Here is a 109,791-nt window from a genome sequence, read left to right as displayed (position 1 = left end):
ATGGAATTTTAGGATATTCTTTTAAAGTGACTAGTATATCTTGCCAAGTAAGTTTTCTCCTATCAATTGAAAAATCTGTAAATCCGGAAGATTTATGGGATATTTTTGGATAATTATTTTCAGATGTTCGTTTAATTAAGTTTTTTAAGAATAATTTTAATGTGACAGATATGAGTTCACAAGCTTCTTTTTCAACGTCAAGATTTATAGAACTGGAACAAGGGGCTGTTGTTATAATATTAGTTATAAATTTAGTATGAATTACTTCTTCCATAGAGTTGGGTTCAAAACTATGATCAGTGAATTCTGGCATTTCTAATGGATCTGTTTGCTGAATAGGTAAACTGGCCAATATATTTTTTAAATACATGTGTATCCGTTCCATAGGCTCGTTATAGTATTTATACTTTGTTGGGTTTCTTACGACTTCTTCATTTTCTTCTAGATTTTTACTCATTGTTGGCAACCAATTAACAATACTCATAATAAAATCGTTATGATATTGTATATGCTCCAACTTGATTATTTTTCGTATTTCTTGATCAAACATAGGCTTTGTCAAACTACCATCAAACCAGTAGCTTAGTATCTGATGATAATATCTCTTACAATTCTCTTCTAGTACCATACAAACTCTACGATATTTTTCTATAACATTACGGTCGTCAACATACGATTCAATGTCGTCGAAGTTCGAAAACCGAAACATTTTACGAAATAAAAATTAGAAATATCTTACGGCATCAGACATGCTAACAGACTTCGTTTAAACTTTAATGACATTTTTTTTAAATTTATTTTTAACATATTACTATTAAAAGGTGAAATATAATACTATAAATCAAACCTCTACAATAAAGTTAACACAGCTGTTCACTAATCACTATACAGTATACACTTAACGTTTATATAATATGCCATAGAGAATTACCGTTGATTATAAATAATAAATTATTTATAATTAATGGTTAATACTCCATGCGTTAACACCACCACTGATTTAGTGATTACACTGGTTACCATATCAATCATAGACCCTGACTTCGGTTATAGATAATTATCTATAGATAGTTTATCCACAGATTATATGAAAATATAATCTGTGGTTTATCCATAACCGTGACACAGAATCACCGACTTTTATATTTTGGCATACAAGGCCCGGGCGCGTATTACCAAACCATCTATAGCCCCGGGCCCCGGACACTGATAAAAATTGACACGCGGAAGATACTTCCTTTCACATAAAAACGCGGCGGTCATGTTCTTAAGGCTACACCACTAGAATGTTACATCTATAAATTATTATTTATTTCGTATAAGATCACGATTATAAAGAATAGTAGTATATTATAAAAATAATAATAGTCTTTATAATCGTGGTTTAAGTATAACATATAACACTAAATAATCCGTCACAAAATGGCCATCACTTTTTTGTTCACATTGAAAGTGACCCTTCTGCTTTCATCTATTCTGTGGTCATGCATAATATATAGTTCCAGTGAGGCAAAGCGCTGAACTGACGGCGGCGGCACTCAATGACGTCATGAGGCGATCTGTTCAAGCGTATTTGAGTTTCCAGTTTAAAAAATATGGTGCACGGTTTAAAAATTATTATATGTGTCTAGGTTCGTGACTGATAATCAAATGTTCAGTGCCATAAAATCAAATTTTTAGTCGACAGCACGATTTAAGATAATTATCTTTAATCGTGGTCGACAGCTATTTTTTTGGGACATTAAAAATGTAACTTGTTATTTTACTTTTGTATACGTTTAATATTTTTAAATGGGTAAAAATAGTGGTTAGTAATGCAGTATGTAATTGTAACATTGGAAAAAAATTCCATTCGTGAATACTTTTTTAATGAAGTCGTATTTTACATTTGTTGTATGTTATACATATCTTTACACATATTTATTGAGTCGTCTTTAGAATTCATATTCCTCAAAGATGAAAATATAAAAGAGACAAACAAAATAATGTTGTACAATTCATTAAACAATAATTTATACTTCTCGCCGCGGTATCACTGCTACGACAATAGTGTTCATACCAACCGCCCGTCATGCTACACTTTGATATATATAGAAGTCTGTAAATGTGGTATATACATTATGTTTAAGGTTTTGACCATTAGTGATAATAAGACCACGATTCGTTTGACAGTGTAGGCACTAGACACCGGCGAGGGAATCGTAAGAAGACCGTAGTCTGTAAGCGAATTTAGTAAGCAGTAAGCAGTTGCCGCAGAGTTTACAGTTTACTCTTAAATTCTTTTATAAATCGGGTTGAAAAAATACATTTTAGCATAAAATATTTTAAAAAGCCGAAATTACATACATTCAATTTGTTTTACCAAATCTATTCAACTCGATCAAAATAAATATTAAAAATTATAGGTTATATTGATGAAATCACCAGTGTTCATATAAGAAACGGTTCGCCTACAAGTTAAAGCCTGATGTATACATATATATATATATATATATGACAGTACATTATGTAAGCAGAAATAACCAATGGGGTTCCTCCATTTTGTAAACATAATCAAATAATCAATAAAAATCGTTATCATTTTTTTTTATTTTGTGTTTGATGTTTATACTTTATAGTTACAACCAAAATTGTCTTTCGAGATGCCTATTTTGGAGATTTATTTATGCCAGGACAATCGCTACAGTACTAATTAAATACTTAGTTTTTTTTTATTTTGGTAACTGTACAGTTTTTATTAATTCCTAAAACAAATAGGAAGTCAAGTAATTTAAGGTAATTATTCTATATCAATTAATCTTTACTGATTATAAATTTACACACTTGCTGTATTAGTAGTTATTATTGATGTGATATATTATTTCAGACATTAATAATCTGACGTAGCTTTAAAATGAATCGGCGGAGAAGAGCGTCATCAATCGCAAGTCGTGCGACTGATGAGGAAGTAGAAAGTTCTCCAGTCGACAGCATTCGCAAAAAAAGACGAGTGGATCCGGTATATGTAATTCCAAACTCACATTTTATTATTATAATAGTTATTTAATTTATTAATACAGATTTAGTGTAAATTAATTACCGCTTTTAACTATTTTTTAGGTGGATATAGTTCAGTCAGTCTATGACACGTTAAGAAATTTTAAAAAGGAAGATGGTACATTATTGTGTGACAGTTTCATAAGAGCTCCAAAAAGAAGACAAGAACCAACCTACTATGATGTATATAATTAATTTATTTATTTTTTGAATTGATTAAGATTGTATATTTTATTAACAGGTTGTTACTAACCCTATTGATTTGATAAAAATTCAACAAAAAATAAAAACTGAAGAATATGATGATATTGATGATCTTCAAGCCGACTTAGAATTACTTATAAATAATGCTAAATCATTCTACAAGGTAAAATATGATTTATTACAAATGTGTTATAAAAACATATATTTTTATTATTATTATTATGTATAATTCGAGGCAGCTTATGTCAATGGAAAAATTAATCAAACATAATATTTTAATATTATGTTGATTATTATTATGTTTTAATAAGCTTTATTTTATTTTATTTTTGAAATAACAATTGCTCTTAAGTTAAGACATTTACGAAGTCGGTACGACACAATGTGATCCTCAATAAATAGGCATATGATTAAATAGAGAAGTGTTGAATATCAAGTAGGAGTGACCCAGCTCTGCCTCAATCTCCGTAAATCCTGTGCTTTCTTGAGAACAACAACGCGTATCAGCCTAGTAGTCGCCTATTTAAAAAAGCTCTCGTGCTGATTGTTTTTTTGCTCAAAAATCGCTACATAAGAAAAAATGCCATGTCTTTTAGAGTAGTCTGATTTTAATAGTTCCTTTTTATTCAGAAAAGTAAAATTTTCAACTTGACACATTGTAATTATAATTTCTAAATTACATTTTTAATTACATTTTTACATTTTTTTCTAGCAGGCTATTTGCGCTAACATGAGTAGTTGCGTTGTAAATTTGTCAACAGTAATAGAGTTATTGATAATCGTACATCTGATTAATTTATTAAAAATGATAATGCAATTATTGTACCTTAAACCTTAATTTAATAATAAGCTGTTATAAAATAAAATGAATAAAACATTATATACATACAAATCATATACAAAAATAACTATTTAAGTAAAAAATAAATTATAAGTACCCAGCTGTTGTCCGCTGAAAGTTAATCACTATAAATGTAATGCTAATATTATTTATATGCTTCGTATGGATATAATTATTAAATTTATTTCCCTTTTAAATAAATTAACAACAAAAATCTATTTATAATAAAAATACAAAAATCAATTTCAATAGAAATAACTTGATCAAAATTGTTTTGAATATGTATAAAATAAAATATTATATTAAAAAGATGTTTACCAATTAATGTTACAATAGTATTTAAATTATTTCAAAGTGTGTTATTTTTGTGATGTGTAGGTATATATTCAATAATATTTTATTTAAATATTCACTATTTATAAATTAAACTATACTTGTACTTGTATCATTATTTTTTAGAAAAACTCTCAAGAATATAAAGATGCTTCAGATTTGTGGGATCTGTTTGAATCTACTAAAAATAATCTGTTAGATAGGGAAGAGACACCAAAAGAAAAACTAGTTTTAAGAGTTGGGAAATTAGTAAGTAAATTATTAGCTTAAACATATAAAATTCATTAAATAGACACATAGTAGGTAATTCAAATTCCTCATATTTTAGCAGGTAATTTTTAATACCTTCTATGTGTCTATATGTTAAAACTTATAGTTTTACTTTTTATAGTTAAAAAATTGTGGATTCTATTTTTGTGTGTGTATATATATATATATATTTGTATATATAAACACCCACACTTACAAATAACTTATTTTAAATAACCTAAAGGTGGGTACATACTAGAGCATTTCAACGTTGTAATGTAACATGTGTTTGTGTTTGTGTTCGTAACACTATTCATATATTACTTTGAACACTATATATTCCTTTGATGTTCGTCAAAAAACAGACAACCCAGTGAAGTGACCACGCGAACCAAGCACGCCCGAATGATACAGTAATGGCGTACACATGTGAGAATTACAGTTACATTATGCTGAAATGCTCTAGTGTGTACCCATCTTAAGAGGTGAAATCAGTAGTTACATTAAACAATTTTTATAATACTCATGGTTGCATATTTTATGTTTTTACATAATTAAATATTATATGATTTTTAATAGAGCTGCCGATTACAGGTGTAAGTAAATACACGTGTAGTTCACATACACGTGTATAAGTTTGTGTAATTATAAGTACACGTGTAGTTGCAAATATTCGGTATTCTTACAACTGTAAGTTTTAATAAGACCTATAATTTTATGTGATACTCTTCTTTAATTAATGCTTATCACTAAGATAAAGTATTATAGCCATTGGGTCAAGTTAGTGGAATTTTGGGTCCTAAATGTGTATTTATAATTACACGAACTTCTACACGTGAATTCGAACCATACAAACTTTTCCTACACGCGTAGAATTGTCGGCTTTCATTTATACTCATATATAATTACAAGATTTATGATTTTTCTATGTTAAACTGTTCGTAAATATTTATTTAATCCACTCAATATTTATTATCTAAGGGTAAAAGAGGAGGGTCATCTGCTTCAATGTCGAAATCAGAACAAACTGATGAAGAGGAAAGTAACTCTTCATATCCTGGAGGAGAAGAAGAATTAACAATGTATGAAGATTTATTTACTGCAGTTATGTCTGCTACTGATAATGATAACCGTCCGCTATCAGCTGCATTTCAACTTTTACCATCAAAAAAAGTGTGGACATAAAATCCTTTTAACATGATCATATTTTATGTTTTATCGTCTACAATAAATTTATTTATCTTTTTTTTTATAGCGTTATCCAAATTACTACGAAGTCATTGAAAACCCTATTGATTTAAGATCAATTGCTCGTAAAATACAAGATGGAAAATATTCTAGTTTGGCTGAAATGGAAAGAGAACTATTGTTAATGACAAAAAACGCTTGTTTATTTAATGAACCTGGGTCACAGATTTACAAAGATGCAAAATCATTAAAAAAAGTAATAACAAGTAAAAAAATTGAAGTAGATCATGGAAAGTATGCACCTAGCAAGAGCAGTGAAAGAATCAGGTAAAATAATAGATTATAATATTTAATTGCAAACATAATATAGTTTATTCATAAGTTCAATATATTTTTAAGATAATTAGTCAATTTAATTATACCTTGTTTCGAATAATTACATTTTGAATTATCAAGTTGTAGATGAAAAAAAGTGCACTTAAGTAGCTTAGTTTCTTGCATAACCAACAGCAATCAAATGGTGTCTTTAGTATTATTTTAATTTTTAAATGTCTGTTTTTTACAATTGGTTTCATAGTAATGTATAATTTAATTTGGCTTCATTATTAAAATTTAATCTACCTGGACACCTCCTTTTTTAGTTGTTTATAATTGTATAGTATTACATTACGTAATGTAATACCTATAACAGAAAACCGTTATTCTCATTTATAGATTGCCAGTATATGGCAAGTTTTACACCTGCGGGTATAGTATCCTCGTTTTGTACGCGGCATACAAAATTACATTACTCAAGTATAAAACTTATCATCTATGCAGATAATATATATATACACACAGTTTTTGAAACTTGCGTTTATTATTATCTAATATGAGCAACTTGTACCATACGCGTAAGGTATGAAATGGGCCTAAAATTTAAATGTATGTCATGGTATAATAGTACTTTTAATTAGATAAGATTAAACCACTCAAGTTTTCATTTGTCCAATTTCATGTTGTAAAATGTTTTTATATCTTATACATGTTCATATTTATATATATTTATAAGTGAACTGTGTCGTGTTTTATGTGAAATTTAAATTTAAGTAAAGAAATTTGTTATGAAAAAAATATTTGTTATATAAATTAATTTAAAATGTTATCACCAAGGGCTAAACGATTAAGAGGTGGTCAAACTTCAATGTCTGCTATTACAGCTGCATTACAATCTGAAGACGAAGAAGACTCAGATTTAGATGAAGATACTGTAACCGATAGTCAAAGTATTATCGATGGACCAGATAATCCTAGATGGCAGTTATACAATGCTGTTCGCTCTGCTACTGGACTTCATGGTAATATATTACTTTATATTTAAAATATGCAATTGCTTACTACTTTTGATAAAAAAATTAATAATGTTGCCTATAATAATAGGAAACTTGTTGAGTGATTCTTTTTGGAAACTGCCATCCAAACGATACTATCCAAATTATTATCATGAAATTCGTAATCCACTTTCGTTGATGCAAATTGGCAAGAAATTAAAAGTAATTAGTTTGAGTTATTTACAGCAAAGTAAAATATGTATGTATGTTACGGTCCAAGTGGATTAATTGGTAATTGTAATATAATGTTGTCAATGTATATACAATAGTAAAACTGAGGCGGGCAATGTAAATTTAAGACTAAATGTTTTAAAATATCGCACAATCAATGGTAAACTTGAAAATTATTACAATAGAAATCATCTTACAATTTTAAAGAGGTGTTTTTTAGTGTTGATGATTTACTCAACATTCAATTATCACTAAAAGAAGTAGCTAGGCTGTTTTACAATTGGGGAGGCCAAGGGTATGACTGCTGCACTGTGTCCAAAAATGTGAATTATTAATTAATTTCTTATCTATAAAAAAATTAACCAATTCTTAATATAAATTGAATAAATAAGTTATACTAAATTAAGGATACTATATTTTGTTCATTTAGCACTTTTAATACTAAGCATTGTACACTTGACCTAGTCAGTATATTGACAATTACATTGACTATCCAATTGAACCTGTAACATATATTGAAAAACAATACTTATAATATTTTTATGTAGAATGGAGACTATGGTACAGTCAGTGAAGTAGCCGGTGACATGAATATAATGTTAGAAAATGCTAAAAAATATTTTGCTTCGGATACAAAACAATACAAAGTAAATTTGATAAACTAAAGTTAATTTATATATTATGTTTTAGTTATAATTATTTCATGTGTATCTTTATTAATTAAGGATGCTGTAAAGTTACAAAAAATTATGCAGACTAAAGCTCAAGAACTTCTAGACTTAGGCCACCAAGTATGTGTTTTGAAATGCCTTATTCAATTAAAAATATATTATTACATTTATTTTTATATTTAAGTATTCTGATAGTGAAGACGATTCTGCAGATGATGAGTTAAATCAAACTGTTCGACATTCGAAAAAATTTAATCGATCTCCACGCTGCCTTACACGAGGAAAATATTTAAATAATATTCCTCTTAAACGGCGACTATATGCTCTGTGCAAATGTCTTATGGATTACACGGTAAATATTAAATAATATTTTTTAAATGTGTTATAAAAAAATTAATAACCTATACTATACTTTACTTATAATTAAAGACTGAACACGGGAGAGTGCCTATGTTAATGTTTATGGAAAGACCATCTAAAAAATTGTACCCAGATTATTATAAAGTCATTGCTGAACCTATTGATATGCTGACAATAGAAGAAAAAATTAAACAAGAAAAGTACAACAGCGAAGAAGAAATATTGAGAGATTTTAAAGTATATATTTTTTTTTAGTACAAGTGTTAATTTACAAACTTAGTTGCTTACATTTAATTATTATACTTAATTTTTGATATTAAAAAAAAAAACAATGTTAACAGACTTTTCATTAAGAATATTTAGTTATTTTAAATTTTAATGACTAGATTTTAGCATAGATTAAATAGTATATGGAACATGCTTTAGCCTTGGCCCCCAGCCCTAAACTAGACACTAAATTACGATACTAAAGTAGTGCACTTACTTTAAACGTATAATAACATATAATATGCCATCGAAATAATAACGAGTCGTCGTTGTCATGCATGAAGTTCATTACATTCGAAGAATTGACCGAAACGTTAAATATTGATAACTGTTGCCAGTAAATTGATATTATAAAGCCAGATATTATAAAACTACTAAAAAACGTTTGGCCAGAACCTATAAGTAAGACTATACTATTATCATAAATCGCAATGAGCTTATAGATTAGAAATAATCACTATTCAGGATCCAGCAAACTAAAGCATGTTCCATGTTTTGTATTTTTAGCCGTTGGCTTTAAGTAGACTGTAACTTTTTATTACTTCCGCAATAATAATGTGATGATGACCTTACCATTGCAGCTAATGTTTAATAACTGTCGCCAGTTCAACGAAGAAGGGTCTTTGATTTATGAGGATGCAAATACTTTAGAAAAAGTGTTGTTGGACCGATCCAAAGAATTAGGACCAGTACCATCAAAACCTACCAAAATGTATTAATATTATTCACATTGTATTTTAATATTTATTAATTTGTTTAATCATATTTCAGTATTTCAAGTTCAGTGATTAAACTAGGAAAGAAACCTCAACTTCCTCAGGCAACACTTCAAAAAATGAGAACGCTATTTAACACAATAAAAGACTTTAAAGATCAAAAAGGGCGTTTGCTGTCTATTATATTTATGAAACTGCCTTCTAAAAACGAGTACCCGGATTATTACGAAGTGATAAAACGGCCTATTCATTTAGAAGTGATCGCCCAAAAGCTTAAAAATAATTTATACGAAAGTCTTGATGATCTGGCCGCAGACTTTGTTTTAATGTTTGATAATGCTTGTAAATACAACGAGCCTGATTCCCAAATTTATAAAGACGCTTTAACGTTACAAAGACTCACATTACAAACAAAGTTACAATTGAGAGCCGATGAGGACAGTACACCAGACGTACAAAGTGCTGTACAAGAGTTGCTCACTTCTTTGTTTACCAGTGTTTATAATCATCAAGATGAAGAAGGCCGATGTTTCTCAGATTCTATGGCAGAACTACCAGAACACGACGATATTGATGGAAATAAGTAAGTATTCTCTAGTATATCATAAGCAGAGTTAAAATGTATATTAATTTTAATCTTTTTTTTGTTTATAATAATTTAGAGTGAGAGGTTTGTCTTTGGATTTAATAAAAAGAAGATTAGATGGCAATCAATACAAGAGATTAGACACATTTCAAGACGATTTATTTGCATGTTTAGAGCGAGCTAGGCAATTATCGCGCACTGACTCTCAAGTGTTTGAAGATTCAATTGAATTACAGTCATACTTTATCAGACAGAGGTATTTTTTTTAAATTATATTTTTGAATAATTAACTAGTTTATGTAATGAAATTTTAAATAACACAGTTGTAATTGCTTAAAACTATTAATAATTTAGAGATGAAGTTTGCCGCAATGGAGATCTATTGAATTCTCCTGCTTTGAACTATTCATTGCTGGATTTATCATTATCGGTTAATGATATGAGAGAGCGTAAAATGGCAGAAGAATCTATAAGTGGAATTTCCGAAGAAGATGAACTTAAAACTGAGGATATTACCCAAGAAGTATGGCTAGAGTTAGGCATTATTTAAATAATTTTTTACCCAGATGAAGTGATTAATAATTATTGTCTTATTTAGTAATTTATTATACAATTATTTATGACATAATTTTTGGTTTGAATACCTAATCATTATTTAGAGCCTAAAATGGTTCATGTACAAATTCGTTAAGTCCGGGTACACTTGTATGTTAAAACATATTAAAAATTGTGATCTCTAGTCAGAATAAAAACCCAAGATTACTTGCCCTTTAAGAAAGTGGTTTTAAGTTTTTTGATAAAATATAATAGATACAAATTTTAAATATATAGGATGAAAAAAGATATTTAATTAAATTTTTTATTCTTATTTATTTTAAATAAATTAAAAAATAACTAAGATAATCATTTTCTTTAAAATATAAGTTATCTAATATGTATTAAGTTAAAAAAAAATTATATTCTCAAATAAAAAATGATTATTTAATCATAAAAAAAGAATATTTAAAAAATGATTTATTATGCGATTTAAATTTTACCTTGCACAGTGTTGCTACCTATTTTTAAACTATGTTATTAACTCATTTTAAAAATGTTTTAAAATTATTTTAGGAACAAGAAAACGGGGAAGACTTACAACCTCAAATTGCTGGAACTACAGATGATTCGGTGTGTGTAAACCAGCTAGTGTATAGAGTTGGTGATTTTGTTTATGCCGAACCTCAAGAACGAGGTCAAGATCCAATGATATTAAACATTCAAAGACTTTGGACAAATCAGGAAGGTCAACAAATGTTGTACGGAAATCAGTTTTACAGGCCTAGCGAAACATATCACTTGTCAACTAGAAAATTCTTAGAAAAAGTTAGTAATCTTTTTTTTTTACAAACTTTATTATTACTTTATAAGTTATTTCAAATTATAATTGATGATTTGTATTTTAGGAGGTATTTAAGACTGATTTAAGTACTGCAATACCGGTTAGTCGAATCAAAGGCCGTTGTGCTGTTGTGAGCGTTAAAGATTATTTCCGTTATCAGCCAAAAGGTTTTGATGAAAAAGATGTATATGTATGCGAGTCCAGATATTCTTCAAGATGTAGAAATTTCAAAAAAATCAAGGTATTATACTTAATTAAATTAGTGACATATGTAACAAAAGTAAGGCGTTAATTTTTTAGATAAACAAAGATGGTTAACAACATTTTTTGTTATTATTAGCTAAGAGGTTGGTAAAATCATTGACGCTAGTGTAAATTACTTTTTTTTGTATTACAATATGTTTAAAATTTTTATTTTAAAATTAGGTAACAAAATAATCTTTGTTTTAGCTTATTATCAAGTACTGAAGCATTCCGCTTTTGACCACTTAGTATCAACTTCTTAGCTAATAATAACAATAAATGTTATAAACTTTCTTAAAAATCAACAAATATTTGGTTATCGATAAAAATTAACTCTTATGTAATTTAATTTCTTTGTAATGAAAATAGTAAAGTACAGTTTGCTTCAATTATAATTAAAATTTTTAAAAAATAATTAAAAAACAATGATAGTAATGTAACAAGTAAAGTAATTACAATACATTACCAAAAGTAACATGCCCAAAACTGCTTAACGATGGTTTAGGTGTTAATAATACCGCTATAATTTATTTTTTTTATGTAGAACTGGGCCTCAAGTTTAACAGCTACCTGGAATTTAGTTGAAAGAGATGAGCCGTTAGATCCGAAAAGAATAATGTCTGTATTTAGAGATCGTGTTGAGAAACACAAGGAGGAGATAGCCGAATTAGAAGAACATGAAAAAATTCTTGAAAAAGAAAAACCGGTATTTTAGCATTTTGTTTTATGTATAAATAAATCCAATATTATTTTTATTACAATTTTTTTTTAAATTTTATTATCATTATTTATAGAATATTGTTATGGCAAATCCTTCGGGTGTCATTGATGATGGAAGTATTTATTATGAACAGTACAATACTCAAATTGGAGTTTTAAAGCCAGGCGACTTTGTTTACGTGAAAAATGATGAACAAAATCAAATAATCCAAATAGACAGAATTTGGGTTAATAAACAGTTAGTTTAAAATATATCAGAAATAATAATAAGTTCATTAGTTAAAACAAAACTACTTGCAATTTTATTTTTAATTTATTTAATTTAAATGACTACACAATATTTCAGAGGAATCGCTAATATTTATGGTCCCATTCTCTTAACACCTTCGGAAATACCTAACATGGCTGGTAGGCAGTATTTCAAACAAGAAGCATTATTAACTAATATTGAGGAAACGGTGGTGGTGTCTAAAATTACAGGAAAGTGTTCAGTTTTAGAACATGCAGAATATATATCATGTAAGTACATAATATTAATTTAAAAATAAATAAATTAAAAAAAAAAAACATATTATGGGGGGTTATTTAAATAAAAAATAAAAAATACCTTTTGTGACTGGTCAAAAAAAAAAAAGGAACATTTTTTATAAATATAGATTAATTATGAATAAAACTCTCATTTTATCTTAAAATAGTCGTAACTTTTTGGAATCCCCTTAATAAAATATTCTAAATTGTAACAGAAAAGTGACAATAGTAACTAATTATCAATTTATTGACTAAAAGTGTTATAAGTGTCTAGTTTCTTCTACCCTTGTGATAAAAAAATAGTAATCAATAAACAGACTCTAAGAAACATAATTTGAAAAATATTTTAGGTCGACCAGCAGAAATAGCCGAGGCAGATGTTTATTTATGCGAGTCAATTTATGATGATTCCACTAAACAAATTAGAGAACTTCCTAAAGACGGCTTGAAAAAATACACACATTCCCCTGCTGTTAATCAAGATGAATTTTATTTCTTTAGAAGACTCATTCATCCAGTAAAAGTAAGAAATGTGTACATTTTTATTTAAATTTTTGTCGCATATTTTATACTTTAATTTTTAAATTGAGATTTCCATCTACTAATAATTCTATACATTTATTTAATTTTAGATCGGTGCTCCAGAATCTCATTTAGATTCAAAAGCTCCTTATAATCACATTTATGATTCGGTGTCTGTAAGTAATTAATTAATATAATTATTAGTAGCTAAAATTTAAATGTTTTATTTTTTATGTAGGGTGTTAGTTCTCCAATAATGCCAAAACTAGAACCGGCCGATACTATGACTGAGGACTCTATGGATGGTGGCCCGCCATCAGTTAGCTCTTCCGATTTAGGGGAACGAACTTTAAACACTTCAACAATTATATCTACGCCCTCATCGTCCAGAAAAAAAAACCCGAACCATAAAAAATTGGTCACTGGGTATATATTGTACACAAGTGATGTTCGAAAAGCCGTAGCACAGAATAATCCAGATCGTAGTTTTGGTGAAGTTAGTCGTATTGTCGGAAACGAGGTAACAAATTCAAGAAAATATATGGTAGTTGATTGTATATAATAAAACAAAAAATAGTCTATATTTATGTGATTGCAGTGGCGTAACCTTTCACCGACAGAAAAAATGGCATACGAAGAGCGTGCAAACAGGTTAAATGAAGAAAATTATCCACAATGGCGCCAACAGAATATCCAAGCTCCCCCGCCTGAAGGTTCGGATTTATTATGGGAATGTGGATGGGACAATTGTGATTGGCAATTTGAAGATCAAGCTGACTGTTTGGATCATGCAGTCGCCGATCAGTATGGTCACGTACAGACATTTTTTGCTGCAATTCCTCCCAGTGGTATGCAAACCTTGCACACTAGCTTAGTGCTTATAGCACAGTTTTTATTATATTCAACTTTTTTTTTTGCATGTAGAAATTGAGTATCAGTGCCAGTGGAGAGGATGCCTTCGAGTCAAAAAAACTGGAATTGCTCCATTTCCAAGTTTGCATCGTTTAGTCAGACACGTAAAAGAAGTGCACATACTAAAAAATCCTGGACGATCTGTGCCACTATCAGAACGCAATAAGTAAGAAAATCAATATTTTGGTCTCTAAATGAAAATTAAGAAACAACAAAATAAAATAAATTAAAATGTTTGTTTAATATTTATTAGACATTATTTTTTTATATCATATAATTATTTTTTGGGGAAAATAATTCACTTTCAGAAATTGTATGTCGACTACTCGCTCAGTCGTTACTACTACTACTTCTGCATTATCAGTGGCACCTCCGTCTCCACCACAGATTGAAAATTCAAATGGTCTGTTTTATTTTGTATTAAAATTCTATAGTTTTGTTTCAGCATGGTTTCCGCATTAATTTTCGCTTTTATCCATCCAATTTGTACAAAACGTAATTTTTTTTTAGATAACTATGAAATCAAAAATTAGATTATATTAAGTTATTTTATGTGAGATTTAAAAATTATAGTATTTATTATTAGTTATTTATGTGAAATTTGGTGTAACCATGTTAGCATTTATTTCATCATACTAGTTACTATAGGTGTGAAACAAACCATAGTCAAAGTAGAATGGTTTACTTGATTTATTTAGATTAATTTCTGGGTACTTTAGATTGGGTTTGGTAGACTTATTTGTTGTTGAAAGTATCATTAGTTATCACTTTTATTTTTATATTGTTGAGCTTGTCGAGTGTCGCTTTTATTATGTTGTATTTTGAACCGCTTTATAGAAATGCTGTCCAGTCTACTCGCCTAAAAAGAGATCAAATGACTCAAAATCAGGTATCTCAGCCACAACAATATTCAAATCAGCCTAGTAAGTTAAAATGCTATCATAGATTAAATCTTAGAGCCTGTGTTTATATAATAATAGTTTAGTTAAGTGCTTTCTTTTTAAACAATATACTTAGTATTTACTATCAATGTCAATTGTATTAAATAAACGTAAAATGGATTTTATATACCGTTGACAGTTGTATTATTAATTTTATAATATTTTATGTGTAGAGCTTTCTAGTTCTAGTTCTAGTCTTTGTAGTTTACCCTTTTGAATGTTTTAAAAAGTAAATTCTGTTCATAATACTTTTACATGTACTTAATATTTTACATCTGGGATAAAATTTATAGGTATATACCTAATAAGTAAAATAATGTATGAATCTTAATTTACAGTTGCAGGAACAATTGGAGTTTTAAACCAAGTCAATAGAAACACTCCGTCTCCTTTATCTCAAAATGGTAGTATTGTATCTTTTTATTTTTGTTGAATTTAAACTAATACTGTTTCTTCAACAGGTACAACCGGTAACAATGGTGTTAATGTGAATAAGCACCTTGAGCCAATATTTGTTACTGTGCCACCAAAACCTACAAGAGTATTTCATTCTGAAGCATATATTAAGTAATTAGCAAATTAATCATTAAAAATATACATCCTTTGGAACCAATGCACTTTACCGGACACCCATTTTTTGCCAAATATAGGTTTTTTTTATGCTGATTACGAATTTGAAGTCAGAATTAGGCGGACACCGTTAGTTCAAAAGTTATAGCTAGTTGAAATTTGCATATTTTCCTTACGTAACAGTATGCGGCGGTAGAGCCGTCAGGAGGTGGCGATAATTGATAAGGACGGCAGGTCTCCGAGTGTTTTGGCACTCGCTTGCTTGGCGCCGTCGCTTCGTTCCGCTAACTAACAATATCCTAGGTTTGCAGGTTATAGTCTAGGAGGAGATCACAGGTTTTAAGTAAAGTCGGTTTAAAAGGGCTCTAAAAGCCATGTCCCTGGTCCGGCATAAAAAAAAGGACCACGATGGGCGCGTACAGTTACATAGGAAAAATATGCAAATTTCAACTAGCTATAACTTTTAAACTAACGGAGTCCGCCTAATTCTGACTTCTGATTCGTAATCAGCGTAAAAAACACTAAAATATGGCAACAAAAAAAACAGGGTGTCCGGTAAAGTGCATTTATTCTCATCCTTTTTATACATTGTTGTAAATTTATTACATGTTATTTATTATAGATATATTGAAAGTTTGAATCTTGATAGTAAGCCCAGTTGGGAACGGCAACTTTACGCTACACAAGAAAATACTAAAGGACCCGACGATCCAAATTCTCTCCCAGCTGCTCAGTGGTTAGGGAAAGGTATCGGTAACCATGGAAATGTTCTTAACGCGCTGTGGGCGTTAAGAAACTTTATGATGAAAGACGCCATGGGATTATCTAAAACAGATGACTAATTTGTTAACTTCAAATGTAATTTATAAAACAGATGTATTTTTTACTGTTGAACTTACTTAGGAATAGACGTTTTTTTTTATTAACATTAAAGTAATTTTTTTTTCTTTGATTTGCAAAATACTTTATTTGGAATTTTTTTTTTACTTTTAATCTACAAAGATACACTTTTGAATTTACAACTATTTACCTATTATAAAATATCAATAATAAACATATTATTTATTAATTTATATTTTTATTTGTTTATTTAAAAATCAGTAACTCTTCCTTTTCGTTCCCAATCTCCATATCTTGTAGGTTCTGGCCCTTTTGGACCATTTTTTTCACCTGTCGTTGGATTACGCCCTTCAGGCCATTCTTTAAGTGGTTGCTTCTCTTGAAATGGATGCTTACCGGATTCTAATTCATCCAGTTTACCTATGTTTTAGAATTTTAATGTGATAAAAACTATTAAACATTGAAAACTACTAAAGCACTACTATGCCATATATGTAATTAAAATTGTATTCCAAGGCTCAAGCCCATCAAGAATAATTACATATCTTTTCATAAGTCAAACTATGTGTTATTAATTATTACCAATAGGCGTTTTCATTTTAATTTTTTCTATCAATTCTTCTTTTTTTACATTTGTCGATTTGTAATTTATTCGACTTAGCTGTACTGGCCAACTTTTAGTTATAGAAATCGCTCTTAATGAATTCATTTTTATTGCTATCAAACATTTGACATAATTAATTAATTAATTTAAGTTATAATTAATACTACTTCCGGCTTCATGATGCATAATAATTTAATTGAGAGTTATTCCAAATCTATGCGAAAAGTGAAAAGCAAAAGCACAAAAGATGATAATATTATCAGTTCCATTGCAACCAATATTAAAAACAGGTGTTTTTATTTTTGTAAGCTTAATATATTGTCATTGATAATAAATAAAAATTAAAATATCTTATCTTTTATCAATAATAGTGACAATTTATCTATTACTGATAAAATTGCGCGGTCAAAAGTAAGCAAACAAAAGTTGGTTGTCCTATAGTCCACGGCCCACAACAAGTAGCCAAGTAAAATATACGAATTGCTATGATTTAACTTTTACTTGGAGAGTAGAAATGGATGAAATTACAGATGAAATTGATAGAGTTGTTAATGTACTAAATGTATTGAAGTCGAGATACTTTTTATTACGTGCTAAATATGATGTTGGTAAGTGAATATTTTTTCATAGATAATCTTTTTTGCCAAATTAAACAAAATAAAACTTATATGTTTAGTTAATATTAGGGTTTATATTATTTATGGTAATCGCAGGGAGAATTTTAAAGTATCAGTTATACAAGACTTGTATTGATCTTATTTTTTCAGAGCTCAATTCTAAAATAATATATCCAACTAAAGATATTCACTCAGAATATCAATATGCGTCAAAAGACTTGCAATCATTTATCATGTTGGAACTACATCTCTTAGATTATGCTTGTACTTATGGACTATATTCAATGAATATGTACGCGACACGTTCAAGAACCAACTTGATAGAAAACGAAAAAGATCCTCATTTTTTAAAGTAATTTATTGCTATTTAATCATCTAGTACTCCTAGTGTTCATGGCTTTTAAGTCATGAATACTAACTTAACAATTCTTGACAAAATTGTGTTTAGTTTCTTAATGTTAATTTATGCTTTTCAGACTTTTAAAAGAAAAGCTTCGAAGTATAATCGAGACTAATCATGAAATTCAAGATATTTCTGTGGACTCTTATTTAGTTTTTTCTACTTACGTGAATTCATTTCTGGTGCGTGCAAACATTTTAAGAGGAATACAATTTTCAGACACACCATCAATTAACATGGCTCAGACAAACTCTGAAAGGTTTGTACTACGTGTGTTAAACATTTAAGTAAAAAGTTATAAACCAAAAACAGTAGAGTAAATGAGATCACAGGACTTAGGAATTATTATGATTGAATGTTCGTGTTGCAGTTTGGGTTTCAGCTAGCTAGTGTGGATAAGGCTTTACATGTAAAAACCGATTAAACAAAGTAAAATTATTCTTTACTTGGTTTTACAATTTTTTTTTCGAGTTCCGGCACTTTAGCGTGTGCTTTTTTTGTGTCCGTATACACTAACTTTTTTTAATACTGGACCAATTCCTTCGAGTAGCAACTCTATTAATCACAAATTTTATCTAGTTGGTACTTTGGGGGGGGGGGGGGGTAAAAGTTGAAAAAGTTTACTTCTTCACAGTTAAAACTTTAAAAAAAAACCATATGAGTTTTTAAGTTGGACCTTTTACTGGCTATAATTTTGAGAAAAAGAGTCGGATCGAGTTGAAATTTATAAGGAATATTTATTTGGTAGGCCCTCACACGTCAGTTGTATCAAATTTAAATTTGAAAGTGATTTTATCCAAGAGGACTAGTACAGTAGAGTTTAGGCATGATAGAATCAAAGTAACGAGGGGACGGAGAATTCACAGGTCTACAGGAATTATTTTAAATAAAAGTGATAAAATTAAATAAAATCACTTTCAAGTAAACGCTTTGATGCTTATTTGTAAATACTGCACCTCAATTTAATACTTTCTAATTTTGCTGGTTTATACTGTGCTTGGTTTCGACTGTACTGGCTTGAAAATACTAACTACACTGATTTGCATCAAAGCGTTTTTTCGAAAGTGGTTTTATCACTTTCAGATTTAAAAATTCCTGTAAACCTGTGACCTCCCCGACTCCACTATGCTCCAACACCACTGTAATGATTTTTTTTTAATAGTCATTCTAAATGCTTTGAAAATATTAACAACCCCCGAGGTCTATTGAAATTATTCACAGAAGCTTATATCAAGAATGTATGTTACAAGCATAGTTTAAAAAAATAATAAAAAAGACAAGTTATTTTATGACTTATGGAATGATACAAAATATTGTTCCTGGAACAAAACGTTCATATTGTTCTAAAAAGGCATAATTTAACATTACATTTTCTGTCATAAGTTCATTATCAGACTATCAGAATATTTATACTATTAATTGTTACAACAATAATATTATTATCTAAACGATAATATTCATTTATCAAATTATCGAAAAGTTGTGTCAATATATACTTGAGATCTAAGTTTCACTTCAATCACGCGAGACACACAGTTTTTTTTATTTAAATAACAAAATATTTTTTGAAAATGATGATTTTTTTGAAGTAGATACATTATTACTTAGCTCCTTTTATATGACAGTTTCAAATATTTTTTATGGTAATTTATTATTTCTATTTTTATTTAAATAATGATCAGATTACTTGTTAAAACCCAAAAGACTTCCAACTTAATTCTTTTTGTTATTATATTTAGGTTCATGAATGTTCTAAAATTGTATTAATTTTTATTACATTATTAGTAAGCCTTAGTATCATCACATAAAAATATGAGAATGGTTTTTATAGCCAAGCCTCAGTCAATATATTAGAGTTTGTGCGCATAATTCACTTACGACATCATAGAATATCACTATCAATTCTCATTAATCAAGGTATCATTTAAAGAAACCATTCAGAATAGAAACTTCTTTTTATTTAAATTGATTAAACTCAGCACAACTGCATGCAATTTTTTTGTCTATTACAAGATCTAAACAAGCAAATATGTATATTCCTGAAATTTAAAACTGAATTCAGAAAACGACATCCTTTTAATGTTAGTGTAACAAGTACCCATTACATTAACAAACTAGAAATGCAATTAGATGTAGACTAGTTATTGTTTACTAGCTAAATTGTGTAATAAAGAATAAATGTTTAGTAACCTAAGTTATTAATATTTAAATTTAATACTTCCTTCATATTTATAAATACCTCTAACATAACACGTATTATAATATAGGATAGAAGTCTTGTCAGTTGTCTCTCCAACAAGCTAACCTTACGCAGACAATCATTATAATATTGTAATATTATTATACTTAAACTTGTAATTGAAAAAAATAAATCTATCTATCTGTATACCCTGAAACATTATGTTTTACTTTTAACAGGAAAAAAAAGAAACTTTTGAAAAAAATTTCAAAAATTAACTTGATGGCCAACATTATTCAGTTTATCGTAGCTGATAATATAATGGATTATAGAACAGAAGAAGGTCAAATCGCATTAAACATATCACTGAAGTACAGGACGCCAAGATCGTTGGAATACTATACAAATAAAGTCAATTCAAAACAAGTATCCTAATTTACGTAGTGTAGAAGTGTAATTATAAATATTTTATTCCTTTTTTACTTTTAATTTTTTTATTGTTTATTTCTATAAATATGTAAAATGTAAAATTTATACACAAAGTTATGTACAATGTATATACATTTGGTTGTTTACGTATTTCGAAATAATGTATTTTTATATGAATCAATTACATTTGAAGTAATTATGAACTATTATAGTGTATGATATAACCCATCATTTTTTATATAACGTGTTCATTATTTCACAAATTTGATAAATTTTATTTTATTGGTAAAATAAACTAAGTACTAAACAAAGTAATATTTTTTTTTCATTTATTAAGTATAAATTTTAATTATAATAATAATGTTATGTTGAACAAAAAAAAAAAATATAACTAATAAACCGTAGAAGGTACAATTTTGTACAATTATACAAAATTTTACAATTAATTAACAGTTTTTATTTGTAAAAGAGGTTCTAGTGGAGGATAAGAAACTGAATGGATCACAAAAATACAATTTAATGGTAGGCAGACCATAACCACATACAAATATAATTTTCTTTTTTAAGCTCAACAGGGAATAACACCTTGTATGGCACAATTTTTTTTTTTCATACAAACATAGCTGGTTAAATTATTACAATATTGCTCCTGGTGTGTTCGGTTTTTTCACAGGGAAGAAGGAGGGGAAGTGCTCAACAACAAAAAGGTACTAATTTTCTATTTAGTTTTAGTTTATAACGGCCATCTAACAAAAATGATAGAAAATGTTCAATGAATACAAGCTAATTAGCAGCCACAAAAGTTTCAATTGAAATTATTATCTATCGGAATTTCAGACAGGGAAACAAACTTAATGGCAGTTTAATTAGTTGCTCGCTGAACATATTATACATAATAAAGAAATCTTAAACTAAATTTCAAGTAATAAATCAATTTATATACAGATACTACAAACTTTCAATTTAACTACATTCTTCTTGTTGCCGAGCATGAACAAGATTTTTTTATATACGGTTTATATATATATATATACATATATGTATATATATATATCAAAAATATATAATAATTATTCAACATTTACATTGTCGATAAAAAATATATGGTTATATGGTCCAAATTTCAGTCTTCAAACAAATTTATTTAGGGCAAAACATTCGTTATCACAGTGTCAAAAAAAAAAAATATATATATATATCTTAACCCTAATAAACAAAAGGGTTGTTTGTATGTTTTAATAATTGAGAAATTCATTTTTTGTAAAATGTTATTGGACGATTTAAAAAATATTTCTATGGTAGATTTAAATGTTTTATTACATCATCAGTGATAAAGAGTTTGATTTGAAGACTAGTTTCCACAAATGTAAACTTCATGGTAATTAGAAAAAAGCAAACAATTTTTTTATAGTCACAAGTTCAGCGTTCGGATTAAAAATTATTTTTCCTCAAATATAGTTTTAAACCTTACATTTTATTTTATTTTTCAAGATCAGCAACAATATTGTTTTATGAAACTAAGCATACAGCTATCATGAACAGGTATCCGACTAGAATTTTTTTTTTTTGCGCTATTCTCAGTAATATTTTGATGATATCAAAAGTAGGTAATAGACGAAAAACACTCGGCAGTTTGTTCTTCTTTAAATAACAGAGAAAAGCACAACAAATTACCACTACCTGCTCATGAACCAAAGTTGAATCTGATTGACAGTAAAAAATTTGCTATATAAAAAGTAGTGATGACATTATTGTTTCGATTTTATGTAACAAGTTTAAAATATTTAACCGGTAATAAAACATTTAAATTCGTTGCATATAAACTAGCTTTACTTTTATAATTTTTAGGTTCTGTTAAGTGAAATTTCCATTATAACTGAAAGGAAGAAATAAATTATTGTTGTTTTGTTTGGTAAACACAAAGTGTGATGCTGAATATACTAGAGCTAAAAAAAGGTTATTGCAATTTGCAGATGACAAAATAAAATCATTCAAATTGCATTTACTTAAACTGAACAATGACGAACATATGAATTCAAATTGAAAGGTAATGGAGCAGGGGCGGTATTTCCAATCGCAATGCTCCATCGTTGACTGAAGCATACTTGTGTAATAATAAATGGCAAGTACTTGCTTTATGAAAAATAATATTGAAAGAAAGTATAAAACAAATATTCATAAAACATTTCTTATTAAAAAAAAGTTTCCCTAAAAAATATGTCTAGATTATATTAGTGAAAGATAATTCGTTCAAATATGAAATCCTGACATATCAATTATTTTTGTTGTGTGGTGGCTTATAATAGAAATTTAAAGCGAGTATCCAACGTAAAAATACAAAATAAATTAAATGCACAGACTATAAAAACATATTGAGCATATTTTACCTATAAATTTGTCACCGTTTTCTATCATTTTTTTCTTCTGTTTGTGCTATGTATGGTACTAGATTAGGTTGTTTTTTTTATACAAAATATTATCGACTATCATAGAGAATAATAATTATACATTGTATTTTTTAAAAGAAATAAAAAAAAAATCGATTGCTCACAGGCAAGAAGAATCTGGCGTTGCAGTTCTAATTAACACTGGGTTGTGCTTATCATAATCATGCACCAGTTCTTTGATATGTGACAATTTATTATGCAGATAATCGAAACGTGCTTTAGCTGCTTGGTATTTATCGTCATGTTTTCGTTCATTATATTCTTGCAATATTTGGTTTTCTAGAATCTAAACATTAAGACAGACAAAAAAAAAAAATAATAATAATAATTTGATGCTACGAAAAAAACATTTAATTTGAATAGTTATAATAATATTATACCTTGTATTCATTTGAACCCTTGGGATAAAGCAGCATTTTGTCTTTTAATTTAGCAAACTTATTACGAACGGGATCCATAATCTCAGCTAGATGTTTGTATTCCTTATGACATTTCATGAATTCTGACTTGTATTGCTTTTTTTGATCCTTATTTGTAATTCGAACAAAATCTCTGGAAAATTTAATTATTAAATAATTTAATACAGATTTAATTGAAATTAATACAGAATTCATCAAATTACATTATGTTTATCAAAATTGATAAACCAATGCCTTTTTGATCTTTTGGAATAAATAAAATCTATTCATTTTTAAACAAATTTTCCCCAAGTCAAAAGATTGTACGACAGTTGAAGAAATGAGTAAATCAAATATTTTAATCACTTTGTAAACATTATTGGGGATAGGATTACCTCCAGATCTCTGGTAATTTTATATTTAAAACTAAAAATGTAGTCTTACTGTTTATATTTTGGTATAGTCTTGACAGGTACTTGGGTTGGAGACCGCATATACGACTGCGTACTGGAAACAATTGGGGGTGGACTATTTGACGATAGTTTTTTCTCGGGTAAAGGAGGTTTAAAGTGTGAGATGCGCATTCTTTTAGTTTGGAAACCATCAGCACAATTGTAATAACCAGGTCGTTTGTTACCATGCACATTACTAGGAGGACTACTGGGAACGGTGCTGCTTGGTGATTGTTCACTGCTACCTGAGCTGCCGGTGTCGCTCAAACCAGGAGGAGTTAAGTTTTGAGGCTTTCGTCTAAAAAAAATAGTAATAATACACAACATGAAAAAGTGGTTCACATTTATCCTTATTATTTTTTGTGAAGTTACCGTTTTAATACAATGTGATCTTGACCAGAATAAAAGGGCCAGTCTTCTTGAACATCATTCCAAACATGCCTAAGAAGATAATAGACATTATCTTTAAGTTGAGCTACTTGACTAAGAACTGTCATTATTTGAGTCCTATCTTTATCTTTTAAACCATCTAAAAAAAATGCACAAAAACAATTAGAACAAATTACAAACAAAGAAAAACTTATATTTTTAACAAACCTTTATTTAAAGTACTAATTAATTCTGGTTTTTTGTAAGGCCTTAATGCTAAAAGATGTATAATTCTGTCTCGTAATGGTTTTTTGCTAATGTCCGACGCATGATTGACAGGTGATGGGATGTGTGGGGGGATAGGTTTAGAAATAATAGGTTTTGGAACGTGATTTGAATTATTGTTAATATTACTAATATTATTAACATTATTAACATTATTAACATTATTGACATTATTGACATTATTGACATTATTAACATTATTAGTATTAAAGTTATTATTATGACGATTGGCTCTAATTTGGGCAGGATTTCTTCTGATTTTACGGCCCAAGGCCGATTTGCTATCAAGTTCAATCTCCCGTGTACTATAAACAAGAAAGAAAAAAATTGTAATTTATAGAAAATACATCAAAGTAGTCTTATTTGTAATCCACAAACAAACAAATATATGGTTATTTACAAATTACAATAAATAAAATATGATTGCCATAAAAAAGTAAAAATATAAGTACCATGATTTTTTATGCAATTCCTCAACTGCAACCATTCTATGCCTAGTGGCTTCATATACATCTTCATTTGCAAGTACTCGCATCCGCCTATTTAAGGTACCTACATACTCTAATGATCTGTAAAAAAATATAGTTTATAAATATTAATTAATTATTTAAAATAATATTATATACCTAGAAATAATTTAAATTAATAGTAAAATACTTACCTAGAGGTATTTTGTCGAATACATTCAAAACTGCTGCGAGGACCAGCAACGTCTGAGGTATTGGATAAACTAAAGTCGAAAGTATAATTTTTTGATATGCTCGGTACGCATAATTGCTATAAACATGAAATACAAATTTATCAACATGTGTTATTTTATCATATATGTTCTATTACTGTTTTATTTACTTACACCTTCATTCCCTTTGAATTGTATTCTAGGTTTAGGAAGGTTTTCCGAATTACCCTGAAACATAAATAAATAGATATACATTAAAACTCAAAATTATATTAAAGTTTTCATGCAGGTGGTTATGAGGGAAATTACTTTTCAAATATGATGAATGCAAAATTATAAATGATTAAAAAATAATATATAACATCCAACATTTGTTTGGAGAACTTTTTTACTGAAATAGAATCAGATAACAGATGTTTTAGCATGTGTGGTTATTTTCAACCCTTTTTGTTAGAAAAACACGTTTTAAGTAATTTTTAAGATAATCTATAAATGTATACATTTTCTGATTTTTATATCTATAATTTTATATTTTCTTTGCTGAATATAAATTAGTCTCAGAACTCATGTAGGCTTTTTTAAGCAAAAAGAAATTCTCATTTATGACAACTTAGAGAAAATAAAAAAAATAAACTAGATCTACAAGAAAAAGAGTATAGTTTTGGTGTGCAGTATTTCCTTAATAATGATATAAATTTAAATAACTTAAAATTTGAAACTGTGTGTGGTACTAAATCAATAATAAAGATCCAATGTTGGCACAGTCGCCGGTTCGAACCCGGCCACGGGCGGCATCTCTCTCTGGGCAGGTAACTGTTCTAAGGAAAGATACCGCCATCCCCCCCCCACCAAAAAACTTGACAGAAGCCTTCGGGCCTACTTCAGGACATTTACGCCATACGAAAAAAAAAGAAAAAAGTAGATACAATTTATAAACTATTTTTTTACCGAATTAGAATTGGTCTCAGATTTTTGCACCACGTTTGATTTTTAAAATCGCTTCCAAAGTTGTAAAAAACTGATAAGGTCCGACTTAGTAAGTATATGGTATAGGGTTTTTTTTTCGACTGCACGCTTGTCATTGTACCTTCTGAGTCAATACGAAAACACTGTTATTTTACTCTGTACTAAATGTCCATTTCAAAAAAACTTCTCATTTCCGACCAGATGCGTATGGATCTTGATGTTAAATAGAAATTAGCGTACAATTGGGATATAAATGTAGTATTGTACGTGTTGGCAATAATCCGTTTTTATTATAAAAAGCCCGACCCAGACAAGTATTTTAAGTGTACATAAACCTAATTACACCCATTAATATTTTTTGGCGATTTTTAATGAATTGCAATGTTTTCCTTGCACAAAATGATACGTTTAAGAAAAACAAAATAGAAAGACGTCAATACCCCCAGCCCTGAACCGTAAACATAAACAATAATCAATATACATATTATATGCTACATGGCAAGCGCATAGGTATTTTGTTTATCTTTCCAGTAACAACATACAATTTAATAAACACGTCAATGTTTTCCGTGGTATGTAAGATATGTCTGTGTGCGCCGCTACAAGGTATTGTACGGTCCAGTTCAACAATACAGTCGTGTGTCGTTACTTATAACTACTTGGACATTCACTAAATGCTAATTAATAATTAATACCAGCAATAATCGCCGGGTCGTTAATACACGGCACACTGTCATTATTCGTTTAAACGACGTTTTAGCGTGCAGGAGGACACAGTAGTAGAATAATAATAATAATAATAATAATAATAATAATAGTACTTAATAGTATAATGTAAAATACTGATTCTAGGAAGTTGCACAACAAAATTCGACGTGATCAATGTCACAGGTCTTGTCTTGACCTTTATAGTTTTTATGTATAGAAGTACCAAGCCTTTCGACTTCAAATTGTTAAATATATTGAATAATTAGCGTTCAACAGCTCGGATGTCATTGAAATTATGTCTTCACAATGCAAGAACAGACCCAAAAAAAATTTAGATTTCTTAATTTATGATTAATACGCGCTCCTGGGAAAATACAAATACTTCCAAAATTGAATTATTATATTATATACATGCTTATTAACAGTTTTCTTTATTTTTATAAAGTAAATACTTCAACTTTAGTAAACTTTAAAAAACAGTAACTTTCAATACAATACATATTATACAATGCTAAAATGTAAAACTAGATGCTCAAATATGAGCATCTAGTATCAATGTACTTTTGAGAGTACTTACAGTTGGCTTCCCAATCAGTATTAGTAACTAATCCTAACGAATGTATTCTTGGTTCTTATAAACGTAGGTCATTTATATAATTTAAAAAAAACCAAAATACGCCAATCGAAAGGGGAGAGCCTTAAGTAATACAAATATGTTGGGTTAGAATTGTAAATAGAAAACTAAGAACTATGTAAATAAAAAACTAAGAGGTAACTCTTAGTTTTTTATTTCAACCGTTAATTAATGGAATATTAGATTTTTATCTAATGTAGTACAGTCAAATTCGTATCCGTTTACAACATATGTACATAGTAAAACATGTCTCGTTGTATTGCTTAAAAATACAACTCATATTATAGCCATATTAAATAGGCGACATTCGAGGACCTTGAGTGAAAAATAAAATTACATTTCACATTACTCAAACAAATGCCGTGCATTGTATAATGGTTTTAATTTCAAATTATGTGTGTCCAACACACAAAAGGGTGCGTGCAAAGACAAATCATCTCATATACCATCCCCTGTGCTAAGGAATTCCTTTGTACGCTCATCATCGCAATGACATATTTTGCCCACAACAACTTCTAAGTAGAATGCCGAAATCCGTGAAAAAAAAAACACTATGATAGTAATGATAATAATATGGTTTTGTCGGTCTGGCTAGATGACGCGGGCGAAACTATAATTATATTTTTGTTTATTTATAAACGACTAAACGGTATGGAACGTTATTATTTTACGCTTACTAAATTTATGGCTACAAAGTAACACACAGTAATAATATATAATATACATTATTATTATCGTTAATAAAGACCGGCTCCACTGGCCAATTATTCGAATTATTATCTATTTTTTTTAATTACCCGCTGACCGCTTATTAATTGCACACTGTACAAGATTTTGTAACAAGAAACAAAAACACATTTAATTTGTCGGATTTATTTCAATCTGACCTTAGATTTTCAATAGCCTCGACTAGTGAAAATCACAGGGTTTCGCTATTGGCCGAGAATAAATATATATACAGAGTGATCAATTTAACGTAGGACACTCATTTTCTCTTAAAATAATTGCAATTTTTTAGATTTTAAAATTAAAAAAATATTTAAATAAACCCTTAACCACAAAAAAAATACTCAATAGCGCATACGTATTTCGGCAGCAATGTTTTAGTCTGTTCTGCGTGCTGATCAGTTGATGGTAACAATATTACTGCCGAAATACGTATACGCTATAGAGTGGTATTGTGGTTAAGGGTTTATTTAAAATATATTTCATTATTTTCTTTCTTTACTATACTGGGCGATTGGTTAACTATGGACCAGTCAATAACTTAGAAGATATGAGACTTTTTTTAATTATTTTTTTTTTATAATTTTATAGTTAATAGTTGGGACAAATTTAATATATTTTTAAAAAAATATAACTCCGTCCCTTATATGCTAAAATATTAAAAAGTTAATTTTTTTAAATAGTAACGTATATATTTGATTAACATTTTAAATTAAAAATAATTTGCTGAATATTTTAACTGGTCGATAACCAGTTTTGGATAATTAGTTTCAAAGTTATTAAAGTTTAAAATTTAGGACGGGAGGAAGGGTGGAGAGTAGAGATGTTTTTATCTGCGCGCATTACTCAACCGCCCTTCCCCTCCCGTTATTACTTTTAAAATTACTTGAAAAATCGACAAAACTGGTTATATTAATTTTTCTTATTTTAAAAAGTTAATAAAATATGTACGTTACCATTTAAAATTCTTAAGCTCATACGGTTTTAACATATAAGGGATGGGGTTATATTTAAAAAAAATATATTAAATTTGTCCCGACTAATAATTATAAAATTATAAATAATAAAAAAAAAAGTCTAATATCTTCTAAGTTATTGACTGGTCGATCATAGTTAACCAATCACCCAGCACATAAGCCACAAGTTATGCTTAAGTTTTTTTCTAGATTTTTCTAGATATTTATTTTCGAGATACTTTATTTCATATTTTTCTTTACAACCTTAAGAAATTTTCTGAAACTTTTGCCTGGTCAATAACCAGTTTTGAATAATTAATTTTAAAGTAACTTAAGTTGAAAATTTAAGACAGGAGGAAGGGTGAAAAGTAGTGTTATATTTTTTAAACTCACAAAAAACGTCACTGAAGAAACAATGTTCAGTCTATAAATTATTATAATCGTTGTTTTTATATTATTTTATTGAGAAGTTGATTGTCATGTTTAATTGCTCTTTGAAAATTTGTCTCGTGTCTATCACCAAATCCACTCTAAGATTTATAAACCTAAAAATAATTCTGATTAGTGTTAAAGCTGAGCAGCGTATAAATATACTAGACCTCATGTTCGAACAAATTGTGTCATAGAATTTGCATAAACCTAGGAAGCTAGGAAAACGTACATTATTTTTCTCCTTTTTTTTATTATAAATATATATGCTATTCACTAGTGTCTTTATCTTCTACTAAAGGCCTAGTGGCCTTGTCGTCGAAGGAGAGTTGCTATCCCAGGGAAGTGGGTATAGTGCGGTGATTTCCCGTTGTCTTCCGCACCAGTCGGGTGGCCATTTCTCTCTCCAGACGGTAGCACGCCCAGCTAGAAAAATGGCTAGCCACCAACATTCGAACCACGGCTAGTGCGTAAAATCATTGCCGCGGTAACCCTCACTAGTGTATTTAGATTTTAATAATTACATAATTTTCCTCGATAAAAACTAGATACCGATTACGCATAGAAAATACTCAACGAATAATACGCACATTGAGTGTTATATTAATTATCTATGTACTAGATTCGTATTATAAATATCAATCGGATAGAGAATCGAAAACCAAAAAGTAGTTACATCGTGTAATAATTTGATGTTAAAACTATGTCATAAATACTTGTTTACATTGTATGACAAAATATTATACGATAAGAGCTCATGACCGAAATCATATTTATTACGATTTAATTTGCACAATAAGAAACATTAAAAACTTTAGGTTTATGTGTGGTAATCGTAAACGGGGTTTCAAAGTTTTTGCAAAATGTACTTTCATCTTTTTATTGATATTAAACAAATTTTTAGATTAAAACTGTAAATAAGTGAGATAAGGGTAATAAGTGTAGATTTAAATGTTATAAAATATTATGCCAATTCTATAAAAAAAAATTGCTATTTAGTGGATCAAATTTTTTTAGTGATTATAAATATTATATTATTATAAAATTGAATAAAATAAAATGTTTGGTGGATTAAGCTTATCTGGCACTATTTGCCTCATTTCAAGTGAATTTTTTTTTATTGATCCACTCAATCTCTCTCAATCAGTTATTGAATTTTTTTTTTCGTAGTATATTTGTACAATGTGATCTCAATTTTGTACACTTTTATGTTAAAACCCTTCCAAAATTAGTTTTTTTAAATCGACTTTTTAAATTTAAATAATAAAGTATATATTTTATTAACTTTTTAAATTAAAAATAATTAACATTAAATTTTAACTAATCAATAACCAGTTTCCGGTAATTGTTTTTAAAGTTATCTAAAGTTAGGATTTAAAGTAACTAAATTAAGAGAGGGTTTAAAAAAATAGTAAGTACAAAATTGAGATCACACTGCATAAAAACACGACGGAAAAAAAATCAACAGCTGATTAAACCCTTTGCTGGTAAATCACAATACAACTGGTTTTTTGGGATTTGGATAGGATCAAATGTAAATAAAGGTAATTTTAATAACCAGGCTGGTGTTTTTAAATTATTAATAAATGATGCGATAAAATCTTAACATTGTATTAAGTAGTAAATTAGTTTTTGATATATTAATAGTAACATTATTCAAATTATGTAGATTACAGTATCACTACAAAGAAGTGATTGTGAATAAACTGTATCTTTAAAAAAAAATATATATATATATTATATGTTTTATTACTAAAAAATATTACTAGAGAATATGCATTTAATTAAATGTATAAAACAATTACAGCGTAGTGAGAACAGCAGGCTATTGGCCACGTAGGAGGTAATTTTCAAAAATTTAACTATTTACATGAATTCCAAGACAACCTTCGGAAATTTATGTTTCGCACAAAAAAAAATTTAACTGTTTTTCTTGTATTAATTATTATTGTTTTTGCCCTTTCCGACTTTTACGCCAAACAGTGGCCACTGTGGTTCACGCACCAGTGCGCTTAACAACCAACCATCTTTATTATTTTATATTGAAACGTTTTGACAAATATCGGGGCATGTTAATAAGAATGGATGTCAAATTGTGTTATTGGTAGGTCATGCTTCTTACAGGTAGCTCTCCGGTACACGGCACGCCGAGTGGTATGGTAAGAGAGCTGGCCTATTGACGCGCATGACCCAAATACCAAACTCTCAGCAGCGGCGGCTGTGTGGCCGCGGTGGTGGTGGCGTTGGCGACGGCAGTACCCGTGGTATGGCGGCAAAACTTTCACTTTTTGTCATACAATTGGTCCTGACCTTGTCCCCAACACCCGACCGACGACGGACGGATATTATCATATATTTAAGCCTTGTGTCTTGTATTAATTACTCTGCTGCTGTAAGCTGTTCTCTATGGGTTTTTTTTTCATTCTTCTGGTTATGCCACCGTTGCCGCCGGTATTACTCATTATCGACATTGGGTCGAGCCACACAGTGACAAAACAACACAAATTCGTTTCAAAGATAAAATATTATAAAACGAGATTAAGTATCGAATACGACACATCGCGTGTTTTGCGACTTTGGAAACGCGTCGCGAGCAAAGAGAACCCGAGATTTGGATTAGCCATTCCGATAAAGGGGCCAGTCCTTATCACTAAGTATAGTTACACAATCACAGTTAAAAAATCATAAATTTTAAATACAACCGTCAGCGTAACACGCTAACAATTAGCAAAAAAAAAACCAGCGAGTTTGTCTAGTTTAAAAAGTATTCATACAAAAATATGAGTTTAATTGGGTTTCAAAACTTATGAAAGGGGGGCATGCTTAAAAGCGCATTTAACAGAAAAATAAAACGCAGTTGTGTGTACTAATTGTAATATGTATAGTATATTAAAATTAATATAATATAATATATTAAACTAGTAAGTGTGTGTGTGTGCACGCGCTCAAGTGTTATATTATATTTGTTGCGTATTGCTTACATTTCAGGTGAAAAAAAATCGGGTGAAAGTACGAGTGTTAAAGACGAAAGGATAATTATGTTACATACACAATACCGCGCTTCGTAGCTAGTTAAAACCAGTTTTACCTTAACCATTTACTCTATGAAGAGTTTTAATAAATACTTACGAAAACGATCATTTTAATTATTATTATACTATTTTTTTTCTATAAATCTTTATTTTTTTTAAATCTACACATTACTCCATAAGCCCACCTATACCATCGAGAGTTCGCCACCCTTTGTGAATGAGACCAGAGACATTTCGGAAATCTTATAAAACGTTTGCGTTACACATTCGGTAAAACAGAAAATTTTCTTGGGGAAAAGAAACAAAAGTTGATACAAAAATTGTACAACCGTTATATACATTATACATACTAGTAATGGGAATCCGAAAATCCGGATTTTTCAAAAAACCGCTATTTAAGCCATTTGAAAATCTTATAAATATTAAATACTACTAGAATATACAGATGTGTATATTCTAGGTCATTCCTAAGTAAAATGTGATGATAAAATTAAAAAAAAAACTCTTAACTTTGTCTATAAAATGCTTTTAAAAGCAGTTTATCTTTTAGGTGTTTAGTTTTATTTTTACTTATTTATCAAAAAAAATGTACTTAGGTACACAGCTTTATATTGTAAAACTATTTAACACTTATATGATTTTTAAATAGCTTAAATAGCGTTTTTTTGTGAAAATCCGGATTTTCGGATTCTCATCACTGATACATTCCTAACTGAGCACTACTGCATAATATTATAGGGTGCGGTTTCACACCCCGAGTACAACGCGACATAATTTATCCCTTGATTTATTATGTGTACACGTATGTTTAAAATAACGGACCAAAGTAGTAGTATAAAATGTATATACTTTTTTTAAATCTATTTTGATAATAATATAAATATATTTAAAATACTTGGTGTTAAAAGGCAGACCAAAAAATTTCGACTGAGAATAACGCATTTACCGTTTTAAGGGTTGAAACAACGGACTGACCTCAACTGGTGGGACAAGAAAATTGATTAACCGACCAATTGTCTAACAAAAACAGTTTTATACACAATCATATCTTGATTGTGCGCCTAATTTAAACCCAGGCTTTGTGTGATATACAAAAATTGCTGGCTTTTAAATAAAATGTGCATTTTGAGCGATTTTAACTTGAAATTATTGAAGACACCAAAGGTATAACAAAGAAAAATGTTAAGATTTTTGATATTTTTGAATGACAACAAATGTTAATAGATTGACAATTTTTTAGCCAGCCGACATTTCCCCTGCATAGTTTAAACCAGTTAAGAGACTCGTCTAAGGTTTATTATTTTTTACATCACGCGTTATGTGTTTTATACGCTTCAAAAATGTAGAAAAAACTACTTTTTTTAATATTTTGAACATAACCAGCTTAAAGCTGGTTTTGAAGCTATACATTTCGTATTATAAATTATGTTGAAATGGTCATTCGAATTTTAATGTTATTAAAATAATTTTTTTTTAATTTAATTAATTTTCAATTTTACCAGATCTATATTGTTGTGCAATTTTATAGACATGCAATTGTGCCAGCGGATGAGAATATTTAATTAAAAAGCATTTCTAGGGCAAACAGAACTGTTTATAGTTAACGAGCCCGGCATTGACCCGGACCGACTAAGCTATTGTTTATAAAATTAATAATTAACGAATTTTAAAAATAAAACGATGTAAGGTAACGAAAGATTTCATTTTTTTTTTTTTTTTTTTGTAGCGTTTAAACAAATTAATTATGTACTTATATCAAATTGTCTATAAATACTTAATAGAGAGCATTTGAGCTAGATAAAAAATATCAAATTGTACCTATAATATTTTCTGTTTCATAACAACGTGCGATAAAATATTATCAGATTACATTAAAATTTACAATCGTTTTAGATATAATAATCGTTTGGTAAAAATGAGAATAATTAAGAACTCCAAAGCCGTTACACGATATTATCACAATTAGAATCGAATAAATTATTGTGTGCTTAAGGTTGTTTGACGACCGAGAAAGGCCGTTTATCATAAAACAGTATTTATAAATATATACATATATATATACACATTTAGATAGTCTATGTTTACTGGAGAAGTAAAATGACTACTATTAGTCAATTTCACAGATAATAATGATAATACTATTAAAGATTTTAGATAGGCATACAAATAAATATTTTTTACCATTTCAATATGATATTATTCGGTTGCAGTGCATGCAAAACGAACTACGACCTTCATTTTAATTTCGTCAACACCACAGATAAGCCAGCTGACATTGTACGGAAAAGAAAACAAGTACACTTGGCATTTTATGTACGTGTATATATATAAGTATATGTTTAACGTATATCTATAATCATAATTAACACCAATGTCACAGATCTTTCCAGTTAATTTTCACCCCATTTATATATTTTTTTACTAGTTTTTGAAATGTTTCAGTAACACAAAAAGAGCTTTCATTGAAAAATTGCACTTTCTTAAAACTGGACTACACATAACCAAACAACCTGCGGAGTTGAAATTTCAGTTAAACATTATTTATCAAATACGGTAAAAATAATGATAATACGTTTTTATGAATAATCCAAATGTACCCTCCGCCCAACACAGGCCAATGACCTTAGCAGTGAAGGTCTCAATAAAAAAAAAAATTACTATTCTAAAATATTTGGTTTATAGTCGTAGTATAATTTGTTGGTTTTTACTCGATAAAAAATAAAGATACATATTATTCGTCCTACTCTGAAGGAGGACTACAAGGTACTTTTTTAAGGCAGGCAACTAAGGGGCCTAAGGTGGCAAGAGACGAGCAGAAATTAGTGAAAATAACATAGAAAAATTAAAAATAATTTATATCATTATATCATTAGGAATATAATTATCTAAAATAAATAAAAATGAATTCTTTAGTTTAGTGTCATATCTAAAAAAAAACACTACAATAGCGTTTATTATATTTATAAAAAAATATGTAAATTTTGGCATCTTCAATAATTTCAACCACGAACGAAACAGGAATTCGCATAAAATACTACACATTTTGATTTTGTGCACTAACGGCAATTCTTATCGGGTTAGTTAAAAACGAAATGATGTTTAACAACATTAATATTATAGGATAATAATCTTAGGTCAAACTGGTAAGAACGGTTATAAGTCGCGCTAGGTCTTGCATATAATACATAATATTTTGTATAAACGTTTGTTGATACTTTTTTTAATTAACCCGGGTTTTTTCAAAAAGCATGACCTAAGTTTTTTTGTGTATGTATAACTCATTAAACCCATATTTTTGGATAAATACCAAACATTTGCTGAGCTTTGAAACAAAAAAAACCCGTTGGTTTATTTTAGGCTTGGGATTTTTTGTCAACTGTTTTAATAATTTGATGCTTATTTCAATATAATTTTCGGTCATTTAAGAGAAATAACCACAAAACCACAACGACCAAAGCCTATTTAAGCTCTTTGGCGAACACTTTCTAGGTAAAACCACAAAAATGAGACGTCTTGAAATATTTTTTTCGTTAAACTGGTCCTCACCTGCCGCCGCGTGTAACAATACTACCACGACAACAATACATATATAACAAATATACACCACTCGGCCCATGTGTAACAGATTTATTATGGAAGTCCGCCCGTTAACAATAATTATTGTCATAGATTCCGACACAAGGGTCCATTCCTCGGAAAGCGGTAATCGAGGGTCGAGGGTGCACACCGAAAACGAAGGGTTGCCAAAAAGGTGGTAGTGGAGGCTAACCAATATTCATACTGTAGTGTAGTCGAGTAAACTGTAAAATACACCTTAGGTCTCTATACTCCAGACATAATGTTTTCGATTTTGAAGAGGAAAAAACTCTTTTGGGTACGAATTCTGACCTATAGATATATGAAAAAAAAAACGGTTTAAAAGCTATCGCAAATAAAAATCATAAAAACACATCATTGTAAAAACAATACCTTTCATTTGCCTAACATTCAATACGTGTGACCAATACTTTACAGTATTTATTAACAAATAAATATTTCTTTTGTAATGTCAAACCGGCTCTAAGGTAAATAAAACACGCGTTTGTTACCTCATCGAATAGTCGGTCGAAATCGTATTAAACACAATAAATCCGCAACACACAAACAAAAACTGTGTAAACACAAACACCCCGGAATAATGACAAAAAGATTCGATCCGAATCTAAGGTGTCCCATACGACTTAAAGAGTGATTTGGCGCAACTTCTTAACCAAATCTTGTTTCGTATTAGATAATTATTTGTGGTCTATAATTTATTAATATGTAGAAATGTATCATGAATATAATAAAATATATTAATTCGGCAACCCAACCCAAGAAAAATACCACAATCACTTCGCGTTGTTGCCAGATCTAATTTGACTGGACAGGAAACGCAGTAACAGCGTCTGGTCGACAGGGTTAAAGAGAGTAAAAAAAAAGCATTCAACAATATGTGTTACTTACACACAAAAGAAAAACGATCAAATTTAAAATTGTACGACATTAAAAAAACTTTATAGTAATAATAATAACTATGATAAAATTTATTTGTGGTTTGTTCGACCACAAGCGAAATACGAAATTTATGTCACTTTTACAAATAGGCTACAGTAGGAAACAATTATAATTTGTCAGCCGACTTCAACATAAATGAGAGGGACACTTTCTGATTTGTTTTTATATTTTACTTTGTAAACTGTCAATATCTGACCTTCAAATCTGGATGAGAATAATACTTGGAACAAGTCAATAAAAAAAAATCCTGGTTACACCATATATTCTTACACGTCTTACAGATTTTAATGCTTTTTTTCTTAATTGAAAATAAATTACTAATAATATTTGAATGAATGGTGATTCATAGATATTCATTCATACATATGTATATATATGAATAAAATATATTATATATATATTCAAATATAAAAATCACATAGAATATAAGTGTCTGTGGATTATATTTAAAATGTCCTTCATGATTTTTTACTTATTATTTTTAAGTCTTCTTTTATAAGACTATAGTCTTTAAAGAAGTCCAATATTAATTTAGAGGCAGTACCCCTAGCACCAAACCACAGTTCATAACTACCTAAGGTTTGACAAAAAATAATTGATTATTTTCACAAATATTCATTATATTAAAATTAAGGTTTTTGAAAAAATAGTTATGATTGTCCAAATAGATCATTTCTACATAGAGCTTGTGACCGAGTTTCGATAAATAATATAGACAAGGAGTAGTACGAAAGGTTTATTATATAATATATTACTATAGTTGCCCGGAAAAGAAAACCAAGCTGTGTTAAATTTTATGTGAGTAAGAATATAAATTTTTTCATACTAAACTTGGAAATATATTGGATAGAACATAAAAATAAAGGTTAAGGAGCATATTAAAAAATGTAACAATCTAGTTGGTATACCTAAATCAAGGCTTAGCCAGGCAAGGAATGAATTTTTTTTATGATAGCCTAGATAGGTACATTGGTAAGGTACCTAAAATGAAGGCTGAATTTAATGCAAAAACTGGAAAAGAGGAGTCAATTAAATCAGTGGCAGGGCGCTTTTCTTCACATGATAATACAATTGGTAACGGTATACTTTAACCACAATGTACAAATGTTTATAGAATGTTAATCAAGAGCACGTTTTTTTTAACAAAAAAAACCCACACACAATTGACCATGGAAAGTGCCAGGATCAAATACAGTTAACCAAATCGACCATATTATACAATCCTCAAGATATGCTTCAACTATAGTTGACGTCGGAATAATGAGAGCCTGTAATTGTAGTACAGACCACATTCAGTGTGTGGTAATTATATAAAGAATGTACAAAAATAAATATACAAAACGACAAGGGTGTAAAGAAAAAGAGTTGAACTAATGAAAGTTTGAAAAATGAAGAAGATCATACGAAGTTCTCAACACACCAATAAGCAACTTAAAAAGCATGTACACAAAAACCCAAATGGAAGATTGATAGAAGTTTCTTAAAAATGCAGTGGTAAATACAGCTCTTGAATCTGTAGGTACCACTAATCATACTATAAGCAAAGAATGGTATGGTGAAGAATGCGTTGTAAATTCTCAAAAAAAAACAGGCTAAAAATTACACTATAAGAAATCAAACAAAATTAAGGAGAGTACAGAAATACAGGTGTAAAGCAAAATTTGTATGTCGCAAGAAGAAAAAAGAAATGATGAAAGAGCACATAGAAAAAGTTATCTGCAATTTTAACTCTTAAAGTGAAAGAACTCGGATCATGTACATGTCTTTTTTAGCTTCCCCTCTTATCATAATTAATATAATTGTTTATTAAAGTGACTGTCAAAGACATAAATGTTTATTTAAAATAATCAAAATAAATTCCGATAAGAAACGGTTGTAAAAATGCAAAATATGTATACTCATGGCCAGAGATTGGTATCGTGAACCGGTCGCACTACACACATCAGACTTGGTCATTGAAAGAGGTAACTCAAAAAAAACTGAATACTGACCAAATCTTTAAAGTCACCAGAATTTTTTTCGGTCAAAGCAGAATGTTAAGTTTTTTTTGAGGAGAGGGGGAGAGAGTATTGTTAAAATAAAATACTTGAAATTTAATTATATTTTTAATTGCATCAAACTTTTTTAACAATTGGTGATAGTTTTTAATTTTTTTTTATAAAATTGTTTTCACGTAAAATCTATATTTAATTTACAAATTTTTCAATGTCTATTTTTAAACCAATTTTTTTAGATGTCCATACTTTGTTCATTGCAGAAAAGATTTGCTTAACTGTTGTGTTTTGTCTGGCATACAAAGGATATATTCAATTACTTTTTTAAAATTTGGTTACTCAATATTATTATATAATATCTGTCATCAAATTAAATTTCAGTTAAGAAATTTGTTCCATATTGTTTTTGAAGACATGCGCAAAGACCCTATTTACAATGACTTCCGTTTTTGGTTTTCGCATAATGCAACTAGTTTTTAAAGCATATATTAATTATTTTCAAAGCACAGTCAGTAGATCTAAAGCTATGATTTTCTTTGACAGTCTAATAAGTCTATACTTTTTCTTTATATTTTATTATTGGTGAGATAACAACTCGAGATGAAACCGTTATATCAAAACGGGAATACCACATTTTATAGTAATTTTATTGTTTTAAAATTCTAGCTGTGTGGGACTGTTGTGGATGTGTCAATTATTATGACTACAGTAAGAGATTTTCCTGTTTTTCGGTCAGTCTGGAAAACACCAGAATACATTCTCTAAAAGTGGGAATATCCTGCTGACAGCAGAGCATCTAGCAATGGCAATGATACTGGAAAATTATCTAGACTCTATCTCATATAAGAAAGGTGTGCGCAAAAATCAAAGCGCATTACTCCTGGATATGCAGGTACATAAGAGTTATAACTTTTGATTTCGGCGGACATTCTCATATGACATAGAGTATAAAGTACAACATTGACTTACACCTACTATTAGCTATTGACAGGCCTTTAAGCTCTTCAATATTGTCTTGCATTAATAGATAACTCTATTAAGTTGGCATTATTTAAGTCATCAAAGCAATCAAACTGTTGTCTTATTTAGTATGATTAGACATAGTGGTGGTGAAATTAGAAATGGCTGATGAGGTTGCACAAACTGCGGTGTTTGATACCATTTAATGCAATGCAGGAAACAAGCCTCTATACAATTTAGTCATTTCAAAAAACTGTTCAAAAAAATTCATCAGATTGTTTCTGCTTTAAAGTAGTTTTCATAAAAATGCCTTAATCCCTTTCAAATTTAATATGTTAAATTACTTGCACTTTTGCTAAAACATACTGTTTTTTATATTTTTTATTAAACAAGACTATTTCAACACAAGGTCAGAATCTAACATTGTGGCATAAAAACTTCACAAAATATTTAAATATTGGAACATATTTAAACCACATTTCAAAAGCAATAGTTGTTAATAGTAATCTAACTGGGACAAAAACATACTAAAAATGTATACACCATGTTTTTATCAAACAATCTAAAATTAAAATATCAGATATCTTTAAAACAATTTCCTCTTTTCATAGAATAAAGGTAATGAGGGGAAGTTTTTTTACTTTTTGTGCTCATTAAAAACATACTTCTATAAAATTAACCAATAGTATTTAAAATAATACTCGCAAGACGCAACTATAACAACATTATATTTCCAAAATCATAACTTTAAGTACAATAAAAGAACATAAAAAAATTACTTTTGGTACTAATTTGCAGATCTTTTTGGAAAATATAGGATGAGATTATAATTAACGCTTAAGGTAAATATCAAGTCCTTTGGGTTGAGTAATTAAGTTATTGCTGATGATTAAAAGTAGAGACAAGAAATATTTTTTATATAAAAAAATTTCTATAATTAACTTTTAAAACTAATATTTAATTTGAAGAATGAATATCTTACAAAATTCTTTAGAAAAACAAACATTTTAACTGTTTATACAGTTATCACAGATATTACAGAATATAAAAATTATAATGTTCGGTTTAAAATGTTTGACTATTTTAACTACTAAATAACTTGAATATGTACTACAAAATATGAAATAGATTCTCAGCAAAATATAAAATTTTCTGATTTAATAATTTTGACAACTTTTGCTTCTCATATTATTTACCATTTCATGAAAAAATAATTAGATACTATTTAAAAAACGGAATCCATGTAAACATTTATTAATTTTAAATGGTTTAATTTAAAATAAAATGTTTAAATTCTGTTGAATAGTTGTTAACACAATTTTTAGAATTGTAAACCAGCTGTTTGAAATGTGTCATGATAGCAGTATTGAGGTATGAAAGAAAATTTACAAGTTTGGTTGTGTCATACAAGGAGACAATACAGATCAATGTTTACGCTATGCTATTAATCAACATGAAAATATAAAAGAATAAAAACGGCAAAAATTAATAAAAAAATTTTGTTCTACCTCATTTTTATCATGTATGCCTCAATTACAATTGCATTGAAAGATGTCAAATTATTGAAATGTCATGTAGGACATACAGTAGCTCATCTAAATTTCTTTAATGTAAAGATATCCTATTGAAATCACTCAAACTAAATGGGACATGTTCAAATTGAGGACGTGGCCAGGGACGAGTTTAAGGAAGTGAATGAAATTTGTTCTTGGTCGTGGCGTGGCCGTTTATTCGAGCATTGATCAAAGGATTTAGGCTAATTATTGTTTTTGCAAGCTTACCTGTTGGTAGCATCTCAAGTAATCCTCGACAGCCTTCAGACAGGAATCGGTGAGCTTGACGAAAAACAAAGTTTTGTTTTTGCTCGTCCTCTGTTTGGTCATCAGGCCATTGTTGTGGTTCGACGACAAACTGTATTGCACACCAGCAGTCAAAGCAGCCATCGTCGTACGGACGCGATTTGACGTTGCACTACGTTTTAGACGGCTTTGTGGTATTTAAAAAAAAAATATATATTCCCTATTTCACGACAAACGAATCATAATGTTGGAGTACTGTTCACGGACATGTACGCACAGTAGGAAAGAGATTATGTGAGACCATTTCGTTATGTGCCAATGGTACAAGAAACCAGGTGCGCACGCGATCCGCCGTGATACGCACCTGGACCTCCCGCGCGCGCCAATGACGTCACTGCAATGCCGACGGTGCACGGCAACCTCTCCGTTAACGTACGGACGACGGCCAAGACAACGGCCGACACGACCGGCAAGGGTAAACTCTACCAGTGTCAGACGGCCGAATAAAGTCGTTTTTTCGCGATTACAATACCGACGACACTACTCCTACCCGACCACTATGTTACCGCGGACTACGGCAACAGTTTATTGGTATTTTTCGTTTATTTAAAAAACCCATCAATACTTAACATACAACCTAGAGTGTCTCAGAATTCTGTAAGCTAAGATCGAACACGGACCAAAAATAATTAAACGCCAATGGTCTATCTATGATTATTTTTAACAATATTTTTTCGATTTTTTTTTTATACTTTATATTCTTAACGTATTCACGGAATCGGAATGTGATAACGAACGTCGGCAATGCAAAACTCGCCCTTCTCCTCGCCGAGTTCCATCTCCAGTATGCAGGTCGGAAGGAAAACCTTGCGTATAATATGTCAGTGTGTTATCCTATCATAAAAAATCCAAACATGAACGTAACGTTTTTCCGTACACGACTGCGCATGCTACGTCAACACGGTGTGCGTATAACATGTTAACAAATTATTATTATTATTATTATTATACTATATATATATATATATATATATATATTGGAAACTATTTGGTCAAGGAGCCCGTAAATTTCTTTGAATCTTACGTATAATAATTTTAATTTATTGTCTACATAACGACCGCCGCCATAATCGCGGTAAACGTTCGGCATTATTATCTGTTGTTTACACTTTACAGGTATTATTATAAAGGCAAAAGTCATCATACAAATCAGTCCCCCTTCTTCTTAGATTCGAAAAATGGCTATTAAATGTATAATTTTTTTTTTTTTAAATGCGTTCCCATTTAATATATATACGTGGTATTAGGTATGTATGAATGGCAATCTATTAGTTGTTAAAATGTAACATAAAATCACTATAATCGGTGGCGCAAATAGCATTATTTTTGGAAAGGTGGACGGGGTTGATATTAAATTTTTAAAATATTAATACATAAATAACATTATTATTGTGTATTTAAAAAAGCCAGTACAGTGGAGACGGAGAGGTCACAGATCTAGAGGATTATAACCGAATGATAAAATCACTTAAATAAATTCTTCGATGCGAATTTGTAGATAGTAGGTTCAAACCAGTACAGTCCAAACTCCAAACCAAGCATAGTAAAGAAGTATTATACGTACGTAGTAGTAGTAGTAGTAGTAAGGGAGGTCCAGTGTTCACAGATAAAAATACAAATATCGATAAAAGCATTGTAACTAATTACAATTATGTGCTTAAAAAATAATTTTAGTATTAGGGTTGATTGTCTGCCTATAAAAATGTATTGCCATAATTACGCATGCATCGTAATTAACAATATAATTTCCATTACCTGTCGACTGTTGATTTGCTTATATATAACAACCTGTATATTTGCCTTCGATCAGTGATTTTTTTTTCGTTAATAAAAAAAAAGTTAACAGATTTTTTAGAAAATTATATGATATAGTATGATTCTAAATCTACCTTCGGTACAATTTCAGACCTAAATCCCTAAAACTTTGCTTGATAAAGTGAAATAAAGAAAAAAATATTATGCCTTCTAGGGGAACAGGTTTATGATGATGTTTTTGGTTTGTCAATGTTTATCGGCAGTACTATATTTAAAAATATTTCGACTCTTTTTAAAAAGGTTATTTTTGGCCTTTAAAGTACCTTTTAGATACGATTTCTCTATAGAGTTGCTACACGAAGAAATCGGTTCAGCGGTTTAAAATATATCGTCGGTCTAGACACAAAAATAAAAAAATAAAAACGCATCATCGTTAAAACAACACCTTTTCAACTCTGTATCGAACCTAAAACACCTATATAATACATTATAGTTATATTCCTCGAATGATTTATGTAATATTTTTATTCACAAAAAAAAATGTTTCACTATGTGATTAAATATACTACAATTTCACTGAACAAATTACGAATATAAAATATAGGAAGAAATGTGTTTAAAAAAAAATTGTATTATTTTTATTAAAATCTTACTTATTTTATTATTCATATGGCTGATGACCATGCAGCGTGTTAGGGTCAGAGCGGTCACGAAACGCCTCACGTGCTATCAATGTACGGTTTTGTGTAGCTAAATGGTAATTACTAGTTTATGTCAACATACCTATTTTGAATAGACATGTTTATCAATTATATACAGTAAAAACTATAAATCTCAAATAAGTGGCTCGGTAAAAACTATAAAACGTATAATTTATATACATATAAATTCAACATAATTTAAAAAATAAAAGATCAAACTTTTAATCACACACAAAAAAGATATTGTAAAATGTGTACACCATTACAAAAATATAATTGTACTGCGACCTGTCCTTCTAACTATAACTGTTAGGTTACCTATTGTTCTAGTTTTTGTAGAATAGACATATTTCATTTTACTGTTTATGAACGAGCCCCTAAAATTGAAAATTTAACTATATTATTAGCTATATCGCCTGTTAATTTATTGTAAGTAACATATTGACACGATTCTTTAAAATGTTTATTAAAATAATAATTGTACACCAAATTGTATTAAAGATCTGGGCGCATGTAATATTGATACCTACCTTAGTATATGATCTTTAGGTACAATTCAAAGAAATTAAGAGGGCGTCGCACCGGTGACCGTTGTTTTTTAAAGATGAAAGACTAAAAATTTGACATTTTCAAAACTATTGTATTGTCAATTTACTTAGTTTTTTAGCTCCAATGCGCTAGCTGTTTTATTTAGAAATGTATGGTAAAGACAGAAATTTCAAATGGCCTATCTTTATTTTTATTTTTTGGTTAACTTTCTTAGTATTCCTAAACTTTTGCGTAATTTTAAACACCCAAGTACCAACCTAGAGTAGAGCAAACAAAAAAACCCGACAAGATATAAAAGGCGATTTGTAGGTATTATATTACCAACAGTAAAAACGTTATAAAAATTACTTATTTTTTTAATTAGGAAAAACTGTTGATGAAAACACAATTAACTTATACAATTCTAATTCTTATCTAAAGCAAAAAAACCTAAGGGAGACCAAATTTGAACCAAATATTATATATTTAAACAAATATTCTTAATTCCAAGTTATTTGAATAATTATATAATTAGTTACCTAGTTAAATCGTATAATTATCTAACTCATAACTGTGAAATTTTAAAACTATAAAGAATATTATTAGAATAATGCCCAAGTCTGCCTATAAGTTATTTTAACAACGTGGTAGTGAGTTGACGTTCCATATTCAAGCTCACAGATAGGTATATTATATAGGTATTTATATTTAGTACCTAAGTCATAACTTACGTTCAATCGAGTTATTAGTTTATATTGGTATAACAACCCAAGTGCTATTTACCTAATAATATTATTGTTCTATTGTGTAATAGCTGATGCAATTCTATGTTAAACACACATTTTATTTTTTATACTTATTTGTATATTTAGAATAAACAATATAAACGCACAAACGCAATGTTCTTACAAATAATAGCACTAGTTGATAAGTTTAATAAAATAAATAAATAAAATATTTATTTTTAAATTTTGGATTAACTGTTGATTAAACTGACCTTTAATAAACACGTTCTACTGTAGTCTGTAGCAAAGTTTATAGATGTGTAAAGTATTATTAAAAAAACGATTGCGTCAATGACATATGAGAACGTGCTTTATTAATAACACTGATTAGTACGACGAACTCATCATATTTGTTTTATCGTTTTTCGACACTAGGTGCCGTAAAAATTGTTTTAAGAATTTTTTAAAATTATTCGTTTGATTAAAAAAACCCTTTGATTCGAAATTTTAGATTGCAGACAAATTAAATATCGATAAATGGTATAATAAAGGCAATAATGATTCTTAAAGTAATTATATTTTTTATAGAAGAATAGATACGATTAGGGTTGATCGTCTCTTTCCTAAAGGGATAGGTATAAGGAAAGATAATAAAAATAGTAACCTCGAAATTAATTTCGGTCAATGCGTAGTATTTACATTTTTTTTTTAAGTTTTCCTTAACAAAAACAGTTCGACTTCAGATTTTTGAGATAACTATATATTTTATGACATCTAGACCTACCATCAGTCAAATTGTATGACCCTATTTCTTTAAACTACGCTCAAAAAAAGGAAATAAAGAAAAAGTTTATATTAAAATCGATTTTTGGTTTGTCAACACTCAACGTACCTACATCCATCAATACTTTAGCTAAAGAATATCCTACACAAAATCCGAACTAATAAGACTATTCAAAAAAATTATAGTGAATCGTAATTTCAAGTTGAAAAATGTTTTGTTGGGTGTTTTATCGAGTTTGAAGGGGAAGGTGAAATTTTTTAAAATTATTGATCTAATTTCTAATATTGTTCATTTCCAGAATGAATTTGATCTATACTATAATTTATTCATGTAGTAACTTTGTAGATTTACAAAATGAATAAATTCGTTATTAATATGTTAAAAAAACACATAGTATATATTTACAATTATAGCAATTATGATATATGTTGATAATTATAAATATAATGTTTTTTTCTTTTTCGCATTGAAGCTTAAACTAAATGTAACTACTTCCAAAATAACAAGGCGATAAACTTGGGTAGTTATAACGGAAAACCTTAACAGTTGATGTTATTTTATTATTATTGTGATAGTGAATTAGGTCAGCATTACATTTGAAATAATGTTAAAAAATAAATCGCACTAGTGAAATATTAGTTTTCTCTTGAATTTATAAATTTTAGAGGTTTATAATGTGATCAATTCAAAACACCGCATTATATTAAAAATCATAAATAAACTTATATTAATGTATTTTTTATATAAAATTGCACATACATAATTTTATAAAAAAAAAAATAATAATAATAATTAACAACTTTTTTACAACCAACTAATTTAAATTTGTAATAGTTTTTATTGAGCCAATACATTTTATACTGTTAACATATCTTTGGCAAATACATTCATTGTGTACCTAGGACCCTATACCTAATTAACATAATAAGAAATAAAAATGTTTTAATACAATTTGTTTTTTAATAAAATTAATAGAAGTAATAAATTTGAATAATTTGTGTTTTTTTAAGATTATACTCATTAGTCATCGCCTTCTATTTGATTGGCCAATCTGTATTCTCTGTTATCCCTTGTATTGTTTTGACTCGTCCAAAATCGATATTTGCAAAATATGAGCAGCAAAAATACATTACAAATTAATAACACAGTTGCTATAGTATGCCATGTCCGGTCGTCCAATAGTCTTTTTATGTTCTTCGGATAGCAATATGTTTGTCCCATAGTGTGAGTTAACTCTGCGTCCCCCCAGCATTTTGTACACTGGTAATCATTTGGTCCAATGCATTGATAACATGTATAATGACAGTCATTACACAGGTCGTGTCTTTCTTTGTAGGTTCTCAGCGGACAGAGAATAGAACATTTACCGTTGTACAAGTGATATCCTTTTGAACATTCTGCGAATTAAAATTAAAAAATAAATTCAATAACAAAATATGTGTATAGATATAATTTTTTTTTATGACAATATTTGTGATTAGTTTAATCATTGCGCAAATAAAAGCAAAGCTGTGTGGTACACTCACCGCAAGCGCCCAACTGATGTTAGAATGCAGCTCATTTCTGTCGGCTAAACTCGTTTCAAATTTCAATACTGTGTGATTATTAATTAGTCAACAAAACAAGCACACAATATACTTTTAAATGAACAAAAACGGTTAGTTATTTCTGGTGTTCAAATTCGAACTTAACCAAACGAAGCAACAGAAAATGAATAATTTCAATATATAATAAAAGGACTTTCACCTTAAAGACCATTATGTTTAATGTTTATACATTCAGTTTAATAAAATTTATTGTTGAAAATTCAGAACAGTACACAATCACCACATAAAAAAAAAAAATGAAATATAATTGTTTTTTTTTACAACACAAACACATTATATTATTATTGAGCATAATATACTTTGGTTTTGATATTATAAAATATTTAAATAAACATTAACATAAAAAGTATATATTCGTTTGGTTATTATTAATACTGTTATGGCAATATTAGACCAGATATATTTTTTAATGGGTTTGTCAGCTACCGATTTAATAATATGTATTATATAATTATACAATGTGATAAATGTATGCAGTGGTGTATTTGCAGTGTGTAGTCAATCCACCAATACACAAGACTTTTGTGACAAGGACATGCGTACATTGAAAAGTGGCAGACCTACAACTAAGTTACTGATTTTTATAAAAAAAAATGTATGTATCAATAAATATTTAAACAAATCTACTACCATACTGACTTGAGAAAAATAATTAAAATATAATATTAACATAAATTTCAATTTTAGGGAACACTTAAAAACAAATAAATTATACATTTATAATAAAGTTAAGCATAAAATTGTATATAAAAATTATTATTATCATGTATATTAACAGGTCTTTAAGTCCCAACGGTGCCATCATGAGCTGGTTATATAAACTATGTAAATACAAATATTCTACACTTCAATAATAGTGTACGGCAGTATAGTATTTTACAAGTCGAGTAACTGATATCACCCAAACATAAAATTATTAATATATTATATTATTTAGAATACATTGAAGAAAATATTTAAGTATATATATATATATATATATAACATTTTATTGCAATACCACTTTAATTTGTTTAATTCAAAGCTAATAGTTTTACAAATGAAACTACTTATTTATGAAATAATAATAAATAACTATAATCATACAAATATCAATAAGTAAAATGTAATTAAATTAATTGTTCGTTTGCATAAAAATTTAAACACCATGATGTTTTGTTTGCATCAATTCAAGGTGAGAACAAATATAGTTATTTATTTTAAGTAGTAGTTAAATTATTTGACATAAAAAATAGATAGAAATTGTTTTAATTTAATAATATTTAATTGTTAATGACTTTGTTTATTAGTAATACTAAATTCTTTAAGACCATACTTATATTTTTACAATAAATATATAAATTTATTTAATAAGTAGTTTTAATTGAGTAACTATATTAATAAGTAGAGAAAAATTAAAAAGAAAAAAAACATTACAATACATTCACACAAAGACAGAAAATATAATACATTTTAGACAAATATTGAATGAAAAAAAAAAAAATGTACATAATATTAATAATGTAGTATGGGTTTTGAGTAGTTTATAAAAATGTAAGATCTAAAGTACTTTTTATTATATGATTTTGTATATAATTCTAGACCACTATAATCTAAGTTTAAGGAAGATGCCAATATATAAATATAAATATTGATAAACACCGTTATGCAACCACGCCTAGTGAGTTTTACTTTGTTAATGTGTTAATAGAAATAGAAATAATTATGAATAGAAAAGTATATAAGATAGTTAGTCAACAAAAATGTAAGTATTTATTCAAATAATGTTCTTCAATTATTATCTATGTGTTATCACAGGTTACGGTAGGGTGAAATTAGGAACGTAAATAATATTAAGGAATAAATTAGAAAACAAGTACATGAGTCATAGGTACATGAAACAATAAAGTATTTAATAATTATATGTTAGGTGTTCATATATTAGAATTTAAAGGTAACACGAAGCAGTATTGTAGTTGTAGAAGTATCACAGTGTATACCTAACGACAATGCTACTGATTGGAAAGCAATTTATTTAACTTTTAATAGTAACAAAAGCAGGTAAAAGTTTATTGGAAGCATTGGCACACCATTTTTTTCTTAACTGATATTATCAAATATATAAATAATGACTAAAAGTTAATTTAATAAAAAGAATAATTTTTTGTTAACGACTTCAAAAAATAATAATTTGACTAATATTTACAAAAGTTTTTATAACGTTTAACACAGTTCATTTTTTTTTCTCATTTACGCAAGTAATTTACCATTGCATATTATTAAAAAAATTGTAACTATACTGTATAGAGTAGGGAGTAACACATTCTCTTGTTGAACGGAGTATAATACAATGGCTTTAATATGAAAAACGTATTATTTCATTAAAATACTGTTAAAAAGCGTTTTTGTGGTGTTATTGATAAAAATTGATTTTATTGTTGTGTACTTATAAGTATAGATTGGATGTTCATAAGCCTATATACTTTATGATAGATGATAGATGGCTTTATTATATAATAGAGTACTCAAAACCTTAACAAGTGTTATGACTTTAACAAAATACGTTAAAAAATAAACGTGTGTAAAATATTAAAGTTAAAACTTGTAATAAATAAAAAGGATTAAAGCAATTTATATAGTATGGCACTTTTGAGGAAGACAGTTTACTTATTGAGTTATTATGACGACCCTGTTAGAATATTTAAACCAGGGAATAAAAATTTCAAAAAGAAGAATAACCAACCTAAGCATGCAGAAGTAGTCACACGGCATTCTCCAGATTTGAAGTTGTCTTGTGTTTTATTGAGAGGCAAATTGCTCGGGTCTGGTGGTAGAATTGTTCCATAAAAAACCATTTCCCAGTCGGTCATAGAAGCTAAAACAAAATAGTAATAAATAAAAAAAAAAATAATATAAAATGTATGTATTACCTTTACATTTTTAATACACAACAGTTTTTTTAATTATAGTAAAATATTAGAAGCCAGGAGAAAAATATTATTACGGTATCATGGTATTAAATAAGCGATTAATAAGATGACTAGAAATTATTAGTTAATTTCTTATCGTTAATAATGGAGAAGTTGCATAAAAATAATATATATTCTTTACAATTTTTAATCGGTAGGCAATATTGAAAAACTCTATAGACACCCATAGCCTTTGTAACTGTGGATATATTTAAAAATAAAAAATAATAATACAAATAAAAATGCCTATGCAAACCACATAAAAACTTTTTTAACGAATAAAATTTTTAAAATTTTTATGTAAAAAAAAAAAAAATAATAATTTTTTAAATTCTGATGCTAGTTTATGCTACAAGGCATTTGCAAGGCTACAATATAAAGATGTCCGAAAATGTATAGCAAAATGACCAACAAAGCGTTACAATTTTTTCAAGCAGCCAAATCATTTTTAGTTAATAAAATGCACAAAATGTATTTTCATTTTTCATTGATAAAAAATATTTATACATTTTATATGCAACTTCCTTAATGACTAATTGTAATTAGATTAAATAATGCAAACATTCAAACATACTTTAACTAATTTATGCTTAGAATGAGTGACGTAGTTGTAGTCGTATACGCTGTGTATTTATATCATGCTTTTGTATGTAGGCATGTACTCATAACAGAAAATCGTGTATTCTATCTATAGGTATACAAATGTTGTTACAAGTAAATGCTATTACATAACAAAATATTGGAAGAACATTACCTCAGCGTATACCCTTATAACTACACCGCTACTTAGAATAATGTTGTGACACAAAAAAAAAACTTCCTATGTGCTAAGGAGACACAAAAAAAATTTAAAAAATGAGAGGTGATTAATTTTATTTTTCATTTATTCTACATTTAAGACAGCACATAGAAGATTTTATCATATAATAGCCAATTTTTTTCTGAACACAAGAGAACTAAAATCTCTAAAATATGTATATATGGTATATAGGATATCTTTTCCTCTACATTGATGATAATATGCAAGCAAATGATAACAAAAGCTCAACAAAACAAGTGGTACAGTGGGTATAAAATCTAATTATTATTACACAATTTTTAGGAATTGGATAATAAATTAAAAATACAAAAACAAATATCTTAAGTGGATAGTAGATACAAAACTACTAAATCAGCATGCAAAACAATCGAGCACTATCGATGCAGACTCCTTGCCTGTGGTCGTAGGTGATATGTTTTGTTCAGGTGACAATTTTTTTGCCGACCTACCGTCCACATTTTGTAAACTGTAGAGTCTATGGCTGCTTGGATATGTTTGCACAATGTCTGTGAGTGTTGGCGATAATTTAGACGAATTTTGAATAGGAAATAGGACAAAATGAACATTGGGTTTATTGTTAGATACACCTTGTTTAACTAAAGTATTGACACTGATTGGAGTAGTAGACTGTTTTGTCAGTTTACTCTTTTTTGAATTTTTAGAATTCCTTCTAAGGTTTGGTTTAGATAGCGGTTCAATAGGATAGATGGATGGAATTAGAGTCCGTGGAGCATATTTAGTACCATATAATATCAAACACCATTCGTGTAAAGATGATCGACCTAAAGCATTATAATTTGTTAGTAATGTTAAAAAAAAGTGTTAATTTATTAAAAGTAAAACACAAAGTATTTGTATAACACTATGTTAACATAAAAATTAGTTTTCCTTTGCCCTAAGCGCACTGTGTTAATGTTAATAAACCCAAATAACAATATTACCTAATAGTTTGCCTTCATTGTGAACAGTCAACTGCCACACTCCAAATGGACGTTCTCCCCACATGTGCACAGTCATAAATGGCCAAACGTGGAAGCCAGCATGAGAATTATCGTGAGCTCGAGGGGCGAGCAGTGTTGATCTTGTACCACTGGGAGATGTTAAATCGATTTTAATATCACCTCGGCGATTAGCAGACAGTGTAATTCTTGCTTGTACATGTTCTAAAAAGTTAACACTATTGCACTCTTTCACTAAAAGTTGTATAGTAACTGAGCTACGAGCGGGTACTGGTCTATAATTAAACAAGAACATAACTTAATAATTTTGATAACTATTATTATTATTATTAAACATACTTATCGAAAACTTGGGCAGTTACATTGCAAACGTGTTGAGCTGGGACAGTTTTCCACCGACGTGCTAATCTTACCATTTCAGTTGCGTCCATAAGACCATACCCAAAAGAATGACTAACTGAAAGCATAAAACATTAGTAACTCGAATACAAAATACAAAAACTAATTTATTTGTTAACTTAACTCTTGAAGTTGTGAATAGTAAATAATCGTTCAGTGGGAAAATTGTAAGGGTATTTGCTATGTGTTCTCACCTCCCACTTTTTTTATGTATGTGTGTAATTATAACGAAAACCATGAACCAGCGGATACAGTACACAATGTATACACCCTCACAACTACACCACTGTAAAGGTCTCTTGCCTAAATAATTATGGATAATAATTACCTCGGCGGCCAACTCCATTAAGAACCCAATCTGTAGACAGCAAATGTGTAGGCTTTGACGTAGCTACAACAATGTGTTGCATATCTCGCCATGTCAATTTATTATTAGCTTCTAAGACCAAAGCAACTATTCCTGCAGCTAAGGGAGCCGACGCAGATGTACCAGTATGATTACTCGTACAATCATGATGGAGATCTGTCGTGATAATCTATAAGTTCATACAAACACACAAAATGTCTGTTATATAGAATGTTTTTTTTTTTTTTTTACAAAATTTCAACTTACTTGATTTTCGAAATTGTTTCCACTGCTATACGTTGTAGCCAAAGTCGAACTACAAGCTTCTGAATACCACGGAACATGACCACTTTGTGTTGCGCTACTGATACTTAACGTCCATATAGCATTTGTGTAGCCATCGCAATTGCAATTGTCATGTTCTCGGCCACCATTTCCAGAAGCCCAAACGAAAATTGATCCTCTACCATCTCGACCTTTTGATATGCCTTCTATGAAAGCGCGAGTAGCTAATTCACCAGGGCCATCCACAGTTTTTCCGTCATCATCGGGACCCCACGAAGCACTGTACACATGGATGTGTTGGGGATTCAAGCTAAGCGAACGAGCTTCAATGGCATCTGTTACATCTCCGTCCAACATTCGTACACCACCAATACTAGCCCCAAAAGCTATACCAATAGAGCATAAAGAATTATTGGCCACTGCAGCCACTTCCCCTGCACATCTAGTTCCGTGACGATTTGTGTCCATTTGATCGTATCTGGGCATCGGGTCATCGTCTCTACCATTCATATCGTAGCTTGCTTGAGGATCCTATAAAATAAAAAAAAATGATATGATAAAAGTTGTAATATGTAATAAACTGTATCAGTAAAGTAAAATTATAACTGCTTTTTGAAATTTTTCTGATATTCAAATTGATTTAACCAATTACCTCCAGATACATACTTTTAGTTTTAATTAATGAACTACTTACATAGTTTTTCATAAGGTCTGGATGGTCTTTTTCTAAGCCATCATCCAATATTGTTACAACTATACCTTTGCCAGTTATCCCTTCTTCCCAAGCACCTTGAACATTCATATCAGCACCTCCGCCACGATTCTAAAATATAAATAACATTGAAAACAATAAAAATTTAATTAAACGGCCTATCACTGCCTTCTCCACTGAGGTGGTTTTATTTTAATAATTTGTAAATTCTGGGATGGGTCATCAGTTGGTCGTTGACAGCTCCTTTACACGGGACAATTACTTGTCCACAAAGTAAACAAAGCCTCGCTTGTGAACGAGTTCAGTTATAAAAAGCTCTTGATATACGTAAATAAGAAGAGTAATAATTATAATTTGTTTACGAGGACTTAAGACATTAGATGTATTGCAATTATACTTTACCTATGCACTTTATTAATGTAAATAAATTACAAAAAACATATTCTTACCCCAGAGCAAAAGTGTATTAATTCACTAAATGTAAATTTTATAGAAGAAAAATAAAATGATTTATTAATGATTATAAATTATTAGTAATTATTTAATTTATGAACTTAGATAGACTCTCCAAACATTGTATAAGGTAGATCAGGGAATAAAGTGCAAAATTTAAATCTAGGTGAACCAAAAAACCAGGAAATTTTGGACTAAATACAATACTGCTGTACATGGATATTCTTATAAAAAAAGAAGTTAAATATCTTGAATTAAAATAATGTACTTACCAAGTACCACATAGTAGGCCATTTAGGATCATTAAATCCAGTTTTAATTGAAAATTTTTTTGAACTTCGGCTATTTTTAGTAAATCCTAATAAATCTCTTTTTGATCTAGTTAATATTTTTTGTTGTTCAGCCCATTTCACCTAAAATAAAAATATAAATTAAGACTAATCACTTTTAACAAAACGTGACCACACATAAAACTACATTCCTTTTTCGATAGTAAATGTAAAAAATAAAAGATAAGTACGTTGATTATCTTATAAACAAATAATTTTACAACTAGTATATCAGATGAACATTTTATGTTTCTCTATATAAACGTTTTTTTCATCAATTTTTTTTTATTTGTAGAAAAAAACTAAATACTCCTTAGTAAGCAAAAAGTAAAAAAAAAACATAATAATAATGAATAACAATAACATTTATTTCATATTTTTAACCCTTGCAGCAGTTTCAATCAGTCAGGTAATACAATTATTTTATAGTTTTTACTTTTAATAAGATCTACTAATTATTATTTTTAATGGACTTTCTATTTAATTTGCTCATCAAAACAATTATAATATCATTGAAAAACTTGTAAAGGCTTAGAATTAGTAGAATTTTTTTATAATTGGATTATTTTCATTCTGTTAAATAAATAACATATGTGAACTTCCAGTTAAGGTACCAGTACAATTACTTGTAGGAAATAAGAACACTATACGCTTCTTCTTAAGAGGTTTTTTCATGGAAAAACAAACATTATAATTCTGCTAAAAAACTTATATATTATTCAATTATCATAAATACATGATGTTGATATCACAAAGATCATGGCTTGTCTTTTCGAAGAGTTGAACCAGTGTTTAAAAATTTATCTAGGTCAGGCTTTTAAAATCGGCAGAAATCTAATTTCTGTAAGTTGCGTAGTTTTTTCTTAATAGCCTTTCAAAATCACACTGTTTGATTTGCCGTACCTTGTAATTTAGTCAACTCTTTAGTTACTTATTGGTTTAGACTAAATTTAAAAAAAATATTTAAGCGACTGAAACTCGAATGATATATCTACACCTCAATACTATCTTAATAATTGTACAAAATAGTTTTAGCTCTAAATTTAAGTTTTTTTTTTAATTGACTATACTGATTATCTGAAAAAGTAGCTGTATTGTATAGTATTGGAGTACAAGTATTTTAGTAAGTGTATTTGGTACTTGTTGAGTATTTGGAAATACTTATTTTAAAATATATTTTATTTTTTATTTACTTATTAAAACCTACAGGGGGAATGAGTACAGTAAATTACTTACATAATAAGGTATTTTACATAGAACAGAAGTAATAAACAGTAGAAATAAACCCACATTTTTTTTAAGTCTATACTTATTTTAATAGAGAAATAGTTAAAAAGTTACAGTCTACTTAAAGCCTAATGGCTAAAATTATAAAACATGGAACATGCTTTAGCCTGCTGACTCCTGATTAGTGGTTATTTCTGATCTATATTTTCCTTGCGATTTATGATGATAGTATAGTCTTAATTATATGCTATGGTCAAAAGTTTGCATGACGACGATGACAATTTGTTATTATTTTAATGGCATCTTATATGTTATTATACATTTAAAGTAGGCGCGCTACTTTAATATTGTAATTTAGTGTCGTTTTCGGGCTGAGGGTCAAGGCTAAAGCATGTTCCATGCTAAAATAAAGTTGCATATTATGATTATTGTCATGATGAGTTTTAATATTGTAAGTAATTTTTTTAATCAGAATTTGGAAAAATATAAAATTATAGTTAAAGCAAATGTTTTCTTAACATAATAACACAATAATAATGTTAAAGAATTATTATCAAAAAGTTTTAATCGTGACCATTTATGAAATACAAAATAATTTTAAATTAAAATTGTTGATATTATTTATTTCTATTAAATATTTAATTTTAATTATGATCTTAATTAACAATTATGTATTTTAAATACTATTAAAAATCTGTACCTATAATTGTAAATGGATACTTTAAAAAGTATTTTTTATAATACTGTGTGGTGTTCTTTTAAATAATATTAATTTTAAATATTGTACTTATTTTTAATAAGTTTTAGTGTTTGTTTTTAGTCTGTTGAAGCTGAATCTAGTCCTGAACAATTGACTCAAAATGATCTTCAACTACTTACCCAATTATTTGGTGAATATTTAACATCAATATTAAGTTATTACGCTCAAGCAAATCTGCAAAATTCAGTTGTGTCTAATCAAAATGCAAACCATCACAATTATCTACACCCCACTAGTTATCCTACAAGACCAGATAATACAGAACAAATAATCAGCACTCAACTTTCGGTAAATAATGCACAAAAAAATAATATTTCATCCTCAGCGAGTCCACAGAAAAACATGTTGTTGTTACCCAGGACGCCGTGTATAAAATCAATCAAACCATTGAAATCAAAATTGAGGCCTACGTTGAAATCCAACAAATGTATTTAAACAACTAACTATTTAACTAATTATAATCTATTGCTGTTGAAGCATCATATTTTAGTTTATAATATACATAACACATACCTACTACAATTAGGTAAACAGTTTAAAACAATATAAGGGTTTAGCTTAATATTTATTTAAATTATTATCTTTGTCATGGGACTTGTACATTAATATTTATACTTATTAAATATTTTATTTAAATCAACTTACGTTTTGTTCGGAAGTAAGTCTTTTGTGGTGTTCATGGCCTGGGCTAGCTGATCGCTTTGATACATGGCTGTGTTCTAAATGATAATAATCTGGAAATATCTGGGGAAAAAAAGAATAAAAAAGAGATTAAACTAAAATTTGTTTGTATAATTCTTCTATTTTTATTTTAACGTGGTACCTAATGGATACAAATATCAAGAAAGTTTGTTATTAATGTCAACATTAATTCCATGCTCTTTACGAATACTAATAAGTGTCATTAGTCTTATGAAAAGTAGTATATTTGCATTTGTGGACTTCAGTATATCAATATGTATATCCAACATATTTTTGAATTTTAACTTTAAACTGCAAACTATTCAAATGTTTGTTTAAAGTATTTATAACAGCAATTTCCTAATTTTTTATTATATTGAATACAATAGCATGTTATTAGTCTTTAAAATCTAATCCTTTCCATTTTAATTGTTCACTAATACTTTTACTCAGGCATTTTCTAAAAAAACACATTTATTTATCTCTTCCTGTAATCATTTTTCCTTCATGTCCATTGTCTCCCCACAATATTCCCTTAAACATGTAATAATATACAAACCTAAGATATTTTTAGTAAACACCCATACAAACTCTGAATTGATTACAGCTGTTATAAATACTTAGATTTAATAATATAAATGTTTGAAAAAATAATATGACAAAAGAAAATTGTACTAAATAAAATATTTAAAAACATGGAAATTATTTAAATAGTTTTTTTTTTTAAATTGCAATTGTAGGTGCAAGAACCGGCTATCTTCACTTTTTGTCAAAAATTGTTTTTTCGTAGACAAATGTTCATGGAAATATTATTTAAATTTGCGTGCATCAAACAGTAAAATCGGACTATAACCAACAAGGATATTACAAAACACATTCCCCCCCGCCAATAGTGGTTAATGGGACAATGTACTTTCTTTTGGCCGTCCTGAACAATTTCAAAATATGGAGATAGCCGGAGATAAAAGGACTTATTGGTGTTTATTTAAATAAAATTAAATAAACAATTCTTATTATTAACTATAATAATATTTCTTTTTGGATAATATGTATTTTCACGAGGACAAATATAATTTAAAGAGCAACAGTAATAATTACAAACTAAACAATACAACTATTAATATTATTTAATATAATTATTTAAGTATGACCTCAATTTACTCAGATCAAGTGGCATGTGAACTGGTTATCTTTTGATAAATTCTATCCAAATACAATATTTGTATACATCCAAATATACTAAATATAGGCATGTATTATATATATATTTTTTTTTACACAAAACCTTTTATTATGTTATCGTAATAGTTTTTATAATTAGATTAAATATAATGGCAATGAATCATACTTGTATTAGATAAAAGTCATTATTTTTTATAGAAAGATAATAGGAATTCAAAATCATTATTGTGCTGTTAAAACTTAACCATATTTCATAAGTTAAAAGATTAATACAATTATTAAAACATTAAATTTATTATTAAAAAAACAATAATAATAATCAAATTGTTAAAATTATTAAATAATAATTAAATAAAAATAAATAATAAAACAGTATGTGTGTGTGATAGTGTTTGTAATTAAAATATTAAGAGTACAATCAATTGTAATACTAATATGATAACAATAATTAGTCGAGTTTATGGCTAAGTTCATTCAAATTCGAATTATAAAAATTGTATTATCTACCTTATATTAGAATAGTAGCCTTTAAGAAATATAACTTGTTTTACAAGTAGTAATAAACTATTAAAAAACCCTTAACCACAATAAATAATACACTTTTATTTATACATTAGGTGTATTATTTAAGGGGTTTTAAATATTTTATTCTTTTCTATAAAAGTGTGTCTAGATTGTTTTATAAGATTCTGACACGAATATGACGTTATGGGTAAATCAAAAACCAGTACAGTGGGGTCGGGGCATAGTGGGTATGAAACATATTAGGGATGAGGTCAGAGGTTTACAGAAATTATTATAACTGAATGTGATAAAATCATTGTTAATAATGTCCTTAAAATTGTATTATAAAGTGAATACTATTAGGGTTGGTAGTGTTGTCTATGATAATTTGTTGCCGTTGTTACCCATGTATCATAATTAATTATTTATATTTTTCAGAAACCTATTCACTTCTATTTATTTGATTCAATTAAATCTGATAAATAAAAATTTGCTATGATGAAAGTGTAATTTCCCTTCTTTCTTTAGTTTTTCCTCTATAAAAAAAAAAGTTTGACTACAAGTATTTGTATCTAACTCAAAATTCTCACTGAGACAGCGCGAGTACAAGAGTGAAGTTGAGTGCACTCACCTCGTCTCCATGTCTCACCTTGCGGTCGCTTCAATCTGTGTTGGTTTTTTTGGCACAAGTTGAAAGACACGAGACGAGGTGAGAGTACAGAACTAGCATGAGAAAATTGTACATTTACAGCCCCACATAAGACTTATCTTCAGGCATTATATCCTGTTTGCTAAAAAATGTTTCTAATCTCTCTAGGTTAGGAGAACAAAGGGTCTATGGTATTTTGGTTTGTTAATGTTTATTGGTATTACTATGTCTAAAGAATATTCCATAAATTTTGAAACTAATTTGACTATTTTTTAATAAGTTATAAAGCGCCGTAATTTTAAGTTGAAAAGTAATTTTAAGTACACAATTAGTTTGGGCGTTTTCTCGGATTTGAAAGGGAAGGGGTTAACTTTTTAAATCTTTGGTACAATAAAGTACCTTTCACATACAATTTCTAAACGTACAAACAAAAAAAAAATAAAAACAATATTGTCTCAGCTCTGCATTGAAGCCAAAAAGAAACATTGATTATATAAAAAAACTAACCTCTCCGAGCAAAGCAAATCCATGTCTTTCCGATATTCTTTTGGCTACTTCTAATCCACCTTCTATGTGAGCTGCCCATTGGGACGAGTAATCTTGACCAGCGGATTGTTGTAGCGTAACTAAAGTCCAAAGTAGTAAAGATACCGTGCAGGCAGCCATGACGCTGGCCTAACCCCGGCCTGGTACGGCAAGGCTTAATGTTCAACATTGGTCACATGACTGAGGAAATTGATAACATTCAAATTTGGTCTCGAATCTTTCATATTTGTTATAGCCTCTCGCACGGAGCACTGACAAAAAAAAAACATAGTAAATTCAGTTTCTTTAATAGTCGGTGTTATGGAAGGCAGAATATAAAAACGAGAATAAGGCACATTTTTAATAACTTTTTCGAAATGACATTAATTGAACGGCACATGGACTTAGAGACAGAAGGTAGTGGGTACTCACAGATCAAGTTGAAGTTCTTTTTATTAAAATTCAAGTAGGAATCCTATTGAACGCCAATACTATAATATAAATGTGTGCTGACATAGCGAGCACCAGCTGCACAGCGTACCACTATCACTGCGGACGATGTACATTTGTGATTTGAACAGTATAATATTTTACGGCGTGAACTCGAGTTGTTTTGTCATCAGTGTAACAAGTAACAACAATATCCGCTTGACGGAGCGAGTCGAATTTGGGTTTTGAGGTTTGCTAGTACGAGAACCGAACCTGCTGCTGCTAGTGGTGGTGGCCACTTAGGTTATTACTAATTACTATGTGTAATATATATATATATATATATTACAAATATTATATCACGTACAGCGAATCACGACAAGAGTACGCACACCGCACGGTTGTCAGTACTACACTACAGTCTACAACCTTCAGACTTCGGTACGTTCACGGTCTCCAGGTCAGGCGACGCTATCTGTGTGCATTTGCGCACGAAAGCCAATCCGCTGATAAGACAGGAGAATGCGATGATGACCATCGTTATCTGTAGGACCCTCATTTCGTGGAAGAAGAACGAAAACATTTTTGAATATTCTGCGAATTGCGGTTATATATACTATGTATATATCACGATGTAGAGAAGATATTATCTTCTCTCACAGATATATATAATAAACTAGATTGGTAACTGTATATACCACCAATAGAGAAGATCGAAGCAGCCACTTTCCGCCATCCTGGTGGGAATTAGAACCTCATCACGCGAGAATAATATATGTTTATAACAATCACATATATATATATATATATATATTATTGATATAATAATATATATATTATATGCATTGATAACACACATAAATCCCACCAGCATGGCGGACCGTCGGCTTCAATTGTTATCGCTAGTTAGCAATCTAGTTTATTATACATATCTGTGATGATATTAAGGTAGGCAACAGTTAGCGGACGAGCTGCAGCTGATGGCTGATGGGAGTATTCTTCCAACAAATGATAACACGTGATAATATAAAATAGCCACAGAATAGATGAAAATTTATCTAATCTGAGCCCTGAGGTATATTTATCTTTCAAATTGTATTGTTACTTGTCAGTATTCCGCTAAGAGCTAGGGTTAAAAACAATAAACTTATATAATAACACTCAATATTAAATTTTATATAAAATTGTTTTAAATAACTGATTTGTGTATTAATGACATATATTATTCTAATACTGATAATTTCCAATTTTTGTCGGCTACTATTTTCAAAGGACATAGAAGTATTGCATCTAAAAACAAAAGTTATTATTTAGTAGATTAAGACTTAAAGATATGGTGATAAATCTTGTACTTTTACCTTCATAAACTTGTTCAGTTTCATTCTAAAAAAAAAAAAAAATACTCTGTACAAATTTTTGTTAAAAAATTATTATCAAAGTATAACAACAAATAGTCGTGGCTATTATTATTATTAGTATTAAAATTAAAATAAGAGCTGTAAGATAATTCAATTATAATGTTTTTTTTATAGTTCAATTAGGTTTCAAGTACTTATTTATAGTTTTAGTTTTTTAAAGTATAGTTGGGTTAAACAAAATGTTTGTTTGAAAAGTCTGGTATTGAAAATGTAAAAAGTTATTTTATTTGAATTGGCAGTTAAAACTGAGATTAAACTCCAAGCGGTCGTGTTTTAAAAAAATCTTGTCGGTGGTGTTTACACCGCATACTTTAGTTCTTGGAGGTTAAATCTACATAAAAAAGTATACAAATAATTTACTTACAAATATTGGCCATATTATAGACTTCTTGTCAAGTACACAAGTCAAAAATGAATCTAAAGTTATTTGAAGCGAGTGACTAATACTATATTCATTTAATTTTAACAGCAGAAAGCAAACATTTTTAACTTCATCTAAAAATGGAAAAAATTAAAATTAAAATACTACAATTCAATTAATAGTTAAAATAAAACACATTTCTCAGTGCAATAAAATATTACCTTTATATTTTTCAGTTTTTTCAATTATTTGTTTTAACGTCAAGACTAGAGTTGGTTCTTCCCTAAAATTACCTATCTTTAAATTCCACATTTTACGTTGTTGTTTCTTCGCACTTCTACAGCTAGTTCGTGTGCTACATTACAAAACATTAAATTAAACCACAATACATTTTTTTTATAATTAATATAAATAATAAAAAAAAATTACCTAGATGTGCGATACGAAGATACACTACTTATCTCTGAATTTGTGTCATTTAAATTATCTACAACAAAATATTTTTAGTTAAAACTGTTAAAAATTGGTTGTTTGAAAATATATTACCGTAGTCTGATGGTTCAATGGATTTTTCTTTACGAACTTCCACTAAACGCTTGATATGTGTGTTGAAATTTTCATGTTGTAATATTATATCATTAATTAAATTCAGTGCAGTCGTAACACATGCCGATTTAATTTGGTTTTCTAAAAATAATATTAATCAATTTTATTTTCTATTAACGCTAATTCACAAACAAAAACTCAGAAAATAACAAATTTAAGTAAAATTTTTATATAGCTATCACTCGTACGTTTTTTGTAATTGTCAAATAAGCTGAGATAAACGCTAAAAGCGCATTTAAAAAAAAAAAAAAAAGGTTCAGTTAGTATATACAATACCTAGATTTGTATCAAGTATTAATCTGGATTGTGCCAAGTACAGAGCGTGCACATAATCTTGAGCTTTAATACAATAATCCACAGCTAATTTGGTATCTTTCAATTCAAGTTCCGCAAAATCTGCAGCCTCTCGGTAACGCTGCGTGGACGACAGCATTGAAATTATTGTTTTTTTTACTTCACTTTTACCCGTATCACTAAAAAACCCCAAGATCATCATTATTATAATGGTACTAAAATTATAAGACGTATTATTTTTTAACTTCTTACTCGTAGTTTAATTTATAACATAATTCTAATGCTTCTTTCCAAAATCCGGCTTTTAAGTAAGATGAAATCGCTTTTTTTCGTTCTGTACTGTAGCTATAGACTAAAGCCGCTTGTTTGTAATCCATTTTGGAGTAGAGTAAATCACCATAGTGTGTTGCAATTAATTTGTATCTGATAAACATAAAAACAATTAACTACTCAAAAATATTAAGTACCCCACACAAATGGGTTCGGCTAGCCGAATCCTCTCTTCCTATATAAAGCTCTATGCATTTCTATTTATTAACAGATTCCTATTTTTAAGTGGTCTACTTCCACCTGTAATTTCTTATATAGTCTAAACCACAAGTTAATATTTGTAGTCATCATTGTCAATATTTATTTAAGTTAGCAGTTAAAAGTTTAACAAATTTTAATTGTATGTAAAAGATAAATTATTTATTATAAATAATTAAAATTATTTATGACTGTAATTTAATTATAAATAATAAATGCTTAAAAAACTTTTTTATGAAAATGTTCTACATTTACCTTAAATATTTGACTAGATGACTCCAAATTTGGGTTAAATTATTGTTTTACATAAAGTAAAGGGAGAAAAAAGTTTAAAGTATCATTTATAAATCATAAATGCAAGTTAACTAAAAGTCTAATTTTAAATAAATAGTTAATTTATTAATGAATAAATGATCAAATAATAATTATACATAGTCTACAGTCTACACTAATCTTTCCCATTTTACTATACTATTTTCTTCTTATTTTGTCAACACGCTCAAACTATTCTACTTAGTATTATAAAAATTAAATAATACATTTAAGAAAATCTTACTCGTCTTGATTTTGGTTATAGAGAGTCAACGCATGTGTATATAAATTATTATCAATAATATACGCCAAGCATTGTTTGTAGTTGTCTTCGCACTGCACTAAGTTATTCAAGGCTTTAATTTTATTACCTAACTTATCTTCGATTGTAAATCTCATGAAATGGTTATTCATTTTTTCTAATTCTCTTAAAAACGGTACATATTCTTTTGGATCAAGTTGAGAATTATCTTTAATAAAATTAAAAAAATATATAAATATTTAAACAAATCATTTATATTAATGAAATTTACTCACTAATAATTTGCATGGCCATTTCCAAATTATACTCAGCGAGCGATGCTTTGTATAATTTATCTACGTCTACTAAAAATAATAAATGTTTTAAGTAGACATTGTTCAACGAGGCTAGATTTAGCGCCAAATCGAACTTTTTAAGTTTTACATAACACCCAAGTAATGGAAATGCATATTTTTCTTTGTCCTTTTCGTTCAGTATATCTATCAAACGAGAACACACCATATGCACCTTATTATCTAATTCTTTCACTTTGTTTTCTTGGAATTGAGAAGCGTATACAGTGTTTAAGTAATTTTTATTTTCCAACTCGGTAATAAACAAACTGATCCAAGACGAATCTTTTACTTGGTTAATAAATTCACTCAGGTCCTTAATAAATTTTGCAGGATCAAGATCACATAGCACGTTTAAGTTGATACGTTCTTTGCGTAACAATTCAAATGCCATTAAATATTTTCGCTCGACAATAAAATTAATAGCCGACAAAATCGTTAATGGTCTCGGCCTAATTGTTTCTAAATTTCCTCTAGGAAGTTGTAGAATGACTGAATTGCCCGTAACAATTATTATTGTCGATCCTGTTTCTACTCGTCGTTGATATTCGTCGTTATCGTCCTGTAATTAAGTTTATATATTACACAGGTTATTAAATAGCAAAATTAAATAAAAAAATTATGTTTAAAACCATGGATTTAAAATGTTTTCAAGCCTAAGTGTATACTATATGTTATAACTAAAACAAACGTTGATTATTTACAGAGTATGACAGTCAGATAAAATATGAACTTAAAAAAAATAAAACATTTTTAAGTTAAGTTAAGTTGTGTATTGTTAAACGATACACAATAGTTTTATCATTCACTTTTTATGAGTACACACACACAGCATATACAATTATGACTTTACCAGTCACCACCGATTTAAACATTTTACCTTGGATGGATTAATGTTGTAAGCGATAAGTCTTTGATTTAAAGTGACAGCCAAGACAAACGGATAACGCAAACAAAACGACTCAATATTGTTCAAAATCACTTTGTCGTTTTCAAACAGTCTTTTGGAAACACCAAGAGCGTAGATTTTGTCTTCCATCACACGAATACAAGTGCATTCTTCAGGCAAACTAGCATAAGGTTCAATTTTGTTTGTCATGGCATTCCACAATAACACATCTCCGTCAGACAGCTGTACAAGAGCCCCGCGTGTATGATTAGTAACACCGATAACCGGCTGGCATACAGTATGTTTTGTTCTAATAAAAAATCGATAAAAAAGCAGCTATTTATTTTGTTACTTAACTTAATGTTATAAAAAAAAAGAATTACATATTTTTATTATCAGCATCGAACACCAATATACATATGTGATGAATATCACTAAGTTCAGACAGACTAAAAAGCAGCGTATTTTCATCATACCAAAACCAATGATCAATCAGCCCAACTGTGTCTGTGATATTATTGACCGAAACTAAATAAAAATAAATTAATTTGAAACAATAAATGATTAGTAATTGGTGTTAATCAAATTTTATATTAGTTATAAAGCTTCAAATTAATTAAATAAAACATTATATTTTTTTTTCGAGTATATTAAAAATAATTTTTGTTTTCTAAATAAAATTATTATAAATAGAAGCAAGAATTAATTTTTATTTTATTGTTATGAAAATAATTGAGCGACGTTAACAAGAACTAAATACTAAAAATAATTAACTGAACATTTTTGTACAAACAAATAATATATCAACATATGAAGGGCTGCAGGGAAAAAAGATCAATGTCAATTTTTTTTCATTCTGAGAAAATCATGTTTTTAATTTCAAAACGTAATACATTTTGCCTGTATGCCTAAACTTTCGACGGTCATTACTCTCAACCAATCTGTTTTTTTCCATGGTTTGAACGCATAAAAGATACAATACGTCAATACAAATAATTTGATACCAAAATCTCATTTTCAAAAAAAATTGACATTGATCTTTTTTCCCCGCAGCCCTTTATATATTTTTAAATTTTCTCTTTTTAAATGAATTGATTAATTTTAATTTTTTTTTAATTATAACAACAAATAGTTATATTGAATACAATAGTGTTTTGTAATTACACAACGATTTAAGACAGCTATTATTAGTCATAATTTAATACATTTATTTTTAAAATGTAAAGTATAACTTTTAAAATATGGAGTACTTTGTTTGTTCACTGTTTAATAATTATTAAAAATTCTTACTTTTTTTCATGAACTCTTTTTTATATTCATAAAAATGAATACTTCTATCATTGCAGACAACACAAATATTATTGCCGTTTTTTCTGAAAACAAATAAAATGTTTTATTTTATAAATTAATTAATGTTTAGTATACATTAAAGGTCAACAAATAAATTACCACATATTTTAATAAAAGATTTTTGTTTTATTTGTTGTACACTAAAATTAAATATTTTTATTGTATTAATCTATTAAACTAACTCCAGGATTTTAAGCATAAAATAAAATAATTAGTAAAGCTGAAGTGAATATTAAAACAATTTTTGAAATAAATTAAGTATTGTTTTTTTTCATTATTTAAAGCTACTAATTAAACATTTGTATATTTTTTATATTCAAAAATGGCTCTAATGATTTTGACAAAATGTGGTGAATATACTATTTTGAGTGAGATAACTGGGTCTCGACTTCGGAAAATTCATTAAGTCATAAAGTTATTTATTTTTTTAATTTCTTATGTTTTATTTTTTTTATTATATTTAATCATGTTTTAACCGAGCATAACTCGATCTCTTGGTTATATACTTTGTAGACAGCGAAAAAACAAAACTGAAAATAAATATTTTAATTGTTATAACGCATTTAATCAACAAATGGAAAAAAAGTGCAACAAAAACAAATTTAATAACGACAAAAAATTAAGAATGCTTTTATTATTAAGCAGTAAATCAAATAATGAAGAAAATCGTATTATTGTTATTTGTCACTTTTTCCTTTTGTGCACAGCTCTTTATTGTTGCAACGTTAAACACCGTCTGGAATTATAAATAAACTAACAAAAATATATCAAAACATTTTTTAGTTTCAAAGAACTATAACTATTATTTTTTAAATTTATTAAGTTTTATATTTCTTCTTTAAAATGGTGATATTTGATCCAGGTTGGAAAAATAAGTTATAATTTTTTTATCTAAAAATACATAATTTATGCCTAAAAACTGAATTACATTAGTTACAATATGTTAATATTTTTTACTAATTTAAATATATATTTTTTATATTTTAATAATACTAAACAATATTTTTGAGACATTAAATTTATGGTCAAAAAATTATTATATATTTATATAAAAAGTTTTAAAATTTTTTGCTTATAAAATTATTAACATTATAATAAATTGAATAACTATTTTATTTACCGAGCACAAAGTTATCCTAGCACTAAATAATTATATAATTTTAAGTGGCTTATGTGAAAAATGCTTGTTGTCAAACATATTAACGAAATCGGCATGGATAGCTAAGATATTTGTATGAAAATATATAATATTCCAAATATCAATATATTTTAAAAGAATTAATAGTATAAAAGAAATGTAGTGTAGAGGTAAAGTGTCTTTGTAAAATGTATGATATGTATAAAAACTGTATATCAAGCTACCAAGACAACATAGAGGTAATTTTTTAAAACATCTTTATAAGGCGGTTACTTTCTTAGAACTATCATGTCCCAAACCTAATAAGTTAAGTATCAAATAAGTGGTAAGAGTGTACTTTTGTGATTTCTTACACTAGCCATACACAAAATAAAACAAATTAATGTACATTAGAGACTTATATTTAACATTTTAAAAACAATTTAGTTAAAAACTAAAATATTTTTTAATACATATAAAACAATATACAATGCATAAATCATTTAATAGTTACAAAATTAAATACGCATCAAAGCTAAAAAAATATAATATTATATAATGTTTTTACCCTAAATATTTATTAACATTTTAGTTTGTCACCATAAGTCTAGGTGCAATATTCATGGACATAAGTTCTTGGAATAGTAATTTTGCTGCATACGGTAATCGCACTTGTGAAATTTGTGTTTTATTTTTGCATCCTTTGCATTCGAAAGTATTGTTTCTCAAATTAGCGATGGCAATTAAACCACAGAAATTGCAAATATGTATGCGGTAAGGATCAGAAACTTCAAATAGACGTTCACGTAAAAATTGAGCTGCACCGTGGGCGATTTGACAATCTCGTTCCATCTCTCCAAATCGTAGACCGCCGTCTCTGTAATAATAATAATAATAGACATTGTTGGACTATTTATAAAAAATATTATCTTACCTAGCTCTTCCTTCCATAGGCTGTCGCACTAAAATCTGGACCGGTCCCCGAGCTCTTGAATGTATTTTGTCGTCCACCATATGTTTAAGACGTTGGTAATAAGTAGGTCCCAAAAATATTTGGGCATTGATTTTTCTTCCAGTAAATCCATTGTACATAACTTCATTACCTCTTAGATGATAACCATACTCTTGGAGTAAAGTAGAAATTTTCTGCACATTGACAGCATCGTTAAACGGTGTAGCATCACCGATTTCTCCTTTATTTGCCGATACTTTTCCTTGTAAGCACTCAATTAAATGGCCGATTGTCATTCTCGAGGGTATAGCATGAGGATTAATTATAATGTCGGGAGACACACCTTCACTAGTAAATGGCATGTCTTCTTGTCTGTACTGTATTCCACAAGTACCTTTTTGACCATGCCTAGAGGCAAATTTATCGCCGATCTGAGGGATTCTCTCAGATCGTACACGAATCTTGCAAAATTTATAACCTTCGGAATTTAAAGTCAATAAAACTTGATCAATAAGACCGGTTTCACTATTTCTTAAAAACGTACTCGCATCTCTTTTTGAAAACTTCTTGGTGGTACCTTCAAGTTCATCTTCATTATCTGGAAGCGTCATTGTTTTGCCAATAATTACATCATCTCCCGACACTCTTAAGCCTGGTGATATTATACCGTCATCGTCCAATTTATCGTAAATAGCATTCCTCATGCCTTGACAAGTTGCACGATTTGGTTTTTCAAACACTTCTTCTTGATCACCGATGCGTTTAGATTCAGAATCTTTATAGGAACGGTAAAACACAGATCTAAAAAAGCCTCTTTCCACAGCCGAAGCGTTTAATATAACACTGTCTTCTTGATTGTAGCCAGTATAACATAAAATGGCAACAATCGAGTTGATACCGGCTGGGAGTTCTCTAAACCGTAGATATTCCATAGATCTTGTAGTTACAAGCGGTTTATGAGGGTAATAAAGAACGTGAGCCAACGTGTCCATTCTAACGTGGTAATTTGTTATATACACTCCCATTGCTTGTTTGCCCATAGCACTTTGATAAGTATTTCTTGGACTTTGATTATGATCGGGAAACGGTATAATCGATGCACACACTCCTAATATCATGGCAGGATGAATTTCACAATGTGTATAAGTCGTACAGTAAGCAAATTCCTTTTCTTGTCTCAAATCATCGGGTGACATCGCAATCATCGTGGTTTCTTCTTCTAAAGTATCAATATACTCAACCACACCGTTAGATACGAGAACTTGCCATCCGTAATTATTGTAGTCACGCTCTTTTAAGCTATCAATATGACGTTTCTTCAATAATAATTTTCCATTTTCAACAATTAGCAACGGACGACATATTCGACCAGCATCTGTATAGATTCTAATTTCACGGTCGCGTATATCACGAATAATACTGACTTCACTAACGATAATATCCATTTGGCGTCGAAGTTTTCTGAGCGTACCCATAAGTTGTTCAGGATCACGATGAATACCAACCCAACATCCATTGACAAAGATTTTGGTCGCGTCAACAATAGCAGACGGAGCAATTTCTTCCAAGTTTTCCATGCTCCACTCTTCCAAAAACTCTAAGATTGGTGAAGGTTGAGATCCGACAGATATGTAGGCCATTAGTGCCAAATTTTTTACCAAGCCAACAGCAGCTCCTTCTGGCGTTTCAGCAGGACATAACATTCCCCACAAGGTGTTATGCAGCTGTCGAGGTTTAGCTAGTTTACCATCTCTCCCAATCGGAGAATTAACACGTCTTAAATGAGACAGCGTCGAAGCAAATGTAAGTCTGTTCAATACTTGAGACACACCAGCTCTCGCTTGATGGGCTTTCTTTTGATCTCCCCAGTTTCCAGTAGCTAAAGAATATCTTAAACCATCAGTTATAAGTTTAGTTTTAATAGCCAAATCTAAATTGAAATCTTTTCCCCGATCAATAAATTTTTGAGCATACATACGCACTTCTTTCATTAAATTTTTAAATAGACCTCTAAACAAGAAAGCCAATAACGGTCCAGCCAAATCCAAACGCTTATTACCATAATGATCTCTGTCGTCCAATTCACGCCGCCCAAGTGAAGCCAACAGCAAACGATGCACCATGTATCCCAAGAAATATGCTTTTTTGGTTTCACAAAAATCTGAAACACCGACATGAGGCAACATTTCTTTTTGAAGAATTTCTCGAGCATATTTTATACGTTTTTCTTTGGTCACCCCAGGTCTTGCCCCACGAGAACCAATAAAATTTAGAGCGACATTTTGTTCTTGAATGACAAAAGCTTCATCTAGTGATGGCTTAACCATTTCCATCATTTCCGGATCATCAAAGTCATATATTATGTGCTCTAAAATGTCTCGATCAGCAACGAAACCCAATGCTCGGAACACTATCATAATGGGTATTTCTTGTTTAATATATGGCAAAATGGCAATAATACGTTGACCGATTGCAGATTTTTTTATACTTTGGCCACCACGGGCCATCATATTCACCCAAAGGGTAGAAGTAGGACGGGATGAATGTTCGAGACACGATCGGATTTCTGCCTTAAATGCATATTTACCGTCTTTCATGCTGAATACATAAACAGTATTTGTAGCCATTTTTTCTTGAGCTATAAGCACTTTTTCAGAACCGTTGATAATGAAATAACCGCCAGGATCGAGAGGACATTCGTTTAACTCTGTTAAATCACGATCATTCAAACCGAACAATAAACAGTAAGTCGATCTCAGCATAATGGGGATTTTTCCGATAAAAGACTTGGAGTGTTGAGTAACTACCAGTTCTTCGCCGTCTTTAAGTACAGTTTTTGTAATATCTACATAAAGTGGAGCGGAATATGTTAAGTTACGGAGTCTGGCTTCATTTGGCATCATGGGGGATGGGGAACCGTCTTTCTCCCAATGGGTCGGTTTGGACAGATAAATCTGTTCAAATTTAATTTGATACTTCGTAGGAGTATCAATTTCACCATGTGTGTGCTGAGACTCTGCTTGTAATTCGATTTGCGGAGAATCTTCTACTATTCGTTGCACAGACATCTGAATAAACTCGTCGAACGAATCCAATTGTTGTCTTACCAATCCTTTTTCGTCGAAATAAGAATTTATTACTATCCAGCAAGCTTCTTGCCAAAGCTCACTGGAAATCTCTTCGTTCTCTTCTTCCTCTTCGTAATCATCTTCTCCCAAATCGTACATTTTATTTGTCTTTTTAGCTGACAATAAATTATATCTTTAAACTTCCATAAGAAACGAGCACAGCACGTTTACTAACGCGATGGCTGATGACCGTTTGTTTATAATATTCATTTTCAAGGCACAATACTTATGTTCTACACCATTATCAAATTCGTAACGTGTGTAACGAACGTCAAAGAGGATACAACTTATTTTATAGGTTATGTCTATATTTCGAAATAAGCATAGATAACGCGGCAGTAATTGATATTTGAATTATTGTGCCTTGCGGGCACAAAATATAATTTCCCTCCCTTTTAGCAGCTACGACTGACGTTATAATACATTAAACATTTCGGAATTAAGTTTCCCAATAATATCATATTAACTTGAGAGGGCACCTAATTTGAAATTTCGAATAACAACAATACGACCTACGACAAACATTTTATTTTAGGTACAATTGTCCATTTACAATTTTAAAATACGAATCACTGATAAGGAACGGAAAGAGTGAAATGTCATCCAAATAACTAAAACACGAAGGTACAAACCAATTTTGAATTTTCTCATTAAGATTTTTTAAATTTTCAAAAAAAGGTAACAATGTAACAAAAGAATGTTTTTAAAACGTTAAAATGTTGCAGTTGAAATGTTAATTGCAAATAAAATATTTTAGAAACAACATTCAAAAAATGATTGTATGTTTATAAATAACATTTATAGAGTTTTAGAATTATATATTTTTTTGATATTTTTGAAACTATAATGTATAATTATATATAAATATTTTAAGCAACTTTTTTTTAAAATGTTTATATAAAATGTATAGTTTATTTTTCATTGCCGTCATCGAGATTGGTATTCGTTACAACGAAAACTAATACAATTCATTTAAAAAAAAAAAAAAACAGACTACTTTCTGTAGGAGAAATGAAAAATCATTTTGTTTTTATTTTGTGGTAAGTGAAACTTACTAGTTTTTGATGTAACAATCGCAGATTACTATTTTACATAGCAAAAAACAAAAACATACAATAGACTTTTTTATATGGCTAATAAAACATTTTACTTTTGGAATGGCCTCTATATGCAGTGTTGACTTGTTAATGTATTAACTTATAAACATTATGAATATAAAATTTAAGCGAGTACAAATAAAATGCAAGTACTTACCTCAAGTTATGTGGCAAAAACAATACAGAATCAATAGGTTTATCTAAAGTCAGTTTTAAATGATACATAGGAGGTGGTATAATGACTTCTTTAAACGGAGTTAGCAAAATTGAACCTAAAAAATAAATAAAATTGTATACTTAATAACTAATAAAAATATGTAGTTAAATGTAATTTATACATACAGTGATCAATAACAGCTACCCAATCTAGCGTTCCAGAACTCGATGTACTTAATGTTTCTATCCAATGTAACATCGTTGTAACTCCATTTACGGTAATTAATTGTAAGTTATTAGTGGGCAACCATTTTGCAGCAATTATTTTGTGTTTAAACGTCATCCATTTTTTAATTTGCCATTGATAGTTTGTGCAAGTTAGCATTAATAGGCAATCTATTTTTCCTGAGTATTCACAATGAAGACACATTATTGAAGAATCATGGTTCCACAATATCTGATTGACCTATTTATGTAATAGAAAAAGTTATAATACAGTGAAAAATAAACTTTTATTATCGTATTTCATATTTCAATTTTAAAAGTCCATTAAAAACTGTATATTTATATTGGTAATTGTTATTAATTATTATATTTAACGTTTGTATTTAGTAATAGCAGATCGTGCCAATATGAGATTGAACCCTATAAAAAAAAGTTTTTCAGCCGAGTCTGCAACCACGAAAGAACATAAGCATTTTCATGTCTCGTTGAAGTACCGAATAAATATAGATTAGTTGTGGGATTATAAATAAAAAAAAAAAATTACATGGAGCTTCCAGTTACAGCATAAGGCCAAGGAGATAAAAAAATTATGTACAATCAAGTTTCTGGCTAAAATTGTAGTGTTTATTATCTGGCCAAAAGTAACTTAACACAGAGAATTTTGATAATGCTTTTTTCGGTTATGTGCCAGAGCTAAGACATGAAAATGTCAAAAATTTGAAAATTAAATAAATGTATTATATTATATTTTAGTGTTAGAACGTTTTGTTAACTCTCCCGATCTTCTTCTAACCATTTTAGCTCAACGTAAGTTTAACTGTCTTCTGGCAGTTTTCTGTCTTTCTATGGCTCCTTCAATTATTATATATTATAATGAATTATATACATTTCAATGAAAATGAATGGAATTTTTTTTCTGAGTAAATACAATATAATTTGCTGCCGAACATTTGGCAGAGATCTGCAGGAGTTGAGCATTGCCTACAACAAAACCGATTTATATATATATGTATTTAATTTAGTCTAAAACCGTAGTAGTAGATTTCTATTGATGGTTGCTGCATAGTTTGAACTCGGGCTTGATGCGATTGACCACCATGTGCCATATAAATACATTATTTTATGTGGATGGAATAGAAATAAGCAATTCATAAATTTAGTATTCTAGTTTGTTAAATTGCTATACAAAATATTATTTTACAGAAGATTGTGTAAATTAAAAAAGAAGTTAAAAATTGTGAAGCCCAAGTTTTGAATTCTGACGTGGAACCTTGATTCAAAGTGTAAAAATTGTTTTCAGTAAAAATGTCCTATTGCATATTAGTGGTTTTGGCATGTAGGCATGAATTGAACAATTTAAGTACATTATTTTAGTTAAAAAATCTTACTAAATATAATTAATAATAATTTTTTTTTTTTATAAATTAGATTTTACGGTGTAAAAAAAATTAGACATTAGTCTTAGAAGAGATTTAAAAAAAAGTACATTTTTTATTTTCATTTGAAATATTATAATTAATGTGAAAATTGATTCTTGAAAATTCCAAAAGATTATCAAATCAAATTTTCCAAAATTGTTAATTTGTTAAAAATTAATGGTTTATACTTTTTGAGCTTTGCATGGAAGCTAAAAACTTAATCAGTAAATCTTTACATACTTCAAGTTCAGAAGGTATGACAAACTCTCCATGTTTCAGTCCATTTTTCTCCATAAAACTTATCAGGTATTTTTCATCAGTTTGTTGGGGAAAAGACATAAGATCTTTAGAAGTTTTCCAACTCAACACTGCTTTTATACCTAAAATGTAATATAAAAACAGTTATATAATACAATTTTTTGTAATATATCATAAAAGAATTTATGAATACCAGGAAGAGGCTCGCTTATGTATTGAAGAATGCCATCTCTATTAAAGATTTTAATTGTTCTTAAATTATTTGTCGTATTAAAATATCCAACAGCAAAAAACATACTATCGGGTCTCCAACAAATATTTATTGCATTGTCAGCATCTATGCCATCACCAACAATTTCCTTGACAATTCTTTTATTTTTACCCTCAGAGCCATGAAACTGTGTTTCTTTTTTACCCCAGCCAACATTTACCAGTTGCTGCTCCGTCAACAAGATTTCTTTCACATTGAAGTTGTTTAAGACATCAAAACATTCGGTTACGACTGTAACTTGACCATTTTCCGATATTAAAACGAAACGTTCATAATCAGGACTGCACATTAAATGATTGGCAGGCTGTTCACAGTTGTATGCTATTTCTACAATGTTTTCTTGTATCAAAATTACGTCTCCATTCGAACAACTGACCAGAAAAGAATCCCACGGTGGGTTGTATATGTAACATACTATTTTCACGTCTTGGGCCTTATATGTTTCAGTTGTTTTCAAGTCTATGACTAGGTGCGGTTGATCGCCTACATTTATACGCCAAACTGCTTGATCCGTCGAATAACAAAGCTCACCGTTGTTGATAATCAACACAGAATTTGCTCCCTTTAGTTGATCGACACAAATCGATCGCGATTTAAGTAGTTTGAGATTTTTCATTATGTCAATGGATTAGAATAAATAACAAAATTACTAAAATCAATAATCATAAGCGAATAATTCGAAATCTGAAATATCAATTTGTTATCATTTTATACAACGTTATCAAGCGGCACCACGTGAAATCATCCAAGGACGTAATAATATAAAATATGTGTGTGTGATAAATGATATCAAGAAACACTACTAAATAATAATAACAATGACTTCTTCCATCAGTTGTGGTTAGTATGCAAATACGTAATGACGATTTTGGCTTGGGCCTTGGCTATTGTGCTGTATTTTTAGTTTTTACTCTATGGTTCATCGTTTGTACGTTGAATAATTTATCTTGTTGATGCCAGAATTAAACACTATTTAAATAATTCTTAGTTTTTGATACTAAAAAAGGTGGTAAAACCGGATGATGCAAATAATTTTAGTTTTGTTATAAACTAGTTAGTTTGTTTTTCTTAAAAACTCATTACAAAAATTTATGTTTTTCTGAAGTGATTTTTTTCAATCTACTTGTGTATAATTTGATTCTACCTACTTGTTTTATAACAAATATATTAGTCATTTATAATGGGACACCTATTTAAAATTATAATATTATACAGTTTATGGGCATCCATTTTATTTTTAGCCACTTTTATTTCAATGTACAGAGTGATTCAGTACACTCGCTTACAAGTATAATCACTAGTGATTCAAGACACTTTTCTTAAAAAAAAATTGTGATTTTCTAATTTTTTTTTTTGAAAACGATTTTTTAATATTTTAGTATTTTTTAGTATTTTTGTTATTTTACACTTTATAGTATTATAAAATTACTAAATATTTACCATTTTTAGTAGAATGGTCGATAATCAGTTTAGATATTAATCGCTAGTAATACGCGCAACCTTCAAAAATATAAAACTTATTAACTAATTACTGGCGACGCAACATGTTTGCACATTCGTAGTCAGCACAATAAGTATATGGTGTTTTTGTTGAACCCATATACTTTTGCCAATTGGAGCGACCCCCCTCGGATTTTTTAAAAAATTACTCTGCATGTCTACTACGACGAAAATAATGTTTGACCATGGTCGTAAAAAGTTTTTGGAATTTTAGCTGTAAGCGAAACAGTATTGAAGGCTGGTCTAATGCCTAGACATTTACTATACTTGGAATCCATAAAAATTAAAAGCTAGCCACTTCTTATTTGTCTATACTCTATTCGGAATAAGAACAGGCCTAAAAACCACATGAAAAACCGGTTTTTAGGTAGCCGCGGAGGCCTGTTCTTATTCCGAGTAGAGTATAATTGTTATTATAATTATAATTTTGTTGGTAATTTTTTATGTTTTATACTTGAATAATTGCAATCATCGAATTATTTCAAAATATTCTACCACACATTCTCGCATTACAAATTACTTCGAATTATTCGGTATTCGAATCTATTGTCGAAGTATTAATATGTATTATTACGTAAGACTAGTGTCCAATGGTTTTCTGTTTATAAGATTGAAATTAATTAGTAACTATGTACCACCTGCCTGTTGATAAAGATTATTTAAAAATAACTCTAGACTTTAGTATTTTGCTGTATTCATAAATAATTTATGTATTAGTTTTCTGCGCAAATATAAAGTATTACCTTCCATATTGAGACAACGTAGTGGAGTCAAGGTAAGAATTGGTCGTCAAAGTGTGTGCAGTTTATAGAAAACTAGCTGCGTTACCACAAATTCGCCCGGCGGGGGGGGGGGCTATGCTGTATGCCGATTTTTTTAAAAATTTAATCCTATCTGACAGAGGACGCGAGTGCGTTGGTTGCTGAAGGGTACATTGTATATCTTTGTCGATTCTAATGCAGAGAATTCAATTTACAAATAGTAAATTCAGTGATCTGGTTCTTGAGGTTATAACTTGTGTACAAAATATTAAAGAATATATATATCGCTCGGGTCTTCAAGATGTAGTTGTAGCTATCGATTCAAGTTTATTCATTTATTTATTTATGAAAAATGAACCTTTAAATACAGAAATTATAAAGTTAAACTAAATCATCATATCTCAAAACAGTTCTGCTCTTCATTTACAATTTGTAATTTATTCTATAGAAATAACTATGATAGTCTGACAAAAAAAAAATGCCAATCAATAAAGTAACCTCATTAGTATTTATTGTATTAATAAGTATACACTATATAGTTCAGACCCTAAATTAAGATTTTGCGAACAATTGCCTATACATGGGTGGTGTAGCGTCCTCTGTACACAAGAACATATGGTTTTATTTTGAGTTAAGAATTTGACAAAAATTGCCTAAATTTAAATAAATCGAAAATTTTAGTGGCGCGGCGTCCACTTAAATCATAACTTTGTATAAAACACTTGTACTTTGTATAAAACATTGTACTTTGCTCTTTTACTATCGGTTTGAACAAGCAGCAATACAACAATGCAACAAACATATCATCCTCCTCCTTATTTTGATATATTCAATCATAAAAAAAAGACGCAATGTTTTGGCGCTAACATTATAGATGTATAAATATAATATTCCCCACTATATTTTTTCCCACTCAGTGGTAACTTTCAATAGTTACATTCGCTACTTCAGTATAGTTAGAACACTTAACGAACAAATTACACATCTCAGTGTCAGTGTTCTTATAATATTTGTAATAATATTTTTTAAAAATGTTAGAACTAAATTTGTTTACCGTTATTTGGATATCTTTAACTGCTTTATCATTGTATATTGCTATAATTTTATATAATAATTTATATAATTACCCTTCAGAACACCAAGAATTAATGTCAAAATTGCCTTCTATGACAAAAGGATTTTGGGAATGGATACGAGTATCGTTCGAATTGGCGTTCCTCGATCCAAGTGGTAAAATTTAACCGTTTCATTTTTTTTTTAAATTTTAATATTTAAACTTAAAATATTTTTTTTGAATTAGATTCATATTATTAAATATTCAATCTTTTTTTGGCTTTTCATACTTTGTTCTTGTATAATTTATAATTTTAATGTATCATTTTAAAGTAATTTATTAACGTAAAATAATTATTGTATTTATAATAACATATTATGTATGAGAATAGGTCATACTAAAGATTGCAGTAAATAAAGAAAAGTTTTCAATCATTAAATCCTTTTAAAAAATATATTTTTGGATAATTTAGATAAAAATTTAGTTGTACATAAATATATTATACAGTAAAAGTTAAATTAAGTACAATTAATTAAATATTTTTAATGTATACATTTTAATACAATACATACCATATCTACCTATTTTATTAACGAATTGCCCTAATAGTTTTTAAAAAAGTAACTCTTATGACTATTTCTCCATACATATTTTGTGTTATAAGTTATGCCATAAATTTGTTGTTGACAAAATTTCAAAATATTTTGTCGCTAGACCTTTTTCGGCCTTGACATTAGTTTTGGAACAATATGACGAACAATGAAAGTATTCTATAGACATAAATGAAATATTAATTAGGTTCAACGTATTAAATCATGATTTGTTAATTCAGAAATAATGTCATTTTTCCTTAATGGTGTAAAGAAATTTGGATCAGTTTATCACATGAACTTAATGGGACGATCTTATGTAATAGTAACAGATCCAAAAGATTTAAAGGTAAGTGATTTTTTTTTCTATTGATATGTGAGTACATACAACGATGTTTACAAATTTGGAACAAATGTACTTTACCGGGCACCCTTTTTTTTTAAATAGATATTACGTTTAATGCTGATGAAATTTTGCTAATGAATTTTTTGCCGGACAAACTTAGTTTGGGAGTTACAGACGTTTTAAGTTCGCGATTACGGCCGGTCGCGCACTATACAATAACACGGTTACAGCGGGTCGACTACCTGCTATCGCCCGTAATGCAAGGCGACGCGTTCAGAAATATAGTATAAATATTAATATTCTACTTGATTTAACTTAAAACCGCTAATAAGGACGGCAGGTCACCGAGTATGTTGGCACTCGCTCGCTCCGCTAAACCAAAAATATCCTAGGTTTGCAGGCTACAGTCTAGGAGGAGGTCACAGGTTTAAATTTAAGTAAACCATGGTATGATATTAATATCTACAAGGTATTACGGCAAAAAAAAAAAAAGACCACGACGGGCGAGAGCAGGTAGTCGACCCCGCTGTAACCGTGTTATCGTATAGTGCGCGCCCGGCCGTAATCGCGAACTTAAAACGTCTGTAACTCCGAAACTAAGTTCGTCCGGCAAAAAATTCATCAGCATTAAACGTACTATCGATTAAAAAAAAAAATCGAAAAAAAAGGTAAGGTACGCTTATACCAAATAACTTGTTAAAAATATTTTAAATTTAAATTAATTAATTAATCCGAAATTTTAGCTAATAAAACATGCACCAAATATTTTTTTATTAAGTCTTACGTAATTTTCTCTGTAAAATTGTTATAAATAAATCATGACTATCAAGGTATTAAAGCAATAATCACTACTACTCTCGTATTTGTTTTTCATTTTACTAATTTATTGACATTATTAAGGCAATAGAGTACATATTAATCAAAGTAAATAGTAAATAACGCTAATATATGACATCAATAAAAAAATATACGAAAAAAGAACAAAGTGAGTGAACTAACTGTTCGTAAATTTGTACTCTGATTATATTATGTGAATATAATTTTTGACATACATGGTATCAGACTCTAATCATAAATGTTTGAAATTGTGTACATTCTAATTTCTACTACATTAGACTTTTTTGGTATTGGATCTCGACTTTTCTCCAGAACTGAATATATTCTTTATTAATTCAAACATTTTAAGCGGTATTTTCTTTTAATAACTCATCGATAACCTATCCATATCGGGAGTTTTCCAAGTTGGAATAGTTTTCAGTACAAGATCAAATTCTTCTCTAATTACTTTGTTTATTAGTTGTGGTTGGTATATTCTGATAATCCTGTATATTATTTATACGGTGATCCACTAAATATAGATTTTACATATCATTCTTAATAAAATATTGCCTCTATTAATTAAAATAGATCTTTAAATAGTTTTTCTGTTTGAAAACATTTTTTTTCTTCAATATTTTAAAATTACATTTATTAATGAAAGTATTTATATTTTTTAATTAATTCAGAATTCTGAAATTGTTTTAACTTTTATAACTCTAGTGGTTCCGTATTAATTATTAATATTAGTAATAGATTGGTGTAATTTAATGTGTGTACAATTTTCCTTCAGATTATATTATCAAGCTCGCAACATAATACTAAAGGACCAGAATATGACGTGATGAGACCATGGCTTAACGATGGGCTTTTAATGAGTTCAGGTATACTATTATCTAACTATAGTTGATTTCATAATAAACGATGTAGGCATCCCTGAAGTAATGCTTAACAGCAGGTTCCAGAGCCGTCTACGATTCTAACAGCGAAATACTATTACCTAATTATTAATTTTATTTATTTAAATAACATTTAATTATCACTATAACATTGTATTTTGACAAAGAAAGGTTCAAAATGGCAAACCCGTCGAAAGATGCTTACCAATACTTTTCATTTTAAAACATTGGAATCATATAATTCTACAATAAACAGACATTCCCGTCTTTTGGCCAAAAAATTGCTGCAAGATTCAAAAACTCAAAAAGCAATTAATATCAAAGATTACATTGTATTGTGCTCATTGGACGTAGCATGTCGTATGTATATTTTAAGTAATTCAATATTAATAATTCAATAGTTTTTAATTATTTAAAACGCACTCCTAAAATATATTATTTATTCCCTTCTAGTATACTATACATCAATAATCATTTTAATAAATAGTATTCCATTTTTTTATCACATTACAAATTTGTTTAATAAATATTTTATTGAGACCATCTTGTTTAATCCTTTCGTTCCTGGAATTTTTTTTTTTCGAAAAAAATATCAACAATTTTTTTACGTATTGGATTGATATTGATTATCAATATAGCTGTGTCGATTTTTTTATTATTAATCTATACTAGAACTTGTGTTTAAAGACATTTTTGATAATGATAGTACGTTGTTAATATTTTATTCGATTTTTAAAGTTAAATACTCGTACGAGGATGTCAGTAACAAAAGGGTTAAACATTTTGTAAACAAAAATATTTATCAACTACATAAAGATAATTTATTAAATTGTCTAGACATATGTGTCTAAGGTCTATATAGCTATGTTAGATGCAAGACAAACATAGAAATGAGTTAATAAGAGTTAAAATGCAGGAGAATCAGAGCAAAATACATGCTCGTATTGAAACAATATGAACATGTGTAAATGCCGTGTAGTTTTTTTAATACTTTTCTCACCTAAAAATAGTTACTAAGCTCCATTTCCAATGGAATAGAGTTAAAGAGGCAAAACCAGTCCATTTGAGTGGTAATAGGCAAAACAAATCTGTCATTGAGTATAATAATTAATATTACTCTAAATAAAATGTTTTATTTTTACAGAAACGATAATGGGTGTTGATATGCAGTCTCAAGAGGGAAAATCTCAAAATTATGTCAGTGCAACTAAAAAGTAAAAAAAAAAAATTAATTATTATGCAATTTTTAAAAAAATATATTTATATCATGGATTTTATTGAATGTGCCCGACTTATATCTAATATATGAATAACAATTTGAAAAAACTAATCATCAGACACTTATTTGTAGAAACTTAATTGGGTTAATCAATTGTTTTTAATAGCGATCATTAGTAAATCCTTTCTTCTTCTACTTCATAAAAAAAATGTAGAACGCCCCTTCCCCGTTTTTATAAGCTGGATCCTACCTATGCTTTAGGTAGGTATTAATAACATGTATACCAAGAAAAATAAATTTAGTTCGCATATTTGTTTCAAGAGCAAGCAAAGCAATGATCGATCGAATTTTTACGTTTTGGTTATGGAATGACTTAATCTTTAAAATAAGCAAAAGCGGACGAGTATTTTACAAATCCCTTAAAGTACTTCACAGTTATACAGAGAAGGTATATAAATATTATGTTTTGAAATATGTTAAGTTAAATTGAGAACAATTAAGTCAAATATGTTGTGCGTAGATAATTCAAGAAAAACGTATAATATTAAACAAAAAAGATGATGAGAAAGAAGTCAAAGAAAATTCTACTAGTAAGACAACAAACAGCTTAAAAATACAAAGTTTCATAATTTTTAATTATCTCAAACATTATTTATGTTTATAATTTTTAGAGACTTCTAAGAACACATCGTTCCTGGAGCTCCTTATAAAAATGTCCAACGAATATCCAGATCAAATGACCGATGAAGATATAAAAGAAGAAGTGGACACTTTTCTATTTGAAGGTCATGATACGAGTTCAATTGCTGTTACAGCGATATTGTTACTTCTCGGCATTCACCAAGACATCCAAGTATTAAAACAACACATAAAATACATTTACAAGATTGCAATTATTTTGTTTTTTAAATTTTTAGGAAGAAGTCCGAGATGAATTACATAGTATATTCGGTGACTCGGATAGAGACGTCACAATGGAGGACCTGAATAAAATGACATACTTGGAAATAGTGATAAAAGAAGGGCTCAGAATCTATCCTAGTGTACCGACAATAACAAGACGCCTCACTGAAGTTTTACATTTAAGTACTATGAAATAAGTCAATTCTATTAAATTTTATAATTTCTTTAGTCAAAAAATATTAATTTAACTATAAACATGCATCATAGATTTCCGTTTAAATTTTATAACACTTGACATTCATTCTACTTTTAGCTAATTATAGTATTCCTCCAAATACAATAATATCAATAATGCCATATGTAGTTCATCGTGATGATGAATTGTATCCAGATCCCGAAGCATTTAAACCCAAACGATTTTTAGATGAGGAAAACAAAACAAAATTTTTATTTGGTTACTTGCCATTCAGCGCTGGTCAAAGAAATTGTATTGGTGAGTTTTGATTAATTCATATCTCATTTGGTTTTAGGGTTTTGTTTCATGTTATAAACAATAATTTCAATTGAACCAAGGTGATTTAATTTTAGGACAAAAATTTGCTATGCAGCAGATTAAGATCATCATATCGACTATTATACGTCAGTTAAAGTTCAAAACATTGGGCACTAGAGAAGACATCAAGATCACTAATGAATTACTAATACGATTTAATTCATTGCCAGACATGGAATTTTCTGCAATTTATTGATTTTGCTTAAATTTAATTCATATGGTTATAGTAACACTTTTACAATATTATATCCATTTCATATAATAAAATAATATAATATCATAAAATAGTTATAATAAAATATAGTAAATTTGCAGCATTTTGTATTGAAAAGTTTTTATAAATTTCAAATATGTAATCATATTTTAATACATTTAAGCTTCAATTTGGTGCTTGTTTTTTACAATTATGTGTTTTTTTGTGTCTGGAGCCATGATGTCTTTTTAACCGCTGAAACGATTTATTCTAGTATCATTTCTACCAGAAAAAGGCTTTACTGAGCCAAAAATTTAAAAAGTTCATCCCTACCTCTTCAAAATCGAGAAAAACACTAAAAAAAAAAAAAATATTTTTCAACCCTAATACTAAGAATACATTTTAAAATACATAATTGTCATTACATTCCCATCAAAGTGTTAGTTTTAAAATGGCATCATCACTCAATATAGACCTTTAACCTTCCCCACTCCAATATGTTGCAGTGCAGACCATTTTGCTGGTTATTTTTTATAAGACAAATGTATTCAAAATTAGAGTCGACGATTCGTGTAGTTCGAACTGACGTGTAGAAGTTTGTGTAGTTCGAATTCACATGTAGAAGTTTGTGTATTTAATACACGTGTAGGACCCGAGATTCAACTAACTTGACCCAATGGCTATAATACTTTATCTTAGTAACAAACATTAATTAAAGAATAGTATCATGTATAATTAGAGGTCTTATTAAAACTTACAGTTGTAAGAATACGTGTAGTTGCAGGTACACGTGTACTTTTAACTACACAAACTTCTACACGTGTTTATAATTACACGAACTTCTACACGTCAATTCGAACTACACGTGTATATACTTACACGTGTAATCGGTAGCTCTAACTCAAATTAATGATTGATGAACTGGTTTTGTAAATTTTATTTAATATAAAGTAGTGATGAAAATGGCATTCACAGCTCACTTGAAACTTATAGGCTACAGTTTATTCAGAGTTCAATATTTATTTTGAAAGTCTATTTAACTTCACATGCTGATTTAGGTTAAATGAATAGTTTTAAAATATTAGCATAAACACTGAACATTTTAGTACTCGGAGAGGGCACAAGACATAGGCAACACAGGTTTATTGCTAGGGAGGCATTTTTTTTTATACCAATTGAAAAGTTTTAAAAATGATTAAACAATTGTAAAGGTGGGAAAATTGGAGTTTGCCTAGGTTTAAATGACTATCAGCTATCCCTATATATTATTGTTTTTGTAATTTTAAGTAGAGAGCAAGTTTCTAAAATTCACAACACCTTATCAAACTGTATGACTAGTCGAACGACTATGCTTATTTGTTTTATTATGTTAGTTAGTTATTACAATCTTTTATAAGTAAATAATTTTAGAGGAGTTAGAAAAATATTATTTAAAAATATTAAATACTTACACTGTTTAAAAATTTACCAGTGTTAGTATTTCTTTTTAATATTTAAAATAAGAAATATTTTGTCTTAATCTACAATCACATTAGATTGCAAGAGAAATATAACTGTAGAATTTATTTTGAATAGACAATTATCAATTATTGTTACTGTAGACGGAACTTGTTGTTTCACACATGACGTTACGTATCTCACCATGGTGGATCGTCTGAATTTACACGGCAGATGACTTTATCCTGAATTACAAAAGCTCACCAGTCACTATTGTAGATCAACATACGACACAAAATTTGTATTTTATGTAATCAATGTAAATATAGTGCGATTCGCGACTCGTGTAGTTTATTGAGATGTTTCATTATAGTAAATAGTAATGATTAATTAATTTCAATAAACAACAAAATTGAAATCTCAAAATTGGTAAAATTAAAATATTCTGATGCTTGATGAAAATAACGAAAAACATATTTAGCTTACACTGATTACACATTACAATTTTTTTAACGTTATCAGACACCACCACTGACCACGTGAAAACCTCCAAAGACTATGCAATTGTGGCCATGATAACACAAGAGAATACTGATAAGTCCCGATGTTATTATTTCTTCAGTTCTTCCATCGATTGCATGTGTTTTGTGTTGAACGTTGGATTTTTGTTTTTTGTGTCTGATTTTTCTCGTTAAAGTCGTTTAATAATTATTATTTGATTGAATAAATTAAGAATTAACCGTAGATTTGACCTATCGGTGACATTTAAGGATTCTGAAGGCTCACCGTTAAAACATGGACAATTATGCTGTCGAAAATGATACCATTGGGTCGGAACAACTGTTTTTTAAAATTAATAATAAACAGGTTGTGTTTAAAACCGATAAACGAACTGTTGAAAAACTTAACGATGGTATGTTAAGAATATATTTATTCCTATTATTAATAATTTAACTTGGGACAAAACAAAATAATGGGGTTAGAAATATTTAGCTAGATAGAAATAGACTTCTATAATGAAAAAAAACATAAACCTGTTAAAAAATATTTCTATATTAATTTGAAATAGAACATTTCAGGTTTTTTAATTATTGTGTATAAATAATAATACATAAGATTTGTTAAACATTAAATGGATTTACTAATTAATTTATATCAACAAGAGTCTTGTTATAATACCAATAACAGTTACCGACATATTTTCGGCAAATGTAAAATTAAAAAAGTATATAAATTAATTACATACTCAGACACTAACTTTTCCTATTGGCATTTTCTTTGTATTTATTAATAAATTATAACTAACTTTGTTAAATTAATTTCTATTCATTAAAAAATTAATGTAAAAAAAATTATTATAGCTTAGATGCTGAGAATTCAGTAACTTTTTTGTTAATGTCAACTTAGTTCAATGTTTAATATTAGTTTTTTGTGTTCTTCTAAGTACGTTTTAACATTACTCATATTTTTAGTAATTAATAATATTTCAGAAGAAGTATTAATGAACTATGTAAAAGCTATAATAAATTCGAGGATGCTAGTATCAAATGGCCAAAGTTTAATTAACTATCCAGTAAACATCACTAGAACGGATAATTTAAACACTTCAAGTTCAATTATTGAGTTAGAAGTTTCCACTATTGTACAGAACGATGGTGTTGAAGAACTTCACTGCTCTCTTTTGAACGAGTGAGTATAATTACTTGTGGATTATTATTAAAATGAAATAGAATTTCAGTCACTGGAAATATAAGTATACTATATATATATACATATATCAATGATATTTTTTATTTAGTGGAACATCCAACAGTATTAGATCATCTAACGAATTCAAGTCTGTTATTGTAAGTCAGAATGTTGCTGACACTATTCCGTGGAGCGATATTAATGAAGCGTTTGTGCCAGATAGCGCGAGTATGTATAAATACTTATTTCAATTTATTTCCACTGCATATTTTACTTAAATAATTAACTTTTTTCATTAGAGTGCTATTTTTATTATACAGTATAAAAGTTATTTTAATTTACTCATATTAAAAAAACACATATATTTTTAGTGCCGGCTTTAAAATGGTCCACTGAAATGACATCTTTATTAATTGGATTAAGAGGAAGCCTCAATGATGAGTTTCATTCATCAAAATATAAGTTCAAATTATGGGAGTTGATTGCTCGTCGCATGAATAACGGTATGCCAGGTGTGAAAGTGACTGCTAAAGATTGCGATGATAAATGGAGAAATATTGCTGCTACATATAGAAAAAATATCGAAAAAATAAAGTATTTGGGAGATTTTAGTGTACGATGGGAACATTTTTCTGCTATGGACGAAATTCTGAAGGGGACAGATGAATTGAAAAAAACAGATTCTTATATTGGGGTCAACAAACCGGTTGATACCGATAGTATAATTAAAAGTCCTGAAACGGACCATACAGATACTGAAGAGTAAGTAAAATTTAAAATTAACAAAAATTATTTCGAAGTTTGTATGCGCTAAATTGTTAATATTATAAACTTAATTTTTTTTTCAAACAGGGAAATAATAAATATAAGTTCTAATGATAATATGGATTATTTTTTTTTGACTTCCACAACTAATGCAAACAATGGTAAGTGCAAATTTACATTAAAACTCATACAAACAAAAAATTTGTTAGTAAAAAAGTAGTCGTGTAAAAATAATTATACTAATGAATAATTACTATAAGTCACAAATACTTAATTGGTATATACCAAGTATGTTTTCATGAATTGAAAATAGTTATTCATAAATAAAAATTATTATTTATGAAGAACCAAATAATGAATAATGAATCAAATCATTTATATGTAAAAAAATTCATGAATGTTTTTTTTATTTTTAAATAATTATTCAAATAAAAATGTATTGAATAGTGTATTAAAATGTACTATTAAATACTTTAAAACATTGTTTGAGAACTGCATTGTTTTATTTTATATGTTTGAACATTTTTGAAAAGTACTGAAATATTCTCAAAAATGACAAAATGATACATGTAACTTTTTTTGCTTCTGACCACATTAACTTTAATATGACTAATAAAATAAAATTATTAATCTATTGATTGGTTTGATTTTAGAAATCAGGTTGTGGACACAAGAAATGATTTTACTATTGTTTTCATTACGGCGTTCAATGGCTGACCATTTTGATCTAGCAACAAAAGAATCAGAAAAAGATATTTTGTGGTTTGATTTGGTAACCAAGATGAATAAAAATCTTGGCTCAAATGCTGATATTGAATCATATGAAGCAGAGTCATTATGGAATCAATGTGTCGAACAATATGAAGCAAATTTAAATAAATTAAAAGCGGAAGGACCTCAAGACGTAAAATGGCCATATTTTGCAATAATGGATCAAATGCTCGGCGGTACTATAGAAATACCGGATTTTTATCCTCCTCGTCCCGGTGAAGAATTGGTACCGGCTTTCATGCAAGGAGTATGGAAACAAGTCGATGTACAAGAGACAATGATTAACTGCAAAATAGAACCTAAGTTAGTTGAAATATTTAGAAACTATTTAAAAAATTTGACTTATTTTAGTTTTGAGAAATTATTGTTTTTACAATGTGTGTTTTAAGTATTTTAAACATTTTTTTCTGTTTTGGTGTCTACACCCTCAACATACTTATAACCGCATGCCCAATATCTTTATGTGACAAGTCTATTGATCAGAATTCATACTCGGAATGTACTTTATTGGGCCAGAAATTCACACATTTTTCATAATGTTGCTACCTTATAACTTTTTTTATAGATAGTCGAATCTCTTCTAAACTTGAAATTCTTTAGATATAATACTACTAATACATGTAGAGTTCAGAGAAAAGGGGTTGAATCAGCTGATTTTATGGGACCAAAGACTCCATAAAGCATGTTCATGATCCTACTTTATTTTTATTTTTTTAGACCTATACATTTTTCAATCTAATTGTTAACATTTTCAGTATATTATTCTCAATTCAAGTTAATGACATATAAACCTGGGCCTTTTTTTATTTAAATAACAAATAGTTATTTGAAAATATTGAATCATTTGAAATATATTTTTATTTATTATTTGAGTTTTTATTTAAATATACATTTTTAATTATTTTTTTTTAAATTTATATGAATTCATTAAAAAAATAAAGTTAAATCTGTATTTACACCTTTTTTATTGAGGAAAACTCAAAATATCACTGTTATACATATTTATTGTCCATAAAATGATAAATATGTATACTACAAAGTTTTTACCATCTTTTGTTTCACATTGAAGAGTTTAATTGAAAGTGATTTTATTTAGTTATATTATAGTAATTCCTAAAGACATGTGATCTCTCCAAAGCCAACATGCTCCAACCCCACCATGCCCCAACACAACTAAGCTTGTTTTTTATTATAGTTATATTATTATTATTCTAATTTTTTTAGTTTGGAAATGAATGAAGACTCTGATCAAAGCGATGATAGTATAGTAGAGACAAAGTCTGGAGTGAAATGGAAACCAGAGCTCATACGCAAGTTGATACAATTACATTCGGACGCTGAAAATGAAGTAAAAAGATGGATCCGCAAACCCAATTCAATATGGGCAGTAGTATTGAAAAAGTTTCGACGTCTCGGAATAGTCACTTTAACGGAACAAGATTTGGAAAATAAATGGAATAGTTTAGTAAGGTCGTACAATTGTAAGGTTTCTGGTATTAGCAAGAAGTATAAAAAACATTGGCCGTATCTTGTTGGCATGCACAACGCGTTGAACGCTATTAGTAGTCAGAATAGTCATTCAGATAATATGTTAGTGAACGACGACGAAAATAAAACTGATCAACCACCCGAATGGTTCCTTAGCTATATGAGAAAAAAAGAAGCTATGGATGCTGATAAACACGAAGAGTTAAGAAGTATGTTAGTTGACATTCAACATAGTCAGATGGCGAACAGAAGATTAATACTTTCAATATTTAAAAAATTATAAAATTCCTAGTCAAGAATGGTTGTTTAATAGTCAGTTTTTTTTTACTGAAAAAAACTTCATTTAAATATTTTTATTATATAAGGCTGAAAGCGAAAATTGTGATTATATTTTTTTAAATAAATTAAAGTTGATAAAATTTTGCAATAAGTAATATTGATATTATCAATTAAGTTGTCTTTCATATATTATGAAAATACAAGATATATTATTTATGGTATTATATTATATTGGTTATTTTGATAAAAGCAAAATTGTATATGATAATATGTTCTTATTTGTTAACATAGCTCATAGATATGTCATTTAGTTTTTAATTTTATATCTATTTGTTTAAAAACGTTTAATAACAACGTGAAAAATAAATAAATACCAATTTATTGGTACTCCTGATATATTTTGTTACGTCTCATTCAGTTTTATACTATTGTCTTTCGTCTTTACTATAAATGTGTCATTTTTTATTTCATAAAAGTGAAAAGGAAGTGATACGCAATTGAGAGCTCTTATAATAAAATAGCGGTCAACTTATACGGTGTCTCATCAAGTTATGATAAGACTGATTGGCCGATTATATGGGATCTCTAATCTCTTTAGAGAACACAAATGATTAAATTGAGAATTCTTTTTTTAATTTTCTGATATTAAGCCCTAAATCTACACTTAAAAAGCGAAATAAAGAAAAAGTTTCTTTAATTGCATTATTTATTTGAATATTTTTCTGTTAAATACAGCTAGCGTCATTTTCCAAGTACAGCTTTTCTATACTCAATTTTTTTAAATAAAAGGAAACTTTAACAAATTAACTACACATTTTTTGATAAATTTATGACTGAAAAAGTATAATTTTAACTTAGTTTAAACAAAAAAAACCTTTTAAAATTAAAATAAAACTCTTGTACTGAAACAGCTATCCTGTGGTTAATGTTTTTTTATTCAAATTATCTCTTTATTCGAGAAAATCTAAGATGATTTATAAAATAAATAAAAGTTTTTTTTTTAATTAAGTCAACACTAAAATAATTAGTCTAAGAAAAATAAAATATTTAACAAAAAACTAAGAATTAATCATTTAATCAGTTTTAGACAATACCATTTACAATTTTTGTTTTTAATTTAAAAAGCTTTGGAGTTAATATAACTATTATGTTTGTATATTTTATAATACTATTGCTTTTATAATTATTATAACAATATAATTGTTAGTTTGTAAACATATTTTCAATACCTTCGGATAACACAGCCGATAGGTTTAATTAGTTTGTTAAGAATAATGCACAAAATACTTTTTACGTATCCACGATTATATTTAAATAATTTTATATTTTACAGTGAACTTGGGTACGTTTTATTTGAACAACCACAATAGTGTGATGTATTAGACTTTTAGTGGCGGGCATCCGTTATTTTTTCTTCCTTCATTACATTACGAAGGGAATAACTTTAAAGATTGATCGGTTATTGACGACATTAGTTCTGGACACTTTGCACCTGCGGTTTGTTATTTTACTTTATCACTTATCGATTTAAATCTGTTAACGTCTGACGAAAAAACAGAAATTCTTAAATCTCGGAAACTACTGATTAAATATTCACCAAGCAAAAGAAAACTGATAATTTTAATTTATTTAGTATAAATGTCATATATATTTATATATTACCTAGCGTTTATTTATTTACTTATGGAAAATACAAATTGTTCTCTATAATTTGTTTTTGTATTGGAAAAAGAATACTAAATAAAAAAATATAAATTCAATAATACCCAATTGTTTTCATTTTGTGTATAAATGAATTATTATTTTTATTCATGCCGTCGACATTAAAGTATATACAATTAACACAAATTTATTAATTATTATATTAATATCTAACTTTTTTGTAATAATTTGCAATCAAATTTGAAAATTGTGTTTGTTATGAACCATTTAATATCCTCAGTTACCAATAGTTTTTCACTTCAATCTATTAAGTTTAATTTAATACATTGTTATGTTCTATAACAAGGTATTACAAGACAGTATAAAATAGTACATGTTCTTAAAACAGTTATCTAAACAACAATGTAATAGCATTGAATATTTACAACGACAACAATATTTGTATTTTATTAATACTTAAAAGTAATATTTACAAAACATTATTTACGTTTTTGTTTTGAGTTTTAATACTTAAAATTATTATTAAAAAGTGGTGTTATTTTTAAACTGGGCAATGAATCGGCTCTTAATACCAATTGCGTACTAACAATAATATCTTTTTGTGTTCCTAGTGTTTCTAATTTCATGTATCTAACAACCGTTGATATTACAGTCTTCATTTGATACATTGCAAATTTCTGTCCTAAAATGACAAACAGTAATTTCATTTAAACTTATAAAAATATGTTTAGTTAGAACATTTCTTTTATTAATTCGTACCAATACAGTTTCTTGGTCCAGCGCTAAACGGTATGTATCCATATGGGTGTCGATTGATACACTGTTCCGGTAAAAACCGATCGGGATTAAACATTTCCGGGTTTGGATACATTGACTCTTCACGATGCAACAAGTGAGGAACGACGACTAAAATAGTTTCTGGAGGTATTATGTGGTTTTCTAAAATATTCATATTTTGATAATTCTGTTTCAAGTATGATATTAAATTTTTAAACATACTAAGACTTAATGGTTGATTGAGTTTTCTTGTAATACCCGTAACACTGGGGTAAAGTCTCATGGTTTCTTTTATTACTCTTTCCAATATCGGCATGGCTTTAAGGTCTTCCATTGTAGCATCTCGATCACTGTCACCAAATATTCCATGAAGCTCTTCTCTGATGTCATCCTTTATAATATGTTAGGAGTAAAATACAATAGACGATAAGAATTTTATTTTGTTTGTCGACATTTTCAAAAGAACCACGTGGCTATATTAACTTATATATATATATATATTATATAATTTAACAATATAATCAGGGATTTAAGATGTCAATATAAACATGGGAGGTTCAGGCCTTACATTTTTTAGGAGGTCTCGGAGAAGCAATTTTATAGGGGGATATACAACACTTTTTATTTGAGTAATAAACATGTTTTGGGGGATGCATTTTTCTAAGAAACTGAGCTGATTTAGAGTGAAAATACATCCATACAAAATTAAAGCTTGATAAAACAAGTCAAAAAGTATGAGGAGTCCAATACTGAACATCGGCGATATGACCGAAGAAAAGATAGACGCAATAGAGAGTGATATGAGGATAGCTGGGATGATTGAACAAGATGTAGAAGATGAGCTATGGAGGTGTAGGACTAAGGTGGCCGACCCCATGTAGTTGCGGCAGTATAAGGCGAAGATGAAGAAAAAGAAGACTTTACTTTTTAATTAAATTTACCATCCTAAAAGGTGGTGTGGCGTCGTCTTAAGGTCTCAAGTTATCTCCAGTAATCAATTCAATGTTAATACACATAGCTATTTAATATTTATTAAATAAAACATAAAATAAAAATAAAATGGATTTGTAATTTCTTACGATTGTTATGTTTTGTTTTAGAAAAAAAAAGTAAATATTAATAAACTAAGCACCTGTATATTTTGATTCATGCCAATGTGAATCAATGCCATTGTCATGGCTATTGAAGATGTATCGTGTCCTTCAAATAGAAAAGTGTCTACTTCTTCTCTGATATCTAAATCTGTCATCATGCTTGGGTTTTCTTTAGATATGCCAATTAAGAGGTCTAAAAATGAGTAAATTCTTTTTCTTTCTGTAAATAATATCAGTATTTCAAATTTAGTATATCAAAAATAAGTAGTTGTTATAAAAAAATCATTTCAAACCATTGGTCCAGGCATTTTGATTTTCTGCAAAATTTAGTTTTTGTTTTTTTTCCTGAATAACCTAAAATAATATATTTATGAAAACAAGAACATTTATATTTTGACTGTCCATCATATATATTACGTTTTCAGTAAATGTATGTAGTACTTTTAACGATTTATAAAAGTCTCTGCCGCTAGTACTGACGTTGAAAATCGTTTCGCTCCATAGCCAAAATGTGAATATTCTTTTGATAACTATATTACTCACACTAGTAAAACAAAACATACAATCATTGCTACTTTTACACTAGTTAAGCTTTAAGTACAGTTATAATTATAATATACTTAATATTTATTATTTGCTTGATTACACTTACGTTTTTATTGCATTAACGTAATCAATCGATTGTCCTTCTTGAGATCTTAAGTTCACGCCCATGATTGTTTCTATAATACCAATTAAGACATTTTAGCTTCGTTGCGGAGCTGAGAAGGTATGTTTTTTACAATGGCGTGTTTTTATTTCATTTTTTATTTGTCTAGACCCATGATATCTTTTAAACCCCTGAACTGATTTTTTCGTGTAAAAAGGTTCTTACTGGGCCAAACATTTAAAAAGTTTACACCTTCCCCTTCAAAAGTGAGAAAAACACTCAAACATTTTTACATATTTTTCAACTTGCTCTATAATTTTTTTTTTAAACTATTCGAATTAGTTCTTAATTTGTTCGCAATATTCTTTAGATGTAATACTACCGATCAACGTTTAAAAACTATACATTAGACCGAAGGTAGATCTAGAGCGAGGTTAAAACATATACAGTTTTATCAAAAGACTGTCAATTTTTTTTTATCAAGGAATTACCAACAAATACGGAGAAATTATACTTTGACCATAGTCAATTTCTAAGTTGCTATGTGTGAGGAAACCAACGGTCGACGGTTATTTGAAAATGTTTTTATTACATTTAAAATTACGATGTATGGGTAATAACGGCAATAAATTATTATAGACAGACGACCAATCGTAATCGTATCCACCTCAATACTAAAATTACATTTTTAAGCACATTATTGTTAATAGCTACAATGCTTTTATCGATATTTGTAATTCTACCATTAAAGATTCGCATCAAAGCGTTTATTCGAAAATAATTTTATCACTTTTGCATACTGTAATGATTTATATAGACGTCCCCCGTCCCAATATGCTGCGTCCCTCCTATGCCCAAAACCCCACTGTATTGGCTTTTTTTTATAGTTAAAATATATTTAACGAAATCAACAATATATTTCTTAAAAATATTAGCTTCATTTTTTGGAGATAAACGATTTGAAAACTTAATAGGTTTTAAATAATGAGCTTTTTAGGTGTATTATGCTTGGTTATATGCAGTGCATAAATTGTAAGGGATATCCTTAATTTTTCGTTAATCAAAGCGGCCCACTTATTACTACATATTGTTGTTGTCTGGAGACGCTGAAATTTAAACTAATCCCAGCGTCCCTTCTAATTTCTTTTCCCAATTCAAGCACTGTTCACTAGGTAATAGGTTACTTTATTTATAATTATATCTATCAAAAATATAAATAAAAACATGTTTATTGTAGTAGCTTACCGCATACAATATCCAAAGCGCATAGAGTCACGTGCGAATCTATGTCCGTAATAACTTCATCGTTTTTCGATGCCTTGGCAAGGTTTTGCACTAGAGCGTATGCATGCTTGTTCAAAGCTGGTATATATGTTTCTAATATTTTGAAGTGGAACGTATTTGTCAGTAACTTTCTACGCGTATGCCATTTTTCATCTAAAACATTATAGTATTTAGTAAACTAGGATGACCGTTTGTTTTTCGAAATAGGCCAATAACTAATAAGTCGTACCAGTGCTGGTCAGGAGCCCTTTGTTTAACCAAGGCTCGAGCATTTTGTAATCCGGTCCTTTGGTAATATGTTGAGTGCTGCATAATAATATCTATAAAACAATGAACTATATTATATTCCTAATCTTACAATTCGAAACATAGTAATTAACGCATACCTTTATGTCATCGGGGTCGTTTATAATGATATAGTCACGCAACATAACTTTGAAATGCACTAACGGTCCAACTCTTTTAAGGACGCTGGAGAAATAGGGTAAAATAACTGAAATTTTTGGACGGTTAAGTAATTACATTTTAGGCAACAGAGTAATAATCATTTTTTTTTATTATTAATTGATTCATAATAGGTACGTGAATGAAGGCACCTATACGTGACGATCATTTCATCGAACCTCATTCTATTAATGATATAGTAACGCATTAAATATTACTTTTTACGATTTTTACATTAGCCTGTGACCCCTGAATCGTCAATTAAATTTAATAATTTGTTACGGTTATAGAATATTAAATCAAGCAGTAGTCAAATCTGTTGAGTTATAATATTGTATTATGTACTATAATGTATTATGAAATAAGTACTATAAAGGTACTATTAACGTTTTCGAAAAAAATATAAAATATCACCATTTTAGTTAATGATCTCCAACAGTTAGAATTTATAGCTATTTATCGACTCGCATCGAAATATTTAAGTCAGCGATAATAAGGATGAGAAGATTATAATTTTTTGATCTATAACTTTTGTTAATAAACCGTTTCTGTATTTTTTATACAATTTTTGATAGAAATATTTAAAAAAACTACAGAACTTCATCGTTAAGTTGATATTATATATTAAATTGCAATTTTCATAAAAGCCATTATTTTTTTTACTCAACACTTAATTGAAGAATGGACATAAATACATTATTAACTTCAAGTAAAGTTAAAAAGTTAAGTAAATCTAACTTTTTTACACAATAAGTTATTTTTGAGCCTTAGTCATAAAATTATCTTCTTAATTTTACTTTTGAATAATAACTACTTAGTTCATTTTTCTAATTAAAACAATATTTCTTTTATTACTCTAAAACCCCAAGTAACTTTTTTAAGGTATGTATAATAGATAAAATTAATTTTCCTTCAAAATGTACTTAAATTAATTCGTTAAGTTAATATAATTAGCTTTTAAGGTACCCGACCTTTTTCCCGAAAGTCCGTAAACCCGAAACATTTTTACCCGAATGACCAAAATACTTGGTGACCTGCCGTACGATAATAGATCAGCAATATATGGTGTGATGTACAATTTTGTTGATATCGCGCTTTTTTTTAAAAAAAATGTTTTCCGTTTCGGGAACAATAACCGTCTGGAGAAAGGCATTCGGGAAAAAAGGTTTCGGGTTTACGGACTTTCGGTAAAAATACCATGCGGGAATTTCGATTCGGGAAAAATACCGTGAACCAGCTTTTAAGTTAACATAAATCAGTAAGTTGCTCAGCTTTAAACAATTATTAATACTTAGATCGTATTTAAAAAAAACGCATCGATGCAAATTTGTAAATTACCAACTTCTTCCTTGCTGCTACTTATTGTTTAATGGTAGGCTTTATTCCCCAAAATTCAACATTTTATTGACTTAACCAAACTGGACACTGTCAGTAAGCGGCTTCAAGATAACTATGTTACTGAAGATATTTACTCTAACTTTTACATATTAACTATTTTTTTTGTTGAGTAAAATAAAAAATATATTATACTTAATGAATAATAAATTCAACAATGACAAAATTCAAACTAAATATTCGAATTGTTTGTTAATTTGTTAGATAGTTGGATCAGACCTATCTACCTACCTCTTACCATTCAAATATAATGAATAATTAGAGTAAGTTTTGTAAATATTACCGACGCTTTAAATAAACATAATTTACTTTTTACTCCAGTTATAATTTTTAACCGTTGTTAAACAAATATAGCGTAGAAACGAATTGATAAGAACTCTAGTAGAAAATCGTATAATGTCTATGCTACATTAGTCAATTTAAGTTAGATTTACTTGTGGATTACTATTTAATTATTTAGAAACCCGGTCCACAATAAAACACTTATACGCATGTCCGTGTATTAACAGTTGAAAAATTATTAATATTTTACAAAAAATATTACCTTGGGGGCGCAAACTAGCGACGTGCAATGAGTTCTTGAGAATTCCCCAATAGGTTTTTGTTAGGGTTGGTAGTAGAGATATTTGTTTTTGTCGTTCAGACGCACGTTTGTCCCGATACAGTATGTAGAATCCAAAGGTTAGCAGCATGACAAGCGTTACCCATAAGGAGAAATTCGAACCTGAAGCCAAAGCCCCAAGGACTATGCTCAGCGCGTTCATTGCGAGATGACTATGTATTAGAGAACTGTTAACATTGATACGTGATCGCACACTGTTGCATTCACAATGTAATTTTTTGAAAAATAGAAGCCGGCGTCATACTATATACGTCAAGATTTGCGCTAGATATAAGTGTTGTTAAAATCTCGCCTTGGTGCAAGCTTTTATTTCCCATTACGCTAGAAAAATGTTAATACGTCATTGCAAAATCACATGGGTGGGAGCAAAAATAGCGCATGTATAAATATTATCTTATAATAAATTAGATATTTTATTATCTTATCGACTGCAGATGTAAATATACGAATATTATAACGCTATAGTTGGTTATTGATTGTTTCTGTTATTTTAAAATGTTTTCGTACCTGAATTTTAAAATAATTAATACGTAAACACAATTAGGCATTACAATATTAGGTGCTACAATGTCGCATATTGAAATATTTCGTTTAAAATACTAATGTTTACAAAATAGAATTTTAATATATTTTTTTTCTGTTAATCTCTAGTTTATTTGTCACGTTTTTAATAAAAAACAAGTCATCTTAATTTTATTATGCAATTTGTTTTATAATAAAATGAAATAATTTATGATTAGAATTATGAATTTTCCTTGTAGACAATGATTTTGCCTTTATTTTCTAATTTTTAAAGTAAAAGTTTATATTTAATACAGTATAAATTGATTTTAACAACATAGGATAATATGACAAAGCAGCCACGGTTTTTATTAATATATTCATTATTGCCGATTCACAACAAAATACGGTTATAAAGTAATGCAATTTTATTATCTGTTTTGAACATAATACTCAATTAGGCAACAACATGTTTTTATGTGCATATCGTTAAATGTTGAATGTTTTATTTTTATTACAAGTTTCTTTGGAGTCCTTTGTTGACTGTTCTACACAGTGTGTAATCGATGGTTAATTATCTTATTTCTACTTCTTTTTTGCACTACTGTCTAATGCCTACGGTGTTTACTTGATATAAATTGTACTACGAATTTATGAAAATGGGAAGACGGCAATTAACGTTACTGGCAGTATCGTAGATATAGTTATGGAGAGTAAAAATAAGTATTTTACTCTTTCGGGCTAACTTATTAAAAGTATATAAATTAAATACATTGTAATAGAATGCAATAGCTTAAATTCATAACGATAAGTATTTTATTATTTGACACATAATATACATTTTCAATAAAACGTTAATTTTGGTGCACAAAAAAATAACAAAAAAAAGTATACATTTTTAACATTAGGGAAAAAAATTCTTTTCACTAGAAACATACATAACGTTTAACAAAATAACGTATTTTAAATTAAAAAAAATTTTTTTTTAGTTACTTTAAGCTTAATTGAAAATTACCTTTTCATTACGTATTTTTGTTAATGGCGTAATCAATTTTTAACTTCTAATTTTGAAACTCAAACAGTTGTACTCAACGCTAAAAATACTACAATTTAGATGTGCTTATAATGATTTTTGACCAAACATTTTATAATTTAAGTCATTTTTAGTTTTTTTGACAATTTTTTGTAAAATTACTTAAAACGCGTTGAGCGACCAGTAAACAATTTTTTTTTAATCTCAAATTTTCACCAAGTCTTTTTTTTTATGTATAGAACAAATTTAAATGTTAGCCATTAACATTTCGAAGATCAATTTTTTTTGCGCCACTCTACTGTATAGGTATTATTATGACTAAATAAACAGGCATGATTACTTGATAATACTGCGCAGGAAAATTGTCTAGGATTTGAAAAAAAGTATTTTAATGTGCTGACTTCTCATTATAAGTTATACCATCTTTCATAAATGGGACAAATGCGAAAAGATAGGAAAATTTCGTAATCTAGCAATCATGCCTGTTTATTTGTTTATTCTGTAATCATGGGTATTATACATTATAATCCGAAGTTCTTATCAAAGAGTTTGATTGTGATGAAATCGTTATCATATTTAATAACTGTTTTAATCCTACTTTGCTAACTTTCTATTGTGTAGGTTTAGACTGTATTGGTTTTAATTTACCGTATTAACACCTAATTGAGTAACAAGTATGAATACGTTTATATTGCAATGTGAGCATAAGGTTTTTAAACCAATGATCATTTTTTGTACATTATGGATGAGGCATATTATGTTGTAAAATGCACAACAAAAAATGCAAGCCGGAAAATATGAATTTGCTGAGTTAGGGTTAACATGAATATTTGCTAAACAATGTTGCTTACTATTATTTGATATGACCACGTGTAGTACTATTTAAAATATTTAAATTTGGTTAAATACTCATTATATCATGCTATTATAAAATTATAGTTTTTGTCTAATTTGTAATCAAATTTTTTTAATAGATCAAAAATAATTTATTTATTAATACATAACTGAGCTATAATTTTGTTGTGAAAATTATATTATTAAAAAATAATGACCTCATTTCCGAGTATAATAAATATTAATATTAATTAATGTAAAAATGAATAGGTATTAAACACTTATTCTCAAATCTATAAGAAAAAAAAAATACATCGATACAAAAGAATTGAAGTATTTTACACATTTATTATTACTTAAATGTCAACAGCCAAGCAAGAGTAGTATATTAAGCTAAACAATTATTATTATTATAAAGTGGTGTTATTTTCATACTCGGTATAGAATCGGCTCTCATGATCAGCTGAGTACTAATAACAATATCTTTTTGTGTACCAAGTGTTTCTAATTTCATGTATCTAAGAATTGTAGATATTACCGTTTTCATTTGATACATTGCAAATTTCTGACCTAGAATTAAATGAAAATTTTATGTAAAAACAATACGTTATTTTAAATGTCATTTCATTTTAAGTAATTAATGACATTTTAGTACGCTCACAATATTATTGGCTCATGGCTATTTTTTTTCCGTTAATAAAGAATGCCCTTACCTATACAGTTTCTGGGTCCTGCGCTAAATGGTATGTAGCTATATGGGTGACGGCCAATGCATTGTTCTGGCAAAAATCTGTCGGGATTGAATACTTCTGGGTCTGGATAAATTGATTCGTTACGGTGTAATATATGAGGTGAGAATCCAATAATAAAGCCAGGAGGAATTATATAGTTTTCTAGAAATAGGATAATTAATGTATAAGATAATAGACATTGGTAGTAATTGATCACTGGCAAACTAATTGATTTTGAAACTTACTGAGTTGAAGGGGTTGATTCAGTTCTCTTGACATACCAGTTACACTAGGATAAAGTCTCATTGTTTCTTTTAATACTCTTCCTAAATACGACATTGCATTAAGATCGTCTAAAGTAGCGTCTCGGTCGCTGTCGCCGAATATTTCATTTAGCTCATCTCGAATATTATGCTAATACAGAATCAGTTAATATCCATAAATTTCTAATTAACGAATATTGCAGGTATGTGTATTGCAAATAATTGCAAATAAAAATAAAAAATCGAAAATTATATGTTATTATTTCTTAAAAAAAATTAAAATTAAATTTTAATAACTTTAATATTCAAGGTTAATATAGTATTTAAAATATAAACGATTAGTTACTAATTAATTATCACTGTTTATAATAAGTTCAAAATCTCTAAAACAATGAATAACTGGTGAAATTATTATTTCTATTATTTCAGTACTGACTTGTATATTTTGGTTCATGCCGATATGAAGCAATGCCATCGTCATTGCAATGGATGATGTATCATGTCCCTCAAATAGAAAAGTGTCTACTTCTTCTCTGATATCTAAATCTGTCATCATGCTTGGGTTTTCTTTAGATATGCCAATTAAGAGGTCTAAAAATGAGTAAATTCTTTTTCTATCTGAAATGTTTTGTTGCTGTTAGTATAATGATTTTATACAATTCAATAATATTGTACTAGATGTTGATCAAACCGTTTTTTTCTGATGTTGGGTTTTTTTCTGATTTTAGATTTTGTCTTCTTTCTCTTATCACCTAAATCATTTTAAAACAAATAATTAAAATATGATCGATTGGTTTAAGTACAAATAATTACGTTCTCAGTGAAGTCGTGTAGTATTTTTAATGATTTGTAAAATGCTCTACCATTTATACTGATGTTGAAAATAGTTTCATTCCACAACCAAAATGTAATTATACGGTTTATCAGTATATTACTGACGCTAATTTATTAGGAACAAACGGAAAATCATTTAGTATTTTAAAATATTTGATTTTGTTAATATTTGTTGTACTCACGTTTTTATTGCGTTGACGTAGTCGGATGATTTACCCTCCTGTGATTTTATGTTTACTCCCATTATAGTTTCTATAAAAAAATTATAAAAATTATAAGATAATTAATATGTAAATAAGTGCATAATATTTTATTTGAGTATGAAAAAATAATACTTTAAGAGAAATAATTATGTATTTTCTAACCACAGACAATATCTAATGCGCATAATGTCACGTGTGATCCAACATCTCTTATAAGTTCATCATTTTCTGACGCTTTAGTAAGGTTTTTCACTAAAGCCCGCGAGTGTTTGTTTAAAGCTGGTATGTATGTTTCTAATATTTTGAAATGAAATGTATTGGTCAATAGTTTTCTTCGTGAATGCCACTTTTCACCTTGTAATAATATAAAAATAGTCTTAACATGACCAGTATAACGAGATTCAGCTAAGGGGTAATATACCTGTGCTAGTCAACAGCCCTTTATTTAACCACGGTTCAAGCATCCTGTAGTCTGGTCCTTTAGTAATATGTTTTGGGTTGGACAATAACGCCTAATATACAAAAATAAATATTTTTTAAAATGTTATCCGTCACATTCAATTTTGAATGCTTTGAAGTTTATATTATAATTTATATCTCTTTATTGTAAAAGTATAATCAAATAAGATGAAACCATACTATATCTATGTACCATAATATAATCCGGGTCGTTAATAATAACATAGTCCCTCAACATGAGTTTAATGTGCACCAACGGGCCATTATTTTTGAACAGATCCGAGAAAAAATCCACCATGTCTAAATAAAATATACATATAAAATTATTAACACACAAATATTATCTTAATTTCGAAAACCTAATGAATTTTTTGTTTAATTACAAACGTTAGACACTTATTAAAGAAGAATCATTATTATTATTATTTTTTATCGTTAGCATATATTCGTATACCTTTCTTTGACTGGGTCGTTTAAACGACGATTAAACAATTTTAAAGTAAACTATAGGGGAAAAGTAGACAAATCTAAAATGTTCTGCCTAAACTAGTTTGTCTATTTTATAAGTAATAACTATATATTTGCATTAGATAAATCAAATTGATATGATAAATGCCTAAAGTAACTAATAATAGTTGAAGTAAAATTAGTTAACTCTAGCAAGTTTTTGTTAAATTAACTGCTCAAACAATTACTTTTTATAAAGATAATATATATAAACTAAAATTATGTAATTATATATATATATATATAAGCTTATACGCCATATAAGGGCGTGCAAACTGTTAAATGTTATAAAATAAATATTATTGCATTATTTAAAGAGCTAAATAACTAGTGCTCCCCCGAAATACATTTCTGGATACAATACTCTTAAAAAATAAAGTACTGTAAAACACATAATATAATTTTACCGCATTAATAACGTGTACATGTTACCTCGTGGATGTACTCGAGACAATTTTAACGATATTACTAGATTGTCCCAGTGAGTTTTTGTTACAGTAGGTAATTTTGATATCTGAATTCGGCGTTCGGTCGCATGCGCTTCTTCTTTCAGACAATAAAAAATAAATAATATTAATAAAATCAACGTAGGCCATAAAAACGTATTGCTGTCAGCAACTATGTGCTTAAATACTGCTAACACTGTCATTGTGATGTTCGAGTGAACTGTAAACGTCGATACGCGTGTAAACACAATTATTTGAATGAAAAAAAAAATTGATATAAGAGATACCCTACTTATTATGCTTCTGACAATGGGCTAGCGACTACTGACTATAGGTTATTTGTCAACATTTGACTATATGCATTTAATAGCCACATTATATATTATAATAAATATATATTATACACATTATATATACATTGCTATCGCAACACATTAGAAGGAAGGGGCTAGATACTTACACCGCGTACCAGGAAGAAAATAGAAATTAAGAAAGGTACAATTAATAAATTATTGTTTCGATTTCAATGTTAGTTAAATTATAACACTAAATCAGAAAATTCCACTTATTAAATGAATCTCATTTTAGTTTCGCTGCGGAGCTAAAAAGGTATTATATTTACAATGATGGGTTTTTATTTTTTATTTATTTAATTTGTATTTTTGTGACAAGACCCATGATATCTTTTAAACCTTTTTAACCTTTTTTTTCATGTAGCGACTCTATAGATCTGAAATCGTACCTAAAGGATACTTTATTGAGTAAAAAATTAAAAAAAAATTCACCCATTCCTTATCAAAATCGATCAAAACCCCCAGCAAAATTTACATATTTTTCAACTTTAAATAATATAATGCTCTATAACTTTTATAAAATAGTCGAATTAGTTCGAAATTTGTATGGAATATTCTTTAAATACAGTACTACCGATAAACATTGACAAACTAAAAAATATAAACCCTTTCGGCTTTCACATGAAATGAGTAGATATTTATTCTTTATTTCACTTTCTCCGGCAAAGTTAGATCTATAATGGAACTATAACATCTAAAATTTTCTCAAAAATCGTAGTCAAACTTCTTTTTCTGATTGAGGAAAACTCTCCAAAAAAAGAGGAAAATTACACTTTAACCGTAGTCAATTTTCCAGGTCGTGTGTGAGTGAATCAACAGGTAATTAAAATATTATCATTTATTGTTAATTACGGTATATGGGTAACTATGGCAGTACATTTTTTTAGATAAACGATCAACTCTAACCGTGTCCATGCAATAGATTATTAATATGATAATTTTACTAACGCACGTCCATAATATCTTTATTTATATGTTTTCTTGATTTATCTTGTGGCAAAGGTGTTCTGTTGCATTCTACTGTTTGACAATTCCACAATAAACTATATTATGTGTAGCATTCGCATTACATAGTGACACTATTTTGTTTAAAGAAGTCAATAATAACTGAAAATCAGCACTTATTACTTATTCCAATAAGTGGTTTTGTAAATATTTGTAGCTAATTGTTTTAAAATGACTATAACAATATCCTTATAACATCATTACCCGTTCGTATGTATTTTGTTTAACTAACACAACGTTTGATGTTTATTTTACATCTTCTATTTGTCGAAGTAAATAGATTTTAATAATGTAAGCTTTTAAGAATTAAAAAAATATTTAAAACGTTAAAGTTTAAGTCTAACTGCAGAATTCATTATCAGAGGAGAATTAAATATCGTCTAGGCTAATTTAGATGAGGTAACTTAACATCATAATGGAAAATATTGGTATGATGTTAACAGTGCAACTAACCGTCGTCGATTAACTTGAAAAGCATTTTTTTTATAAAAAAATAATACTACTTTTTTTATAAAAAAAAGAGATTCTAATAACTGAATTGTACGATTACTATTAGTTTTTAGGAGTAATGAGTTAGTTAAATATTTTGTAAATGTATTGTAGCTGAATGTTGATATTAGTTGGTAAAATGTGTTTTTGTTTGAAACTTTGAAACTAAGCGGTATAGTGAAATGTGGCTGTAACGAGCAGCAATTGCCTGAGCGAAATTATTACTGAGTGTTGGGTTTTGAGTACAGAACGGCCAGAAAACTACACGTCGATAGTATAATAGAAAACGATGATCACATAGTGATTAAATAATATTAACGTGTTAATAGAATATTATAGCTGTAGTTTATTATAGTTCTGACTTTAGAAAATTATCGGTTCTACATTTGCAACCAACCATTTATACTCCATTGCCCTCTCGTTTGACACCACTATTATAGCTTCTATGAAGTGGCCAGGTCTACAGGTGCCGGTATTGTGCCTTCTATTACGCTATAATTGCTATTTCTTATTTTCCTTTATCTATAGAATACTTTATACTAATATATTAACATGCTATTTAATAATAACATTAATACCGAAATTTCGGGACGACGGTAAGACAAGTAATTGGTAACAGTATAGCATGGGATTCATTAAAATGTAATAGATCAAAAGGGAGAAACACTAGTATGTTAATGTAAAAATCACTGCACTTTAAAAAATCTTTTAAGTTTTTTATGAGTGACATACTAAATATTATTATATTATTCAGAGCATAATAAAATTAAATTCGAAATTATGGTTACAACTGTATACTAAAGTATTGGGTTATCTAAATTTCTTGTTACTGTAATTTTGTCCATAAAATAATTGTTAGCTAATAAAAGTTTAAATAAAAACGTTGTTTTATTAATGAAAAGAGTACACTTTATTAAGTTATTTAATATTTTTTCAAGGGGTAAATTTAAAGTGTAACTTTTAAAAAGTCAAATTTTATTAATATTTGATTTACCTGCTTTTATTAAAATTGTACATAGAAAGTAATGATTGGTCGGTGACCAGTTTTTAATGGATACTCTTTGAGTTTTGCTACTTAAAGTTTAGTCAAGGAAGGTAGTGAGGGTGAGTAACACAAGAACAACCCTATAACAGAATTACAAAATATTGAACATTAAAACCATTAACCATGCATTTTCCCCGTAGTCAATTTTTGTTGAAAAATATACTTAAAAAAAAGTTATACTACGTTCAAATTAATATCCAAATACTCTTAAACAACTTAACATAACTAAAATCTGTCATAAAACCACTTTCGTCGAACTTTTCTTATATTTTGTCCTTCAAAAATGATCGTACTCGTGTGGCATATGAACAGAAATGAGCTAATATTTTATGAGGTGACACTTGGCAAGATGGAATGTACAGTGGTGCAATTGACAACGGTATGAATACGAGTATAAGTGTATTTTATAATATTCCTTACTTTTTGAATTTACCAAATGGTATTACACTTTTTAAAAATGAATAGAAATAATATTATTGATAATTAAAAGTAATTATTAAAATAAAAAAAATTGAATTTGAATTCTAAAAGAAATTTGAAATTATGTCTTCCCGCCAAATTTTAATTATACCTTATTTTAAAGCATAAAAACCACATTCAAAAGACTGTAAACCATTTTTATTTATGCATTATTGTATGAGGAAATTTGACACAAAATATAAGTATACATTATACCTATGTACTATATGCATATAAATAATTGTATATTTTCTATTAATACCTTAGATCTCTATAATTATATGTTATTCATACATAGGAAAAAAGCAATAAATAATAATTCATACAAAGTTTATAAGACAATGCCATGTTCTATACAAAATAAGACGTTAAATGTTAGACGTATTATAAAGTGCTAACGATATAATGTATAATAATTCTCGGTCAAGGTTAGTCGGTAGCATTGTTTTTTTAAGTTCATGTTTTTTTTTATTGACCTTTAAATTGAGATTAACCGCAACAACATGTTTACGCATTTGAAATTTCATTTTATTCGAAGGGATACTGTCATTAGTGTTTTATAATGATTTAGATTTCCCAATTTTATAATTATGTATCAAATACGTGTTGATAATTATACATGATAAAAATGGATTTTCACTAATTAAACTGGTCTATAACTCTAAGTTAACTTAATATACCTTTGTATAAATAGTTGTTAAAACTTTGACCTGATTAAATTATTTTATGCCTAGAGTGAAAATGAACGTATAAACTTTATGACTACCGCTATTTAAACATGAGTGTAAGTTTGTAATGTAAAATTGAATATATAAAAGGATATCAAAAATTGATCACATTACTCATAAACTA

The 109,791-nt window shown here is 28.6% G+C and overlaps 11 protein-coding genes across 19 annotated transcripts; 4 read left to right on the top strand and 7 right to left on the bottom strand.

Annotated features, from left to right (window-relative positions):
- Positions 1–2,239: 2,239 nt before the first annotated feature.
- LOC126838043 (protein polybromo-1) lies at positions 2,240–16,879 on the top strand. 4 transcript variants are annotated; one of them, XM_050572136.1, is made up of 32 exons: positions 2,240–2,508; positions 2,619–2,775; positions 2,867–2,998; positions 3,100–3,219; positions 3,278–3,403; positions 4,541–4,663; positions 5,645–5,836; positions 5,919–6,178; positions 7,004–7,188; positions 7,271–7,383; positions 7,941–8,039; positions 8,118–8,183; positions 8,248–8,415; positions 8,493–8,660; positions 9,272–9,402; positions 9,462–9,989; positions 10,069–10,248; positions 10,347–10,515; positions 11,103–11,354; positions 11,435–11,611; positions 12,158–12,319; positions 12,408–12,571; positions 12,680–12,852; positions 13,212–13,384; positions 13,494–13,559; positions 13,622–13,903; positions 13,982–14,231; positions 14,308–14,461; positions 14,604–14,698; positions 15,575–15,640; positions 15,698–15,803; positions 16,429–16,879. In XM_050572136.1, the coding sequence occupies exons 3-32, from the start codon at positions 2,894–2,896 to the stop codon at positions 16,646–16,648; spliced, it is 5,073 nt and encodes a 1,690-aa protein (XP_050428093.1). In that variant the 5' UTR covers positions 2,240–2,508; positions 2,619–2,775; positions 2,867–2,893; the 3' UTR covers positions 16,649–16,879. The 4 variants fall into 4 exon arrangements, with proteins under 4 accessions (XP_050428093.1, XP_050428090.1, XP_050428094.1 ...); XM_050572133.1 differs by having other exon boundaries at positions 2,867–3,004; XM_050572137.1 differs by lacking the exon at positions 14,604–14,698 and adding an exon at positions 15,133–15,218 and having other exon boundaries at positions 2,241–2,508; positions 2,867–3,004.
- Positions 16,358–17,489, bottom strand: LOC126838044 (succinate dehydrogenase assembly factor 4, mitochondrial-like). Of its 2 annotated transcripts, XR_007685663.1 has the most exons (3): positions 17,229–17,489; positions 16,706–17,066; positions 16,358–16,631 (listed from the first exon to the last, which is right to left on the bottom strand). XR_007685663.1 is itself a non-coding variant. In XM_050572138.1 (2 exons), the coding sequence occupies exons 1-2, from the start codon at positions 17,353–17,355 to the stop codon at positions 16,897–16,899; spliced, it is 297 nt and encodes a 98-aa protein (XP_050428095.1). In that variant the 5' UTR covers positions 17,356–17,489; the 3' UTR covers positions 16,358–16,896. The 2 variants fall into 2 exon arrangements, 1 of the variants encoding a protein (XP_050428095.1); XM_050572138.1 differs by having other exon boundaries at positions 16,358–17,066.
- Positions 17,490–17,652: 163 nt separating this feature from the next.
- LOC126838502 (uncharacterized) lies at positions 17,653–21,115 on the top strand. Its single transcript, XM_050572994.1, has 4 exons — positions 17,653–17,858; positions 18,018–18,219; positions 18,344–18,526; positions 20,686–21,115. Exons 1-4 carry the CDS (start codon positions 17,765–17,767, stop codon positions 20,879–20,881), a joined length of 675 nt encoding a protein of 224 aa, XP_050428951.1. The 5' UTR covers positions 17,653–17,764; the 3' UTR covers positions 20,882–21,115.
- A 2,249-nt stretch (positions 21,116–23,364) lies between these two features.
- LOC126838839 (RNA polymerase II elongation factor ELL-like) lies at positions 23,365–42,611 on the bottom strand. The gene is made up of 9 exons (XM_050573584.1): positions 42,228–42,611; positions 25,680–25,733; positions 25,488–25,603; positions 25,279–25,395; positions 24,770–25,131; positions 24,545–24,701; positions 24,165–24,470; positions 23,703–23,874; positions 23,365–23,608 (listed from the first exon to the last, which is right to left on the bottom strand). The coding sequence occupies exons 1-9, from the start codon at positions 42,387–42,389 to the stop codon at positions 23,423–23,425; spliced, it is 1,632 nt and encodes a 543-aa protein (XP_050429541.1). The 5' UTR covers positions 42,390–42,611; the 3' UTR covers positions 23,365–23,422.
- A 4,946-nt stretch (positions 42,612–47,557) lies between these two features.
- On the bottom strand, positions 47,558–62,040 carry LOC126838172 (furin-like protease 1). 2 transcript variants are annotated; one of them, XM_050572344.1, is made up of 12 exons: positions 61,617–62,040; positions 61,167–61,456; positions 58,289–58,387; positions 55,600–55,740; positions 54,857–54,985; positions 54,145–54,693; positions 53,860–54,067; positions 53,472–53,589; positions 53,115–53,407; positions 52,569–52,955; positions 51,128–51,259; positions 47,558–48,195 (listed from the first exon to the last, which is right to left on the bottom strand). In XM_050572344.1, the coding sequence occupies exons 2-12, from the start codon at positions 61,323–61,325 to the stop codon at positions 47,819–47,821; spliced, it is 2,592 nt and encodes an 863-aa protein (XP_050428301.1). In that variant the 5' UTR covers positions 61,326–61,456; positions 61,617–62,040; the 3' UTR covers positions 47,558–47,818. The 2 variants fall into 2 exon arrangements, with proteins under 2 accessions (XP_050428301.1, XP_050428302.1); XM_050572345.1 differs by lacking the exon at positions 52,569–52,955 and having other exon boundaries at positions 47,564–48,195; positions 61,617–62,037.
- A 595-nt stretch (positions 62,041–62,635) lies between these two features.
- Positions 62,636–77,489, bottom strand: LOC126839041 (elongator complex protein 1). The gene is made up of 17 exons (XM_050573975.1): positions 76,510–77,489; positions 76,299–76,438; positions 74,602–74,881; positions 74,417–74,531; positions 67,906–67,988; positions 66,999–67,143; positions 66,607–66,925; positions 65,670–66,288; positions 65,377–65,602; positions 64,545–64,715; positions 64,275–64,471; positions 63,939–64,079; positions 63,822–63,879; positions 63,614–63,747; positions 63,396–63,526; positions 62,972–62,996; positions 62,636–62,903 (listed from the first exon to the last, which is right to left on the bottom strand). The coding sequence occupies exons 1-17, from the start codon at positions 77,201–77,203 to the stop codon at positions 62,836–62,838; spliced, it is 3,546 nt and encodes a 1,181-aa protein (XP_050429932.1). The 5' UTR covers positions 77,204–77,489; the 3' UTR covers positions 62,636–62,835.
- LOC126839042 (DNA-directed RNA polymerase II subunit RPB2) lies at positions 69,483–73,395 on the bottom strand. The gene is made up of 2 exons (XM_050573976.1): positions 70,017–73,395; positions 69,483–69,959 (listed from the first exon to the last, which is right to left on the bottom strand). Exons 1-2 carry the CDS (start codon positions 73,259–73,261, stop codon positions 69,671–69,673), a joined length of 3,534 nt encoding a protein of 1,177 aa, XP_050429933.1. The 5' UTR covers positions 73,262–73,395; the 3' UTR covers positions 69,483–69,670.
- A 2,313-nt stretch (positions 77,490–79,802) lies between the features above and the next one.
- LOC126839043 (cytochrome P450 4V2-like) lies at positions 79,803–85,529 on the top strand. Its single transcript, XM_050573977.1, has 11 exons — positions 79,803–80,078; positions 80,735–80,841; positions 82,448–82,538; positions 82,725–82,913; positions 83,698–83,767; positions 84,094–84,220; positions 84,293–84,362; positions 84,444–84,625; positions 84,690–84,858; positions 84,989–85,168; positions 85,264–85,529. The coding sequence occupies exons 1-11, from the start codon at positions 79,880–79,882 to the stop codon at positions 85,422–85,424; spliced, it is 1,545 nt and encodes a 514-aa protein (XP_050429934.1). The 5' UTR covers positions 79,803–79,879; the 3' UTR covers positions 85,425–85,529.
- A 1,961-nt stretch (positions 85,530–87,490) lies between these two features.
- LOC126838422 (uncharacterized) lies at positions 87,491–91,993 on the top strand. The gene is made up of 7 exons (XM_050572822.1): positions 87,491–87,771; positions 88,349–88,547; positions 88,657–88,775; positions 88,919–89,309; positions 89,400–89,473; positions 89,966–90,386; positions 91,308–91,993. The coding sequence occupies exons 1-7, from the start codon at positions 87,654–87,656 to the stop codon at positions 91,852–91,854; spliced, it is 1,869 nt and encodes a 622-aa protein (XP_050428779.1). The 5' UTR covers positions 87,491–87,653; the 3' UTR covers positions 91,855–91,993.
- Positions 91,994–93,932: 1,939 nt separating this feature from the next.
- LOC126838019 (cytochrome P450 4C1-like) lies at positions 93,933–100,040 on the bottom strand. Of its 2 annotated transcripts, none has more exons than XM_050572094.1 (11): positions 99,700–100,040; positions 97,703–97,809; positions 97,546–97,636; positions 97,278–97,469; positions 96,036–96,105; positions 95,801–95,954; positions 95,677–95,737; positions 95,422–95,603; positions 94,512–94,680; positions 94,272–94,451; positions 93,933–94,194 (listed from the first exon to the last, which is right to left on the bottom strand). In XM_050572094.1, the coding sequence occupies exons 1-11, from the start codon at positions 99,917–99,919 to the stop codon at positions 94,016–94,018; spliced, it is 1,605 nt and encodes a 534-aa protein (XP_050428051.1). In that variant the 5' UTR covers positions 99,920–100,040; the 3' UTR covers positions 93,933–94,015. The 2 variants fall into 2 exon arrangements, with proteins under 2 accessions (XP_050428051.1, XP_050428052.1); XM_050572095.1 differs by having other exon boundaries at positions 95,801–95,927.
- Positions 100,041–100,078: 38 nt separating this feature from the next.
- Positions 100,079–105,898, bottom strand: LOC126838020 (cytochrome P450 4C1-like). Of its 3 annotated transcripts, XM_050572097.1 has the most exons (12): positions 105,575–105,898; positions 104,829–104,935; positions 104,598–104,688; positions 104,339–104,530; positions 104,156–104,225; positions 103,953–104,079; positions 103,831–103,891; positions 103,576–103,757; positions 103,122–103,290; positions 102,859–103,038; positions 102,581–102,715; positions 100,079–100,098 (listed from the first exon to the last, which is right to left on the bottom strand). In XM_050572097.1, the coding sequence occupies exons 1-12, from the start codon at positions 105,789–105,791 to the stop codon at positions 100,094–100,096; spliced, it is 1,536 nt and encodes a 511-aa protein (XP_050428054.1). In that variant the 5' UTR covers positions 105,792–105,898; the 3' UTR covers positions 100,079–100,093. The 3 variants fall into 3 exon arrangements, with proteins under 3 accessions (XP_050428054.1, XP_050428053.1, XP_050428055.1); XM_050572096.1 differs by lacking the exon at positions 100,079–100,098 and having other exon boundaries at positions 102,474–102,715; XM_050572098.1 differs by lacking the exon at positions 100,079–100,098 and having other exon boundaries at positions 102,474–102,715; positions 105,550–105,602.
- Positions 105,899–109,791: the final 3,893 nt, after the last annotated feature.

This window comes from Adelges cooleyi, unplaced genomic scaffold, assembly GCF_023614345.1.
Source record: "Adelges cooleyi isolate 19-005CV unplaced genomic scaffold, UGA_ACOO_1.1 ACOO_flye_CR_arks_rails_tigmint_CR_PRNA_30, whole genome shotgun sequence".
NCBI classification, from domain to species: Eukaryota; Metazoa; Arthropoda; class Insecta; order Hemiptera; family Adelgidae; genus Adelges; species Adelges cooleyi.
The sequence above is the reverse complement of the archived record's forward strand: the minus strand, read 5'-3'. Positions and strand labels throughout refer to the sequence as shown.

Bases quoted from the DNA above. Each gene is read 5' to 3' on its own strand.
- LOC126838019 (XM_050572094.1), bottom strand. From the start codon at position 99,919: ATGAACGCGCTGAGCATAGTCCTTGGGGCTTTGGCTTCAGGTTCGAAT. The intron at 97,637-97,702 runs GTATGCGTTAAT...ATTGTTTTATAG, and splicing joins ACGACCCCGATGACATAAAG to ATATTATTATGCAGCACTCA. The intron at 96,106-97,277 runs GTAAGCTACTAC...TTGGTATTATAG, and splicing joins CGCTTTGGATATTGTATGCG to AAACAATCATGGGCGTGAAC.
- LOC126838839 (XM_050573584.1), bottom strand. From the start codon at position 42,389: ATGGCTGCTTTGACTGCTGGTGTGCAATACAGTTTGTCGTCGAACCAC. The intron at 25,604-25,679 runs GTAAGTAAATAA...TCATGTTTATAG, and splicing joins AATTCAAAGGGAATGAAGGT to CAATTATGCGTACCGAGCAT. The intron at 23,875-24,164 runs GTAAGACTACAT...TAAATTTTCCAG, and splicing joins ACTATACCAAAATATAAACA to AGATTTTGTTCGAATTACAA.
- LOC126838502 (XM_050572994.1), top strand. From the start codon at position 17,765: ATGGATGAAATTACAGATGAAATTGATAGAGTTGTTAATGTACTAAAT. The intron at 17,859-18,017 runs GTAAGTGAATAT...TTATTTTTTCAG, and splicing joins ACGTGCTAAATATGATGTTG to AGCTCAATTCTAAAATAATA. The intron at 18,220-18,343 runs GTAATTTATTGC...TATGCTTTTCAG, and splicing joins AAAGATCCTCATTTTTTAAA to ACTTTTAAAAGAAAAGCTTC.
- LOC126838044 (XM_050572138.1), bottom strand. From the start codon at position 17,355: ATGAATTCATTAAGAGCGATTTCTATAACTAAAAGTTGGCCAGTACAG. The intron at 17,067-17,228 runs GTAATAATTAAT...TCTAAAACATAG, and splicing joins TAAAATGAAAACGCCTATTG to GTAAACTGGATGAATTAGAA.
- LOC126839043 (XM_050573977.1), top strand. From the start codon at position 79,880: ATGTTAGAACTAAATTTGTTTACCGTTATTTGGATATCTTTAACTGCT. The intron at 80,842-82,447 runs GTAAGTGATTTT...ATTTTCCTTCAG, and splicing joins CAGATCCAAAAGATTTAAAG to ATTATATTATCAAGCTCGCA. The intron at 82,539-82,724 runs GTATACTATTAT...TGACAAAGAAAG, and splicing joins TGGGCTTTTAATGAGTTCAG to GTTCAAAATGGCAAACCCGT.
- LOC126838043 (XM_050572133.1), top strand. From the start codon at position 2,894: ATGAATCGGCGGAGAAGAGCGTCATCAATCGCAAGTCGTGCGACTGAT. The intron at 12,853-13,211 runs GTAAGTACATAA...AAAATATTTTAG, and splicing joins ACATGCAGAATATATATCAT to GTCGACCAGCAGAAATAGCC. The intron at 15,641-15,697 runs GTAGTATTGTAT...TTTCTTCAACAG, and splicing joins GTCTCCTTTATCTCAAAATG to GTACAACCGGTAACAATGGT.
- LOC126839042 (XM_050573976.1), bottom strand. From the start codon at position 73,261: ATGTACGATTTGGGAGAAGATGATTACGAAGAGGAAGAAGAGAACGAA. The intron at 69,960-70,016 runs GTAAGATAATAT...TTATTATTACAG, and splicing joins CCTATGGAAGGAAGAGCTAG to AGACGGCGGTCTACGATTTG.
- LOC126838422 (XM_050572822.1), top strand. From the start codon at position 87,654: ATGGACAATTATGCTGTCGAAAATGATACCATTGGGTCGGAACAACTG. The intron at 87,772-88,348 runs GTATGTTAAGAA...ATAATATTTCAG, and splicing joins TGTTGAAAAACTTAACGATG to AAGAAGTATTAATGAACTAT. The intron at 89,310-89,399 runs GTAAGTAAAATT...TTTTTCAAACAG, and splicing joins GACCATACAGATACTGAAGA to GGAAATAATAAATATAAGTT.
- LOC126839041 (XM_050573975.1), bottom strand. From the start codon at position 77,203: ATGAAAAATCTCAAACTACTTAAATCGCGATCGATTTGTGTCGATCAA. The intron at 67,989-74,416 runs GTAAGTACTTGC...ATTTGTTTTCAG, and splicing joins TTTTTGCCACATAACTTGAG to AAAAAACGGCAATAATATTT. The intron at 63,748-63,821 runs GTAATTTTTTTT...TTTGTAATGTAG, and splicing joins TCTTCGTATCGCACATCTAG to CACACGAACTAGCTGTAGAA.
- LOC126838020 (XM_050572096.1), bottom strand. From the start codon at position 105,791: ATGACAGTGTTAGCAGTATTTAAGCACATAGTTGCTGACAGCAATACG. The intron at 104,531-104,597 runs GTATATTACCCC...TATTATTACAAG, and splicing joins AGGGCTGTTGACTAGCACAG to GTGAAAAGTGGCATTCACGA. The intron at 104,080-104,155 runs GTGAGTACAACA...CTAATAAATTAG, and splicing joins TACGTCAACGCAATAAAAAC to CGTCAGTAATATACTGATAA.
- LOC126838172 (XM_050572344.1), bottom strand. From the start codon at position 61,325: ATGGCTGCCTGCACGGTATCTTTACTACTTTGGACTTTAGTTACGCTA. The intron at 55,741-58,288 runs GTAAGTTGATTT...TTTTTATTTTAG, and splicing joins GACTTACTTCCGAACAAAAC to GTGAAATGGGCTGAACAACA. The intron at 54,068-54,144 runs GTAAGTTGAAAT...ATGAACTTATAG, and splicing joins GAAACAATTTCGAAAATCAA to ATTATCACGACAGATCTCCA.